We start from the raw sequence: 144,179 nt of genomic DNA, 5'->3' as shown, positions 1-144,179 counted from the left end.
CACGGGTGTCGGAGTGTTCAAAGCAGTTTTGTCACAGGGGGCCTTCATCTGGTGGATGGCTAAGTTTAATCCGTCGAGCACGGGGGGTTGTGGCGGATCTTGCGATATAGATCTAAAAGGATCCCCCCTCTCGATGTCTCGGTGAGGACCCATTCTTTTCTCCACTGGGTTCTAAGGTATCCCTGATTAGACCGGTCTCAACCTCATGGTCACAGACTTGAGTGACCAGCTTGACTCCCAACCGCAGGGCCTTATTTTGGTTCTGCAAGACCTCACCCACCGATGGTAACGGAGTGCATATTGTCATTAAGCTTGGTGGGTTTGAGTGGTCTATCTCAGATTGTGAGGATACATTTTGCAGTAGAATGTTAGTTGTAGCGTTATTAGAAGGTTTAGAGGTGACTGTCTTACCTCCTGGTTTGAAGAGGGATGCTGGTTTCAGTGGACTGTGATGCTCCAGTCCATTGTTAGAGTCTCCTCATTGCCGTTTACTCCTCAGTATCCGCCCCTACTCTTCTGTAGTCTTCTGCGTCATCACTACCTGCCATTGCTGCCCCAATTTGCGGTTGGGGATTTGAAGGTTAAGTACTAGAGAGAATGGCAGCCCGTTCCAGCTGAACAGTGTCAACAGCGCGCCCTTTACTCCACGTGGGCTTCACGCCGCAAGGGTCGCGCTGTCCTGCTTTTGAACTCCACTTCCGGGGGGAGTGTCACTGGAGTCACATGACGGATGTCACGTGGGCGTTCGAGTACACGGCCCGCTCGCGTCAACTGCTGTCAGCTCCAGCTGACAGTTTTACGCGAATAGGAGCGGGTCGGTTTTCCTGGTGATGGTAAGTTTTCAAATGCAATTTTCTTCAGAGAGAAAGAAGAAGTCTCAGCAGCAGCTGCAGTAGGCTTTCAGCAGCGACACCAGTAAGCTCTACTTCCAGCCGAACAGCAGTCAACAGCGCACCCTTTACTCCACGCGGGCTTCACGCCGCAAGGGTCGCGCTGTCCTGCTTTTGAACTCCACTTCCGGGGGAGTGTCACTGGAGTCACGTGACGGATGTCATGTGGGCGTTCGAGTACACGGCCCCCTCGCGTCAACTGCTGTCAGCTCCAGCTGACAGTCTTAGGCGAATAGGAGCGGGTCGGTTTTCCTGATGATGGTAAGTTTTCAAATGCACTTTTCTTCAGAGAGAAAGAAGAAGTCTCAGCAGCAGCTGCAGTAGGCTTTCAGCAGCGACACCAGTAAGCTATACTTCCAGCCGAACAGCAGTCAACAGCGCGCCCTTTACTCCACACGGGCTGTATGCTCCTCTGTGCCGCTGCACCACGAAGCCACAGTAACACACTCCTTCACACTCACGTATAGTAGCCTACAAAATTCTTTCCAAACCAACAGTATGTACTTCACTTTCACTCATTGCACTTCAGCAGGAACACTTTTTGTATTCTCATTTGAAAACCGGTATTGTAATACCCACTAGTATCGTGAAAACATTGTAATGTCCTTACTTATTCATGCACAGTACACTATCTGATGAACTGAACCACGCCCTTCACACATCTACACACACAGCTACTCTTCCAACCTTCCCAACCAGAACTAACAGCCCATTGCACAATCAGCCTCTATTTATGCCTGCCCTGATATTCGCACACTCATTCACAATGCAGGCAAATACATTGCATAACTTTCAAACCCACACTTTCCTTTTTTCTCCAGAAGACAGAACAGAATGCCTACTAAAAAGCAACTAAGTAGAAAACACAGAAGAAAATAGAGCAGATAAAACTAAAAGCATGCAAAATACTCATCCGCCTCTAGCAGAATTTATAGCAAATGTTCAAACAAAACAGCTAATACAGTCAGTCAACAACACTGAACCAGCCTGCAGTAAAGAAAACAATGGCCCCTCTTCCAAAATGTAAAAATATAAAGAAATCCAGTAAGAGGAATTAAACTACTAATAGCGCTAGCACTACATCTACCAATGTTAATGTACCCACAGTTAAGCATTTCAAAAAAAAATATTTTACAAAAAATGTTCCACCGTAGAGTACTTCACAATCTTATGAAAACAGTAGAAAAGTCACGCTCAACCCTTAAAAATTAACGCAGAAGATAATCCTGGAAGCTCTCATTGACAGAGCAATACTCCTGAAAAGAAAATTGTTTATATTAATTTTAACCAGAATTAAACCACTAAGAAAATTAACCAGTAACCTACAGAAAAGTACTTTTAAACGTGTGCAATGTCAACATAGATACCTTTGCAAAATTCTGTACAGGTGAATCAATTCACAAAAGCAGCACAGAACCATATTTCAATGAAGAGTCATTTAAACAAGAACAGAAAACCACATTTGCCAGACATAGCCAAGGCGAGGGTATGAAATGGTAGACAACGCCATTATGGCACAAGAACCCCTCATTGAAAAAATGTCCCCAACAAACTTACAATCAACTCTTCATTAAACGCAACCAATCCGGCCAGCCTACAAATGGCCCTGCACCTCAATGTGTAACGTACGGAAACAATCCTTCAAATCTTTACGCCAATTCGCCAATCACTATGTGAAAGTAAAAGAGAAAATTAGAATTAAAACTTTGCAAACCATGTACTCCTGTCCAGTGAGCATTTACGCTGGACTGCAAGGACATTCATTAGCCTGCATTTCAGGACCTGCTTGTAAAAGCACCTTCCACCACATCAAAATGTTAGCAACGCACCATTCCACTATTCAGAATCTTGTCCAGACACTGTACTATGCAAAACGTCCTGCTTTAGAGCTGCAACATTTTAATAACATTCTCCTATCCAGGAGGATAGCTCAGCGGCAGCGTGCTCGACTTGGAAACAAGATGACACGAAGCAACACAGGTTCGATCCCTGGGTCCGGGCTTAGAAACCTCTGGGTATTAAGCGCGTTATAAATAACCTATCATATATCTCATATATATCCTACATGGCACAGCCAAATAACTCCTTCAACAAATAGACCACATTCAAAGTAAATAATTTGTAAGTGAAGATCCCTTAGAAAATGCAGTAACTTTAGAGAAGGGTAGCGAAAACCTTACAAATGCCAATCTTCTAATAAACATGTACAAAAAAGAGGTGGCAAAGTTTAAAAGTACCAAACCAAGTATGTGTGTGTTGTTGCAGAACTTTTTATAAAAAGAGCACCAAAACTGTAGATATAACGTACAAAATAGAAGACAATGAGGAATCCCAATGGTTCCAATTAGATATCTATTTTGTAGCAGAATACAAATACAAGATTACTAACCGCTCAATACTTTGCACATACTGCAATACAAAGCTTCATAATAACCAAATGCCTTCACAGGCTATCACTAATAAATTGGAAATATTCCCACTTCCAAAAGCTCTCCAACAGCTTAATTTGTATGACAGCATTATAATCCAAACAGTACACCCATTTCAAGCAATAATACGCCTTTAACCCAAAACAGCCAAATTGCCTCCTTCTGAATTACTAAAAGTTATTTGTGGCAAAGTAGTTTATTTGCCATTAGATCTTAAAGAAAATTTAGACACTCTAGGAGTGCAACGGCCAATAGATCAATCTTTGATTATCCTAGTGAATGGTGTACCAATGAAAGACAAAATAATTTGGCAACAACTAGTAGACTTAAACAAAGTTAGAGAAGCCCTACAATATCTTAAAGAGAGCAATGAGTACTACAAAGAAATAAACATTGAACAAAACCTAAGGGAAACTACCAAACTAATTCAGAATTCCTCACCAACTGGCCAATTTGAGCTTGTAGATCCTATTACAGCATTTTAGACCAGTATACAATTCACCTACTACACTCCAAAGACACCATAGATGATGCACTAGAAACATATCAAATGTGGCAAGCCAAGTAATCTCCAATCAGCATATGGGAAAAGTGTATAGAAGCACACGCCTTTCCTCTACTCTTTCCTACACTACAGGAAAAGGGGGAAGATATGATGAATGGTGCACACAAATAACAGCATCAGAATACCGCTCTTTACAAATGTATTCTGAGCACCCCAGATTCAGACAAAACTTTGAATAAATATTCCACCTCCTGTTTGAAAGTGAACTACCAACTCGATGTTACTAGGTTTCACACACATTGAAAACAGGTAACAATTTTTTTAAACATGTCTGCTACCCAACTACTTCAAAAGATAAAAGACAAAGTTGAAGTTTTGCAGTCAAGTATCACAAATCTCTTGGCAAACATGCATGGTACAAAATAATACTGGTTCTGACGCCCCACTGATGCATTCTGTATGCTATGGAACCTTGGCCCACCCACATGGTTTGTCACTGCATGAATTCCTACTCATAGCAAACCAAACCAATGGAGGGATAGACATAAAACACCAGGAGAACTCCGCTCTTTTGACCCTGTATATGTATCAAGGTACTTTCATCACTGCTTTATTGCCATGCTGCACTTCATCACTAATAAAACGATTCCTCCCTTTGGTGTAGTGGAACACTTCTTTTGGAGCAAAGAATTTCAATCCAGAGGAGCAACACACATCCACATGCTTTTGTGGAAACAAGATGCTCCTATATCTGGTCATGACACTGATGCCATGGTTTTGCAGTCTATTCACAAATATATAACCTGCAACATCCCTTCAGAAAGCACACATAGTGAGCTACGTACACAGATTTTAAGCTTCCAAAAACATAAATGTGGCAAATATTGCAGATACAGATATAAAAACAAAGGTAAATATTATACCAAATTCCGCTTTGGTTTCCCTAGTATAGTTTCAGCAAAAGGACAAGTGAACAGCTTCATATCTTCTGTAAGACACAGTGTGAATGCAAATCGCCTAAAACAACATACTGCATTTAAATAAATTAAGCTTCAAAGTGCATCAATGATTACAATGCAATTATTGCACTCTTGTGGAATGCAAATATAGATATACAATACATTGCAGACAATTCCACTGCTGTTGCAAGATATCTCACAGTCTACATAACCAAAGCTGAGAAAACCGAGCTAAAAGACCTCCGGGATGACATTTCATCTGACAAAACACTGTCACTAAAATTGTACAGCTTCGGCATAGAAATGCTATCCCTTAGAGAATGTGAATGCTATGAAGCTGCAGACCGTTTAACAGCACAGACTTATATGGCATATCTGAACGCATAGTCTGGTTAAGCCTTGGTCCTGCTGCATCCAGAAAAGATTGCTGAAATTGTTCCAAGACATAAAAACAAAAGCCAAAAATAATCCCAACAGCTGGGACATTTTGAAAAACAATGCATTAGACTCATACTACCCAAACAGAAGTACTGCTTTGGAAAACATGTGCCTATACCACACAGCCCAGCATTTCTCCTACAAGAAAATTGTTAAACTAGATGAAAAAAATGGAAAATACATAGTCAAAACTTGTGAAGGCAGCCTCGTTAATCTTACCAAACCCAGCCTAATTAATCATATAAAGTTACCATTTAAAACTCCTTAACATAGAGAACTTTACTACATGTCCCTACTCCAACTTTTTAAACCATGGAGAAAAGAAGATGTATTGGGCACCCATTAATCATTTGAAGCTGCTTTCAATGCAAATGAAAGCAGTATAACAAATGTCAACTTCAAGCAATACATACACATGTTGGACAATGAATGCCAACACGAGGAAGATGTTCAAGCACAACTAAATGAAGACACTCCTGAGGCCAGTCAACCTTCTGTTACAGGAAGCCAATAACCACTTGGAGAGCCACTCATAGTAAATGAAGTAGAATTAGCCATCACTGAAGTAGAAAACACCATGTATCAATATGATCAGTCAGAAGAAAACTTGGCACTGCTCAAATCACAACTCAATGATGAGCAACTTAACATGTTCCTAGAAGTACTAAAGAAATTCGACATGGTTTGCAGCCTGAAAGTAAAACTTGTAGCTGTCAAAATTATAAACCTGTACTCCTCCATGTAAGTAGTGAAACTGGTTCAGGCAAAACATTCTAATAAAAATAATCAGCAAATTCATCCAAAACTTAACAAACAACAAGCTTTCAGCTGTTGTAACAGCCCCCACAGGTTTAGCTCCCTACAACATAGGAGGTGTTACTTTACACCGACTACTGCTCCTTCCAGTAGAACACCAAACACCAACACAAATTAGAGTACTACAAACTATCAACAGAAGCTGCTACTGAACTATGTAGAATTCTGGAACAAATGAAAATGCTTCTAATAGATGAGGTGAGCATGGTCTCCAACCTAATGTTGGCTTTAATTCACCTCAGACGGACTATGAAGAACTCTTTGAAGGAAAACACATTATTGTTTTTGCATATCTCCTACAGTTAAGACCAGTGAAAGGTGAACCTATTTTTAAAGCCTTAGGACACAAACAATGTCGCAACACCCTTGGCAGCATAGGAAATGTAAATCTCTGGCAACATTTCCAATACAGAGAACTAACTCAAAACATCTGTCAGTATGCAGACCTCACCTATACTAATATTTTAAAAAGCATTAGGACTGGTCTTCTGATGCACAATCTATCTTAAATAGTAGACTCATCTAGGAGCTATATGGGCATGACACATCTGCTCCTGATGTCATGGAACAATTAGCACACAAAAATGTAAAATGTATGTCCTTAATGCCAACCCTAGCATGCTGTTCACAATTCAAATAGACATGTTAAAAAAGAAATGCAACCAATAGTGCATATTAGCTCTACAGACAAACTGGAAGTGCATGGCATGACACTCCCAATCTGTCAACAAGCAAGAGCAAGACTGAACAGCTTAGAAAAATGTATCTCCAACAGCTGGTTTGGAGAAAGTGTTAACATTGTGTTTAAACTACAGAGTAATTCTGAAATGTAACCTTGACGTGGAGCAAGGTTTGGTTAATGGAGCAATTGGTACAGTTGTTGGCTTCCAGACGTATCCACATGACAACATTCAGTTTGTCAACATCCACTTTGACAAACTTTCAGAAGTTAAAAGAATAGGATGCTCAACAGAACGATTCCTTCTTTTCAAAGACATATATATACGCAGAGAACAATTCTCTCTGTCTCTTGCATATGCAGTCACTATATACAAATCACAAAGGTCTGACCTTAGAGCAGGCATTGATTTACATTGGCAGAACAGTCTTTAAAGGAGGTATGGGTTATGCAGCACTGTCATGTCTACAAACACTCAAAGGACTATTTCTAGTCAATTTTGATGCAAACAAAATTAAGGCTGACATGCCTTGCATCGTAGAGTACAACATACTACATGCACTCTACACACCCCATCTCGATATGTACCCAGTTCCTCAAAAAGGTAAATGCAAAGTAATGCAAACAGAACTTGTAAGAGATCTCCCAAAAGTACCAAAGAAACTAAAAACAACTGCTACTCCACCAAGTAGCACAACCACAAAACTATCTAGTGCAAACACAAGTGCACATCCAACAGCACAATCAAAGAGAAATACGTCTTCTAAAAAACAATTGGAGATCCAGCAAATGACAGAACTCTCTGGTCCATTTAAATGTTCCAACTGGTGTAAATTTGCTATGCAAATGTAGCAATCAATCGCTACCAATTGTTCAAAACATTTACTTGAACGGCTCAGACCAGCTGTTTTTGCAAATTCATGTCCTTCATAGAAATGCAATAAATAATCCTCACAACACTTACATTGTCTCAGGAATAAGACAAGAATTGGACAACTGTGCAGAAATTGTAAGATTCACCGTAAACACACAGGAAGATCCACAGGAATTTCCAACATACTTACTGCAAGTCCTAGAAAGCTAATATATACCTATACATTTGGAAGCATACATGCACTCTCTGCAACCATGTTGCACAGGAGCAGGTCCATAATGAAGGATGTGTTTATGTATCTATACCTAATTGTGAATCTATTCCATGTCATCAGCTGGTGCAGAATGCAAATCATGGCATATTATGCACTGTTTGCAATTCAGACAATCGTTCAACCTTACACATAAACTCACATAGCCAATATGTAATAGTAATGCTTTTAAGGTACAACGTAGAAGGTACCAACAAAACTGCAAGCTTACTAGCTTCACACATGGGCAAGTATCTCTTGGCAAGAAAACCTCGACAACAATCGGCATAATCTACCACGCTTGTGCCACAACCACGGCAGGTCACTATACTGCATACATTAAAAAACATGTGGTTGGTTTGAATGCAATGACACTTCCATTACTCTAAAACATAGATTACCAGCAAATCTAACAAATTCCTACTTAATATTCCTTAAACCTAAATTTAGTCACTGACCTGTAAAACTATTGTAAATTAGTGCACTTTAGACACCAAGAGGAATTCAAGTGCTTCAAAAAATACCCTTCTCAACTGTAAAACTATAAATAGTTAGAATACAACAACCGGTATCTAACTACATCCATAGTGCTACAGTGCTGACAGTTTCAATATGCCAACAGAGGTACATTTAGTAAATTTTTGATAATTCTACACAGATTTTGCCCCCAATGACCCAATGATTATGCAAACAGAAACAACAACTGTGCAAAACACACACTAATGTTGTTTCACGCATTGTACTTAAAATGTACTAATTATGAGGTGATACAAAGTTTAGTCACTAACCTGTAAAACTATCAACAGTTAGAATATGCCAACTGCTATCTTACTTTACCCATAATACTGCAATGTTACTTTCCAATAGTGAAATAGTTAGAATCCACCATCAGGAATGAAAGTTCTTCAAAACATATCCTTCAAAACTATAAAACTATCAACAGTTAGAATACGCCAACTGGTATCAAACTGCACCTGTACCACTGCAATATTACTTTCCAATAGTGAAAGAGTTAAAATCCACCAACAAGAGTGTAAGTGCTTCAAAACATACCCTTCAAAACTGTAAAACTTTCAACAGTCAGAATACGCCAACTGGTATCTAACTACACCCATATTACTGCAATATTACTTTCCTATAGTGAAAGAGTTAAAATCCACCAACAGGAATGAAAGTGCTTCAAAAGATACCTTCAAAACTGTAAAACTGTCAACAGTTAGAGTACGCCAACTCGTATCTAACTGCACGCATAGTACTGCAATATTAGTTTCCAATAGTAAAATACTTATCAAACTGCATCAAAGCATACTCTTCAAAACTGTAAAACTATGAACAGTTAGAATACGTAAACTGGTATCTAACTACAGCCATACCACCAGCACTTTCAAAAAGCAAAACATGTACACCATTACAATTCGTCCTACTGCAACAGTGTTTGTAACAGCAAACACACTTATTTGTGCACCTTAAACATTCCTTTAAGTACTCCACACCTCAAACAAACATTTTTCCCCACAGACCCAATGATTATGCAACCAAGCACAGCAACTATGCAAAACTCACAGTAATGTTGTTTGAAGCATAGTACTTGGAATGTACTAATTATGAGCATCTAAAAAGTACATGAATATGTGAGATTGTATGCAATGAGACATTGTGAAGTACCTTATCTAACATATTATGCTATGTTTATTCACAGAGAAAGAAGCAAAGATTTCTCCTGCATTACCATGTACAACAAAGTCAACCTGTACCCCCAATGTTACATCAATGAAAAATACCGTTTCCACTTGCAAAGAATTGTGTCACTATGTTCCAAAAACTATATTCTGCCTATACAGTATGTATAATGACTATACACATATTATTATAATGGTTCTTTCCAATGGATGAATTCCATTTCTGTACACACATTTTTACAATGCTTGTGGCCATGCACCCAAGAATCTGGCCACTGGTCACAACTAACACACTACATCTTGCCCTTCAGTTCCCAATTCAAACACCATCTGCAGACAACCCTATTTTTCACCAAAGGCAATATTACCATCTCACCTAGATTCCACTCCCCTACTCCAACAAGCCCTATTGTAGACACCAAATAAACCCAAACGTGTTTCTCCAGCTGCCCACCAAACACTTACTACTACAATGGTTGTGGCCAGATTCTTGGTTGCATGGCTGTATTATACTGTGGTAGTTGTGCCAGTGCCTAGATTCTCGGGTGCATGGCCTATGCAAACATCCTCATATCATCTACATTCCACTCCCCTACCATATTAAAGCCTGCCTGCAGTCACTAGTTAAGCTGCCCGCCCAAGACACTGTCCGCGGACTAGCGGGTTGTCTGCGGAATGCCGTGCCCTGCACGCTATTCTTCCATCTAAACAAATAGCCCCATATCATCTTTCTTTCACTCCCCCACCCCTCCCAGCCCCTCTTCCCAACAGCAAATGACCGAAAATGTTTTTCCCAGCCTTGTCCCTGCCACACTATCCACAGACAACCACGGTTGTCCGCGATAGAACATGGCGGGCCTTTCGGAAAAATATGATGCACGTCACACTTTTCAGCAGCCAATCAGCAGGTGCGTCGTATGTCCGTGGACATCAAACCATCCTGTCGACCAATCGGAGACCTGTCCATGGAGCAAACAGGGAAGTGAGTCCACTGATAGGACCCAGATATCACTATTTTATTGTACCTACATTTTGCTTGTTTTAAAGAAAACTACTGGACTGATTTACACCAAAATTACAAAAGCTTGCTTTCGAGACCAAGCCGCCGCTCCCTCTGCAAATTTGGTGAAAATCCGTCCAGCAGGTTGTGCTGTAGGAAGGAGCAAAGGTTTTTATCCATCGCACCTATGGAAAAAAAATGTGGGACCCCCTCCCCACAAAAAACATTCAGAGCGGGCCATATACTTTTTTTGCAAAGTTTTGTAGGGATTCGTCCAGGGGGCGCAAAGTTGTAAGCCGCCCAAAAAGAGCTCTTCCTATGAGTTGAGCAACTTAACCATAACTGCAGGGCCACTACCGCAGGCCCTGTCATATATTATAGTGCGACAATAGCCACCCTATAGTTAAGATGAGTCGCAGACACATAGGAACCCCTCAAAATGCTATGTTAATATCTTTTGATTTGAGTAACGGATTTGGACAAAATTTTGAAAGTGATTAGAAGTCAGCGGGCTCCCACAGACTGCAAAGTTCTCAAATAATTGTTTTTAGAAACATGCAGCCTATTTCCCATACATTTTTCCATGGACAAAAAGGGTCAATTTTTTCCAAAGCGAACAGCCTAAAACGCTGGACGGATTTGGATCAGGTGTGAAACAACTTGGGCACGAAGCGTTGTCTCGCGAACCATGCCTGGTTTGGTGTTATTCCATGCTGTAGTAATTTTAAAATTTGACAGAGAACGGGGTGCCCCTTCCCCAAAAATGATAGTTATATCTCCCATGGTGCATTGCAGGATCATGGATTCAGAAATGAAACGGCCGCCATCTTGTTTTTCTCTCAATGCAAGAGATATTTGAGGCTATAGCCGAGTTTATGGGAAAATAAAACACAGTTAAAAGCTATTTGCAGGTCAAAAAACCTAAAAATGCCATCAGAGTAGAGGTGGGGATGTGGATACAAAGCACTGAGTGAATTTTGGGAGTTGGAAGGGGTCCAGGCACCGAGTTTGCAACATAAAGCTTTCTGTAGCCTCGGCTATAGCCGACATCTGAAAGCAAACAGCATCACAGAAGCAGCGTGTGCTCTTGTGTGAAAGGGAGAGGGCAGGGGAGGTGAGGAGGCTGTCCTGGGAGAGGGGAGAGCTGGCACAGATGAGGGCTGCACTTGGTGATGGCACGGGAAACATTTTCTTCCCATTGTTTGCTATATCCGCGGTTACAGAGGTCTACAGATAATCACGGGTATGTATAGTTCAGTATCCACAGTTATGTCAGGGGTGTAAAATCACTGCCATGCATTGACTCATTTGCTATCCAGAGCTCCCATTAATACAGTAACCAGGGCATATTCTGCTCAGCTTCAAAGTGAGGACAGGACCAGCCTCCTCTGGCCATGTTGCCTGATAAACAAGCCAAATTTACAAGACCACTTAGAGGAATGGGCCGCCCCTTTTCTTGCTTTGAAGCTAAGCGGGCTCAGATCTGCTTTGAAGCTAAGCAGGGTCAGTTCCGGTTATTGCATGGATGAGCAACCACATTTACTTTTTTTAAACCGTGCTACTATCAGTACTTGAAGGTTTTGCACCTAGAGACAATTTATAGCCTTTTGATATGATATGATTGTTTATTTATATAGCGCCTATACACAATGTGTTTCAAAGCGCTTCAAGGCAAGGGAGGGAACAAGGGAAAATACAATGACATTCTTACAGGCCATGAACAGTAAGGATGTGAAATTAACTATCGTACTTGGCCTGACGACATTTCAGATAGTGCAAGAGTTAAGACATAGATAAGGAAGGGAGGGGGAGAGTGTGAAGGAAATGGAAAGAGACAGGCGACTACCGTACTAGGCCTGACGATATTTCTGGTAGAGCAGGAGAAAACAAAAGGTGAGGGAGGGGGGTGCAGAAAGGGAGGGGAGGAACAAAACAAGCGACTATCATAGTAGGCATGATGACATTTCAGATAGTGCTGGAGGGCAGGGTGGGGAGGAAAAAAACAGTAATGGGAGCGTGGAGGAAACAGACGAGGTTGCTATCATATTAGGTCCAGGGACAATTCTGATAGAGTAAGCGCATAGAAGAAAGTAAGGGGAGGAGATAGGAAACGGGTGGGCGGGGCTTGCTAAGTGGTGACAAAGAGCGGCAGGCAGGAAGGTACCAGTTGGGCGGGGCTTAGGCCAGGTGTCTTAGATCCACTTGCACCTGCTCCCCATCTGCAAAGGAAAAGAGGCTGGAGGGCTCCTTAAGTAGGAAAAAAGAGCGGCAAGCAGGAAGGCACCAGATTGGCGACGCTTGCTAAGTGGTGAACGAAAGCAGCAAGCAGGAAGACACCAGGTCGGCGGGGCTTGCTAAGTGGTGAAAAAGAGTGGCAGGCAGGAAGGCACCAGGTGGGCGGGGCTTAGGCCAGGTGACCTAGATCCACTTGCACCTGCTCCCCATCTGCAAAGGAAAAGAGGCTGGAGGGCTCCTTAAGTAGGAAAAAAGAGCGGTAAGCAGGAAGGCACCAGATTGGCGGGGCTTGCTAAGTGGTGAAAAAGAGCGTCAGGCAGGAAGGCACCAGGTTGGCGGGGCTTAGGCCAGGTGACCTAGATCCACTTGCACCTGCTCCCATTCTGCAAAGGAAAAGAGGCTGGAGGGCTCCTTAAGTAGGAAAAAGAGCAGCAAGCAGGAAGACACCAGGTGGGTGGGGGGGTTAGGCCAGGTGACCTAGATCCACTTGCACCTGCTCTCCATCTGCAAAGGAAAAGAGGCTGGAGGGCTCCTTAAGTAGGAAAAAGAGTGGCAAGCAGGAAGGCACATTTGCTGAATTGCTTCCGGTATTTGTAGTTTCCTAGTCAATAATACAAAATAGTTATTTTTACAGCAACAGTGCGTTTCCCATTCCTGCAGTAACTGGGACGAACCCTGCTTAGCTTTGAAGTGAGGAAGGGGTCAGCCCACTATGGTCACTTTGCCTAATATATGGGACCCTCCCTTAGAAGAACACTTGGAGAAACATGGTCTAAGGGGGCTGGATCCTTCCTCGCTTTGAAACTAAGCAGGGTCGGTCTGGGTTACTGCATGGATGGCAAACAGTTCACGGTCCTGAATGCCGTGTGTTTTCTTAGTTTTAAATACCTCATAACACATAACATCTGCATTTTTATAAAACAGAAAAAATGAAATTTAAAGAAAACACATTTATGCTGAGCACTGCTATTAGAGAAGCCTGGCCTTAAGAAATTTGAGACGCAGCACTTAACCATTATGCTAAAATTATGTTATTATTTGGAGATTCACAAGTTTCATACCTAGCCTTTTATCATTGAACATATTAAATTATAATCTAAGTATAAAATGTATTCCCTCTGAAGCACCAAGCCATTGTGGCCTAGTGGTTAAATAATGGCCTTTGATCTCTGGCAGACCAGGGTTCAAGGTTCTATGTTTTTTTATTTAATTAATTTAAGTTAATTAAAAGTAAAGGAAAGCAATGCAAGTGGGAGCTGGTGAGGTTTGTTGCAGTGCAGTCCTGTGATCATATTTTGCATGAGGGCATTTAGACGGGGCTGCAATGTCAGCCATGTCGAAACATCCCTTGCTCCAAAATAACAGAGTCGGAATGGCTTTCACACCGAAACTGGCATGCTGAAATGGGTACTGCAGCGGAATGCCCGTGCCAAATCAGCCTGTGCCAAAATGATGGTGCTGTAAGGGGTGTACAGCTTGGAGACACTGCTTAACCAAAGTGTGTGCCCGATGTACAAATAATGTAATCTCATTGTGCATTGCCTAAAAACATTATGAGTCTCATTACGGCTTTGGCAGTAGGCATGCCGCTATTGGCGGCATGGCTGCCACCAAAACCGTGTCCGGGTTCCCTGAATGGGGAATTACCGTGCCATTCCGAGTTTGGAGGGCCCGGTAATTCCCCCTACAGTGAACCCGGGCCCGGACCTTCCCCATTCCCATTTGAGCCCTCATAGGGCTCAAATGGGAATGGGTGCAGGGAGCTAACAACGGACCGATTACGACCTCGCGGGACCCGGTAACGACGCCTGCTATGGGACCTCGTAATATTGCTGAATGGGTTAACGGGTGCCGCCACCATTATTCTTGTAATGAGGCCCTATCGGTTCTCAAAGTTTTAAATATCTTTTAAACTGGGCTACTGACAGTCCAGGAAAGTTTTGCACTCTGAGACACATTTTTTGCCTTTTGCTGAATTGCATTCTGGTATTTTTAGTCTCACAGTCAAGATGGGGGGGGATAATGCCACAATTGTGCACTTCATGCCTAACTTCTTTATATAAGGATTTATATATTTGAGTTACACTATGGTATGTGTACTTTTCAAGTTAGCTTTATAAAGCACAGTATTGTTGAAAGCTAGCCATGAGGGTGAGGAGGGGAAATGATGAGAGCGAAAGTAAGTCCCACGATGTGGCAAGAGAGTTTGCAATCCTGGACACTGGTGCAGTTATTATCCCCTGATTGTGGTTGCTTTCCAGGGCACCAGTAAAGAACACATATGGGTGGGCAGCGTAACTTTATTTGAAAGGGCGGATGCAACCCCTTGGGATTTTTGAGGTTGGTATGTTTGCTCAAGTATTTGGATACCAGGATTTTACTCAGGTTGTCATGTTCCCAGTGCAGATGCTTACCCACAAGAACGCAAGCACTTGTTTCATATTGGGATTTTGTTTTCCATGGAATATTTCAATACAGATTGCTGGGTTTAAAAGGTGAACAATGTTTATACTTTGCCAGCATATTTATTGAAAGATTTCCTCCCTTTGGTTATTTTTCTGGTGTTCATTACTTTTTTTAAATGTCCAATGCTAATTTGGCTTGCACACTTTCTTCTAATGAGAAGGTCAATTGAACTACATTTTTAAATTTCACTTTAAAATATGTGGCACTTACTGTGCGTATATTCATGGGTGCCGGCTTTTGATTTTCGCTATGGCTGCAAAAGCACCTGGGCATATGTTATTCTTGCAGCCGATCATTTTTTTCCCCTTTTCTGTGCTGCTTAAATGCGGGTATTTGCGGTCGTGTGATGTTTCACAACAGTCACCAAGAGACGGGTGTAAAACAAGGGGCTTGTAGAACACTGCTCAACCAAAGAGTGTGATTCTCAGCAAATAATTTAATTGCACAGGGCATTAACTAAAAACATTGGGAGTTTTCAAAGCCTGCAATGTTTTATACATAATAAAAAAATAGATGTTTGTACAGCTACAGTGACATCGAAGGTGAAAAATCACTGGTGAACTAGGACTGCAATCCATGCCGGAACCACGACTAATCCTGCTTAGCTTCAAACTGAGGAAAAAGGGCAGCCCTCTCAAGCCACGGTGCCTAATCAATAATGAAAAGTTACAAGACCACTTAGCGCAACATAGCATGAGGGGGGCGGGCCCTTCCTCACTTTGAAGCTAAGCAGTACTGTGCCTATATTCATGGGTGCCAGCTTTTGATTTTTGCTATGGGTGCAGAAAGTACCTGGCACATGTTATTCTTGCAGCCTGTCATTTTTTTCTCATTTCTGTGCTGCTTAAATGTGGTTAGTTGAGGTGGTGTTATGTATCACAACAGTCACCAAGAGACCGGCCATAAAACAAGTGGCTTGGAGCATGTGACAGGACATTTCGGCATGGCCAGTTAGGTGCACCCTGTTATGGTGTGACCGTTTTGCCACAGGTTCTGTTTGGGGGTGCCAAGTTAGATGCAGCCAGTTGGGGCAAGGACCTCTGGGCAAAAAGATGTTTTGGTGTGAGAGGTCGCAATTGGCACTGCATGAACCTGCAGGTACTTTGCATTTTGTACCTCTCAGCGCAAGAATGTTTTGGCGCAAGAGGTCGCAATTGGCATGAACCTGCAGGCACTTTGTAATATGGATTCAACGTGAAAAAGATATATTGACTGCAACACTATAAAACAGGATGGGACATGTATCACACTGTCATTGCAGAATTGAACACGTATTAAAGATGAAACACATTTAATTAATGCAACATCATAAACTGCATGCAACTATCCCCCACAGACAACTTCACACCATGCAAACACACACACTCACATAAAACACACACACCCTCTGAGAGGACATGCACACACTCACACCACACATTCCCCCTTATACTGCACATATATTTAAAAAGAGGACTACTCCGTCTCTGGGCAACATTAATTAATCAGAAAAAACATCACATTTATGCTGAACGCTCCTATCAGAGAACCCTGCTCTTGAGGAGTTTGAGATGCAGCACTTAACCATTATGCTACAATGATGTTATTGTTTAGGTTTTCACAAGTTTCATAAATACAATTATGTTATTGTTTGGATTTTTACAAGTTTCAAACCTAGCCTTTTATCATTTAACATATTAAATGATAGGCTAAGTATGACCTGTATGCCCCATGACACACCAAGTCATTGTGGGCTAGTGGTTAAATGCTGGGCCTCGCACTCTGGCAGACCAGCGTTCAAGACTGTATGTTTTTTTATTTTTATTTAACTAATTTAATTTAATTAAATGAAAAGCCTGTGTCCAATCTGTCTGTCTGTTTGTTTAAATAAAGTGTTTTAAAAAAAGAAAAAAAAATGCAAGTGGGAGGTGGCACGGTTTATTTCAGTGCAGTCCTGTGATCTAATTTAGCATGAGGCTGCAATGTCAGTCACGTCCAAACATCCCTCGCGCCAGAAGGGCTTTTGTGCCAAAAAGTGCACGCCAAAATGACCGCTGTGGTGGAATGGGCATGCCAAATCAGCCAGCACTACAATGATGGCCCTGAAAAGGGGTGTACTGCTTGGAGAACACTGCTTAACCAAAATGTGTGCTCCATGGCAAATCATTTCATCTCACTGCACATTGCCTAAAAGCATTGTGAGTTCTCAAAGCCTGTAATCCAAAGCCCATGGCTAGTGGTCTGGTAGAGTTTTAAAAAGGACCATGGGAACGGGCAAAGGCCATGCCCACTGACCATGGTCAAAGACCATGCTTGTGGTTTGGAAGCATTCTAAATATCTATGCAATAACAAAACTGTTGAAAATCAAGGAAACAACTTTAGTTGCAGGGATGTTAAGGTGATCAATGCTTTGTAGCCAAATCTTTGAAATTCCAGGAAAGAACTTTAAGGTGAGCAGTACTCTGAGGAAGTTGACTATCCGCACAGGGAGAGTGTGCTCACCTGGGCTTTTATATTTTTGTTTATTTAAAAGGAATGAATGATGGGAGATCAACCTCTGGAAAATATGTGGGGCCATTTCCGCACATATTTTCCATGTTCACCGCACAGCAGAAAAATAGTAATGTTCTCTGGGAGGACTAAGCTTATCAGTGCCGGCCTCCCCTGTCAAGTGCAGCTGACACCTGACAGCTGTGGGTACATCAAAAGCTTCTTGCTGTGGGAAGCCTGATTATCATTTCAAAGCCGCATGGATTTGCATCCCTATTGTTACACCTTGCTGGTGGTGGTGAATACTGAAGAATGTTAATTAACAGGCCTCATGGAGGCCTGGGTGCAGGAAGTGACAATGGAGACCAAAGACCAAGACCTCTTTGTAATGCAATGTGTCAACCTGGTACTAACACCCCTCCTTGGTATGAAAGGGCAGTGAATGTCCAGTCTGGAACAACTCCTTTCAGAGCAGGAAAGTATGTGAAGTGTAGGACTAAGGTCTGCCTGCAACCCCCTAATTCAAAGGGGAGAAGAAAAGAAAGGAGAGAGCACAGAGACCATATGAAGGGTCCATAGGTCAGGTGAAGGCACAACAAAGAGGATGTCGGTGAGAGTTTCCTTGGAGGAGGCACTGGTGTAGGTGTCAGCGATAGGGAGGCCTGGGTTGGAGACCAGGATGTCCTTTTTAAACTTCTTCCTACTAGATTTTGTAAGGAGAGCAGGATAGTCAATAGAGAAGCAGTTAGAAAAGATAGGAGAGACAGAGAGCACCATAGAGTAGGAGGGAGAGGAGGGGGGTAGAGGGGAGAGGGGGAGGCACTAGCGAAGGACACTAGAATAGGTAGACAAGACAGTGAGAGTCAAGCAAGTTGAGCAATAAAACAGACGCTCAGGATTAAGGAGTTTACACAATGCATATGTAAAAGACAGGTGAGAAGACACACCTAAGTTTGAGAATCCTAAATAAGGGAGAAAAGGCCTATTTTTTTCACAATGCAATTTTAAAACAATACGGGGGAAAACACACCTAAGTTTGAGAATCCTAATTAACGGAGAAAAGGCCTAATTTTTCACAATGCAATTCTTTTAAATACTGATACAGTGCATATTAAAACAATACTGGGGGAAAAACACACTTAAGTTTGAGAATCCTAAATAAGGGAGAAAAGGCCTAATTTTTCACAATGCAATTCTTTTAAATACTGATAGTGCATATTAAAACAATATGGGAAAATAAAATGCACCTTAGTTTGAGAATCCTTATGGTTTAGAAACCTATATTCATCCCTGGACCACTGGTGACCAGAAGTTGATTCGTCACAAGTACATTGTAACAAAACCTTTGAAATTCAAGGAAAAAACTTTAGTTGCAGGGACGTTAAGGTGAGAACTTAATGCAACAAAACCCTGGAAATTCAGCTAAACCCACCTTAACTTTGCACCCCATGTTCCGCAGACTATGACCACAATGATGACATCACAGATCACATCACTGTTGACATCACTAATTATATTACAACAGTACCTGGCATTAAGCATGGCCTTCAGCCATGGTCAGTGTGCATGGCCAAATATATTTGAACACATGAACTGGCACTAGTCATGGCCTTCGGTTATGGACAGTGGTCGCAACTTTCACCCATGTGCATTGAATGTTTAAAAACACTAACAAGCTACCAACCATTGATGTTGGCCTTTATCAGTGAATACAGCTTTCAACAGTGTCCACTGTCTTATTATATACACTGAATAGGCACTAGCCATGGACTATAGCACAATACTGGCTAGTGGCTACAATCTTTGACTGTGCCCAATATATATTCTAACATATACATGGGCCACTAGCCACGGCCTTTGCCTTGATCAGTTTGTACATCTTTTGGCTATGTCCACTGTACTTTTTAAAATAGTAAAAATGCAATAAGCAATGGCATTTGGCCTTGCCCTTTGTGTATTACACAACAGTAACCAGCCACTAGCTATGGTTTTCAACCGTGCCCACTGTATATTATATACATGGTTTTCAACACAATACTAGCCCGTGGCCATGGCCTTTGGCTATGCCGACTGTATATTCTGACATATTAATGGACAATAGCTATGGCCTTTAGCTCTGGCCACTGACTAGAGATTTCAATGTTGCCCACTGTATGTTTTAAAACAGTGATGGGCTACTAGGCATGGTTTTTAACCATGCACATTGGTATTTTTGAACACTAACTGACCACTAGCTATGGCCTTTGGTGCTGGCCAGTGACCCCAGCCTTTGTCATGGCCAAGTCCGTGGTCTAAATTGTTATTACGGTAATCAAAGTTTTCATGAGATAACTTATAAATGATGTTATGTCTAATTCAATTAGTGTTGTCACCAGTGATGTGATTTGTAATGTCATCAGTGTTCCCATACAACATATAATTAGTAATGTAATCAGTGATGTGATCTGCGATGCCATAATTCTGGTCATAGTCTGCGCAGCAGGGGGGCGCGAAGGTGGGTTTAACTGAATTTCCAGGGTTTTCCTGCATTAAGTTTTCACCTTAACGTCCCTGCAACTAAAAATGTTCCTTGAATTTCAGAGGTTTTGTTACAATGTGCTGCTCACCTTAATGTCCCTGCAACAAACGTTTTTTCCTTGAATATTGTTAAGGAGAATTCTCAGAAATGTGCTAATTCCCTTCTACCTTAAAGGCCCCCAGCACTTTTTACTGGACTTTAGGACTTTTTAATTTCTAACCTCGCGAGAGTGAGACCTTTTTCCCAATCACTCATGTGTTTTTCTGTGATTTGGACTCTGTGATTCTGTTGACTTTGGAGTCTGACACACTCCATAGGCATCATCTTTAAATTGTGTCACACGGCACCTTCAGTGCAGTGGCACAGGGAAATCTCCTAGATTTCCCAAAGGGTTAAATACCTTCTCTTGGTGAAACTACTGTTTCCAAGAGCAGTGAAGTGAAATTGACTTTATTTACATGTTGTAACTTTCTAGACCCAGCATACACTATCTTCCCATAGGGTGCTGGAGGGGTTACTTAGTATCCCTAGTCTCCCCTTTGTCTAGTTTCTCATGTAAAATTTTTATGTTACCCTTTCTACAATTAATGGCTGGTGGCAGTGGTTTAATTGTTCCTACCATTGTGTTTATCTACCGCGTGTTGCAATTGCAGCTGCAGTAAAGCACCCATGGGTGCCCATTTTGCCAAAATGGCCCCAATCTTCTTTTTTCGCCATTTCTTGTTAAAAAGGTCTGTCTTGAGATTTACTCTGTGCCAAACCAGGTTTGATACCTTTGTTAATTTTGTCTTTGACAGGATTCCCTGGTGAAACCCGCTTCTGGCTCCAGCGTGTCTGGCAGGACAGGAAGAGAGGGAGGTGTCCGAAACTCCCTGTGCTTAATCCCCTAGGTTACAGCAATGCACCCAAAGGAGATTGGCTGGATGACTGTCCTTGCTGGACAGCCACCCTGCTGTGTGAGTGACAGCTAGGCTGAATCAAGTGTCTCATTTTTAAGTCAGACCCGAGCTATAGGAAGATCCTCCGAACTCCCATGAAGCAGAACTGACCAAGCCTGAGCTACCCCAACAGAGTGCTGGACCCCAGATGCGAGGAAAGTCCATAAGGTAACCGAGAACTGTAGTGGTGGCATATGCGAGAGCCGTGAGAAGCTGACACCGTGAAGTGCCACTAATCTGAAGTTTGCCAATTGCTGCCGCCGACCTTCATTTTGTAGTGCAGAAGTCCCCAGACATCTTCCCTCCTGTCCCCATGAGTGAGGCCCAGGAACAACAGGATCTGCAGACCTACACAGGAACAGAAGCCAGCTGGAACCACTTTCTTCAGACCTAAAGTACTGTGAAACTGAAGGGACTTACCTCTTTTTGTGTAGCCTTGCTGGCTCTCAGTTGAGACTTGTCTTGGTTGCTTTTGCAGAGTTGCTTGCAGCTTTGCCCCTCACAAGCCTCCCAGCGTGTGGCCGTACAGTGATTTCATTTTCTACAAAGACTTCTAAAACATTGTGCAAGACTTTTTTACTCACATGCAAGAAGTGCTTCAGTTTACCTAGACTTTTGCTCAATTAACATTGGCTGTCCTGGCTCCTTGAAAGACTCTTTTATCCTCTGACTTGGTGCTTTAACTATCCCTCAACAAAAGTCACACATCCTATAAATTGTGTAGCTGGGAAAGGGTTAATTTAGTTTGCATTGGGGGTTCAAACGTACTTACCTGTTTAAGAATATTTGTTAATCATTGTTTTATTCCTTAATACCTTTTCTTTGACACCAAACTCAGTATTGCTCTAAATGGTTAACTCTTGCCAAGAGGATAGTGCTGGTGCAGTCTCCCACAGGGTACTGCATATAATCTTGTCTAACACCGGTGGCAGGCGGTGAGGATCTATTGTAGAGTTGTTACATTAAGTATTTGCTTTGCTTCTGTTCAACTAAAACCTTCACAAGGCTAAGCACCATCAGAACAGCAATTGTAACATGCCTAATATGGATAACTTCAGTCAGGAAGCCCTGGTCATTTTAACAGTAGATCAACTGAAATAAATGTGTATGGTAAGGAAACTCCCTGTTAAAGGAAAGAAAAATGAATTGATTACAAGGTTGTTGAATCACTAAAGTCTGGGTAGTAGGCCTGTCACACCTACTAACCAAGGGAATGTGGACATTGATAATGAGGATGATAATTCAGTCTAACTCTAATGTCTTAGACGAGTCAGAGGAAGGAGAGGAGTCCCAGGATAGGAGCCCCTCTTTGCCTGAGCGTGCCCTTTTGCCTCAAATTATGTCCACTGTGGCCCCACAAGGTCCATCACTGAGTCCAGAATATGTGTCTCTTGAGAAAATGAGACTTGTATTGGAATCATCAGGACATAAAATTCAGGGAATTTGAATTGTAACATGCTCTTGAAATGAAGAAATTGTCGCTTGAAACTGTTTTCCTCCCAGAGTCCTCTAGGTCTTCCAGTCCCAAGAGGCCTCGTCTGCCTAATGAAGCAGTATGTATGTATGATGTCAAACTTGATATTTTGGATTGGTTGGGTGCCTATGAATACAATCATGGGATTCATGGTCCCACATGGAATCAGTTGATTCCTTGGCTTTTGTCTAGGCTTCCCCCTCGTTGCAACTGATGCTGTAATGGAGGTGGGTGAACTTGAAAGACAGGAGTATGAGAATGTGAAGCTGGCTTTAATAGCCAGATTTGAGAAAACGCCTTCCCAGTACCTTAAAGTTTTAGATTCCCTCAAAAAGACTGATGGTACCGCTTGGGCTACCTTGGTGTTTGAATGTTTGAAAGACCTAGATGGTTGGGTTAAGGGTTACATCGTGTACTCCTTTGAAGGAATGATCAATCTGTTTTTGTTAGAGCCTATTTTTGATGCCTGTTCTCCTGAGCTGAGGCCGCACTTGGCTGACTCAAATGAGATTCATCCCAAGAAATTAGCAAAAGCTGCTGACTTGTGTGTTGCCAATAGGACGTCTCACAAGGATTATGGGGTCACTCACAAAAAGGATGAGGGGAAGCAGCACAAGAAAGATGAAAAAGAGAATTCAAATTCCATCCAACCAAAAGAGGGCCACAAACAGAAAAAGGGTAAATCCCATGGGAAACCAGGTCCGTCTAGTGAAACCTCTGGTACTAAACCAGAGGGAGGTCAGCAGAAGCCCCAATTCCAGAAAATATTTGGTAAATGTTATGCTTGTGGGTCAACTGACCATGTGAAAGGGGATTCCAGATGCAAGGGTACACCTTCAGAGGTCCACACTGCCTCCTTAGCCTTTATCCCTGAGGATGAAGTTCATATGGCTAATGGTAACTTTCAAGTATTGGCTGAAGACCCAATTGGAGTCTCAGCCATTGTTTCTTCAGTATGCCTGGGTATGTGGGAACAGCAGAATGTTGATGAGTATAACTCTATTCCAGATAATGCCAAATAATATTACAAGGACAGTGTACTTGTGAATGGACAGGAGACCCCTGCCACTAAAGACACTGGGGCCAGCATTACACTAGTGGATGAAACATGTTTCAGGCCAGGGGACATTGCTAAGGTACCTAAGGCTCACACTAAACTTGCTGGAGGCCCACTCCAGATGGTTCCTAGACTACCAGCTCTCATCCAGTGAAACAATAAGACACTGAGGATTCCTGTCAGTGTACAGAGTCAGGTACCTGGCAGGGTCCTATTCGGCAATAGCTAAATGACTCTTGGAGTTATATCAAGCAGCCCCAGGCCTCCCAGTGAATGGAAGCAGGGGCAGACTAAATTGGCCATAGAGGCAACTTTAGGTGACTCTCAGAGGAAGTTACAGTGGAACCTATAACTTCCAATCCACCGGAAGGACAACCTTCAACTTCTAGGACACAGAAGGAGACAAAGGGGAAACCCAAGGTCTCAGGAAAGAAAAAAGGTGTCACACCTGTTCAAAGGACGAGGACATCCCTAAAATGACAGTCCAAGGTCACACCTGGGACCCTTCCACCATCTGAGGCTGAGTGTGAGGAACAACCAGAGAATGGTGAATCAGTTACTGGTGAAACAGAACTGGAAGAAGCCTTCCCTATGTTGGAGATCTGGATCCTAAATCCTATGCTGAGCTGCAGACCTTGCTTGCAGATAGTGGACCCTCTAGGTCAGACTTAGCAAAGTTCAAATATAGTGTCCTACTCTTGAAGGACTTCACCAACAGGCAGCATCCCAGCTGCAAGGGCAAGAGCCAGGGAAGCACATGCTGTACTGGGGGGATGGCCTCCTTTACAGTGAGCCTATTGAGTCCACCCCAGGGGACTACAGACGACTTGTAGTGTCTCAGGTGGTGAAACCCCTTTTTCTACAGTTAGCCCATGAGATTCCTCTAGTTGGTCATTTAAGTTTCAAGAAGACCAAGGAGTGGATTTCTCTGTATTTCTACTGGCCCAAGATGAGGTCTGATGTAGATAAATTCTGTAGAAGCTGTCACACTTGTCAGACTTCTGGCAAGAGTGAAGCCAAGAACGTAGCACCCTTGCTGCCCCTCCCAGTGGTAGGCGTTCCTTTTTAGAGGGTAGGATTGACATTGTTGGTCCCCTATACCCTCCCACATCTTCAGGCAACCGATTTAGATTGGTTGTGGTAGACCATGCAACCAGGTATCCTGAAGTCATACTTATGAGGACTGTTACTGTTCAGGCAGTGGCTAAGACTCTCCTTAGTATTTTTACCAGGGTCGGTTTTCCTAAGGAGGTTATCTCAGAATGGGGGGCACATTTTATGTCCCACTACATGCAAGCCATGTGGAAAAACTGTGGAGTGACCTACAAGTTCTCAACAGCCTACCATCCCCAAACCAATGTGTTGGCGGAGAGGTTTAATAGAACCATGAAGAGCATGATTGGTGCTTTAGAGGAACCCCTTAGAAGGAAGTGGGACCTACTACTACCATGCCTTCTCTTTGCTTATAGAGAAGTCCCTCAGGAATGTGTTGGTTTCAGCCCCTTTGAGCTCCTCTGTGGTCATTGGCCCTAATCAAGAAAGGGTTGGAGAGTGCTCCTTCCCTCAAGCCAGTGAGAGCCACTGGCTATGTGTAAGGTCTCGAAATGAGAATGACAAAAATTATGACAGAAGATTCAGATAACTTGAAAGCAGGTCAGGCTCTGGTTAAACATAGTGATGAACAGAAGGCCATCATGGTGGAATTTGCTCCAGACCAGCTAGTTCTAGTTATGGTACTTACAAGGCAGTGGGCCTCACATGACAAATGGATTAGACCCTTCAAGGTTGTGGGCAAACTTGGAGAGGTCAATTACTTAGTGGACTTGGGCAATCCCAAGGTGGCCCCTAGGGTCTTTCACACTAACTGCATGAAGGCATATGTATCCAGACCAGAACTAGGAGCTTTGCTCATAGCCTCTGGTCAAGAGGAAGGGCAGAGTGAACCTCTACCTGATCTTTTCAGGGGACAGCCTTTAGATCGGAAAATAGAAGGAGTTAATCTCTCTTCTGATCTGACTCTGCAACAACAGGAGGAGTGCAACGTTCTGTTAAATTAGTGTGCCTCCTTGTTTTCACTGACACCAGGCTTGATCCCTTGGGGCCAGCATGGTATACTCACTGGTGACTGTCTCCCTGTCAAAAGCAGGGGTTACAGAATGTCAGACCATGTAAGAACCCACATAAAGGAGGAGGTCAAGAAGATGCTTGATATCGGAGTAATAGAGCCATCTACAAGTCCATGGGCTAGTCCAGTTGTGCTAGTGCCAAAGGCAGGATCCAAGGAGTTGAGATTCTGTGTGGACTATAGAGCTCCTAATGCAGTCACCACAACTGATGCCCTTCCTTTTCCTAGGACAGATGAGCTGGTGGATAAACATGGTTCAGCCAAGTTCCTCAGAACATTTCACGTAACCTCAGGCTATTGGCAAATAGCTCTAACAGACAATGCCAAGGAGAAAACTGCATATTCTACCCCAGGAGGCCTCTACCAGTCTAGGGTTATACCTTTTGGCCTAAAAATTGCACCTGCTATATTCCAAAGGATGGTAAATCATGTTCTGAATGGGATGGAGGACTTCTGCATGGCAAACTTGGATGACATTGCAGTGTTCAGACCCACTTTGGAAGTGCATCTTGAGCACCTATGGTATGTATTGCAGGCTCTTCAGCAGGCCCATCTGACCAAATAGGCAAGCAAGTGTCAAATTGGTCAGAGTAAAGTGGTCTACTTTCAACATGAGGTAGGAGGAGGTGAAATAAGGCCATTGCCTAGCAAAGTACAAGCTGTACAAGACTGGGCCACCCCTACTACTCAAACCCAGATGAGAGCCTTGTTAGGTCTCACAGGTCACTATAGGAACTTCAATGGGAACTATCGGACCATAGCTTCTCCCTTGAATGTGATCTCCTCACCCAAGTTCCACAAGAAGGTCAGGTGGAATGAGGAGTGCACTAAGACATTTAAAGGATTTAAGAAAGCCCTTTGTCAAGCTCCAGCCTTGAGATCTCCTGACTACAACCAATCCTTTTTTGTACAAACTGATAATTCAAATACAGAAATAGATGCAGTTCTGAGTCAGCTGGAGGAGAAAGGCAGGGAACACCCTATCTGCTTCATCAGTAGGAATCTGAAGGACCGTGAAACATGGTGGGCAACAATTGAAAGAGAATGTTTTGCAATTGTGTGGTCTTTGAAGAAGTTTAGAACATACATGTATGGATCTACTTTTGGAATTCAAACAGACCACCAACCCTTGAGATGGTTAATGAATATGGAGAGGGAGAATCCTAAATTGTTAAGATGGTCAAACAGCCTTCATGGGTTTGATTTCACCATAGAACATGGGTCAGGTCAGGGTGTAATCATCAAAATGCTGATGGTCTCTCCAGAAAGTATGACCAACTGGATTAAGGAGATTCATCCAGGAGTGGATTAAATCCTCCTTCCCTTAGCCTGAGGGGACGAATGTCAGAAATGTGCTAATTCCCTTCTACCTTAGAGACCCCCAGCTCTTTTTGCTGGACTTTAGGACTTTTTCATTTCTAACCTGTAGAGAGTGAGACCTTTTTCCCACTCATGTATTGTACACAGCACCTTCAGTCTCTTAGATTTCCCAAAGGTTTAAATGCCTTCGCTTGGTGAAGCTACTGTTTCCAAGAGCAGTGAAGTGAAATTGACTTTACTTACATTTTGTAACTTTCTAGACTCAGCACATTCTATCTTATCATAGGGTTCTAAGAGGTTACTTAGTATCCCCTTTGTGTAGTTTCTCATGTAACATTTTTTATGTTACCTTTTCTACAATTAATGGCTGGTGGCAGTTTTTTACTTTTTCCTACCATTGTGTGTTTCTACCGCAGGCTGCAATTGCAGCTGCAGTAAAGCATTCATGGGTGCCAATTTTGTCAAACTGGCCCTGGTCTTGTTTTGCCATTTCTTGTTAGAAAGGTCCTTCTTGAGATTTACTCTGCGTGCCAAACCAGCCTTGGTCCCTTTTTTCATTTTATCTTTAGCGGGATTCACTGGTGAAGCCCGCCTCTGCCTCCTGCATGTCTGGCATGGCAGGAAGTGAGGGAGGTGCCCAAAACTCCTGTGCTTAATCCCCTTGGTTAAAGTAATGCCCCCAAAGGTGATTGTCTGGCTGGCTGTCCTTGGAGGACAGCCACCCTGCTGTGTGAGTGCAGCTAGGCTGCAAATTCACAGGAGAAACCTGCATAAAAGGCAAGGCTTTTGGCTTGGAAGGCAGAGTCGACCAATGGACGAAGGAATCCAAAGACTGAAAATCATAGGTTTTTAGTTGCGCAACTTAACCATAACATCCCTTTAATAAAGTTTTTTCACTGAATTTCATAGGATTTTATTAGCGCAAATTAACCATAACTTACCGTAAACACATTTTCTTCACTGAATATAGATATAGATATCATGAATTTCATATATTCTTACTAGGATACCCTTAGTTTATATATATATATCTACCATACAACATACAGAACCCCCTGTCCCATGCTAGTGGCTGCTATGTCCGCAGACCATGACTCGGTCAACATCAACACTGTCCAAAAGCTCGGGGGGTATCTTACATTGTTATATTATACAACAAACACACTGAATATGTTCACAGAGCAGCAGATACATAAATGATATTAAAAAATAAATAAGAAGTACAAACTGTATATATAAGACACTAACAGTCAAATTACATAGCATATGAAACATAATAGAACATACCAAAAAAAATAACGCATGCCTCCAGTAGAATTACCTCACTGATACTTTATACAGAAACTGCACAGCAAATATCAACAGCACACCTACAAAGCAGTAACAGGAACACTGAAAAACAAACTGGTAAGCACAATACATTAATTCCTGTAGTTATAAACTTTCCTTAGTAGGATACACTAAAAAATAATGTATTTTTTTTTTACACAGAAATGGCTAGCACTCTGGAGTGGCGAGAAAAACATTTTCCCTGGGATGAAATTAGTGAAAACAGTGATAATAACGGTAGACACTGCAGTTTTCAAAGTAAACCAAGTAATACACATTATTTTATATGTACCTAACACATTTTTTTTTAACAGTACATACAGAAAATAAGAATAATACTGAAACAGTACATCATGTACTAATGGAACAACAAACAGACACTGTGGTAAATCATCTACAACATTTAGAACAAAAAATGGATCAATTAATGACCAATTTCATTATTTTGAAGAACTTTGTAGAAAACCATATCATGGAAAAAATTAAATATCACTGTCCCACATGTACCTGTACCCCTTCTCCATGTCCCAGTCAACCATCCACAAAAAATCCCCATCACCAAAAATGTTATGATGAGACCTCAATCCCTTCCTCTCCTACCATGCAACATGTAGAAAACCCTAATTCCCCTGTATACATCTCCATTTCTGCTTCCCCCTCTCTTTCATTATTTCTATATTGTTGTACATTAATAAAGTATTATGCATACTGTTCCTATATGTCTCTGCGGGTTTTTCTTTTTAAAGGCTGTTTGGGTGTATGCGGGCGGCGCGACTGTCCAGGATGTCCGCAATTAACCAAAATGGGGGTGCCCTAAGGACACTATGCTTGTTCGTACTGTCTGCAATAAAAATGGAGGTGTCCGTAGAACACATAACCCGTCTGCATGTCTGCAAAGTTGTGACACATCTTTAATTAGTTCGGGGACCAGACCCCTGTCCGGCGGACACTTCTGTGCATGCGCATCCCACCCTCGGGGTCCAACGAACATCGCGCCTGTCCATAACTGTCTGCTGCATGTGTGTCACACTTTTAATTAGTTCAGGGACCCAAACTCTATCTGTAGAACACCCGTGCAAATGCGTAAACCGATCCTGCGCATTTGGTGTTCTATGGACAGCCGTCCCATTCGCGAACATGTCTGCAACGTCATCATGTGACTGCACCTACGCTAAGTGAAGGCCCTTGTCCGCTGACACAGTTCGAGCCCCCGGACACTAAAAAAGTGCTTTTGTGAGCAATCCAAGGTATTTTACTGTGAAACTTCACCCTTGCACATGTCCCAGACCATGTCCCTAGCGATCTGGATATTTTTGGGAACTTTTTGAGCCCTTTTTGGTTTCGAATTGTCAGCAGACAGCGGACAGCGTGGCTATCTGCAAAGCCCTCCCCAGCACCCCTATAAAAGGCCACACCCCAGAGCTCCTTCTCATTCAGTTTTTGGAGTTCCAGGACAGACACTGCTCCACATTGCTGGATTGGATTGCTCTTGCTTGCTCTTTCCTGTCTGCAGACTGCTGACATCCTGGTGGTTCCTGGCAACCATGGCTGCTGCTGCTGTTAGTGCTAGGTCTGCCTCAGCACCCCTCCTCCTCCACCACCGCCACCTCCCCAAGGGCCTGAAGAGGGGAACAGGCGTGGAGATGTAGAGAGTGATGAAGAGGATAACGAAGTTGAGGTTGTGGAAGTCCCTACTACTCACAGCTACCGTGAATCTTGGGTGTGGAGGCTGTTTACCACCATTGGAGGGGTACCCAAAGCTCGTGCACAAACAGGTTTGTACAGCTACAGGACTACTTCCATGCGGGACACCTAAGATCATTCCACACTGAGGCAATTCGGAGGGTCGTCCCCTGCGAAAAAAGTAGTAGGTTGAGTTCCTCTACAGCAAGCTCTATTTCTGCTCCTGTTACCACAAGACACACTACTGTGGGGGCAGCGCATCCCAGAACCAGCCTCGCAAACCATATGTGCTGCAGAACTGCAGAAGACTCTTACCTTTCAACGTTCACTGAATTGTGTATGTATTGCAACGCGGTACTCTGCAGCGGGGAGCCACTTTAAAGTGCTTTCGAGGCTATGGTCCGGGAGCATGAGAAAGTCTGGCACCCACCTCATTAAGGCTCACTCAACATCTTCCTCTCTCCACTTGTCCTTTCTTATGCCCGTGGTTGGTGCCCCTTCCTTGCCATCCCTTCCCAGAATCGGTCTGGATAAAAACCTGCCAGAATGAACACATACTCTTGATCTCTCAACCACCACATCTACCGCTAAAAAGCAGTTATCACATGAATGCCACACCAGCTGCACACATATCCGGTGCTCACAGGCACCATTGACTCTCTCTATTCTCTGTGCTGACTTGAACTTCGATCCAGAAGGTGTCAACCTACTAGTGCCTTAAGACCATACCAATGGTACATAAGGCGCTATATAAATGCAAAATAACATAACATAACAAAAACAACAAAAAAACAAAAAAGGCACTTTTCAGAGCCACCTCTCACAGTTTAAAAATAGAAGTGCCAATGAAATGCTTCAGGGCACTGTGCATTTTTAGAAGTCTGCTAACAGTCTGCAGACATTAACATTTTTGGGGTATTGCGCTATCAAAGCCATTGCACTCTTCTCTGGGAGGAAGTGGTGGCTCTGAAAAGAGCCTTTTTGGGGTGTTTTTTTGTGTTTCAAAAACTTCAAGTGGTCAACACCTACTGGAAAAAGGATTGTTTTACTTCCAAAAAGGGTCGCTAAGCATTCAGTATATTTCGCAGAAAAATCTGATTCCCAGCATGAGCAAGATGGACTCCATCTCTGCGAAAAATGGGTGTGTTACGAAACATAATATTTTAATTGTGAAAAGAGGACATACCAACATCTCTCAAGAAAGCGCAAACAGCCTTGTTGACATTGCGCCTCGCTTTCTCCATTTGTGGACCAAATGATTGATTGATTGATATTTTATTTCTATCGCACTCGTACACAAGTGTTTCATAGCACGACAAGGCAAGGGAGGGAAACATGGGAGAACAAAACAGCGATCTTACTAGGCCCAGTGACATTGAGAATGTGCAAGTGCATGGGAAAGGGGGAGGGGAAAAGTGCATGGAAGAAGGGAGAAGTGGAAAGTGCGAAGCAGAGGAAAGTCAGATAAATAACAATAAATAAATAATAAAGGCAAGAAAAAGTGGTAATGCAGCCAGCAATTTGCAAGTGCTAGGTTTAAGGCAGCAGACAAGGTAGGTCTGATAAGTGCAGGAAGAAAAGGGGGGGGCTGTATGCGTACACATACAGACCCCAGTGCAAGGGGTGGCCCGGAGACAGTGTGGGAGGGTGGCAGGATGAGCAGGTACCTGGGCCCGAAGGACAGAAGTTGGCCAGGTGCACAGTGCGTGCCAAGAGAGAACAAATCAGCAGGGAAGAGGGGGAGCGAAGGCAGAACAAAAGAGGAAGGTCGTGAGGTGCTTCCAGAACCGGAGATGGTTCTCTTCAAGTTTTAGAGTGGCAGGGAGGCTATTCCAGAGGGAGGCCCCAGCCGAAGACAGAGATCTTTGAAAAACGACTGACCCTGAGGGAGTTGGAAGTAGAGGAGCGAAGAGCTCGAGAGGGGAGGTATTTGCGGAGGGATAGCTGAAGGTATTTTGGACCCAGGCCCCAGAAAGCCTTGTGGACAATGCAGAGGTTTTTGAATTTAATCCTTGCATCCACTGGGAGCCAGTGGAGAGATTTCAGAGCTGGAGAGATACGATCCCAGGGCTTGAGGCCAAGGACAAGTCTCGCAGTCCTGTTCTGGATTAGTTGCAGAGGGCAGAGAGTAGAGGCAGGTACATTTAGAAAGAGGCTGTTACAATAGTCCAAGCTAGAGAGAACCGGAGCTTGGGATACCATGAGCTTCTGGGGGAAGGAGAGGAAAGGCAGAGTACCTCTGAGGAGGTGCAGGCAGAAATTTGACTTTTTAGAGACCTCAGAGAAGTGGGCGGAGAAGGAAAGGGTGGAGCCAAAGATGACCCTGAGGTTCTTAGCCTCGCAGGTGGGGGTAGGAGGAGGGCCAAGGGAGGCCAGCCAGAGAGTGAGGGGAAAGGATGGTGAAGGTGTGCCGATGAGGAGGATCTCCGTCTTGCTGGCATTCAGACAAAGATCATTGGCGGAACACCAATCTTGAATGGCAGTTAGGCAATCAGAGATGAGAGAGGGAGAGGAGGTGGCAGAGGGCAGCCTGAAAATGAATTGAGTGTCGTCAGTGTAGCACTGGAAATTTGAGCAGAAAGTGGCAATGAAGTGGGCGAGAGTTGCCAGGTATCGGTTGAAAAGCCAGGACGATAGGTTAGACCCCTGGGGAGCACCACAGGTAGAGAGGAAGATATATGAAAGGAAGGACCCAAGTTGGACCTGGGAGGGTCGATCTGAGAGAAAGGAGGTCAGCCAGGCCAGAGCCTGATCAGTGATACCCAGGTTTTCACAGAGACGGTTGAGCAGGATGGTATGGTTGACGTGTCGAAGGCAGAAGAGAGATTGAGGAGGATGAGGACAGAGGGAATGTTAGAGTCAAGGTTGGAGAGCAGATCTTCACGGATGTTCAGGAGAGCAGTTTCTGTGCTTCTGGCAGCTCTGAAGCCAGACTGGTGGTCATGGAGACAGCCAACAGAATTGGAAATAAGGTTAAGCTGAGTGATGCCAACTTTTCCAGGAGTTTGCCAAGAAAGGGAGTAATGGAAATTGGGCGATAGTTAGCTGGACAAGAAGGATCAGCTGTGGGTTTCTTGAGAAGAGGATGCACAAAGGAGTGCTTCAGAGGGGAGGGGAAGGATCCCGAGGCAAAGGAGTGGTTGCAAAAATCAGCAGGGGCCGGAGCAAGGGTGTCAGTGTGCTCCTTGGTGGTTTTAGAGGAACAGGGATGAAGCTGTTTTGACAAGGCTTTCATAGATCGGACTTGTCTAGCGACCTTGTCAGGGGTGAAAAGAGGAAAGGACGAGAAGGATGGTGGGAGGGTGACTAAAGAAGGGTCAGTGAGAACAGATGGAGAGGGGAGAGTAGGGGTGTGGGTGGAGAGGGTGGACAGGATGTCCTGTTTTTTTTAATGAAGTGAGAGGCAAGGGCATTGCAAAGAGCCTGGGAGGCAACAGGAGGGGTAGAGACTGCAGCAGGGTTGGCCAGCTCCTTGCAGATTTTAAAGAGTTCGGCCGAGTTGTTAGATGCCGCAGAGACACGAGCTTGAATATGGACTCTCTTCTTGGTGAGGACAGAGAGTCGGTATTGCCTTTGTAGCAGGCGACAGGCCAGTTTGTCAGAGGATGAACAGGAAGTCCTCCATTTCCTCTCAGCTGCCCTACTCTTACTTTTAAGTGTAGCTAGGTCAGTGTCATACCAGGAATTGCACTTGGCTTTGGACTTCAAACAGATCCTCATGACAGGGGCAAGAGCATCAAGCGTATCAGAAATTGAAGAGTAGAGCAGAGACAGGGCTGTGTCAGGATGTGAGACAGCCAAACGTGGAGGGGGGGAGAGAAAGTGGCGACAAAAGCCTCAACTGACACACGCTTCATGGGCCAGATGTCCGAGAAGGTAGGTGGCAGTGTTGGGGTAGGCTTGGCTTGGGGGGAAGAGAGGGAGAGATGAAATGAGAGGAGGGAGTGATCGCTCCAGGGGAGAGGAGTGGTCAGAGGGATGGAGAGGGGAGGTCAGAGGAGATCAAGATATCGAGTGTGTGCCCTGCAGAGTGAGTCGGGCCAGAGCGGAGGATGGACAGGGAGAGGGAGTCGCAGAGGTCACGGAAGAGTACAGATGAGGAGCAAGGAGTGTCTAAATGTATATTTAGGTCACCGAGGAGGAGGAGTTGAGTGGAAGAGGCCAGGAGGGAGGAGGAGAGGTCTGCCCACTCAGAGAGAAATGAGATGATTTGACCAGGAGGCCGGTAGATGGTAACCACAGTAAGAGAATGGGTAGGCGAGAGAAAAAGTCTACAGACAAGGCATTCAAACGAGGAGTAGGTCTGAGTGGGAAAGATAGAGGCAGGAATCCACTCAGGAAAGATCAGGGCTACCCCCTCCGGACCGGGAGGATCTGGATGCTGAGAGGATCTTGTAGCCATCAGGGAGGAGAGGGTCAAAGCTTGTGACAGAGCTGGCCATGAACCATGTCTCAGTAAGACCAAGGACATCAAGGTTTAGTTCTTCAAGGAGGTGGCAGATGTCAAGGAGTCTTTGATGGCAGAGCGAGAGTTGAGAGTGGCAATATGAAGAAGGTTGCCAGCCTTAAAGACCTTCCGGGGAGGGGTACAGATTAGAGGTATGCCCTGCGGAGGAGAAAGAACCCTAGGAGGGGCAGAGGAGAAGGATGAGGAGAGTGAGGGCAAGGTAGCCGAGGGGGAAGAGGAGGGGACAGCAGGAGATGAGAGGACATTTATGAGGCGAGGGAAGCACCTATCAAAGAGGAGGAGATTGTCCTGAGGGCCTTGGACCATGACAGTGCCATTTAGGTAGACATTAATGATCACTTTAGAGGAGTCGAAGGAAGCCATGAGAACTTCCCAGCGAGTGCCACCATTAATGGGAGAGGAGGAGATATGGCAGAGCACAGAGACCATATGAGGAGTCCATAGATCTGGCGAAGGAACGACAAAGAGGATGTCGGTAAGGGTTTGTCTGGCAGAAGCATTGGAGTAGGTGTCAGCGATAGGAAGACCAGGGTTAGAGGCCAATATATCCTTTTTGAACTTCTTCCTACCAGACTTAGTGAGAAGGGAAGGATAGTCAATGGAGAAGCAATTGGAAAAGATAGGAGAAACAGAAAGCGGCATGGGGTGGAAGTGAGAAGAGGATGGAGATACTGGGGGGGCTAAGGCAGGTAGGCGTGGAACAAAAGAGAGTGGTGAGGTCACTGGGCTGGCAAGTTACAGAGAAGAAACAGTATACAAGCAAAATTCAGAGAATGTTGCAATGGGCAGCAAGATTTGACTTTTTAGAACAAAGCAAAAACAGCAAGATTTGTCTTTTTTGCACAAAGCAAAAACAGCAAGATTTGACTTTTTAGAACAAAGCCAAAACAGCAAGATTTGACTTTTTCAATCTTGGAATCGGATGTTAGCAAAGGCAGTAAAGGCAGTAGGAGTGAAGAAGAATGGAGAAGAACGCAGCCACATTTGTCTCTGTGCAATACGAGAAAAAATGACTCAGGAGTTTGGAAACATGTGCATGATTTTCCCAAGTCCTTCTTTAATTGCAAATTGCAAGGAGATTCCAGAGACATGTCCTAAACTGTTCCCTCCACAATGAATAATAATAATGTCTGGATGACAGTGTGCCATCAAAGTAGGACAAAGAGGAACCAAATCTAACCACTTAATTCCACGCACTCTATGCCAGTGCACAATAACATGCAGGAATCCAAGATGTGCAGCCACTCCACAGCGATCTGCATGCACATCCAACCAATTTATCCACGAGTCACCCAAAATCCAGACAATCTGCCTTCTGATAGACACAGCCATAGCTATCTGCTCTCCTCTCAGGAAATAGACTTTCTGCCAAAGTCCCTCCTTACACATCACACCCAGTAAACCTTATTGGCCAATCCCTTGGCCTGCACAGTCTCATTTGCATGGCTCTCAGCCTCAATATCCCTGTATGTAATGCGTGCGATCCGCGGACAGCCGTGGTGTCCACGGACAAATCGTAAAATCTGAGAGTGGGGAATGTCTGTTTGTTTGATTATTTATTTATCATGCACACCTAACCCGGAGGTAACAGGGTGCAACAGTAAGAGAATGCAAAGCTTACAAGTTACAGGTACTTTACAAAATGACACAAGCATGTATAGATACAGTCATTTACACATAGGGATATATAAAATAAAATAAAATAAAAATACCCAGTTTATATACACATCAGAACTATACAGTACTATTAGCAAGGCTAGGCAACGTCAAAGACGTAGAGGGTGTATAGTGTGGTCAGGGCAGTAAAGAAAGACCATCGAAACTACAGTCAGATTAAGATGGGTAATATATCTTTTTCTGAAATATGCGTAAGGTTGGTCAGCTCTTAACACATATGGCAGTGAGTTCCATAATTTGGCCGCCTTTACGGGAAAAGTGTTACCGCCAATCTTGGTGAGTCTGATTCTCGGTGTCACCAGGCAGTTAGTGCTTCCGGTTCTAGTAGGCCTTCTAGAAGCTCTTCTCATCAGTTTATCTGTTAAATAACTGGGAACAGCGTTATTTAAGGCTTTGTGAGTCAAGGACACTATTTTTAACTGAATTCTGTTATGAGTGGAAAGCCATTTGTATTGCTGTCTAGTAGAGGTAATATGAGTCATTTTATTCATACCTAGTGCCTCCCTTATAGCATTGTTTTGCAGAATTTGTAGTCTCTGAATGATGGCTGTGTTGGCCCCACTCTAAAGAGCATTGCAGTAATCCATCCTAGAGAGTATTAGTGCTCTAGCCAGGATAATGCAACTTTTGTTAGTAAGGAATGGCTTACCCGCTCTAATAAGCTTACATGTGTAGGCAGTGGTAGAGGCCAGAGATTTCAATTGTTTGTCAAAAGACATGGTGGAATCGAGGTAAAAGCCTAAGGTTTTTACCTCCTTGGATACCTTAATAATATTTCCATCAATGGTAAATGAGGCATATTTGTGTCCTAATTTGTTTATGTTACAGTGTGTGCCTAGGATTATCAGCTCGGTCTTGTCATCGTTCAGGCATAGATCGTGAGTGGCCATCCATGCCGGAACGATGAGGTATACCCTATTCACCAGCACCAAGTCCTTGCCATGATCCCCAGAAAGCGAGAGGAGAATCTGTGTATCATCTGCATACTTAGTATAGGTGATACCCAGAAGGTCCAGATCATCAAACAAGGGTTTGGTGAATATATTGTATAGAGTAGGGGATACACAGGAGCCCTGAGGCCCACCACATGAGATCGGAGAGGGGTCTGCAGCTGCTGATGGGGAGAACACCCTCATAGTTCTTTCACTCAGGAAGGATTCTACCCATTTGATGGCCTCAGTGCAGAAGTGGGCTGCTGAGTCCAGGTGTCTGCAAAGGACCCTGAGGTCGACCAGGTCAAATGCAGCCGAGAGATCAACAAGTAAGAGCAATGCTGTCTTCCCTTTGTCTCTCAACCCATCGATCTGGGTTTTCAAGTCGATCAAGGCAGTTTCTGCTCCATGTAGGGGGCGGAAGCCAGATTGTCTTACCCCTAAAAGTTTATGTGACTCCAGATATTTTTGGATCTGTGTATATGCAATTTTGTCAAGTATTTTTAACAGAAATGGTACCGTTGTGATAGGGCGGTAGTTAGTTGCAATAGGTGGGTCTAGGGTTTGCTTTTTTAGGAGTGGGAGAACCCAAGCTTCTTTTAAGTTGGCAGGGATGGTGCAAGAAGAGAATGAGGCGTTGACCAATTTAGAGATAAATGGGGAGAGGTCTCTGGCAGCGTCTTTTATGATCTCTGCTGGACAGATATCTCCTTTGCAATTGGATGGTTTAAAGGATTGAATAGTTTTTTCAACCTCTAGAACAGATATTTTGGTGAAGCGGAATCTATTGGTCTCTGCAGCTGGTGTATCACTAGGTGGGACAGTATTGGCAGAGTATGATAAGTTCAGAGAGTCTTTCTTTGAATTGATTTTATTTTGGAGAGTGTTGATTTTATTGGCTAATGCTTGTTGGATATCTGAACACCATGATTTATTTTTGTTACATATGTCAGGAGAGATCCGGGATTCAAGTTCTTTTAGTGTGGTGAAGAGTTCCTTCATACTAGAATTAGAGTTGGCAATGCATTCATTATAGGAGTTCCGTTTTGCTAGACATACTTCCTTTTTTATTCTCAATTGACGGGCATAGTCTCCAGGCAGTTTCGCACTTTCTCTTCAATAGGTGAAGGTACTTTATATGGGGGGTGAACCACTTGTTAAGGTGGGCTTTAGCTTTACTTGCTCTTAATTTAAGTGGAGCAATTTTGTCCAATGTAGTAAGGATGATTTTATTATATTCATGCACCATAGTACTAGGGTCAAGGTTATCAGGCAGTGCGTTTAAAGTAGGGAGGATAGCAGGAATCACTTTGTCTATAGTGATGTTTTTTTTATTTCAAGTTAGACAAGGTGGAGCCTTATGTGAGGTAGTCTGTTGTGGTTTGGTAGTAGATAATGTGAAGGTCACCAGGGGGTGGTCAGTCCAAGGTTGAGGTATGATAGCGGTGATGGTGCTCGTGCAATTGTAATCGGCTATCCAATCTATGGTCCTACCCTTTATGTGGGTAGGTAGATTGACTTTTTGCGACAGCAAAAAGAATTTAAGGTATTGGCTATATCTAAAGCATGCTTGTCAGCGGGATCATTAAATCCTAAATTGAAATCGCCTAGCAGCAGTAATTGGGAAGTAGGTTTAAGGTTGGAAGCGAGCATACTATGCAGGTCTTCGTCAAATGTTCCAAGAGGACCTGGAGATCTGTAAATTAGGTGCATGATAAGGGATTGGGAGTTATTAAGGGGGAGTTTTGCTGTAACAATTTCACATGAGTGTACCGTTAAATGTGGGGCTAGTATCAGTGATAGCCTCTCTCTCGATATCATAGCAATTCCTCCTCCTCGTGTTGCACCTCTATCTTGTCTGGAGATGGTATAACCATCTGGTATAGCTAGTGATAGTTCAGGTCCTGCAGCATTATGTAGCCAGGACTCTGTTATAGCGAGGAAGTCCAGCTTTCCTTCTGTAATTAGATCAGCTATATCTATGGCATGGGCAACAAGAGATCTCACATTTAGAAGAGCCCCCTTGAGGGGAGGATTCTCTTTTTTAGTTGAGGTCTGGGAGGGAATGGGACTGTTAGGGACCCTAGGCTTAGGATCAGTAGTCCTAGTCTGGTTCACAGTAGCACGAGAATCTGATGTAAGTGTAGTATTCAAATTTGTACTGTAGTGGCACTTTGTTCTCTTATTGGAAGGTGGTTGAAATCTTGTAGGTGGTTCATACAATTTAGAAAGTCTGGCACAAAGTTTAAGATTTCTATTGTTTGTGGTACATGAGATAGTAGCATAATTTCCTGAACCCATATCGTGTAGATATTTGGGAGGGTCAGGGCAATAGTTATTTGAGGTCATGTTCTGTTGCCTGTATAGGGCTATTTCTAGTTTGCCTGTTGGGGTCTCATAGAGATAGTTTAGCATATTGGTACTAAGGATTATAGAAGCAACCAAAGTATAAAGGGTGACCATACTGGGGCTGACTATATACTCACTGCACTAGTGAGTAGTAGGGCGTAGAATCAGGGTACATATATAGCATGTTAAAGCCTAGTAGTCTAAATACAACGTCCGCTGTTAGGGTATAGTAATAGGCTAAGTGCAGAATTTAGCTATTATGGCACAGTAGACTTAGTGGAAATCTAGTGTTCAGGGCGCAACAGTAGACTGGAAGCTAACTTTGATCTTAAGGCAGAACAGGTTAAATGTAATAATCAACTGTTGAGGCACATTGGACTAGGTACGGAATTCAAATGTTAGGACACAGCGCTCAACTAGATGCTAAAATCCGAATTAATACACACAATGGCCCTCATTACAACACTGGCGGTAACCCATGGCGCTAATAGCACCATGATTGCTGCTGGTGTTGTAACGAGTCCGCCAATGTTCAATGAGGAATTACCACCCAATTCCAAGGTTGGCGGGGAGGTAATTGCCCATTGAACATTGGCCCTTGCCCATTCCCATGTATGCCCCATAGGGCTCAATGGGACTGGGGAAGGCGGTAATTACGGCACCTCAAATTGCGGTACCATAATTAACTCGAAGGTCCCTTTGCGGGTCCCTACTTTAACGGCTGGTCCAGACCAGCCATTCAGGTCGGGTCCTGCAAAGGGACCTCATAATTAGGCGCTAAGGGGTTAACGCCGCCGCAGCCTTTTACGGCGCCGTTAACCCCTTAGCGCCAGGGTCGTAATGACCCCCAATAAATTAGAAGCAAAAATCAAGTATTAAGCACAATAGGCTAAATGCAAAATTCAACTGTTAAGGCACAATAAGCTGGGTAAGGAGTTCAAATGTAATGCACAACACTAAACTAAATGCTAAGATCCGAGTTAATAGACACACTAAATTAGAGGCAGAAATCAAGTATTAAGCACAATAGGCTAAAATCAGGAATCAATTGTTAAGGCACAATAAGCTGGGTACAGAGTTCAAATGTTATGGCACAGCATTCAACTGGATGCTATATTCAATGTTAGGGCATAACAGTAGTTTTAGCATCAAAATTCAGGTAATAAGGCACAATAGGCTGAGTGCAGAATTCAAAAGTTAATGCATAGTAGTCTGGAAGCAGAACTCTTGTTAGTGGTTTGCTAAGATGTTACGGCGCACTAGGTTAAGTATCGTACTAAAATGGTAGGTATAAGGATCAACTGGTAGTGCACAATGTACTGACTGTCATACAATTGCAGTAGAGGTAGCTGGCCGGTAGACTAGCAAGTTGGTCAAAAATCATGACCAAAGTCTAACACACGGACTGAGGAAAGACATGCTGTTTGGACTACGCAGGCATTTATTTAAGTCAGATTGGAGTGGGGAGATAATATAAGCAGATCATAGTGTGCATGGAGATAGGGCAGGGTAACGGCACATGTACCTCCGATGTATACGTGGACTTAATGATGGTCAAGCAGCAGGTTAGATGCCCAACAACGGCTATAACAGAAAGAACAGTTTGTCAGTGTTTACTTCCTGCCGCAGCATTTCCAGGGACACAGGACTGTGCATCCGGTAAACACAGGTGCCGTCAACATTAAATGCGGGCCAAAGTTTCATTGAGATATGAGTGACGGCATGTGAGACAGTAATGCCTAAGTCTTACCCTGGTATGAAGTTCGGAAATATGGGGGCACAGGAAGGAGTCTCGGAATGGTAGGGCAGCGTTCTTGGCCCAGGCTCAGATGGCTCACGACAGGCTCAGGACAAAGGTTGCCTTGTTGGGGTGGCCTTAGTGGGTGGGCCAGCGTTCGCCTGCCGGCGAATGTAATTGGCTAATGTAATTTCTGTAGCCCAATCACGGCGACTCCAGGCTGCAGAGGCTGATATTTCAAAGGCAAATTTTGCAGGTGGCCATCTTGAAGTATCAGCTGCCTCGTGGGTGCTAATGGAGGCAGAACTGCATTAACGATTTTCAAGGGCATCAGAAATAAATTGTAAAACACGCTGACTCAATACAGCTTCCGGCGATTTGTCAGGTGCAGTGCAGAATTCAAATTTAAATAGTGTACTCCACTTCCCCTTTGATGTTGACTCTGAAAAGAGCCTTTTTTTGGAGTATTTTTGAGGCTTTTTCCAGATTTTGTCTGCTACAGGACTTCACAACAACCTTTTGATTGAGTTCTGAATATTACTAAGAAATATTGCATTACCACAATCTGTGAAAGTAATTCCATCACAAAAAGAAATTGCACCATTTTCCAAAAGGTTCTCATTTTGGAATGATAACATGCCTACAAAATACATGAAAGGAGATATTCCTTCATTAACAAAACATCTTGCTATGTCTTGTTGAGGATTAAAGACACCACAAGACATCCATGCAGTCCTAGGTGGTATTTGGGAAAAACATTATCTTTGCAGATGGAAATAGGTACATCAGTTCCTTTAGCAACTGCTTCAGTGCACCCTGCAAACTTATTGCACTCAGATACCCCAAATACATTCCTCCACAATTTACCACCAGGATATCTGGAGTGTTAAAAACAGCCATATTTTTACAAAGTGTAAATACACCTTGCAAATTTCTCCTTGGCACATCACACCACATAACCTCCACACCCTGCAATCCAAGATTGTCAGAAATGCCATACATGTTTGCATACCACTGCAGATTTGTAATAAACCCAGCTCCCACTATCCACACTCTGACTCTGTCCATCTCTGCAACTACAGCCATCTTCACTACATACAGCAATGAAAACAATGATTACCCTCTCTCCCTATGAATGACATCCTCAGCAATAAGCAATTAGCCAACAAGGCTCATCCTCCAGTCCCATTTCCATGCGAGGTATGCTGAGAAGCCCCGGATGTGGCACACCCTGTCTGTAAACAGCTGCGGTGTCTGTGGACCCCGTAACACAGGGGCAGCCCTACTTCCCTTTCCACTTCACTCTCTGCACCATTCCCTCATTGGCTACTGTTAGACAGTCACACAACCATCCACCAATCTCATCCAAGAACTCTACATCTAACTCTGTCATAACAGTTTAGCACTTTAGATGTACTGTTCATCACTCTGAGTACAAGTGCCATGTGATTGCAAAGAACCTACAGCTAAAACTACTGTAAAACTCTTCAAGATTTCTCCTGCCAGATTCATCCACATCTACATACATCAATACAAATGACAGGTATGACTATTTTGTTTACAGTAGATTTGCAACTCTTTTATAAATACATGTGAACAGGGTACCTGCCATTAACCCTGCATAATCTGCAAAAAAAATCATATTCTAATTTCTCCCATTTCCTAGAATCAAGTTAATTTACAAATCTGTCTGCTTTCCAAATTTTAATTTACCCATATTACTCATTGCCACGTCCAAACTATTATCCTCTTATTTCCTTCTGTCATTTTCAGAACCACTTCACCCTTAACACACTATTATAAATTCCTAGAATGCACACAAAACAGGAGACCCGTTTTTATCTTACAAACGCATTTCAAGTACATAAAATGCATTTATTTAAACAGAATGCCTGATAATTTCCATACTTGCAAAACCAAGCAAATACAAGTGTACATTCATAACAGTGCTAATAGGAATGTGGATAACAAAGTCGAAGCACTGAAAGGTTTCCAGCACTCATGTAGGAAACATCTATGCACAAATGAAATTAATGGAATTACGCACACAAAAACATTCTCCCTTCCAATCTGTACATTTTTCAAAGCTTTTTTTCTCACCCTACTACAACTTTCACTAATATATTACCACACTAAACAGTGCAACAACAACACATACTTTCAAAAGTGCACCTCATAGGAGACACCTATAAAAACTCCACTGACCCCCTTAGCAATGAAACTGATGCTCCAAAATCCCCATTCATATGCAAAGCTATGCAATTTAACACATACAGCACCTCTTCCTACAAACAACTTATTTTGCAAATGTAACTAATCTATTCTTGAAGTGAAATTACTGTGACATTAACACAGATATGTACTAACTTCCTTCCTTCACAATTGCAGTGAAGACCACACTCCTGTAAACCAGCAGCGTCTGAAGTATAAGACAGAACCCAGAAGAAATCTACTCTTTGCATCCAACAAAGTAAGTGCAACACTGTCATAATGTTCTAACTGTTACTCAAACACTGTAGTATTCTAGTATTGTAGAACAAACAATTGTTTCAATGCTACAGCATTAAATTCAGTATTACTGATTGCACCTCAACAGGTGCATCCTTTGTATTGTTATCTCAACACCAGTATAGTAACACACAAATACGAGAATAGCCTTCCCAACCTGAAGTAACAGCCCATTCAACAATCACACACCTCTACATACATGCTTACCATCATACTCAGACACTCATGCACAATGCACACATACATTGCACAACGTCCCAACCCAGACTTTCTTTTTTTCTCCAACATACACCAAAGAATGCCTACCAAAAAGCAACGCCGTAGAAAGCAACACAGAAATAGAGCAAAACAAAATAAAATTGTACAAAATAGGCATCCGCCTCTAGCAGAATTTATAAAAAAATTAAAACAAAACAGCTAATACAGTCACTAAGCGAAACTAAAGCAGCTTGCTGTAAAGAAACTTTGACTTCTCTTTCAAAATATAAAACTAAAAAGACAGTTGTTAAAAAGACTGCAGCTACCACTAGTGCTAACACTGCAGCTATAAATCTTGTTGTAGCCACAAGTAAGCATACCAAAAAAATGGTTTTACAAAAAATGTTCCTCCACAGAGTCCTTCAGAACCTCATAAAAACAGGAGAGAAATCATATTCAACCCTTAAAACCTACCGCAGAAAACTAATCAGGGAAGCTCACTTAGACAGTGCAATCCTTCTCAAAAGGAAATTATTTATATTAGTTTAAAACAGAAGGAAACCACTAACAAAACTAACTACTAAACTACAACAAGGACTTCTCAACAAATGGAATATCAACAAATATAGCTTTGCAAACATCTGTGCAGGTAAGTGGAGTCACACCACCAGCACAGAACCATATTTCAATGGCGAAGCATACAAACAAAAGCAAACAAACCCAATTACCATACAGTGGACAAGGCTGTGAAAAGGTTAATAATACCATCATGGAACAAGAAATGCTGCTCACACAAATATCTCCAGCAAACTTAGCATCAACTCTCCAGTCCACTGAACCAATAGGTCCAGTCTACAAATGGCCTTGCACATTGTAAAGACCGGAGGGGGGGGGTCTGCACTTCCGCTTTCTATATGGTAGAGGGGAGGCACAGAGACCCCTGCCAAGATTCTCTATTATGGTAACGTAGTCGAGCAATCCAGGCCTAGCTTCTCGGGAGGTGATGCGAGCTGTTTCTTAAGTACAGTGTAGTCCCCAAGCACCCACGAAGGAATGTCCACACACTGTATCGGTTAAAACACAGTCTTTATATATAATTAATATTCAAAGTCATATACATGATCACGATAACTCACTTTGTGCTCCGAAAATCAACAATGGTAAATATGTACAGTTCTAAAGTGGTACCACTAACATTACTCAATCTTATTAAAGTGCATACGGTCAGAATGACACACAGATCAAAATAAAGAGGAAACCAGCAGTAGAGAGAGGAAGGAAAGCAGGATGGTTGAGCAATAGGCAGAATACTGGTAACTACCATTAAAGACAGCTCTGTGTGGAGATCCCCCAACCTGGGAAACCTGTAGAAGAAAGATACAAGCCCAGTCCATATATAGTTCACCCTTAGACTTCCCAATAGTTCTGCAACCCCCAAGTACCTGGACATGCAGGCTGAATTTGTAACGGTACATATGAAGTGTTGTGCAGAACTGACAGTGTTAGATTGAAACGTCTTGGATAGCATTGGTGGATGCGTGTGTGACTATTTACCCGTACCCAATGAGGTAGTGGTGGACTAAAAATAGTGGAGAGGCAAGAAAGACTGCTCCTGCAAAACTGGGGTGCGTCCCTTGCGGTACTTTGGGAAGTGCACATGCCACATTCTGCCCTTCCTACCATGCTGGCCCATGGAAATGGGACTGTGGGCATTAGCCAATCAGGTACTCAGGGTGTGGTTCACAGGAAGGGGCGGTCATACACTTTTAAATTACTCTGCGTAGTGAGCCTGGCTGACATGGAGAAGTGCATTGTGTTGACATTGGGTAATGCCATTGTGATAGATCTGCACAAATATGCCTTGGAAAGACACTTTGATGGCAATTTCAGTTTCGAAGGAGTGGACACATTGTGGCGTGCTTTCTATGACTGCAGTTTCGCCGATATGCATGTACTTTGCAGAGGACTGGCCACTTCGGCTGGTGTTGATGTTGTCATCGCGCACTACGGGGGCATGCATTTGGGTTACGTGGCTTGTTTAGGTTTGTTTCATTGACTGAAGAGGTTGCTGACTGTAGGGAAGAGGATTTTTCCCTTTTTTCTCATCCATAACACCAAGAAGAGTATGGGACAATGCTAATGTATGTTGTTCCGAGCCAGAGGTTGGACAGTGTCTCATCAACAGAAGCATGTGTGATTTTTTTGTCCGCTAGTGGGATGTTTTTCTGCAACAATGACCTAATTAGTTATGAAAATGCTGAGTTTTTCCATGCAAATGGCATTTAGTTGTCGCCCATTGGTAATGCTGTTTTGTTTGCCCATCTACAGGATGCGTTGAAGATTTTACTGCAACAATGTGAGCACAAGAACACACAAAATCAAATAAAAACTGAAAAAGGGTGTTTCTCTAGAAGCACCTTAAAAAAAAGGCTCTTTTCAGAGCCGCCACTAAAAACAAACTCCCCTACCCTGGTTGCAATTTATTCCCCCATGCCTGCATGCAGCACAAAATCCACATCCAGGGATTTTGAGGATGGCCATGGAAATGGGACTGTGGAGGCTGAGGTATTGCACAATAACGTTTCTGGGTGTGGTGTGTACACAGAGGACTGTTGTACAGAACTGATACTGTTACATGGAGAGCTCTTCAATGTGATTGGTGGATGCGTGTGGAACATTTTACCAGTACCCAATGAAGGCGTGCTGGAAAGAAGAAAGTGGAAAGGGAAGAAAGAATATTTTTACTTTACTGGGGCATGGCCCTCGCCGCACTTCGGGAAACGCACGTGCCACATACTACCGTTTTCAGCATGCTACCCATGGAAATGGGACAGTGGGGACTATCGCAACTGAGGGTGTGGGTCACAGGAAGGCCCGTTAATACTTTTCTCCATTACTGTGCATACTGAGCCTGGCTGACATGGTTGCCATTACTTGCAAAGGCAATATAGAACAGCAGATGTGGTGCAAGATCACTTATAGGGCAAACCAATGTGGCCTGCTAATCTGTTCTGAAAAGCCACAAACAGATTGCAGAGCAGCTCTGGGGTGTGACCTTTTGCAGGGCTGCTGTGGAGAACTTGCACCCGGAAAACAGGCCTACATTGTTGAAAAAACATATATACATGTGCAATGGCACATTGTGGTGTCTCTGTAAGCGTGTACTTTCCGAAAAACACTCTGTACATTGCACAACACTGTACTTTTCAGCTGTCCGAGGGTCCGGATCGTGTCGCCGAAATAAGGGCCCTCGCGTAGGTACAGTCGCATGGTGACGTCGCCACTGTTCTCCCTTGGGAAGGCTGTCCGCAGGACACATTTTGGGCGGAATACGTTGTAAGCATGTGCATAGGTGTCCTATGCACACTGTTGCCACTCCTCTACTGAGCAATAGTGCGGCACATGGGTGCCAACCATTTTGGGAGACGCTGGGTGTTTATAGGGTATAGCAGGTGGGATGTTTATCTGTATAGCTACCTGTAGGACGTGGGTGGGTGGCTCAAACTAAACAAAGTTGGTTTGCATCTGCTGCACAGTGGCGGTGTTACCAGGACACAGAGGAACAGATACACATGTGTGTACTTGCACAATGAACAAACGTCCGCTCCCACATGTAATTATAGGTGGTGCACAACATGTGGAAATGCGGGTCATGCTAGCATCGTATGGATGCCTCCATTGTCATTCCGGATAGGCCATGCAGGTGCGGTGTCCATAGGACACCTACCTTTTCCTTAATTGCGGTCACTTCTACGACGACTGTGCACCGCTCAGTCAACACGGCATTTTAAAAAAAACAAATACTACATGTACACTGCGCATCAATTTCAATATCAACGTTTACTTTAACACATTTATACACACCTATAGGAAAGGGAAGGTTAGCAGAAGTGGATACTTATTGTGGGGAATTGGGGATTTGCACAAGTTGATCATGAGGGGAGGAAGGGATTGAGGTATCATTGTCACGTCTCCCATCACACGAATTTTGAGGGGATGGCAGGCTGTGACATCGGGAAGGGGTACACTTGCAGGTATGGCAGTGCTGTTTTATTTTGTCCATAATATCCCCTTGTACGCAATCTTTTAAGGCAGCACAATTTACATTTCACACCACTGTGAGTACCAATGGAGTTAGTATCGTAAGTCATTGCGTCATGAGGGAATTCTTCTTCCAGCTACTGTAAGGTGCTTGCCATTGCTATGTACACACAAAAACCCTTATGCTTCTGTACTATTGTATACTGCACCACCTGCGCAATTATCACTGTATTTGTACAAACTGTATTTTGCTTGCTACATTGCAGTGATATACTGGCCGTAGTACTTTCCCGTCCTTACTTTGGCCGTACGTTATTTGTTGCCATTCACAGTAGCAGTGAGGTAAGATTGTTAAAGTGAGACATCACTTCTGTTCTTGGTGCACTCCGTTATGGTGTAGGCCCTATGCCTTTCTGCTGTTTGCTTCATAAGTACACAGTTTGCAGACCTACTCTATTTACTTTGCAGTTGATGTACATGCTGCTGGTTGCATATGTTCCTTGTGTTTGCTGAATCGTACCACGATGTAAGAGAGCCCCTGCCTTTCTGAGCAGGTCGGATCCCACCCGATGTCCGCGATCAGACACATACTCCTAGACTGCTCTGCGCATTAACACGGTGCCCACAGGTTCAGTATGTTGTACAGTACATCTTCAAAATATAAGGGTATCAGGCTAAAAACCTATGCAATTCTTCACTGAAAACACTATGCTAAAGCAACGTTCTGGTTACAGTGCCCTACTAAAAACCTATGAAATTCAATGGAAAAACGTTGTTACAGGGATGTTATGGTTACAGGTAAAACCAAAAAAAAAACAGAAATTCACCAGTTATGGTAACCTAAGCAACGATAACTCGCGCCACCAGTGTGCACTGCTAAGACTTACACCCATGACATAAAACAAGACATCACAAATATCATTGATGATATCACTGATGACATCACATCTGCATTTAGTTTTCATGAAAATCCTCCACAATGGATTGTCATTATATTGTTGCCAGAAAACTATCAGAGGTCATTGGGAGCACTATCATGACATACATAGTTCTTTAAGTAATGCAGTGCCATAAACACCATTTCATTACAGAGTTCTTTCCAGTACATGCACCTACTCATGTGCAAACGTAAACATTGTCTGCAGCATGCACCGTAGAGGTGCAATATTCAAAATGTTGCCATGTTGCATAGTCAAATGATGAATGCTTTCGTTTCACAGTTTTGTGTACTGTGAAACATGGAATAAGTAGCTACCAATGCCTCACTTACTACATAATTGTACCACTACACACAAAACATAGAAACCACAACGGATACAAGTATAAGCATATACAGAGAACGTAAACAAAAAGGCTGCAGTATTACCAGAAAGTGTTCATAACCTAACTGCTTACCTTCATGCACAGAAATGATTGCTGTGTTTTAGGCTTCCTCCTTCCCCTATGTATATGTTTCATATGGTGTGTCTGAACCCTAAGGAAAGTAGTGTAAGAACATATGAAATGGGTAAGGTCTACAAATATAGTACCTTTTGATTTTTTAGTCCCTGACTGTCGATGAAGAAAACCACCTGGCCTACTTATGTCAGTGAACAAAAAAGAGGGAGCCACACATGTTATGTCATCAGTGATGTCATCAATGAGATTTGTGATGGCATCTTTGATGTCATGGGTGTTAGTCCTTGCAGTGCACACTGGTGGCGCGAGTTATGGTTTCTTAGCTTACCATAACTGGAGAATTTTGGGTTTTTTCGGTTTTACCTGTAACCATGACGTCCCTGTAACAACATTTTTCCATTGAATTTCATAGGTATTAAGTAGGGCACTGTAACCAGAACGTTGCTTTAGAATAGTGTTTTCAGTGAAGACAATAGTTTTTTAGTAACGTAACTTAACCATAATGTCCCTTTAACAACGTGTTTTCAGAGAGTACGGTCTGGAAATTACCAAGACCAGAATGTCACTACAATGTAGTAAGCACACTGAAGTTTGTCTACTAACTGCATAGGTGCTGCAGTAAAAAGTTTAATTTATTATGGAGCAATGGCAAGCACCTTAGAGTGGCTGGAAGAAAATTCCCCTCATGACGCCCCTCATTACAACTCAGGCGGTAAGGGGTTTACGGCGCCGTAAACAGCGCCGACCCTTACCGCCTGAGTACGAGGTCCCTTAGCGCCATGGCGGACTTAACACCTGCTTTTCGCAGGTGTTAAAATCCATGGCGCTAAGGGACCATGGAGTTAATTACGCCACCGTAATTTACGGTGGCGTAATTAACGCCTTCCCCAATCCCATTATGCCCTATGGGGCAAAAATGGGAATGGGGAAGGGTAAATGGGGATTGGGGACTTACCGCCCCGCCAAGGTCGGAATGGGGCGGTAAGTCCGCCAACCACCATGGCGTAAACATAGTTTACGCCATGGTGGTAAAGTCACGGCCCAGGCGGTAACTTACCGCCTGGGTCGTAATGAGGGCCATGACTTACACTGCTAACCCCATTGGTATGCACAGTACTGTGAAGCGTGAATTATGTAAAATATATTGCTATATGTACACCAAACGCATTTATGTTTCTGTGGCAGAAGATATTGGAAAGGAAAGCAAGGCAGCACAAGCGACAACACTTCCACAACACATACGGCCATAGCAAAGGAAAGAAACTCTGTGCATAGCAATAAGGACAGACTGGAAGCCAAAGTGGAAAAAATTGGTGAACAATTGTGCCGCCTGAAAGGTTGCGTAAAAGGGTGTATTATTGACAAAATGAAACAGCACTAGTAGACATGCACGTGTATCCCTTCCCCATGGCAAAGGGCACCACAGCCTCAAAATCCGTGTGATGGCAGACGTTAAGGTGATACCTCAATGTCTTCCTCCCCTCACAACCAACTTGAGGAGATCCCCAATTCCCCACAATAAGTATCCACTTATGTTACCCCCTCCCTTTCCTAATGGTTTGTATGAATGTGTACAAGTAAACGTTAATAAGTGAAAGGTTGTTTAGTGTATATGTAATATTGTTTGTTTGTTGAAATGCCGTTCACTCAGTGGCACACAGTCCTCGTTGGAATGACCGTAATTAAGGAAAAGGTAGGTGTCCTATGGACACCGCAGTTGCCCGGCCTATCCACAATGACAATGGAGGCATCCATATGATGCCAGCACGCTCTGCATGTCCGCATGTTGTCCTCCACCTACAATTACATGTGGAAGGGGACATTTGGTCGTTGGCAAGTACACGCATGTGTGTCCCGCCTTTGTCCTGCTAACACTGCCACTGTGCAGCTTATTCAAACAAACGTTAATAAGGTTGCGGTGCCCCCCATAGCCTACAGGTACCTATACAGATAAACATCCCACCTGCTATACCATATGAACAGCCAGCGTCTCCCAAAATGCTCGGCACATGTATGGCGCCATATTATTCAGTACAGAAGTGGCAAGGGTATGCACATGCATACAATGCATTCTGCCCAAAACGTGTCCTGCAGACAGCAGTTTGAAAGTAGGGCAGTGGCGATGTCACCATGCGACCACACCCACACTGCGTGTGGGCACTTATTTTGGGGACATAATCCAGACCCATGGACAGCGACGAAGGACAGTGTTGAGGAATGTAGGATGTGTTTTTCAGAAAGTACACGCTTACAAACACACCACAATGGGCAGTTGTACATGTATGTAGGTTTTTGAACAATGTAGGCCAGTTTTCCGGGAGCAAGTTCTGCAGAGCAGCCCTAAAAAAGGCCACACCCCAGAGCGGCTCTGCAATCTGTTTTCAGCTTTTCAGAACACAGTAGCAGGCCACAAAGGTTTGGCGTGTGAGTGATGTTGGACCAAATGGGCTGTGCTACATTGCATTTGCAAGTAATTGCAACCATGTCAATCCCTCTCAGTGCGCACAGTAATGTAGAAAATTAAGAACAGCGCTTCCTGTGACCCACACCAGTAGGTGTGATAGTCCCCACTGTCCCAATGTCATGGGTAGCAAGCTGAAAACATACACGTGTGTTTCTCCAAGGACGGAGTGGGCCGTGCCCCAATAAAGCAGAAACATTCCTTCTTCATTTTCTACTGTCTTCTTTCCAGCACACCGTCATTATGTACTGTTAAAAAGTTCCAAACACATCCACCAATAACATTGAAGAACTCCCCATTTAACAGTATCAGTTCTGTACAACAGTCTTATGCGTACACACAATGCCCAGAAACGTTATTGCGTAATACCTCTGCCTCCACAATCCCATTTCCATTACCACCATCCTGCAAATCCCCGGATGTGGTTTTGTGCTGCGTGCAGGCGTGAGGTAATAAATTGCAACCAGGGTAAGGGGAGTTTGTTGTAAGGGCCAGCTCTGCAAAGAGCTTTTTTTTTATAGATGCTTCTAGTAAAACGCCTTTTTGCGGTTTTTATTTGATTTTGTGTTTTTTTTGCTCACATTATCACAGTAAACTCTTCAGCACATCCTGTAGACGAGCAAAGAAAACTGCATTACCAATGGACGACAACAAAATGCCATTTGCATAGAACAACTCTGCATTTCAACAACTAATGGGGTCATTGTTGTAGAAGAACATCCCATGTACGGACAAAAAAGTATACATGCTTCTGTTGATGAGACCCCTTCCGACCTCTAGCTGGCGACAGCAATCATTGGAATAGGTGCATAGTAATCTTGGTGGTATACATGAGAAAAGTACCTTGGCAGTGGGAAAAATATGCTGCACTAGTTTCATCACCTTCTTCAGTTGATGGTACAGATGGGAACAAGGCATGGAACCCACATGCAATGCTCCATAGTGCACGACCACACTATGTACAGTAGCTAAAGTGGCCACTTGTCGAAATACTGCAAGCACAGTGCGGAAGCTGCACACATCGCCACAGCACCACAAAGCCTCCACTCCTTCCAAATCGAAATTGTCATGAAAGCCTTTTTCAACGGCATTCTGGAACAGATTTTCCACAAAGGCATCACCGATTACCAAGACAGTGCATCTCTCCATCTCTGCCTGCTACCGTCAGTACGCAGAGTAATGGAAAAATATATTGCTGCACTTTCCTGTGATGCACACCCAGAGCACCTGATTGGACAATCCCCACAGTCCCATTTCCATTGGCCGGCATGGTGAGAAGCGCAGATTGTGACACGTGCACTTTCCCAAGTACCGCAAGGGCCGTGCCCCAGTAAAGCAGGAGGAGTCCTTCTTCCTATTGCCTCACACCCTAATCACCTGATTGGAAAATCCTCACAGTCCCATTTTCATGGCCGCCATCATCAAAATCCCTAGATGTGACTTTCGTGCTGCGTGCGGGCATGGGGGCTATACCTTGCAACCAGGGTAGGGGGAGTTCGTGGTAAGGGGCGGCTCTTAACAGAGCCTTTTTTAATTCATTTTTTAGATGCTTCTAGAGAAACAGCTTTTTTCAGTTTTTATTTCCTTTCATGTTTTCTTGCGCTCACATTATAAGAGTAAACTCTTGACCGCATCCTGTAGACGGGCAAACAAAACTGCCAATGGGTGACAACAAAATGCAATTTTCTTGGAAAAACTCAGCATTTCCACAACTAATGTGGTCATTGTTGCAGAAGAACATAGCATGAGTGGACAAAAAAGTATACATGCTTCTGTTGATGAGACACCTTCCTGCGTCTGCCTCAGAACAACATCCATGAGCAGTGACCCATAGTCTTTGTGGTATTATGGATGAGAAACACATCTTGGCAGTGTTAAAAAGGAGAATCTTTATGACATCCAGCTATCTCCTCAGTCGACGGAACAAATCTAAGCAAGCAACGTAACCCATATGCATGCTGCCATAGTGGATGACGATAGCATCGGCAGTAGCAAAAATTGAAATTCTCTGCAAAGTGCAAACACAACGCCGAAGCTGCGTACATTGACAGTGCACCACAATGCCTCCACTCCTTCCAAACCGAAATTGAAATCAAAGTGTTTTTCCAGGGGATACCTGTGCAGATCTACCACAAAAGCATCACCCAAAGTCAACACCATGTGTTTCACCATGTCAGCCAGTCTCAGGAAGCAGTATGTAATGTACAACAGTTTGACCACCCCTACCCGTGAACCACACCCACAGTGCCTGATTGGATAATCCCCACACTGCCATGTCAATTGGGCAACATGTGAGAAGGGCAGATTGTGGCACGTGCGCTTCCCAACGTACTGCGAAGGCCGCCCCCCTGTAATACTGGAGCAGTCCTTCTTCCCTTTGCACTATCTTCTCTGCAGCATTACCTCATTGGGTTATGGGTAAATAGGCACACACACATCCACCAATCACATCCAAGCCGCCAACATCCAACACTTCAAATGTACCATTACACATTCACAGTCCAAGTGTTGTGCCACTCCAAAGCACGTCCACTACAAAGATCCTGAGGAACACCCAGCACACCTTTGGCCATGCACACAACAGTGCAGCCCTTGCCCACACCCACCACAACACTATGGAGCCATGTATGCGACCATATGGGCAGCTAACATTACGCACAAACGTAACATACATAGCAGCACTTCCACACAACTTCCCCACACCATAAAACACCCATTCACGAAAACGTGTCACAATTAGCAGAATCCACAAACATACATGAGCCTGCACGACCCGTACACACTGCCATTCAAAAAATATTGTGTCACTGGTAACCTAAGCACAACAACTTCACAACATTGGGCCTACTTCAATAAATCTGCACACAGCAAAGTAACCAATCACATATAAGCTGCACTTCAACCATACCCTCTTCCATACTCACAGTATAGAAACACTGCACCCTGTGCCCCACTCTGCACAACCTCTCACTGCACCATATCCTGCCGTACACCAAATACTGTAGCATGTTGCAACTATCACCACAACCATGGAACGCACAATACACGCTTTTTAACTCACTTGTGCTGCTGCAGCACGGCTACAATGGCTCCTCACCCATTCTCCAAAGAACACCACACTGTGCCTGATGCACTGTCAAACCTGCATTGCTGCAGTGGGTGTGCTCCTTGCACACAATCACCGCACCGTAATGCAACCATGCATTTCAGCATGTCATCAACTACCACTATGCACATACACACCACTGGCATCAGCACTCCTACCCAACCTCAGCACCGCAATGGAGCTGTACAGCGTAAAATGCAACAGTCACCATACTCTGCAAACATTACACTCTTTCATTCACATACTATGGTCTTACCCACTTCCACTAAGAAAGTATTGTGTCACTGCCAACCTAACTGCAAAATGTTCACAACATTGCGCCTACTCCAAGCAATGTGCACACAGTACATTATCCAAGCACTTATAAGCTGCACTTCAACCATACCCTCTTCCATACTGGCATCATGCAAACACTGCACCCAGTGCCCACACTGCGTGACCTTTCACTGCACCATCTCCAATCACACATGAAACACTTTACTATGTTCTAACAGTGACCTCACCTGCAAAACCAAATATACACGCATGGCAGCTCACTTCTGCTGCTCTATTCCATCTTAAATGTGCTCCACAACCATTCCGTAGAGGTCACCACCCTCTAAGTGCTGCAGTGTAAAAAATGCATTACTGCCGGGGTTGTACTCAAGCCCTAGGCTCTTGAGTGTATGGCCAACGGCCTACCGCCTTCGGTCATGCACCCAATACTCTAGGCCTTGAACACACCCACCACAAAGTAATGACACCATGCATGTCACCATGTCACCAACTACGATAATCCACATACACAACACTACCACCAGCACTCCTACCCAACCTGTGCACCGCCATGGAGCTATGCAACAAAAAAATGCAACAGTTACCATAATGTAGAAAGAAAACACTGTCGCCTGCATCCCTGTGCACTTTCATTCACATACTATGGGCGTACCCACTTCTTTTCACAAAGTATTGTGTCACTGCCAACCTACCCACATACTGTTCGCAACATTGGCCCAACTCCAACCAATCTGCACACACCACACGATGCAAGCACCACCCTCTACCAGATACAGACTCAGACATGCATTGCTGCAGTGGGTGTGCTGAAGCCATACGGTCTTGTGTACATGCCATATGGCTTATGGCCTTCAGCCATGCACCCAATAGTCTAATCCTTCAACAGACCCACCGCAACTTCATGCACCCATGCATGCCACCATGTGCCCAACTACTGCAATCCATCCGCAGAGCACAGCCACCCGTGCTCCCACCCAACCTAGGTCATGTGCAATTCAATCCCCTTCTGAAATTCACCTGCCACCACTCACCACAGAAAGAGGTTGCTGCAAACAGGTTGTGGCAGAAGCTATCTGGCCGTTATGACAGCTGCCTCTAATCAACACCCAAACTAGTCGTCTCACTAGGTACCCGCAAATTGGCGCAATACGCACAAATACTGCAGGCACTCCTATGTCTTCTTACACCTAATTACATATGTCACATGAACCCCTTCTCACTCCCCCATCCTTTCCCTACCTTCTTGCTGCCAACACATGGCACACAGTATATTTTCCAGACCCTTCCGCCGCTGCACTGTCCTCCGATACACCATGGCGGCATTAGCCAAAAAATGTTGCGCACAGCACGCTTCCCTCCAGCCAACCAACGGCTGCGTCAAAAGTTCTCCGACAGCATGCTGTACTGCAAGCCAATGACACTTCTGTCCGCGGAGCGTACAGGGAAATGGATCAGCGGATCAGACCCAGATATCACACATTTTTAGAGACACACATGTCAGTTGTTTGCAACAAAAGTCCTGATTGGAATCACACCAAACACACAAAAGCACACTTTCTGACTCAAGACCCCGCTCCTGCCGCAAATTTGGTGCAAATCTGTCCAGCCATTTGGGCTGTAGCCGTGCACAAAGTTTTTGCCCATTCAGTCTAAGGAAAAAGAAATGTTTGGTACTCTCCCTATAACTTTCCCCCTCCTGCACGAAACCTCACCAAACTTGCCGAACAAATTCAGAGCAGGCCATAAACTTTTCTATCGCTGAAAAAGTGGCCTGGCTGGGGTGTGTAACCAGCAGTGTTTACTTAGAATGATGTGGAGTGAGCGGCGGATGTTGGTATGAGAACAGTTATACCGAATGGTGTCATAGTATCTCTGTGTTCTAGTTGAGTGGTGATGTAAAGCATAGAGTAAGCGTGGCTGTGTGATATGATGGGTTATATGCTCTTTCAAACATTCTCTGCATTCCAAGCCATACTATATACGTCACGCAGTTCTATGCGCTTCAGTCCGTTCCATGCACTCCTATCCACTCCATGCACCCAGTCTGGTCTATACACTCCGGTCCGCTCCATGTACTCATGCATTCCAGCCCACCCCACGCGCTCCAGCCCGCCCCACGCGCTCCAGTCTGCTCCGCGTGCTCCAGTCTGCCCCACGCATGTACTATTGGCTGCCCCACACATGCTCTCTTGTCTGCCCCACGCATACACTCCTTGCTGCCCCACACATGCACTCCTGTCTGCGCCATGCTCTACGCATTCAGCAGCTCTACATACTGATCCATTCTACGGACTCATCGGTACTGGAAGCAATCTGCACTCGTTTGTTCCACGTACTTGTCCGCTCTACGCAACATGTCCATTCACTCAGGCACTCGTTCGCTCCACGCAATCATTCGCTCCAGGTACACATGCACTTTATGCTCTCACGCGTACTATGCATTCACCTTTTTTTACGCACTCACCCCCTCTATGCACTTATCCCCTCTACTCAATCATCCCCTCTACGCACTCATTCCCTCTACGCACCCATCCCCTCTATGCACCCTTCCCCTCTACGCACCCATCCCCTCTGCGCACCCATCCCCTCTGCGCACTCATCCCCTCTGCGCACTAATCCCCTCTGCGCACTCATCTCTCTGCGCACTCATCCCCTCTACGCATTCATCCCCTCTGCGCGCTCATCCCCTCTACGCATTCATCCCCTCTGTGCGCTCATCCCCTCTACATGCTCATCCCCTCCATGCACTCATCCCCTCTACGCACTCATCCCCTCTATGCACTCATCCCCTCTATGCACTCATCCCCTGTATGCACTCATCCCCTCTATGCACTCATCTGCTTCCCGCAGTCATCCGTTCTCTGCACTCATCCCTACTATGCACTCATCCGCTCTTCGCACTCATCCGCTCCCCGCACTCATCCATTCCCCGCACTCATCCTCTCCCCGCACTCTTCCGCTCCCCGCACTCATCCGCTTTAAGCACTCGTGCTTTTCACGCTTTCAACAGCAATATCCTGTTCTATATGTTCATCTCTACACTCATCTGTTCAATACCTTCATCTGCTGTGTACATTCATCCTCTCTGTACACTCATCCGCTCCATATACTCATCCGCTCTATACACACATCTGCTCTATACACTCATCCGCTCCATACATTCATCCGCTCTATACACTCATCCACTCTATACACTAATCTGCTCTATACACTCATCTGCTCTATACACTCATCCGCTCTATACACTCGTCTGCTCTATACAGTTGTCCGCTCTATACAATCACCCTCTCTATACACTCGTCTGCTCTATACACTCATCCGTTCTATACCCTCATCCGCTCTATACACTCATCTGCTCTATACACTCATCTGCTCTATACAGACATCCGTTCGATACACTTGTCCGCTCCATACACTCATCCGCTCTATACAATCATCCGCTCTATACACTCGTCCGCTCTATACACTCAACCGCTTTATACACTCAACCGCTCTATACACTCATCCATTCTATAGATTCGTCTGGTCCGTACATTCATCTGCTCCAGCGATCGACACACTCTCTGCACTTCTGTATTCATCTGCTATCCACACTCATGCGCTCTACATACTCATCTGCTTCACATACTCATCTGATCTACACACTCATCCGGTTTACGCTCATCCATTCCACACATTCATCTGTTTTACACACTCCTGCATTCTACACGCTTCTCTGTATCTGTGCTACACACTCGTCCGCTCTACACACCCAGCCGCTCTTCACAATCATACGCTCAACAAGTTCGTCCATTCTATACACTCATCCGATCTGTATATTCATTTGATTTCCATACTCATTTGAACTATATAGTTATCTGTTCTTCCACTCATGCATTATTGCATTCAGTGCATTCATCCGTTCCACCTGCTTCATCCGTTCTAACTGTTTCGTCCAGGCCATTCACTTCGTTAACTCTTCATGCATTCTGTCAATTCAGGAGTTTAGATCTCTTTACTGTTTCCGTATGATTTACTCTTATTAACCATTACACTGTTTTGATCTACTTTATTCGTTTAATTCTGTTTGTCCTTCTAGTTTAAATTAGGGTTTACTAGCTGTCAATTTCTCGGATCAGGTAGTTTGTTGGATTGGTGTCATTTAGTTGCTGTTAGTCTGTTTGGATTAGTTTGGTACGGGTTGGTTTAGGGGAAGAGCAAGGTTTTCAGCAGTTTGCGGAAAGACGTTAAATCCTCAGTTAGGCGGATGTGGGGTGGGAGTGAGTTCCATAGCGTGGGGGCCAAGGCTGAGAATGATGAGCCGCCTAACCTGACTGAGTTTGTCTTCGGTATGACTAGGAGGCCGGCTGAGCTTGATCTTAGGGTGCGTGAGGGGTGATAGGGTTTTAGCTTGTCTTGAAGATATTGAGGTCCGGTTTTATGCAGTGCTCGATGGGGGATGCATAAGGTTTTGAAAGTCACCCTTCGGGCTACTGCAAGCCAGTGCAGCGTCTTAAGGGCTGGGGAGATGTGGTCTCTTGGGCTGAGCGCAAGTAGCAATTTGGCTGCCGCGTTTTGTGCCCTTTGGAGTTTATTCAGTTGGTACGCATGGTTTCCGAGGTATAGGTGGTTTGCGTAGTCCAGTCTTGATAGAACAATTGATTGGACCGCGGAGAGTCTGTTGGGAAAGTAGAGATATGGAAAGATGCGCCTAAGGGTTTTAAGGTGGTAGTGGCACAACTTTGAGACGTTGTTGACTTGGCACGAGAGTGTTAGGTCAGAGTCAAGGGTGCATCCAAGATTTTTCACTGAGTTGGAGGGGGTCGGTTAGTTGCCCATGGCGGATGGCCAGGGTAGTGGGTGCAGAAGAAGTTCGGAGTTGCCACATACCATGATTTCTGTTTTGGAGGGGTTTAGCAAGAGATGGCTTTGGGACATCCAGAGTTCTATTTCAAGGAGGCAGGAGGCCAGGTCAGGTCGGGAGTTGGGTTTTGAGTTCAGGAGTTTTACAATTAGTTGAGTGTCATCGGCGTAGTTGTATCACAGGATGTTGTGTGAACAAATTATTGGTGGGAGGGTGATCAAGTAGAGATTGAACAGGAGGGTGGATAGGCATGCTCCTTGTGGTACTCCTGTGTCGACTGGTCGGGCTTGGGAGTTATAGGCGGAGAGTATTGTTATTTGGTATCTATCTTTGAGGAATGAAGCTATCCATTTAAGAGCGGTTCCACGAATTCCTAGGGAGTGGAGACGGTCTAGGAGGATTGAGTGATTGATTGCGTCAAAGGCGGCGAATAGGTCAAGAAGGATTAGGGCGGCGCATCCTGCGGAGTCTGCCGTCATTTTAAGGTCATCCCAGATTGAGGTTAGGGTGGTTTCAGTTCCGTGACGGGCTCTGAAACCTGATTGGGCATGGTCTAGGAGATTGTTGGCTTCGACAAAGGCATTTAGTTGGGAGTAGGCGGTTCTGTCAATGAGTTTTGGCAAGGAACCTGGTGTATGAGATGGGGCGGTAGTTTTTGCGCTTGAGAGGGTCGAGCGAAGGTTTTTTAATTAGAGGTTTGACATTAACTGTTTTGAATGCGTCGGGAAAGATACCAGAAGAAAGGGAGGCATTTATGATGGACTTTGCGTGTTCTCCTGCGCAGATGGAAGCAAAAATTTCTTTGAGGGTTGTGGCTGGGCAAGGGTCCAGCGGCGAGCCAGATGGTTTGCGGGCAGATAGAAGTTTGAGAAATTGCTCTGGTGATATTGGACTAAAGGATTCAATCGTTGGTTGCGTAGTGTTCGCAGCTGGTGGGCTGGCCACTGTGGGGGGAGGATTGCGTGGCGGATGTAAGAGAACCAGTTTGGTGGCTAGAGAATTGGTTCTTTCGAGCGCCGTGGTGTAAAAGTGGAGGGAGAGTGAGTCGCACAGTGCTTGTGAGGGGGTCGGGATGGTCGTGGTGCAAGCCGGATTGGTTAATTTGGAGATGATTTTGTGGAGTTCTTTGCTTGGGTTTTTGCAGTTTAGGATTCAGGAGTTGTAGTGGGCTTTTTTTGCTTTCCGGATTTCGGCCTTGACTGATAAAGGTGTCGGTCCAAGGTAGCCCTGCTCTCCTGGGTTTTGTCTGCCATTTGCGTTCTAGGTATTTATATAGTTGTTTAGTGATATTCAACTCAGGAGTGAACCATCTGGGGAAAAGGCCACGGCGGGTTGATGGTTTGCAGGGGGGTGTGAGCCGCATCAGAGATGCGTTGAGCCATGAGTCAAAGTCGTCAGGGGATAGTTGTTTGTTGAGCTGGCAGGTAGGTGGTGGAGACTGGAGGAGTGCGTTGGATAGGTCCGGGACGATTATTCGTTTTTTCCAGCATTTGCGTAGATTTGGAGGTTCAGATTCGAGTATGGAAGGTAGTCGGGTGAGCGAATGGCGAACGAGAGAAGGAAGGGATCGGACCAGTTGATAGGGGTGGGGGGCTTTAAATGAATCAGGGTGTTGGAGCTAAAGATGGCATCAAGAGTGTGTCCTTTATAGTGAGTCAGGCCATTTATGTGGAGTTGGAGGTTAATTGCGTCTAAACCGTCAACCAGAGAGTGTGTCATAGGGTTGGTGGGGATGTCAAGCCATATGTTGAAGTCTCCAAGAAGGGTGAGGTTGGGATGATTTAGTTGAAGGGTGGCAATAGAGTCGCAAAGGTTGTTTGCGAATTGTCTATCGTAACCAGGGGCCCTGTAGATTATTAGGAAGCTGTGTGAGAGTGACGGGGAGAGGGATAGTTTAACGAGGAGAGATTCGCAGGAAGGAATGGAAGGTTGGTTGTCGATGATTGAGGCGTGAAAGAGAGACTTGAAGACGAATGCTACTCCCCCTCCTCTGGAGGGATGGTTCAGTGGGATGAGGGAGTAGTCAGGGGGGAAGGCTTCATTAGCGATTGGAGCAAAGTCGTCAGAGAACCAAGTTTCAGTGATGAAAACCATGTCTGGTTTGTCAGAGGCGAGGAGGTCAAAGATGCAGTGTCTGTTTTTTGCTACGGATCGGGCAATAAATAGGATGCAGATCACATCGGCAGGCGAGGTTGGTCTCGGAGCTGGAGCGGGAGGGAGTGGTGGCGGAGAGAGTGGAGACTGGGCAGGGGTAGGGTGGGTGATGCTCGATGGGAATAGTGGGCAAGCAGAAAAATTGCCAGGCTTCGGGCGGGATTGGGTAGCTGCGTGTGTTGGTGTGATCGGGTTTGGTTTGGGGGATTTGAAGGTGGGGTGTGGGCGATTAGGAGTTTCGGTTGCAGTTGATGAGAAATCGAGGGAGAGGGGTTTCAGGAAGGGTGAAGCCACGGGGGTAGGAGGTGATTGCGGGAATGAGGTGGTGGGCCGAGACAGGGGGGCGAAGAATGCTGAGAGATTGAGGGGGACCAGGTACGTTTCCTCTTTAGTTTCTTTGTTGCAATTGGAGTGTGAGAGAGGGTAGGGGGTTCAGAGGGGGAGAGGGATGCAGCTTCGGTTCTAGCTAGGGCTAGGTGTGCAGTTTTTAGGGAGGGGAAAGGCTGCGGTCGGCAGGGGAAGTGGCGGAGGTTTGTGGGCAAGCCAGGGGGTGGATGCTTGCAGGGTGGGGTGTGCCTGTTATGATAGTGGGGGAAGCGGGCATGGTTAACATTGGCTGGTCGGTAGTGGGGTTCAGGGAAGGAGTGGTCTTAGGGTGGTTGGCTCGCCATCGTGCCCCTCTGGCTTGGTGTTTGGAGAGGGGAATGGTAGGGAATGCGAAGGGCGGTGGGATGATTTGGGCATTGGTGGATGGGAGGAAAGGCAGATCGGGGAATGGGGGCAGTCCACGGTGGTCATTTCCGACAAACTCTGGTGGAGTGGGTGTACTCATGCTTGGTACGATCTTTTAGGAGGCATTTAGGAGGGCTTTCTAGTTGTAGTTCTAAATTCAGTGGGGACAAGCTTTTAGGCACACTCCCAAGTTCAATTTGCACAGAGATGATAACAGACTATTAGGGCACTTCTAGGTTCAACTGTACACAGAGGTGACATTAGGCTATTAGGTACTATTAGGTACACTTCTAAATTCAGCTGCACACAGAGATGGTATTAGGTCTACCTCTAGAGTCAATTTTGTATAGAGATGTTATTAGGTCTATCTCTATATTCAATTTTGTAAAGAGGGGATATTAGACTATTAGGTGCAGTACTAAATTCAACTGTACACATCTTTTTTTTCTTTTTTCGAGGGGATATTGGGTACACTTCTAAATACAACTTTCACGGAGAGGCTATTGGGTACACTTCTAAGTTCAACTTTCACAGGGGTGATTGGGACACTTCTAGATTCACAGAGAGGTAATTGGGTGCACTTCCAAATTCAACTTCTAAATGCATTTCTCAATTCAGCTTTCACATAGAGTCTATTGAGCACATTTCTAAATTCAACTTTCCTCAGAGAGGCTATTGAGCACACTTCTAAATCAAGCAGGGGTGTTATAGGGCACACTTCTAAATTCACAGAGGGGGTATTAGGCACACTTCTAAATTTGACTTCTAGATGTACTTCTAGATCCAACTTTCATCTGAAAGCTATTGGGCACACTTCTAAATTCAACTACGAAATGCAGTTCTATATTCAACTTTTCACGGAGGGGATAATTCAACCTCTAAATGCACTTCTAGATTCAACTTTTCACAGAGGGGATATTGGGTACTTCTAAATACAACTTTCACAGAGAGGCTATTGGGTACTTCTAAATACAACTTTCACAGAGAGGCTATTGGGTACACTTCTAAGTTCAACTTTCACAGGGGTGATTGGGACACTTCTAGATTCACAGAGAGGTTATTGGGTGCACTTCTAAATTCAACTTCTAAATGCCTTTCTCAGTTCAGCTTTCACATAGAGTCTATTGAGCACATTTCTAAATTCAACTTTCCTCAGAGAGGCTATTGAGCACACTTCTAAATCAAGCAGGGGTGTTATAGGGCACACTTCTAAATTCACAGAGGGGGTATTAGGCACACTTCTAAATTTGACTTCTAGATGTACTTCTAGATCCAACTTTCATCTGAAAGCTATTGGGCACACTTCTAAATTCAACTACGAAATGCAGTTCTATATTCAACTTTTCACGGAGGGGATAATTCAACCTCTAAATGCACTTCTAGATTCAACTTTTCACAGAGCGGATATTGAGTACTTCTAAATACAACTTTCACAGAGAGGCTATTGGGTACTTCTAAATACAACTTTCGCAGAGAGGCTATTGGGTACACTTCTACGTTCAACTTTTCACAGAGCTGTTATTGGGCACACGTCTAAATTCAACCTTGTACAGAGCGGCTATTGGGCACACTTCTAAATTCGCAGAGGGGCTATTGGGCACACATCTAAATTCAACATTGTACAGAGTGGCTATTGGGCACACTTCTAAATCAAGCAGGGGTGTTATAGGGCACACTTCTAAATTCACAGAGGGGGTATTGGGCACACTTCTAAATTTGACTTCTAGATGTACTTCTAGATCCAACTTTCATCTGGAAGCTATTGGGCACACTTCTAAATTCAACTACGAAATGCAGTTCTATATTCAACTTTTCACGGAGGGGATAATTCAACCTCTAAATGCACTTCTAGATTCAACTTTTCACAGAGCGGATATTGGGTACTTCTAAATACAACTTTCACAGAGAGGCTATTGGGTACTTCTAAATACAACTTTCGCAGAGAGGCTATTGGGTACACTTCTACGTTCAACTTTTCACAGAGCTGTTATTGGGCACACGTCTAAATTCAACCTTGTACAGAGCGGCTATTGGGCACACTTCTAAATTTGCAGAGGGGCTATTGGGCACACATCTAAATTCAACATTGTACAGAGTGGCTATTGGGCACACTTCTAAATTCAACCTTGTACAGAGGGGATATTGGGCATGCTTCTAAATTCACAGAGGGGCTATTGGGCACACATCTAAATTCAACATTGTACAGAGTGGCTTTTGGGCACACTTCTAAGTTCAACCTTTCACAGAGCGGCTATTGGGTACACTTCTAAATTCAGAGAGGGGCTATTAGGCACACATCCAAATTCAACTTTGCACAGGGTGGCTATTGGGCACACTTCTAAATTCAACTTTGCACAGAGTGGCTATTGGCACACTTCTAAATTCACAGAGGGGCTATTGGGCACACTTCTAAATCGAACTTTTCACATAGTGGCTATTGGACACACTTCTTTATTCAACTTTGCACAGAGTTGCTATTGGGCACACTTCTAAATTCAACCTTGTACAGAGTGGCTATTGGGCACACTTCTAAATTCACAGAGGGGCTATTGGGCACACTTCTATGTTCAACTTTTCACAGAGCGGCTATTGGGCACACTTCTAAATTCAGAGAGGGGCTATTGGGCACACATCCAAATTCAACTTTGCACAGGGTGGCTATTGGGCACACTTCTAAATCGAACTTTGCACAGAGTGGCTATTGGGCACACTTCTAAATTCAACCTTGTTCAGAGTGGCTATTGGGCACACTTCTAAATTCACAGAGTGGCGATTGGGCACACTTCTAAGTTCAATTTTGCACAGAGTGGCTATTGGGCACACTTCTAAATCGAACTTTGCACAGAGGGGCTATTGGGCACACTACTAAATTCAACTTTGCACAGAGTGGCTATGGGGCACACTTCTATATTCAACCTTGTACAGAGTGGCTACTGGGCACACTTCTAAATTCACAGAGGGGCTATTGGGCACACTTCTAAGTTCAATTTTTCACAGAGAGGCTATTGGGCACACTTCTAAATCCAGAGAGGGGCTATTGGGCACACTTCTAAATTCAACTTTGCACAGAGTGGCTATTGGCACACTTCTAAATTCACAGAAGGGCTATTGGGCACAGATCTAAATTCAACTTTGCACAGAGTGGCTATTGGGCACACTTCTAAATTCACAGAGGGGCTATTGGGCACACTTCTAAATTCAACTTTCCATGAGCGGCTATTGGGAACACTTCTAAATACAACTTTCACAGAGAGGCTATTGGGCACACTTCTAAATTCACAGAGGGGCTATTGGGAACACTTCTAAATACAACTTTCACAGAGAGGCTATTGGGCACACTTCTAAATTCAACTTTTCACAGAGAGGCTATTGAGCACACTTCTAAATCAAGCAGGGGTGTTATAGGGCACACTTCTAAATTCACAGAGGGGGTATTGGGCACACTTCTAAATTTGACTTCTAGGTGTACTTCTAGATCCAACTTTCATCTGGAAGCTATTGGGCACACTTCTAAATTCAACTACTGAATGCAGTTCTATATTCAACTTTTCACGGAGTGGATAATTCAACCTCTAAATGCACTTCTAGATTCAACTTTTCACAGAGGGGATAATGGGTACTTCTAAATACAACTTTCACAGAGAGGCTATTGGGTACTTCTAAATACAACTTTCACAGAGAGGCTATTGGTTACACTTCTACGTTCAACTTTTCACAGAGCTGTTATTGGGCACACGTCTAAATTCAACCTTGTACAGAGCGGCTATTGGGCACACATCTAAATTCAACTTTGTACAGAGTGGCTATTGGGCACACCTCTAAATTCAACCTTGTACAGAGGGGATATTGGGCACGCTTCTAAATTCACAGAGGGGCTCTTGGGCACACTTCTAAGTTCAACCTTTCACAGAGCGGCTATTGGGCACACTTCTAAATTCAGAGAGGGGCTATTGGGCACACATCCAAATTCAACTTTGCACAGGGTGGCTATTGGGCACACTTCTAAATTCAACTTTGCACAGAGTGGCTATTGGCGCACTTCTAAATTCACAGAGGGGCTTTTGGGCACACTTCTAAATCGAACTTTGCACATAGTGGCTATTGGACACACTTCTTTATTCAACTTTGCACAGAGTGGCTATTGGGCACACTTCTAAATTCAACCTTGTACAGAGTGGCTATTGGGCACACCTCTAAATTCACAGAGGGGCTATTGGGCACACTTCTAAGTTCAACTTTTCACCGAGCGGCTATTGGGCACACTTCTAAATTCAGAGAGGGGCTATTGGGCACACATCCAAATTCAACTTTGCACAGGGTGGCTATTGGGCACACTTCTAAATCGAACTTTGCACAGAGTGGCTATTGGGCACACTTCTAAATTCAACCTTGTACAGAGTGGCTATTGGGCACACTTCTAAATTCACAGAGTGGCGATTGGGCACACTACTAAATTCAACTTTGCACAGAGTGGCTATGGGGCACACTTCTATATTCAACCTTGTACAGAGTGGCTATTGGGCACACTTCTAAATTCACAGAGGGGCTATTGGGCACACTTCTAAGTTCAATTTTTCACAGAGAAGCTATTGGCACACTTCTAAATCCAGAGAGGGGCTATTGGGCACACTTCTAAATTCAACTTTGCACAGAGTGGCTATTGGGCACACTTCTAAATTCACAGAAGGGCTTTTGGGCACACATCTAAATTCAACTTTGCACAGAGTGGCTATTGGGCACACTTCTAAATTCACAGAGGGGCTATTGGGCACACTTCTAAATTCAACTTTCCATGAGCGGCTATTGGGAACACTTCGAAAAAAAAAATTTCACAGAGAGGCTATTGGGCACACTTCTAAATTCACGGAGGGGCTATTGGGAAAACATCTAATTACAACTTTCACAGAGAGGCTATTGGGCACACTTCTAAATTCATCTTTTCACAGAGCGGCTATTGGGCACACTTCTAAATTCACAGAAGGGCTATTGGGCACACATCTAAATTCAACTTTGCACAGAGTGGCTATTGGGCACACTTCTAAATTCACAGAGGGGCTATTGGGCACACTTCTAAATTCAACTTTTCACAGCGCGGCTATTGGGCACACTTCTAAATACAACTTTCACAGAGAGGCTATTGGGCACACTTCTAAATTCAACTTTTCACAGAGCGGCTTTTGGGCACACATCCGAAAAGTTGAAGGTTGAGTGGTAAGGTAGTATGGAGAGAAGTAATTGCTTCTGTCCCCGCCCTTGTCAAACTTACTTGTTGGTAGCATCATGCTTCTCCTGCAGATACCTGCAGATACGACCTGGATCCGTCTTTGTAGGAGCCGTCCTTTGCCTTGTGGTCCTTAGCCGATGGGGCTGCCGGGCAGAGGGTTGCCCTCGGGGGTCAGGGATGAGCTGCATAGAGGATAGCTAGACCAATCAGGGCCCAGAGGTGGGTCGGGAGGCAGGAGGGAGAGGACTGCAAATGGCTGCTCAGGGCCTCACAATATGGCCAAAATACACAAAATGGGGGCGCACTGGAGATGTGATGCACTCACCGTCTTTGGGAGAAATTAGGAGCAGGTCGAGGGCTACGAGTCGCTAGACTCTGCTCAATGCAGTGGATTAGCCAATCCGGGCCCAGGGGCGGGTTGGGAGGCGGGAGGGAGCTGCTAAGCAGGAAGCCGGTGCGGGGTGGGAGAGGACTGCAAACGGCTGCTCAGGGCCTCACAATATGGCCAAAATACACAAAATGGGGGCGCACTGGAGATGTGATGCACTCACCATCTTTGGGAGAAATTTGGAGCAGGTCGAGGGCTACGAGTCGCTAGACTCTGCTCAATGCAGTGTATTAGCCAATCCGGGCCCAGGGGCGGGTTGGGAGGCGGGAGGGAGCTGCTAAGCAGGAAGCGGGTGCGGGGTGGGAGAGGACTGCAAACAGCTGCTCAGGGCCTCACAATATGGCCAAAATACACAAAATGGGGGCGCGCTGGAGATGTGATGCACTCACCGTCTTCAGGAGAAATTAGGAGCAGGTCGAGGGGTACGAGTCGCTAGACTCTGCTCAATGCAGTGCATTAGCCAATCCGGGCCCAGGGGCGGGTCGGGTGGCGGGAGGGAGCTGCGAAGTAGAAACCGTGTCGAGGGAGGGACGGGACTGCAAACGGCTGCTCAGGGCCTCACAATATTGCCAAAATACACAAAATGGGGGCGCGCTGGAGATGTGATGCACTCACCGTCTTCAGGAGAAATTAGGAGCAGGTCGAGGGGTACGAGTCGCTAGACTCTGCTCAATGCAGTGCATTAGCCAATCCGGGCCCAGGGGCGGGTCGGGTGGCGGGAGGGAGCTGCGAAGTAGAAACCGTGTGCAGGGAGGGACGGGACTGCAAACGGCTGCTCAGGGCCTCACAATATTGCCAAAATACACAAAATGGGGGCGCGCTGGAGATGTGATGCACTCACCATCTTCGGGAGAAATTAGGAGTAGGTCGAGGGATATGAGTCGATAGACTCTGCTCAATGCAGTGTATTAGCCAATCCGGGCCCAGGGGCGGGCCGGGAGGCAGGAGGGAGCTGCTAATCAGGAAGCGGGTGCGGGGAGGGAGAGGACTGCAAACGGCTGTTCAGGGCCTCACAATATGGCCAACATACACAAAATGGGGGCGCGCTGGAGATGTGATGCACTCACCGTCTTCAGGAGAAATTAGGAGCAGGTGGAGGGGTACGAGTCGCTAGATGTATATACTGCCAAAGAATATATGTACGACACTTCACCTTACATATATACATTTTCTTTTCCAACCTCTACTATAAGCCACCAAACCCTGCTGCAACAACAATCCACCATTACATTTCCACTAGGCCACAGTTTCCCTATTCATTAATTATACTGCAACACATTACAAATACATTGCACCACAAACACAGTACTTCTTTCATTAAACTCAGCAGCATTAAAGTAAAGTAACTGACACATACACCTTTTCCTTAAACCCATTGTTCCCCTTTCCTTCTAATCTCCCAAACAGCACTACTAATACTTCAATTGTTCTAACAACATAGTTAACATACTTCACTAGACTATCCAAAACACAACTTTATTAACTCTATTTTCCAACAACTCCTCCTACATTCATACATAAGAACCCCTCTTACTAAAAGTACTTCACCATTACCATGTATACCCACTCATTTTCTTTTATAATTACAGGAAGTAAGAAAATTACTGAAGACACCAACCAGAAGAAGACTACTCTTCACATCCTACAGAGTAAGTACATTACTATACTATGAATCTCTTTATTATGTTACCAATGTACTTTTGCTATATATTAGCCTACAGTATTCCTTTCAAATAATCAACATTTATTTCACTCTTACTCATTACATTTCAGTATGCACACTCTTTCCATTCTCATCTAAACAACATAATTATAACACCCACTACAAATAAAGAAAGAAACAAACAAACAAACAATACTCTCCTCAAAACATCATAATGTCCCTGCATATTCATTCATGTCACCACTCTCTTACTCACTACCCCAAACCCTTCACACCTCCACACACACAGTTACTTACAACCTCCCCACCAACAACTATCATCCCATTACACATTACACATCCCATTACACAATCACACAGCCCTGTATTCATCTTTAACATCACATTCACATGCCCATTCACAAAACATCCATATATATTCCACAACTTTCAAACCCACACTTTCTTTTTTTCCAACAGACAGAATAGAATGCCTACTAAAATGCAACTCCATAGAAAACAAAGAGAAAATAGACCAGATAAGAAATAAAGCAAGCCATATAGTCATCCACCTCTAAAACAATGTATAACACATATTTAAACACAACTGCTAATACCATCACTCAACAAAACGTATCCAGCAAGCACTAAAAAACGTAAAGCCCCTCTTCCAAAAACAAAAGAAAAATGGATAAACAAAAGCACATCTACACATACATCTAACCCTATAGCTAACAATGTTAACGTAGCCCCAGTAAAGAATTCCAAAAAATGAAATTTACAAAAAATCCCACCGTAGAGTACTTTACAATCTTATGAAAACAGCTGAAACGCTCTACCCTTAAAAATTACTGCAGAAATCCTCAAAGCTCTAATTGACAGCACATTTCTGCTAAAAAGAAAGTTGTTTATATTAATTTTAAACAACATGAAACCACTAACTAAATTAATCAAAACTTTACAAAAAGTACTTATAAACATGCACACGGCCAATATAGATACCTTTTCAAACGTATGTGCAGGTGAATGGATTCACACAAGCAGCAAAGAAGTATATTTCAAAGAAGAGGCTTATAAACAACAACAATAAAACACAATTGCCAATACACAGTAATGGGCAAGGTTATGAAATCGTAGGAGACATCATTATGGCACAAGAAACCTTATAGAAAAAACATCACCAACAAACTTTCAACCAACTGTTCCTTGTGTCCAAACAATCCGTCCAGTGTACAAATGGACATGCAGCTCAACGTGTAACGTACGCCAACAATCATTCAAATCTTCACATTTCCTCAATGAGTATGTAAAACTAAAGGACAAAAGTAGAATAAAAACTTTACAAACCATGGTCTCGCGGAACTACACTGGACTGCAAGCATGAATTTCGGGAACTGCTTGCAAAAGCACCTTCCACAACATCAACATGTTTTCAACACACTATTCTGCTATACGTAATCTTGTGCAGAGACTATACTATGCTAAAAGTCCTGCTGTACACCTGCAACATTTAAATAACATACTCCTACATGGACCAGCCAAAGACCTCTTTCATCAAATACAGCACATCCAAAATAAATATTTTGGTACTGAAGACCACTTAGAAAATTTAGTAACTTTAGAAAACATAAGTGAAAACCTTACAACCATAACCTCCTAACACACACATACAAAAAGAAATATCAAAGTTTCAACACACATCTACTGAAATACCAGATAAAGGATGTGTCTGTTGTCGTAGAACTTTTTATAAAAGAGCACAAAAATAGAAGATGTGGCCTACAAAATAGAGGACAATGAGTAATCCCAATGGTTCCAATTAGCTTTATATTTAACAACAGAAAGTAAATACATAATAACTGACCCCTCAATGGTTTGCTCGTACTACAATTCAAAGCTTGACAAAAACCAAATGCCATCAAGCGTGTCACTAATAACTTAGAAATATTTACAATTCCAAAGGCTCTCCAACAACTTAACTTGTATGGGAGCATTATAATAGAAAACAGTACACCCATTTCAAGCTATAATACATCTTCAACCCAAAACAGCCAAGTTATGTCCTTCTGAGTTACTAAAAGGCATTCATGGCAAAGTAGTATATTTGGCATTAGATCTTAAAGAAAATGTACAAACTCTGAGAATACAACAGCCAATATAACAATCTTTGATTAACTTAGTTACTGGTGTACCAACAAAAGACAAAATAAATTGGCAACAACCAGTCAACTTAAACAAGGTGAGACAAGCCCTCCAATATCTTAAAGAAAACAATGAATACTCAAAAGATATAAACATAGAGGAGAACTTAACAGAAACCACCCAATAAATTGGGGATTCACCACCAACTGGCCAATTTGAACGTGTAGATCCTGTTTCTGCAGCCACCATTTTGGACCAGTCTACAATTCACCCACTGCACTCCAAAGACACTATAGACGATGCATTAGAAACATACTAAATGCGTGATGAAAGACCCACACAAATTAGTGCATCAGAATATCGCTTTTTTACGAATGTATTCTGAAGACAACAGATTAAGACAAAATGTAGAATACATATTCCACCTCCTGTTTGAAAGTGAACTAGGAACTCTATGTTATGGGAGTTTCACACACATTAAAAACAAGCTTCAATTTTTTAAACATGTCCGCTAACCAACTGCGTCAAAAGATAAAAGACAAAGATTAAGTTTTGCAGTCAAGTATAACAAATCTCTTGGCAAACGTGCATGGTACAAAAGAATACTGGTTCCGACATCACAGTGATGTACATTGTATGCTAAGTATCCTAGGCCCATCCACATGGTTTGTTACATTAAGTTGTGCAGAATATGCATGGGATGAGTTGCACAAATTCTTACGCATATCAAACCAAAATAAAGAAGGAATAGATATAAAAACACCAGGAGAACTCTGTTCTCTTGACCCTGTCAATGGGCCTCATTATAAGTGTGCCGGTCCAGAAACAACCATTGTTTCCAGACCAGAACACTATAATTTTGCAGGCGGGTAACCTCCCGCAGGGCAGGTCAGACCTGCATGTGGTACGGCACTCACCTGCAGAGTTTTCATGGGAGCACCGGCACCATTATCAACAGTGCTGGTGTTTCCATGTCCCCATTCCCATATAGTCCTGGGACTCGATGGGAATGGGGACTAACAAAATTGCTGGTGCCTGACTTCCTGGCCACTGGTCTTCCCAGCTGCTGTACTTGGAATAGCCCAGTAGCACCTGGAAGTCAGGTACCTGTACGTTTTTTACGGGGTCCAGCAGAAACCCACCCGGAGCACCGGCAGGGATACTGCCGGACCCGTAATGAAGCCAAATGTGTCAAGGTACTTTCACCATTGCTTTAATGGCATGTTGTACTTCATCTGTAATAAAAGTAACCCTCAGTTTAGAGAAGTAGAACACTACTTTTTGCAAAAAGAATATCAATCTAGTGGAGCACCACACACACATATGCTTTTGTGGATAAAAAATGCTCTGGAATTTGGCCATGACAGTGATGCCACAATTTTACAGTTTATACGAAAATACATATTTGCAACATCTCTTCAGAAATCACACATAGCGACCTACATACACAAATCTCACGCTTCCAAAAGCATAAGTGTGCCAAATACTGCAAACAGAGATATGAAAACAAAGGGAAATACTATACCAAATGTCACTTTGGCTTCCCTAGACCAGTTTGCGCAAAAGAACAAGTAAATAGCTTGATGTCCTCTGTTAGACACAGTGTAAAAGGCAAATCGCCTAAAAACACATAGAACATTAAAAGTGACAAGGCTATCATTGCCCTCTTGTGGAATGCTAATATAGACATACAATACATTGCAGACGAGCAGACGATTCCACTGCTGTTGCAAGATATGTCACAGCCTATCTCACCAAAGCTGAGAAAACATAGTTTAAAGACCCCTGGGATGACATATCATCTGATAAAACACTGTCACAAAAATTTTACAGCTTCAGTATAAAAATGCTTTGCCATAGAGAAGGCGTGTGCTACAAAGCTGCAGACCGTTTAACAGGTACAGCCTTATATGGCAAATCTGAGCACAATGTCTGGCTAAACCTTGGTCCAGCTTCATCCAGAAAAGGAGTACTCAAATCCAACCAAGAGATAGAAACAATAGCCACAAATGATCTCAACAGCCAGGACATTTTAAAAAACAATGTACCCAACACATACTATCCAAACAGAAGTACTGCTTTGGAAAACATGTGCCTGTACCACATATCCCAAAATGACTCCTACAAAAATAATGTCAAATCAGATGAGACAACTGGTAAATATGTAGTCTGAAGTTGTGAAGGAAGCCTAGTCAAACTTACCAAACCAAGCCTATTTAATCACATAACATCATCATTTAAAACTCAACACCATAGATAACTTTATAACATGGCCCTACTTGAACTTTATAAACCATGGAGAAGAGAAGAAGAATTATTGGGTAACCATAACTCATTTGAAACTGCGTTTAATGCAAATTTCAGTTTCAAACAATACAAAGAAATGATGGACAATGAATGCCAACAAGAGGAAGACATTGAAGCTCAACTAGATAAAGACACTCCTGAAGGCAGTCAACCTTCACTTACAGGAAGCCAAGAACCACTTGGAGAGCCACTTATTCTAAATGAAGCATAAATAGTCATGATTGAAGTAGAAAATACCATGTATGAATATAAACAATCAGAAGAAGACTTGTCAATGCTGAAATCACAGCTAAATGGTGAGCAACTCCCAATTTATCTACAAGTTACTAAAGAAATTGAACAAGGTTTTAAACATGAAACTTAAACTTGAAACTGTACAAATATAAACCTCTGCTCCTCGATGTAAGTGGTGAAGCTGGTACTGGAAAAACATTCTTAATTAAACTCATCAGCAAATTTCTACAAAACCTAACCAACAACAACCTTTCAGCTGTTGTAACAGCCCCCACAGGTTTAGCTGTCTACAATATAGGAGGTGTAACTTTACACCGACTTCTGCTCCTTCCAGCAGAGCACCAAAACAAATTACAATACTACAAATTATCAGTAGAAGCTGCTACTGAAACATGCAGAATTCTGAAACAAATGAAAGTGCTCCTAGATGAGGTAAGCATGGTTTCCAACCTCACGTTGACTTTAATTCACCTCAGAATGCAGGAAGTCCTAAAAACGGTAGACAAAGTACTGTTGTCATGGTCATGAAGTCAGGGGCAGAGGCATGCAGGGGTCGCATGCACAGGAGACCTGGGTGGACACTGTCCTGGCGTCTTTGGCACCAGGCTCATGAACAAAAGTAAACAAGAACATCCATTTAACACCAAAAAGCTTTTATTATTGACATAGCACTTCAGATGCATTAACCTTGACCATTCCATCCATTAAGCACCCCCAAGTGTATTCTTGGGTGTGGCTGCTAATCAATTGCCTTTGCACATGCTCACTCTCTAGGAGCGGCAGGGTGTGGCTGGTAAGCCGGCCTTAATGGGCGTGCCCACGATCTCAGCTATATAAGCTGCCCCGATCCTCAAGACAGACGGTACGTGTTATTCTGCACTTGCAAGCAGCGTAACGCTCACCGTCGCCTGAGGTCAGACTTACCTTTGAAGATCCTGCTTCCTGGACATCCTGCTTCCTGCCAGCATACTTACCAACTGGGGGAAGCTGTTCTTATCTGTACATCTCTTCCGCGAACCAAGTATTCATCTTTACACTTTCCAGAACGCAGAAATCTTCATCTTGGCACCGCAGCACGACACGCTCCATCGTCGAAAGCAGCGTCTGCATGGAAAAACCGAAGACAAGGTTAGACATCGAAAAAACAGTCAGTTTAAGGTTGCGCTTCGCCATACTTCATGCTTTCCTTAAACCATCACTTACCTGCTGTCGAACATTGCAGTATCATCCATCTTCCATCCCTGCCGCGTCTTGCGTCTCACAGCTGTATTGATTCCATCTAAAGGAAGAAAACAGAAGAGAGACATTATTTCAGAGATAAATAGGAGCAACATATAAAGACATTAAACAGAATGAACAGCATCACAAGAGCTCAAGAAAGACTTACCAATCATAAGGAGAAGCAAAGTCGCAGCTGGACTGGACTAATCCTTATCAGGGATCAGTGAAGGAACTAGATACCATTCGACGCGCCCATGCCAGAAGTAGCAGGATGGAGAGCTTATCTTCCATAATTCACAGGTGAGCTTTATGGGCCAGCGTATGCTCACAGAAACCGTACTTTCGGGTGAAGGGTTCGAGAGGTAGAACAATCACACACTCTTATCTCCACGAAAGTGCAGTATCACCACGTACCACCGCTCACAGCTTTTCTACTGAGGGAGAGGCCTGAAGTGGGTGATTCAAGTTCAAGGAAGGCTGGAACCTTACCCCAATGCCTCCACAGAGACCCGGTGAGTGTAACAGAACGCGAAGCCTCTAATACTCTCTTCCTGGGCGTTATGGAAACTTCAGAAGCAGATCAGTTATCCCTCATACTAGGGGAATTACGGGCTGAAGTACATGCTTCAAGACAGGAAACAAATGCATTACGGAGGGATCTTATTGTAACTCGAGAAAGAACTGACGAATTGGCAAGACAAATGCTACAAGCACAAGCAGGACAGGTTCCACTGCCTGGAGTGACCCATTCTTCTCATTCTTCCACACCACAGAAATCAACACCGGTTCAGATGGTTCTTCCAGAAGCCGTACCTCTAGCCCCTCCTGAATGCTTCATCGGCGACCCAAACAAGTTCACTGTATTTATGAACCAATGTCGCCTTCTTTTCTTGTGCAGACCAGGAGCCTTTCCTAATGACCAGCCAAAGTGGCATTTGTACTCTCGTATTTAGGAGGTAGAGGGGCAGAATGGTCTATACCTTTGGTAAATCAAGATGACCCTTTACTCCGCAACTTTGGGAATTTCCAGCATGAGATGGAGAAATTGCCTGTCATACTCAAGGACAAGCTCTGGACAATGAGTTGTCACCCAGACAAGGGAGTCAAGATCTATTAACCTATATTGCAAACTTCAATCGTCTCATAGCCCAGACCAACTGGCCAGAAGAGAAGAGGACTACACTATTTTACTGAGGGTTACGTGGAGAACTTAAGGATGTGTTGGTGGAAGTGGTGAATCCCCCTGAGAGGTGTGCGGACTACGTAGACCTGACAGTGCAACTCGATCATAGGTAGCAGAATAGGAAAATGGATCGAGCTAGATCAGAGGGATGGTCAGTTTACGTACGACCTCATGAGAATCAGACTAAACCACATGAACAGTCTGAGCCAATGCAAATTGGTGGATTACGAAGTCCCCTTACCAAAGCAGAAAGGGAAAAAAGAAGACAACAACAGCTTTGCTTATATTGTGGACAAGCAGATCACTTCCTCCGTGACTGCCTGGTAAAACCACCCAAGAAAACGGCTGGGGCAACAGACAAAACTGATGAAGAAGAAGAACAGAACTCGGGGAAACACCAATGCCCGGCAAGTGTAGGGGTCCGCTTGTCGGGCATGAAAAAGGAATTCGTACAGACCTCACATCTAGTCCTTCCAGTGCTTTTGGTGAATCACAAGCAACCATCAAAAATACATGCCTTAGAGGCATACATTGATTATGGAGCTGTGGGTAACTACATTGACCAAGATTTGGCTCTCCAAATAGGCTTTCCGCTCCGACAGAAGCAGAAATCGGAAAACTTCACTGCTGTGGATGGTTCTCAGCTATTATCCGGCCTGGTGACATAATACACCGAGAAAGTCAAGCTTCTGTGTCAGGACGGGCATCAAGAGGACATTATTTTCAATCTCATCGGTGCTCCTCAGTTCCAGATGATGTTGGCAATGCCCTGGCTGGAGACCCACAATCCTAGGATCGACTGTTGAAAACGAGTTCTGACATTTCTCATGATTGTGCCGACACGTTACAAAAAAGATGACACCAATCTGAAACCGAAGAAAGGAATCGTGTTGGGCCTTATGAGCTCCTTACCGCTTGAATACCAAGATTACCAGTATGTCTTCAATAGAGAGCAAGCCAACGTTCTGCCCCCGCACAGACCCTACGATTGTCAAATAGATCTTGCACCCGGAGCCCAGATCCCTTGCACCCGAATTTACGTTCTGACAGAACAGGAAAATCAGCATCTTAGAACTTACCTGGATCAGTACCTGGCGAATGGTTTCATTCGCCCGTCCAAGTCACCTACCTCCTTGCCCTTATTCTTCGTGCCTAAAAATGAGTGGGACTTAAGAACTTGCATCGACTATAGAGCCATCAATCAGATCACAGTAAAAAATCAATATCTTTTACCACTTATACCAGAGCTCCTGAACCAAGTGAAACATGCTCAAATGTATGCAAAACTGGATTTAAGAGGAGCATACCATCTTGTAAGAGTAAAAGAGGGAGATGAGTGGAAAACGGCCTTCCGCACAAAGTACGGTGTCTTTGAATACCAGGTCATGCCCTTCGGGCTATGCAGTGCCCCCACGGTGTTCCTATTCTTTATGAATGATATACTCTGTTAACTACTGGATGTTTGGCTCTTGTTTACATTGCCGACATTCTTATCTACTCAAATTCCATGGAAGAACATGTAGGCCATGTCCGGGCAGTCTTAGAGAAGATTTGACAACACCAATTGTATGCTAAGTTGGTAAATTAATTTTTCCATGTAACCGAGGTCGAGTTTCTTGGTTTCATGCTCACACCGCAAGGCGTACATATGGATACACGGAAGTTGGATGCAATCCTCCAATGGCCTTCACCGACATCCACAAAAGGAGTGCAAAGCATGCTCGGATTCGCCTACTTTCACCGTCGGTTTATACCCGGGTTTTCACAAATTGTACATCCAATTACCTCCTTGTTAAAGAAAAATCAAGAAGTCTTCCAGAAGTTGAAACTAGCATTCACTACAGCACCAGTCCTTCGACACCCACGACCAGATCTACCTTAGATAGTTGAGACAGATGCTTCAAAAATAGCCATGGGAGTAGTATTGTCACAACGAGACCCTGAAACACAACAATTACACCCTGTTGCATTCTGGTCCTGCAAATTTTCAGCCCCCGGGTTGAGCTACGCAATCACAGATAAGGAATTACTGGCGATTAAAGCAGCATTCAAGGCCTGGGGACATTACCTTCTTGGGGTGAGACATACGGTCACTGTCATCCCGGACCACCGTAACTTGCAATACTTGAAAATCGCCAAAGCACAATCCTTGCGTCAACTTCGTTTGGCTCTCTTTTTCACGGAATACGATTTTATTATCACTTATGGACCTGGAGTACGCAATGGGAAAGCAAATGTTCTATCACGCATGAGTGAAGAAAAAGAGGCTTTGATAGCATCCGACCCCATGACCATAATTCCTGAGGAAAGGATTCAAACCAGAATGGCTGCCACCACGTGTGTGGATAACCAAAGAACCAGTTTGCAATCCCCTATGGATCAATCAACACAACAGGAATTGCTGTTAAAAGGTGACCAGTTCACCATCGAAGATAATCTACCATATTTCCAAGGACGATTATATGTCCAAGAACAAGAACTGCAAAAGCAAATCATCACAAATTACCACAATTCATTAGTGGAAGGACACCCAGGAATAGCCAAAACTCAGGCTAAGGTAAAACAAAACTACTGGTGGCCAACCTGGCGAAAAGACATTGCCCAATTTATTGAAACCTGCGGTGTCTGTGCACAACACAAGTCTCAGAAATAGAACCCCCCTGGCTTACTACATCCCGTAACAGTACCACCATCACCTTGCCATACCCTGTCGATGGACTTCATCACAGATCTTCCACCCTGCAATGGATACAACACCATATTAGTCGTTGTGGATTTAGTCTCCAAAATGGCCCATTTCATCCCTCTGAAGGGACTCCCAACTGCATCAACTCTCACTTCTGTGTTTCTAGAGCAAATTGTTCAATTGCATGGATTTCCATCAATATTAGAATATGATCGCGGAACGCAATTTGTTTCTGCCTTTTGGAGAAAGTGTTGTACGATTGCCAAAATCGATCTCTGGTTGTCCACAAGCCATCACCCTCATACTGATGGGCAAACTGAACGAACCAACCAAACTTTAGAGCAATATCTCAGGTGTATGTTGCAACAGTCAGAGGATTCTTGGAAAAATATACTCTCGATAGCTGAGTATGCATACAACTCAGTTCACACAAGCACAGTGCAAACTCCATTCTACACTGTGCAAGGAAGACATCCGAGGACATCAGTATTTGATCCACCCGATACCCTGGAAATGCCAGCCATAAACAAAACTTGCATAAAACCATCACTCAGGTTCTTAAGGAGGCGACAGAGCATCTGACCAAGGCTAAGGAAAGACAAAAACTGTTTGCTGATCAACATCGGAAGGAAGCTTCCGCCTACCATAATGGAGAAAAGGTGTGGTTAGCATCCAAATGCATTCCCCTAAAGGGGCCAAGAACTTTCCGCCCAAGTTAGCTGAGCCCCTATACTACAAAGTCCATAATGAATCCTGTCACCATGAAATTGGAGTTACCATCTCACATGAAAATTCACCCCGTATTTCATGTCTCTCTCCTCAAACCAATGATGTCCAATACACGGCTTAGTTCTCCTCCAGAGCCCGAAGTAATAGATGGAGAACCAGAATATGAAGTCAAATCCATCCTGGACTCAAAGGTGGTTCGATCAAAATTGTATTACCTAATTGAATGGAAAGGTTATGGTCCTATAGACCGAACTTGGGAACCCAGTGAACACGTCCATGCTCCGCGTTTAATCAGACAGTTCCATCGCAATAATCCCACCAAACCAGGACCGGGAGGAGAACCACCCTTGAGAGGGACCTTGAGGGGGAGTGCTGTCATGTTCATGAATTCAGGGGCACAGGCATGCAGCGGTCGCATGCACAGGAGACCTGGGTGGACACTGTCCTGGTGCCTTTGGCACCAGGCTCATGAACAAAAGTAAACAAGAACATCCATTTAACACCAAAAAGCTTTTATTATAAACATAGCACTTCAGATGCATTAACCTTGAACATTCCATCCAGTAAGCAGGATGCATTAACCTTGAACATTCCATCCTTTAAGCAGCCCCAAGTGTATTCTTGAGTGTGACTGCTAAAGGATTGCCTTCACACGTGCTTACTCTCTAGGAGTGGCAGGGTGTGGCTGGTAAGCCGGCCCTAATGGGCGTGCCCACAATCTCAGCTATATAAGCTGCCCCAATCCTCAAGACAGACCCTTTGTATTATTCTGCACTTGCAAGCAGCGTAAAGCTCACCGTCGCCTGAGGTCAGCCTTACCTTTGGAGGTCCTGCTTTCTGGACATCCTGGTTCCTGCCAGCATACTTACCAACTGGGAGAAGCTGTTCTTACCTGTACATCTCTTTGGCGAACCAAGTATTCATCTTTACACTTTCCGGAACGCCGAAATCTTAATCTTGGCACTGCAGCACGACACGCTCCATCGTCGATAGCAGCGTCCGCAAGGAAAAACAGAAGACAAGGTTAGACATCGAAAAAACAGTCAGTTTAAGGTTGCACTTCGCCATACTTTGTGCTTTCCTTAAACCATCACTTACCTGCTGTCGAACATTGCGGTAGCATCCATCTTGCATCCGGCCGCGTCTCGCGTCTCACAGCTGCATTGAGGCTGCATTTCCATCTAATGGAAGAAAACAGAAGAGAGACATTATTACGGGCATACATAGGACCAACATATAAAGACATTAAACAGAACAAACAGCATCACAAGAGCTCAAGAAAGACTTACCAATCATAAGGGGAAGCATAGTTGCAGCTGGACTAGACTAATCCTTATCAGGGATCAGTGAAAGAACTAGATCCCATTTGACGTGCCCCTGCCAGAAGTAGCAGGACAGAGAGCTTATTTTCCATAATTCATAGGTGAGATTTATGGGCTGGCGTATGCTCACAGAAACCGTACTTTGGGGTGAAGGGTTTAAGAGGTACAGCAATCACAGATTGGCGCACTCACACACTCCTATCTCCACGCAGGAGCAGTATCACCACGTACCACTGCTTACAGCTTTTCTACTGACGGAGAGGCCTGAAGGGGGTGATTCAAGTTCAGGGAGGGCTGCAACCATGCCCCAACGCCTCCGCAGAGACCAGGTGAGCGTAAGAACTGTTTGGAGGAAAACACATGATTGTTTTCGGAGACCTCCTCGAGCCAACACCAGTAAAAGTTGAACCTATTTTCAAAACATTAGGACACAAACAATGCCGCTAACACTCGACAGCATAGGAAATGTAAATCTCTGGCAACATTTTCAGTACAGAGAACTAACTCAAAACATGCATCAGTCTGCAGACCTCACCTATGCTAATATTTTAAAAAGCAGTAGAACTGACCTGCTTACTAAAAATGCTAAATCCACCTTAAATAGTAGTCTAATCCATGAGCTATATGGGCATAACACATCTGCCCTTGATGTCATGGAACAATTAAATCAACAAAATATAAAATGCATGTCCTTAATGCCAACTCTAGCAAGCTGTAGTCAATTCAACAATACAATGTTAAAAAAAAGAAATGCAACCCATACTGCATATTAACTCCACAGACAAACTGGAAGTGCATGGCATGACACTGCCTATGTGTCAACAAGCAACAGCACGACTAAATAGACTAAATAGATTAGAAAAATCTATCTCCAACACAGCTGGATTGGAGAACATGTTAATGTTGTGTCTAAACTGCAAGGTAATTCTTAAACGCAGCCTTGACATAGAACAAGTTTTAGTCAATGGAGTAATGGGTACAGTTATTGGCTTCCAGACATATACACATGACAACAACATTCAGTTTGTCAACATCCACTTTGACAAACTTGCAGAAATTATAAGAATTGGGCACTCAACAGCAGAATTCCTTCTGCTGGTCACTAATCACAAATCGCAAGGTCTAACCCTACACCAGGCATTGATTGACATTGGCAGCACAGTCTTTAAAGAAGGTATGAGTTATGTAGCACTTTCACGTCTACGTACACTCAAAGGGCAATTCCTAGTCAATTTTGAAGCAAACAAAGTCAAGGCTGATATCCCGAGCATCCTAGAATACAACCGACTATGCACGCTGTACACACCACAAAATGAATGCAAAAAGAACTCCCAACAATACCACTAACGAAGCAAAAAACAACTGCTACTCCATCAAGCGGTTCAACCACAAAACTGTCTAGTGCAAACAGAACTGCACATCCATCAGAAGATAGAAAAATAAATATTTCTTCTAAAAAAAAAAATTGGAGGTCCAGCAAATGACACGGAGACAGAACTCACTTGTCCATTTACATTTTCCAACACTACTGGTGTGAATTACTATGCAAATGTAGCAATAAATCTTCTCCTCCAATTGTCACCAATCCTTCAAAACATTTATTTGAATGACTCAGACCAGTTGTTTTTGCAAATGATCGTCCTTCATAGAAATGCCACAAATAATCCGGACAACACTCACAGTGTCTCAGGAACAAGGAATAACCCTTCATGTAAATATATATATATATGTATATTGTCAGCATAGTTTAAAAATATAAGCCATTCTGATGAATGATATCAATGATAGGTTACATACAGAAGTTAAAAATACAGTTGATGCAGACAATCCTTGCAATGCTTTATGGTTGTGTCCTTGGATTGGATGTAAAGTTCCCAATCTCCACCCTTTATGATTAACTGGATAGAAAAGGCTGTTCCCCTGCAACGTTGATGTTCCAGCCGAGTCAGGAGAATGTGATGATCGATGGGTCACATGCCATGTGTAGGTCTAGAAGGGTCAGAGTGCATGCTCTGCCAAGATCAACCTCTTCTCTCCATTTATCCAGAAGGGATGTTGTCACCAGTTTAGTACTGAAACTGGGTCTAAAGCCCAACTCAGCAGGCAGGGGCAGTGCTATCCACCCACATTCCATTAACGTATCTTTATTGTGTGCATATGACTGAACTTGTAGTGCCATCACAACCAACAAAACCTTCACCCTTAATCCATCCCATTAACCCTCTGATGCAGCACGTGCTGTAGAGCACTTACTTTTTAAAGGTTAGTGATGTTTATACAACCGGCTGATAGAGGGGTCGCTTGGAGTAGCTTGGCATATGTGTGCGTGTGCACCCTCGTGGTGGGGCATCACTAACATCTTCACTCTACCACTTTGTCATCTGATGTAGGACAAGGGAATCAAGTTCACAAACTATGCTGATGATACGCAGTGTGTAATTCCCTTGTCTGGAGTTTATCAAGAGGACCTGTAGAGCATTAACAGGGTCTACCTACTGATCCAGGCATGGATGGTGAGAACGTGCGCGCTCTTAATGATGACACGACAGAGATCATGATTACTGGCACCAGGGCCAGGTTATGCAACTTGAGTGTGGACTATCAGCATTTCATGATCGCGGGCTGTAAGATTGTGACGCAGGCTAAGGTTGAGGCACTAGGGGTTCACCTAGATCAAACCATGAGCATGCGTGACCAGGTCAACAGCAGAGTCTCCACGTCAGCTTATCGTATAAAACTACTGACACAGATTCGACCATTTCCTCCAAGAAAAACTGTATCACTGTGGCAAGGGCTATTGTCGGCTCAAAAAAGGGATTATTGTAGTAGCCTCCTGGTGGGCATTAACAAGAGCGACTTGGCAAACCTTCATGCAATCCAGAACAGCATGGTGAGAGTGGTAGAAGGGCTCAAAGGGGGAGATCATGTCTCCCAAGCCAGGAGAAAGCTCCACTGGCAGCCTGTGGAAGCCAGAATCACTCACTTTCGGCTCATGATAACAAAATCTTAGCAGGCAATGAACCGAAGTATCTGGCAGAGACCCTGATTGAAAAACCCATACAAAGGTCATTCAGGTCCAATAAAACCAATCTGCTCACAGTGCCTAGGATGAAACTAACTATAGTAGGGAGGAGTCCTTTCTTTGCCACAGCACTTAGGGCATGGAATGCTCTGCTTCTGGACCTGAGAAACATAGAATCCCTGGGGACTTTCAAACGCATCTGGAAATCAAACCGCTTTATGTGATCCTGGGTCTTTTTAGGCTCCTTGTCCTGTAACGTATTTTGACCTGCTATGATTTGCTTTTAGGATTGTTTGTGTTCATGTTATGTGTTTGTAACCCCTTTGGGGTCAGCGCCCTTATGTATTCGGGCCCTCCAGCGCTCTACAAATAAATAAATAAACAAACAAACAAATAAATAAATAAATAAATAAATAAATGAATGTAAGTCTTAAGAGCCAAGTCCCTTTTCAGGGTCACGCTTCTTTCGCACAGCATGTTCACTGTGCAAGGACTGAGTTTCCCCTGGCACGCGTGCCCAGGCGCGTGTGTGTGTGTGTGTGTGTGTATTGGAGGAAATGAAACTGGCAAATAAATCCCCCTTCCTTACCTGGCTGCCTGCTTCGCACCTTTTTTTCTGTCATTCATCACTCTCGACACCTCATGGTCCTTCACTGGCCACATAGGAAAGAACGAGCAAGCTGGGTCATCGGTTTTTAAAGCGCACCTCGCAAGGACTAGCAGCATCATCCTGGCAATAGATAATGAGCCCAGATAATTGAGAGCATTCGAGAAGCAGAGTTCAGTCGAGAAGATATAAGCAATTAGCTGCCTCAATGCTTTCAACCTTTTAATATGTACCAATCTGATTTAAGAAGGCTGCCTGATTGATGGTATCCATAACAATAACGCACACATATGAAACGCTATGCCACACCACTAACAATGAGGATTCTTCTGTCAAGGTAGCAGCTTAGCGAGTGTATTGCCTCGTGTTCACGCTGTGTGATGTCAAACAGCACCTTTGGACCCATTTGCAGGTGACATATCCAAGCCAAGGTTAGAATCGTATTTGCTATGAATGAGAAATGTGCCCCAGGCTTCTGGATGGGTTGATTTAATGCATTACTTCTTGCCTATTTGAAAGGCAGCTGGTGCACACTTGAAGGTGGCCTTCTATTTTATTTATTTATTTATTTGTATTTGTAAAGCGCAGCCAGGCCCAAGGGCAACCGGGCGCATATTCTTAAAAGACATAGTTACAAATCATGCAGTATACACAATTACACTATATTACAGAATTATATGTTAATTCTGTTATGTTCTTTACTTAAAACATGCTTCATTGTTCTCCACATACACCTACCTAAGTAGCTTAATGTGTAGATCTGGCTAGAAAGAGCTTCCACTCTCAGAGCTCTTGATGCGTTGCTATCAAAAAGCAAGCCTCAGATGCAGAAAGTGTCTCTTATAGGCTAATTGTATTTGCTTGTGACTTTGTCCATCCCACCTATTGCCATCATCCTGCCAAGCAATTGTTCATTAAAAAAAAAAACAGCCTGCGCTCCCCTGCAGGACCCCAAACATAATTTTAACAGTATTAATACAAAAGGTTTGTATGCCTATGGATCCGGTGAAATCTTAAAGAAATATGTATGAACTCTTCTAAAACGACCCTTTGAGATTTGGGGCCCAAGGATATCTTACTCCAGTGCCTTGCCTAGGATATAGTCACTGACTCCACTGAGCCCCTTCACCTAGTCCCAGCACTCCTGCACTTCAATCAGCCCAGGGCAAAATAGGGCTTGCCCCTTGGGTCACTTCATGTATTCCCCCCTGTGATTTAATTTAGTAACCTGTCAAGGTCCTTTTACTTTTGGGAACTATCATGGGAAAAATAACTTATACCAGAGAATATTAGTATAGTCATAATCCAAAGGGCCTTTATCATGGGCCCTAGGATGTTACACAGCCTTCAGAGCACATTATTATGACTGTAAGCACCCTAGGCTAACATGCCAGGGATCTAATAATAATGTATTTCTTTGAAACAATGGTTCGAAGCAAGCTTGCAACACATTGTTTCTTAGAAACACTCACGCAACATGGCTGCCATAGCAATGGAAGTAAGACTCTGACCAGAGCCCCTCTTCCATTTCCATGGTGGCTGGCAAAGATGAGAGGAGCAGTACAGTGCCACCAAAACCACTACAGGTAAGTGGGGAGTGGTGGGGTGGGGATGCTGGGGAGACGTAAACTATATGGTGGGGCGGGCCCGGGGAGCTGTCAGATTGCTTTGTACGTGGGCTTATACTGTGAGGCTTAGCTCACGTTGCGAGCAACCCGATTGGCTTTGACCCTCCTTTATAATTGTATATTAAGAAGCGTATCCTAAAAGTATATAATGTTATTGGAATTTACAGGGGAATGATTTGTTAATTAAAGGCGGAAAAAAACTATTAAATACCAAGTATGATTCAAACAATGATTCATAACCCCATTTTAGGTAATAATATCAAATTAAGAAAGGTACTCTCCTTCTCGTTTGGGATCTAAATCTGCAAGCAACCTATGTTCACAATTCTGCGGTATAATTTGCCTATGCCCTTCCGTGTTAATTGTCAAGAGTGTCTTCTCCAATGAAGCAGTTTTAAAAATAATGTAATCTTTTAATTTGTCTATCTATTCACTGTATCTTGGGGATCCTCAGATTGTCAATATCATATCTGATGAGGTCCTGGTCTTAGTAGCATAGGCAGAAATAGCATATGTCTTACCTCCACAGTGTGATTAGCATGCACCAGATTTATACCTGACCAGTCAGTTCCGTGGACACGCAGGTTGGAATTGTTACATTATGTTCTATGGCATTTGTATTATAGAAGAAAACAGTTCAAATTCACATTTTAATGGGAAGGAAAGGTGTAACACACAAAAGCTATATCATTAAGAAAAATATTTTTATTATAGAAAAAAGACATAATTCTCATTAAAACTGTGTTAAATAATACACAGATTAAGGAACAACCCTAAAACCAGGTTATCAAAAAACAGGATGATTACATACACAACATCAATGTAAAAATAAAAAAACAACCATACCACATTAACTAAAAAAACAACATTTACCATACAAATATCAGTATAAAATTCATTTGTTGCAATCTATATATAACCCAACATGTTTCTGTCTGTTGACTCTTAGATGTCTGACATTCATCAGGGGTAGCTCTTCTTAGAATTCTACAGTGATCGTCCCCTCCAGTCCTGGTGGGCATGGATCTGAACTTGATCCTTAATGCAATCTATAAAAACATACAACCATATTAAAAAATTGTGTGTGCACCAACATTTCCCAAGATTTACCTACTTTGAATGTCATATGTCAACATTACACAAACACGGAAGCCTGAATTAATAAAGCCACCTGTACCTAGTCCCCATTCGGGAACCCTTAGCACCAAAAATCTACTGTAAACATATATACCTTGGGATCTGTGTATTCCAAGGATCCAATGTCGCCAATAATACAGTCACATCCAGCCGGATATCAGCCGCTTATATTAGTAATCCTTTTCAATGGATTTGAGTAAGAACACACAAGCGAAGAAAACATAACGACACACTGTGTCACACTATAATCATACCGGAGTATAAAAAGTCAAAATACCCCCTAAGGAACATGCTTGCACATACCTTGCATAATGCGGTAAGCAAATGTGTTCCCAAAAGAGAATAAACCTTTGAGGAGAATAATCAGTCTTTAACGTGAAACGGCTACTGTGTAAAGTTCTAACTCTTCAAACACAATCTGTGGAGATTAAACACAATAAGAAGTAATCAACCGCTGTGTTCATTAGTGTTCACTAGGGTATTATTTAAACAAACAATTTTTCTGCAGTTCCAAGGCCATGAAAAAAAGCACATAAATGATCTACAAAGTGCGTCCACAAATAAAGGCATATACGCCAGTAGTGAGCCTCAATATACACATCCTAAGCCCGAGCTCAATATGTTATTTAGCCCAACAAAAACGCATCTCCGTTTAGCCTAGCATAATAAAATGCTACACACTGCTGAGCCTCCGTATAGTGTTTATCTCAAAAAAAGGGTTTACATGCCGCCTGTCAAATGTTGTTAAACTTCGTGCCGCCTCCAAAGTGCAATATCACTCCGTTTGAAAACAACACATGCACGTTATGCTCCACACTCGTGAGCCTCTGAAAAATGTTTAACTCAAAGACTCATCTCCATACTGCATCGCAAGAATTCTTAAAATCAGTGCAATATTTTTCTTAATGATATAGCTTTTGTGTGTTACAGCTTTCCTTCCCATTAAAATGTGAATTTGAACTGTTTTCTTCTATACTATAAAATATTGTCTTGGGGTCCCCAGACAGTGAAAACAGTAGGTTTATGTAACAGACCTTGCTGTGGGGATTGTTTTTGTTTTGATTTGACCTCATTTGTACTGCTAAGGCATTTGTATAACATCTAGTGCCATTGGTATGGCTCCAGAGCGCTGTGGGTGAATGCCCTTTGAGGACCAAAGTCCAAGGCATGAGAATTGATAAGAGGAGTTTAGAATTTGTGTGTGCATTTTAGCAAGTTCCAAGGTAGGTAAGGGTGGCTAAGACCCTGCTAGTGACCTATGGAGATCTGGCTAGTGGATGGGTGCTGGGACGGGCTGTATAGAGAGAATGAGTCAAGGAAACTGACTATGTGTACAGTTTGACCACATTTTTTCATAGTATTTATCTGTATTCTGGTGGCAGAAGTGATGTGCGATATGAGTTCGAGAAGTGAATTACTGTAGAAGTATGCGGGTGGGTGGCTGTGCCCCGGGAGGGACAAGGCTATCTTCCAATGAGATGGAGTTTGATACGTAACCGGGAGTCATGGGTGGTGTGTAGTTGGGATTAGTGAATGCAGATCATATCATGCGGATCGACTGGAATCGAGGGTGGTCCTCCCGCAGATCATGATTTCAGATTTATGGGGATTGAGAAAGAGTGGGTTAGCACTCATCCAGTGGTTGATTTCTGTGAGGCAAGAAGCGAGGTCAGTGCAGGAGTTGGAGGGGTCCTTTGGGATCCTAAAGATGATTTGGATGTCATCTGTGTAGTTGTAGCAAGGCAGGCAGTGTGAGTGGATGATAGCACGGTGGGGGCTCAGGTAGAGGTTTAAGAGCAGGGTAGAGAGAGAGGCGCCCTGTGGTATGCCATTGGTGACAGGCCGCAGAGTCAAGGAGAATGGAGACATGCATATTATTTAGGATCTGCTGGAGAGGAAGGAGGAGATCCACTTCAATGCTTCATCCCTCATACCGAGGGAATGGAGTCTGTCTTTGAGGGTGCAGTGGTGAATGGTGTCGAAGGCTGCTTAGAGGTCGATAAGGATTAGTGCGGCACAAACATCTGAGTCTGAGGTTCTTTTGAGATCATCCCAGATGGACACTAGGCATGATTCAGTTCCTCGTAGGGGTCTGAAGTTGGATTGGGCAGGGTCAATGAGGTGGTTAGTTTTTGTGAAAAGGCATAGCTGGGTGTAGGGTGTTTGGTCAATTAGTTTGGCTATGAAACAGTTGTTTCATATAGGTCTGTAGTTAGCTGGCAGAAGGGTGTCAATAACCTTCTCTGTTGTATACTTTTTAAAAATGCCAAAACTGTTGACCTTTGCTACAACAGTATAGCATATGGGCCATTGTATCTCTCTCATTGAGGATTTTAGACATCTTTTCCTGTGCATTCCTTTCATTTGATTGATTCTATCTTGGGTACAATAAAGATGATGGTGCATTTAACAGTTATTTTGCAACCAGATGAGGATAGATGTTTATGCATTATAGTCTCGGGAAGATAGCTCAGGGGCAACATGCTCACCTTGGAAGCAAGACGACACGGAGCAACAGAGGTTCAATCCCTGGGTCCACGCTTGGAAACCTCTGTGTATTAAGCATGTTACAAATAACCTATCATATAATTATAAATGTGTAGTGTGCACCCATTCTTCACTTACGTTTTCGTCAAATCCAGGTTCCATTTGCTCTATATTTTTTGTCTCCTATTCTTACATTCTGACCCCTTTTTATTTTGCATCATTGTGATAAGATTGTCTGTAAGTATCTCTTCTATTTTGCATGTCCCTATTTCAGCTCTTCCCATTCTTGGGAAAGAATTCTTAACATTTGCCGATCACTACGACCGATACTCTTAAGGACATTTCAAAACGTCCTCCCATTAATTTGCTGGGATCTGATGTACTGACAGTATCGAATTTTTGAAGGAATTTGCCCTCAGTTGGCTCGGCATCTTTTATTAGTTTGGCAAGAATAGCTTCGTAATAGTACCCTGTCTCAACCCATGGCTGAAGCAGTTATTACCCTCATCCTGAAACCTGATAAAGACCAAACCGCATGCCCCTCATGTTGATACTAAAACATTTTCAAAAATCCTAGCTGACCACCTGATGGCACAAGTGTCTCCACCAACCCATCCTGACCAGGCAGAGTTTCTCCCTAAACCTGAGATGTTTATTTGAGGTTATGGCTCAGATGTATCCTGGTGTTCAGGCTGTGGCCACCCTCCTAGATGCCAAAAAGGCATTTGATTCACTATCATGGGATTTTATTTTGCCTTTATTGGAGAGGATGGGGATTTCTGGATACTTTCTGCAGTGCGTAGAAGCTATTATATCAGAATCCGTCCACGAGTAGGAGCTCGGATTCATTCCGACTTAGCAGACGAAATAGGCAAGGCTGTAGATGGAAACTTAGTCGGTCAAGTACCTACGGAATTGTAATCAGTAGGAGCTATGCTTCTCTCCTACAGGATAATTATTCTACCTATCTAATATCTGTGTGCCATAAAATAGTTAGATGGAGTTCACTGGCATTATCTCCATATGGGAGAATAGCTGTCACTAACATGCTTAATGTACCAATACTCCTTTATTTTTTTTTAAACTATCCCAATTTGACTGTGTGGGATCCTTTGTGCACCACTACACCTTTGTACATACAGCTGGAATGGCACCCACAAGCCCCCACAATTAGGTGGGAAATCATGGTACGTCTTTTCTCTCAGTGTTCCCGATATGGAGCTTTACTTTTTCGCTGCACAGTCCCAATTTCGCTTCTTACTGAATGCTGGGGCGAATTAAGGAATTGGATTCTACATTAAGGAATTGGATTCTACCTGTGATAAAACACTGGCGTCCATGTGGTCCAATGTTAGGCTCAGACACATGTATCATATGTTTACTGAGGGCATCTTTGTTTCTAGAGAACAATTCACTGAGAAATACCTTTGATTTAGTTTTTCAATATTTCCATATGAAGGGCCTTATATTGTATGAATGTAAGCTTTGTGTTAAGAGAGATCTTGTGAGTGTCTCACACATCTTCGCAGGACTTTTAAAGCTTGGTTTCCACAATTCCCTCATGAACCCCCAAATCTCCTATTTTTAGATATATTGTAAAATCGGCCGGCTGCCGCAGAATTGTATCGACACTCTACAAGATGGTACAATGCCTGTCTTCTTCCCTTCTCGTTGGGAGTAGAACAAAGTTGGAAAGAGGACTCTGGGAACCGTTAGAGGACCGGACATGGGTGGAGATGTGTGAGGACACTCAGAAGGTCTCTCTTTTTTCCATTAGACATTTTATTGGTTTTTATAACATAACAATTAAGAAAAATGGGTCACAATAAGTCAGCATTGAAGCACATGAGATAATAGACCGCATAACATTCGCACTCTCCTTGTCAACTGTTGTTTACAATTTCCGGTTCCCATTTCCACCGCTTATGTATTGAACAGCCACCCAGTCCCCATCGCTCCCAGATTTTTTCCACTTTTTCAGGGCAGCCCCATGCAGCATATATGTGCTGTTCCATGGATTCACAAATATTGACATCCACCACCCATTGTCCAACTGAGGAGCATTCCGGGGCTCCCCATTTCTGTGCAATGTCCCTCTTTATCAGCCCGATTGCCGTGGACACAAACAACTTTTCATATTGATTATATGAGTTTTCACCAAATCACTAAGAGCAGGATCTTAGGATCCAGTGATAGTTCTGTGTTCAGTGACCTGGATAGCTTGAGGCAAAACCTTACCCAAAAGTGCTGAATCTCTTGGCAGCTCCAGAAGATGTGTATAAAAGAGGCTTCCTTCTCCCCACACCTTTAGCAATATGGGCCGTAAATACAACCCCCTCAGAACAGCGATGCTCTGGGATAGTATACCCTATGTAAGAATCCCAGTTGCACCAAGCGAAGCCTGGACAATATTGCCACTTCTCTGGGAAGCATCAGGGTCTCCACCCAATCTTCATGATCGATGGGTCCCACCTCCGCTTCCCATCTAGCCTTGAGTTTCGAGAGCTCCGGGGTCACAAAAGCGGTTATGGCTTGGTACATGGCGGGGGTAATCTTACTGGTGACACGTTCCAATACTATATTCTTTTCAAGGGGGAGCTTTGCAGTGTTACGGGCTGGCTTGCAAGTTGTGTGCGTAGTGCTTGTGAAATTTGTAGGTAGTGGTATTGCTCCCTGTCTAGCAGGCCAAACTCGTGCTGTAACTCTGCAAAGGAGGAAGCACCACCTTCCTTAAAAATGTCACCCATGGTATGAATTCCCATCGCCACCCACCCAGGCAGTACCAGCAGTTTATCCACTTTAGATAATTACCCAGAGTGGCTGGGCCAGGGTTAATTTATCCCCTCACACTATGGGCCTCATTACGACTTCGGCGGTAGCCATGCCACTATTGGCGGCATGGCTGCCACCGAAATCGGGTCTGGGTCCGGGTTCCCAGAATGGGGAATTACCAGGCCATTCTGAGTTCTGAGGGCCCGGTAATTCCTCCCTCCAGGAACGCGGGCCCGGACCTTCCCCATTCCCATCTGAGCCCCCATAGGGCTCAATGGGAATGTGAGAGGGTGCAAACAAGGGGCTGATTATGAGCGGTCCGTTGTTTGCTCTCTCTTCCCCTCACGGGACCCCTAAGGACGCCTGGTTTGACCAGGCGTTACTTACCCGGTCCCGCTAGGGGAGCTTGTAATGAGGTGGATCAGGGTTAATGGGTCCGCCTCCTTTAGCGGAGACTGTTAACCCCTTCCCCTCAGTCGTAATGAGGCCCTATGTGTTTATGCACTGCCCTCCACACCTGGAATATATGCTGTGCCATTGTTAAGGAGGAGGTTCGCTCCACCCGCCGGTGCGGTAGCTAAGAGCCGTACCTTCTCTTCCCCTCCACTCGGATATGTGGCATGTTTGGGTCCCCATGTCACTGATCACTGCCATTTGGCTTGCCCAGTAGTAACATCGGACATCTTGAAGACCAATCGCCCTTCCCATACTGTTCGCTGAAATGTGGTCAAAGCTATCCGTGGGTGTTTCCCCCTCCACAGTAGTTCCCGTGGGGAATAGTCTATCTGCTTAAATTCCAGCTGAGGGATTTGCAAAGGGGCATTCTGTATAACGTACAGAAAGTGTGGCAGTACCAACATTTTAAACACGGCAGCCCTCCCCAATGAGGTCAGCGGCAGGGTCTTCCAGTGTTGGATGCCCCAAATAAATCGGTCAGTGATCGAGTGTTGAAACATGTTGTACAGGGGGTCAACTACAATCTTTCCAATTTTCTTCCAGGCCTCAATCAGAAATCCATTAGGGCCCAGAGGTTTCCCTGAATTAAATTGGGCAATAGCACTCACAATCTCTTCCTGAGTTATGTGCCCTTCCGGTGGAAGGCTTTTGGACTCTGACAGGTGTGGAAGTGTCAGATTATCTAGTATGGCAGCCCTTTGCACCCTGCATGGGTTCCAATAGAGATCTGTGTGATAGTCGGCAAAGGCCTCTGCTACATCTTCATTCTTCATCCATCCTTGCCACTTCCTTCCCGCCCTTTCTTATCTCTCAGACATGCTATGCCCCTCATCCCTCCTCTCGAGCCAAGCCAGCATTTTGCCTGCTTTATCACCTTCTTCATAGATGCGGCTATGCATCACCCATTAGCTACATTTGGCATTCCAGGGAGACATTCCGAAGAATCTCCCTAGCTGCGATTAGTGACTGATGGGCCTCTGGATAGCCTGAGGTTAAATACTCTGTCTCTCGTCTTGTCGCTCAGTCTCAGCCTCTTGCATTCGTTGGAGCTGGAACTTTCTGTGGGACGCAAGCCATGAAATAATTTCCCTGCGCAGGAGCAGTTTATATCCCTCCCACAGTGTCGCTGGGCTCTCCACCAAGTCACCATTAATCTCAAAATTTTCGATAGTCCTGGATCTAATATGTTCCACAAACTCTGGGAATCCCAGGTAATAGTGGTTCAGATACCAGTTCAGACTTGGCTTTGCCGTGTCACTCTGGACCTCTATCACAAGCGGTGAGTGGTCCGAGATGGCATGAGCTAAATAGGTTGTGGTCTTTACTCTGTGCACATCCTGCCGTGGAGAGAGAAGCGTGGACCCCAGAGTGGAACGAGTATCCATGTTCTCGAGGGTGTAAGTGCCTCCAGACATCACAAATGGCCAGCGCTGAGGAGAAGGTAGCTAATTTTTTGGGTGCATCTGTGTTTCTGCGCCATAGGTTTGTGTGATCCATTCTTACATCCATAACATCATTGAAGTAACTTCCCAGAATCCATAGGTTTGCTTGGTGACCTGGGAGTTTGGCTTGAATTTCCATGAGTAAATAAGCTGAGAGTGGTGGGGGGGGCATTCACTGCCAAGATGCACAGAGTTTCACCCCATACCTCACCAGTTAACATAATGAACCTCTTTCAAGGATCTTGCTGCACTACCAGCAGCTTGAGGGGAAGGCACTTATGGATCAGAACTAATACGACTCTGGCCACTCTGGTAAAGCCAGAGTTTAGCGCTGCTCTATAGTTTGATCTGCGAAACAGTGTACAGGCATTTCCGGCAAAGTGTGTTTCAGTGAGAAGGATAATTTCAGGGGAGAATCTGTTGAGGAATTGCAAAACTATTCCAAGTAAGGAGCTTAAGAAACCTCCCACTGTCATAACGATATGAGCATAGTCGTGTAGCAGGTGACGTTCATGGACAGCTTGATGCTTAAGTGTATAGGAGTTCATGCCTCAGTAGAAGGGTGCATAAACCTGATAACCCTATCTGACTTGACCAAACCCAAACCTCCCCCTAACCCGCCCAATCCACATTCCACCCCAACTCAAAGTTCCTATCCCCCAAACATTTGCAGCCTCAACTGTAGGACTTTAGAAACAAAGAAAGAAAGAAAAGAACACAAATTAGGAAGGTTGCCCTCTCCGTTAACTGAGCTTTCCTCACCCGCCATGGCCACACATTAGTAAATCTGGGGAACAACTATACCAGACCGGTATGATACAGGAGCAGTTACTTAATAGTTCCATTGTCATCATCCCTTTTCTTGAGCGGGATAAGCGTCTCCCTCAGCGTCTGTCAGACTGGCCCCCCCGGTTGACTGCCGGGTGACGAGGAGGGGTCACTGGGACTTTGTCGCAGAGGGATGCTGGACTCCTGATCCGCTGGGCTTTGTCTGCTCTCCAGGTGTTGTTCGACCCATGTCCACGCCTCACGGGGATCTGCAACTTCATTGTGATATATTTTTAGTTGGGCTGGGAATAGCACTACGTATTTCACCCCAAGGGTTTGCAGCCATTTCTTAAGTGGGTCAAATGACTGTCTGGCACATTGCACCTACCTTGTATATTCTGGGAAGAATGCTATCTTAGATCCATTATAGGTGAGCAGCCTCATGGCGTAGGTCATTTGAAGCAGTGCATTTCGGTTCTGTAGTTCAGTAACCTTGCAATCACTGTGCATGGATTTGCCCATGGGATAGGTCTTCTGGTGGGCATTCGGTGGGCTCTCTTGACTGAGAAGAACGTTGAGAATTTTTGGGGGGCCACCAAGTCCACCAGCCAAAAGTTCCATACTAGGTCCTTCCAATTTTTCAGGGAGTCCCAGTAGGTCAATATTATTTCAGCGGGATCATCCTCTCCCTCATCTACTTGGCGCTCCACTGCAGGAGCCATTTTAACACAGTTGTCAGTTGGCTAACCATCTGTGTCAGAGTGTTTTTGGTGTCTGAAGTGTGCCTCTCAGCTTTTCCCACATGAGAGGAAAATGTATGTAGGTCGTGTCATAGTAGGGACACCTCAGAGCTGAGCCCATCAATTTCCCCCACCAGTGAGGACTGGGAATTTGCAATGGCAGCCATCACGTCTTGCACTGAGATATTGTCATTTTCTGGATTTCCTCCTTCTTGTGTGCTCTGTGTATTGGGGACGTTGGTTCTGCTAATGGCATATTGGTCCATTTTTCTTTGGGTAGATATCTTTTTGAATTTTACCCTGACCATGGTGCCATTCATCAGATTGAGAGGACCCAGCCAGATTTTTCAGGACTCTATACAGTGTGGGGCAGGCGCTCTGTGTTTGTACTCGCCACCCAGACCTACCTTCACCAGCTGCACTCTCGCTGTCCTCTACCGTGGTTTGGACTCCGTGGTCCCAGGCTGTTGTTGAATCAGGTATCCTTTTATCCAGTACTCTCTATCCAGAGATCCCTGCACACCCAAGTAATAATTTAATCCGGTTATCCAGGCTCTCATCCCAAGATAGAGTTTACCTCAAGTGAAAATCATAGTTTGAGCTTTCTATATTAGTATCATGGAGAAGAACTTGTTTGTAATGTAACAACTAAGCACCTTGCAGGGCCGGAAATTGTATTTTATTCAGATGCAAATTAACAGAAAACTTTATGGTTTGTTAAACAACCAACATGTTTAATCGATTAAAAAAATCTATAACTTTACAGTGGCAGATCCTAGGAACCTGGAACACATTGTGATTTGTAGATAAAATACATGTTTGTTTAGCAGATACAAAAGCTGACTGGTTTATATATTTTAAAAAAAATGTTATTAGTGTATTTGTTTATATCAAAAAACTTTTTACACAAAAGCAATAATTGCATATACAACATCAATATGAGACACACATCTATCTAAATACAGTAAGTAAAAATGTTATCATGTTTCTATCTCTAAAAACTCTAGAAATCTCAATGTTTCCAATATTAAATTTGTATGGGCTCCTCTAAAAATAATCAGACTGAGTCCAGGGGTTAGCAAAGTCTTTAAAATGTTTTCTTATAAGAGTATTTCTTACTGTGATTAGATTAATGCTTCCTAATACCTAATGTCTTAGAGATTACATTTCTGCATTACAGAAGCGGTAATGGTTAGATGTAGAATTTGTGTTGTTCCTCCTTGATCTAACTTCTCTAGTTTTCCATAGGTTCAAGGACAATCTCAAAAGTTAATTTGTCTGTGACGACATGGGAAATACTGTTAATAATGTGCTACCACTTTCAGGGCTTTTATTTCAAACTGGAAATGTATGAAGATTTTATATCTATTGCATTCTTCGATTGTTTTACACCAGTCCAGTCTCTACACTTTTAACGTCACCGAGTCAGATCTATTATTAAGTAGGGTTTCACAAGAGGCACCAATTTCATCCAACCAGCTTTCTCATTGGCACTTCCATTAACCAGCACTACTGAGGAACGGTTTCCTATGACAGATGCCACATAGGCTAAAACTGAATCCTGTTGGCCAGAGATAATCTTTCTTAAAAATGCCAGCTCTTTCCATTTAACAATTGCTTGCAGGGACAATAAACCAAGTTCATACCTTAAAATCTGGATACGAGTACATTTTTCTGGAATATACCTTCAATCTGATGCCAATTTATTTTCGCTCTGTCAGTTTAGCTTCAATTCCGTAGGTGAGAGTCGGAATTACTTTTTGTTTATAGAAGAGTATAACAGGTAAGCATGAGAAAGTGCCATATTTCTTTTGAATAAGTAAATCTTGCGATGTAGCAGTTCTGATTTTTGTTTTTAAGCTTTCTTTATATGTAGATTCAGTTTGCGCAGCGTTTATTGGAATTCTGAGATATTTATATTCAGATGTTAACTTCAGTGAGATTTTATCAATCTTCCATGTTAGTTTATTTCGTTTACCTGGTGTGAAGATCATAATATTCAATTTACTAGTTTTCATTGTAAGGTTATTATTTTGGCACTAGTTGTGTAGTGAATTCAATTGTCTCTGCAAACCAATTGTTGTCCATAAGGACGAGATCGGCTGCATAAAGTAGCCATTGGATGGGGAAATATGCTACTTTTGGAGGGAATGCTTGCTATTTCGCCAAATGAAGGCCCATATCTCTTATAAATAAATTAAAAAGGACTACCGCCAGTATACAGCCTTGCTTTAGTCCTCGGATAGTTTTGATAGGTTGAGTTAATAGGCCTTGTTGATTCAGACAGGTCTTTTATAATTTCCAATAAGTACTCTGGACCGCCCAAGCAATCATTTTTGCCCCCAAAATGCTACGATCAGCTGCAAAAAATGCTAATTTCAAATTGATGAAGGCTAAAAGAATTGGTTGAGCAGAAGACATTGCAGTTTCTTTAATTACAGATAATGTTACTTGGTTAGGAATAGTTCCTAAACCTTTTTTTAAACCAGCTTGGAGAACATCATACACCTTTTTTCCTTTATCCAGCTTTGCAGATCTCTTAGTAGCAGTCTTGGAAACATTTTCCCCATGAAATTAAGTGAAGCTATAGAGTGGTAATTCATGGGGTCTTGTCGATCTCCTTTTTTGAAAATTGGAACAATTATTGATTCTTTCCATGATTTAGGAATTCTTTTAATTGCTAAAATTCAATATTGTAGACAAAATGTTTCCTCATTCCTTCACATGAATCTTTAGCATTTTATTACTTATGCCATCTGGTCCAGGAGCAGGTGAATTTGAAAGCCTGTGGATTATTGTTTCAAGATCCTGTGAGTTAAAGTGTAGGTTCCAGCTCAAATTGGAAATTTTATAGACACAGTGTTGTTCTGTGTTAGAGATCGCAAATAAGGTTTCAAAATGAGAAATCCATAATTCTACTGTTAAAGGATTGTCCTGATATTCTATTAGTGAGAAATTGAAGATGTTTTTTAAAATAGCACAGGTATCAGCACTGCTTTTTTTTATATCAGCGTAGACAGGATCTGTTCTGCCGGTTTTTGTAGCATAAGGGTCCTATACATCTTTAACCAATTCTTTAGTTTCTGTTTGTTTCTCTTAATTTCTATGATGCTATTAGGTTTGCTGGTTTGTTTGAACTTTCTAAATCCTCTTCTGAATTCCCTTTTTTTATTTCTTATCTCCATATCAAAATTATGTTTATTTTTTGTTAATGCCCCATGTATGGATCTTTGTAGTATGAACTGTCGCAATACTACCGGATATGTTTCTGTATTCTTTGGGAATCTCCTTAAGTGGCCATCAACCGGTTATCAAGCCACCTTGATTGGGGGAAAGGAACTCCCTGAGTAGAGTGTGACCGCGTAATAAACCGTGACAAAACTGGGGGCTCGTCTGGGATTGTTATAAAGTTTTCACTCTTGACAGTGCAGTATCAGCAGACTATTCATTTGGGTGTAATTGCTTTGCAGTGGATGGAAAGTTGGGTTGCATTGTGAAGGCGCCATTCAGACCTATACCCTGGGTTTCAGGGTGGTGTGTAGATAAAACAGTGTTGATTGGAGTTGTCATTATAAGTACAAACTACGCAGGAACATGGTTGAGATTTTGCCATTGCATAGTGAGCATATTAGTTGCAGAACACTTTTCAGAATGAGCAAAGTAGAAATCAATATGGCCAGGAAGCACCGTCTATCGAAACAGGAGCATGAAATGTGGCAAGCTAGAATAATGCAGGAGGTTACCTCTGCAAATTTTGATATATGGCAGTATAATGGGCTGTTGAATCAGTCCCTGACAGACTTTTTGTGGCACAGACCAGCAGAGATGAGAACATTAAAATAGCTCAGCTCACAGCATATATTTAATTCCATATGCTGATCATGGAAGAAGGATACCAGGATAGTGTAGCCTCTGTTCAAAACCAATCTGAGCTTTTGGATCAAGCACAGAGAGAGTTGAAACAATTAGAGGAAAACACGCAAAAGGGTCATAATTCAGAGTTGAAATTTGAAGACATTGTTCGGCAGATAAAAGATGAGTTAGTGACACAACAGCAAGCACATTTAGAGAGAGAGGCTCAATTTTGGGCACTGAAGGAGGAGTATCAAGAATGTGTTGAAAACCTGAGAGCGAGTCAACACAAATTAAGTGAGTAGGTTGTTAACAATAGAGCCTGCTTAGAGGACATTTTCTCATTTCAAGCACAGATTAAACAACTGAAAGATGGAAATAGCCAGTTGATCATTAAGGATGACAATTCCCACAGGGGATTCGATCAGATGTGCCAAAAACGGAACACTGAAACAACAGAGAGAGGAGCTCAGGGAAGAGCATAGCAAGTTGTGTCAGGAGAAAAGCGCTCTGTTTCAGGAACTGCATCAGTTAAGAATGGACATGAAGAAAAGTAAGTTATGTTCTCAGGAAATAAGGCTTCTTTTTGGGTAGAGGTCATTACACACAGCATGGGCAAGGTCGCTTGAGCGAGGCTCATTTCAGCCCTTTCACCATACATTGAATAGTCTTCAATAGTCACATGCATAAAATGCCCTTTTTTACATGAGCATGTTTTTACCTAATTTTTTCACTAGGTTTGGTAACATCTGGCATATGAGCGGTCGAGTGTTTACACCAAAATGCAAATCGTCACTTCGGACGCCTATGCATAAAAACCTGATAACATTTCTGCGCAGCAGACAACAGGAGCGCGCACACCAGGCACGTTGTTTTACACGGCCTGGATCTTGCTGATTGCTGGGCTCTCTGCATTCAAACCACGGTGACGGGACCTCCTGCGAAATCGGCAGGCAGTATCTAGGTAAGCAGCTGATACAGCCTCCCCACGTATTTTATAGGACACAGCCATCAAGACTCTGACTGGCCCTTCTTTTCAACTCTGTGTATGTAAGAATTATTTCATCCCATCTGCGCCAACCCGGCTTGAAAAACCAAGACCAAGGGAACTCCGTCCCTTACAAACACAGAGGAAGAAAACCTTGCACCATCTGTTAATGGTTAGCTTTTAACCCACTTGCAGCCTTCGGGCGGGCTTTGTTTGTGTGTTTTCTTAACAGCAAATACATTCTGGGGACATAATAAAACATTTGTATATTGTATCTCAGTCTGTAGCCCCTTTATATTCCGCAGGCGGGCATCTTATTCCCACTTTGTTTTGTCTGTTCAACAGCCAAAAGACATCCTGGGCGCGTAATCAATACCAAGACACCACGCATCCCGCAACTTTGGTCATCAACAACTATAACAAACCGTGGTTCTACTTTAAAAGCCTCCACAGCAACACAAACAGGTGGGTGTGCTAATCACGCAATTCTTGATGCCTGTATATATGCACCCAGTTTCTTTAGCACTAAATGTGAAGAAACCATTAAAACATATACATAATCCATGCATGACTAATATTAACATGGCTAACATTAACAATCAGTTCTTCTTATCCAGAGAGCATTGTTAATTAAAAGAACATTTGACTCCCGCTGTATCGTGCACAGCACAGATTTGACATCCAACAGAATTTTGTCACCATTTAATGCATAGGTGAGATTACATCTATAAAGTTGTCAATGGGATCCCCTCTTTCTCGCAGTTTTACAGCGACTGAGATAAAAAAGCATGCTTATTTCAGACACATGCAGTTCTTTCCAGCTCATCACATTTATTGTATAGAAGGTTGATATAATACACCCGTTTCAATAATGCATCAATAATTAGGTAATTTATGCTTGTCTCTCGGCCACACCCAGTAACGATAGTAATGATGTGCACTATCAAGGAAGACTCTGCCTTTTAACATTATTATCATTTCAACATGTACGATTCTACAACCATTATTTCTAATTTGTATACATTTATGTGTTTTTGTCTGTTTACCTTGTAGTGGGTCCCATTCTTACAACAGTACGGTTAATAAAAAGTATTCAACACTATCAAGTTTCACATCTTTTTCATCTTCCTGTCCTCAAGACGGCTACATCTGCATCAACAGACATTTGTTTTGTGTATTGCCTGATTCTTTTTGTTGCTGTTAGCCGAAACATATGTCGACTTTCACACAAACATACCTAAGACATCTAATAGGTTTTTCTTTTTGATAGAGCCGGTTTAATTAAGTAGAGCTCTACCTTTCTGTACTTGATGTTGAACATTTAGTGTCCACAAGACATCATACTCACGTACTAAGCCCACTACGGTGTCCGTGTGTGTTGCACCGGATTTTTCATTTGAGTCTGTAAAATGTTCGTCAAATACCTTTGTTATGTCCATTCTTACACTTAATGTGAAGATTGTTTCTCAAACAATTTTTACATAGTTCTAAGCATGATTATTTTTGTTATTATCCAGTGGTTGCTTTTCTAATTGTTTTTTTTAACTGAGTTCTCACTATTGAACAGGTTGTGTGTTCTCAGTATACTCACAGCCTCTGACCTAGTGTTTTAGTGGCTTGGTCTTCCGACAGTAGGCACATTGATTACCTGAGTGGGGCATTAAGAGACAGGGTCACCACCCCCCTTGCTCTTTTCTCACGTTTCCTTTGATCCCTGAGGGTGGCGTTCCCCAAAAACTGGATCCTCCCGAATTTCAAATACTCAGGAACTAACTGAGATGAGGATAGAATATGAAAAATGAATGGAACATGTGAGGCAAGAAAAATTTGACATAGAGCAGGGAACACAGGCCAAAAGTGCACAAAGGGAGGAGATTAGTCTCCTGCAAAAGAGGTCTGAATATGTCCAGACAATACAAGCTTCACAGAAGGAAAATGAGTCAATTTGTGAGGAGAACAACAAGGCACTCAGTGACAAGTATTGGCATAAAATAAACTGATAGAAGATACTTAAGCACTGGTATCAGTGTTGAAAACTAAGGCATCTATATATCACCAAGAGATAGGGTCTGAGAAAAAAAACAAATCTGAGATATTGGAAAAGAAAATAGCCACATATAAACAGACTTTCCCAACCAGTTAGGGTATGGAAAGGCACCCTGCGACCACAGAGTGATGACCTCTTTACCAGGGACCTCAAGCCAACTCACCACCTCATATGCACAAGGTGCTGCTAGGTTCATGCCTGACAGTTTAGAAGAACAGGGAAACATGAGGCAGCTGGACCCAACCAGACCTAGTCCAACTGAGCCGGTGGGCCAGTGCTTATCAGATATTGACGGGCATTCACCCCTACCCAGATTTAAAAATCCCCTATCATGTACTTCTGACCAGGAGGGCTCCTATGATGAAAAGATCACAGATTTAGACTCGCAGAATCTAAAGTGTTGGTGCCAGACACAAAAGAACCAGAGTTCAGGCCTCAAAAGAGTATTTTGAAAACCTTCACACATTCTGTGAGGTGAGTGGAATTCTCCACCATACCCAGAAGAAGGGGTGAGGAAGATGAGTACTCCCCTGTGCCCACAGTCCCACAGGGGAGAAGAGACCAGACCCCGTCATTCTGGGAGGGGATTTCCAGTCTCATAAAGGTAGGGAGCGCCTATAGGATAGGGAGTGGACCAACAATAGTAGCACCTCCCAGTCAGAGGGTGAGTGGACTCAGGTGCAGCAGAAAAGAAAGTCTGCCAAACAGAAGAAAGGTCTTGTGAAAGACCCAATTCGGCAAACAAAGGTCATTAAGAGCTTTATGACTCTATATCACAAGCATGCCAAATACTCAGTAAGGGAGCATCTAGAACTGTATGACCAAATGATGACTTCATTTGGTATCAAGAATGATCAACATTCCATGGAGTTCTTGAAATAGACATCCTCCCCGGAATACTCCAGTATCTTTGCAGAGCTGGAGGACCAAGATCACCAAAGATGGTCCACCTACAAGGCAGCTATCTTAAAGCATTTCTCCATTCACTGGAACCCTCAGGAGGCCTGCAAGGCAGCCTACAACCTGAAGTGTGGTGGCATTTGCCCAGACCTCTAGTTGGGTGAACACAAATAGCCGGGATTTCATTAACACTTACTTCCATGAGCTCCTGCCACCTATATCAGCCCTAGATACAAGGGTAACAGTCCCATCTTGGGGTATGTATGGACTCCCCTGGCACAACGGGGGGCAATCAGGTAAGTACAACCCCAGGAAACCTCCCTCACAACTTCTCTCACAACTTCCCTCAGGAGGAAAGAAATACTCCACCCCCCAACCTAAGTTTCTTTTCCAGATACCCTTCGAACCCCAATTTTCACAACAATCATCCTCTCTCTCCCCGCTTTCAGGACAATAGATTGCCAAATCAGGGAGAAGGGAGACCAAGGATAGCGGGTTATCAGAGAAACTCTCAATACCAGAGCTACTCTGAGAGAAGGGACAGATACTCTTTCCCGGGAGCAGCAAAGGTATGATTCCAGACCCCCCCAACAAACAAGAACGTGAGTCGCATGTTGAGGGCTCAGCAGAGCCCTCAAATGGAAATTGCTGCCCAGAACAGCTCAACACCCAAGTCTGGTGCCGCGGAGAAATGACGGGAAAAAACCTCTGACAACCAACATGTTCCAAAGGAGAGGGCCCAGGGGGAAGGGAGATGCAAAGCATTAGAGGAAGCTTCCTTTCTCACCAGAACAAAACCCATGGAAACCTCTGAACCTCAATACAAATCTTCTACAACCGAAAAGCTAGAACCCAGGAAACAGAGGGTAAGTAGGAGAAATCCTGAGCCAAAGAGAACCCGCTTTGTGTAGGAAGTTTGCATCATCCCGTTTGAAGGGGAAGAATCCCTTGAGTATTCAGGGAAGAAAATCCTCTCTTTCAGGAATGGAGGGATCACTCCCAAGGAAAAATGTGTCCCAAAAGTCCCTGATTCGGATGGGGTATGTATGGAGACTGACCCAGTGCAACACATTCTTGAATCCCAACAATGTCACCCAGATGACCCTGCAAGCCATGAGTGATCCTCTCCCCAAACAGGTTTGGGTAACTGTATACAGGAAAGGGGGGACATCAAAGAATCAGGTGAAAAAGGGTACTTTCCTATCTCACAGATATCCGGGTGCAAAATCTTCTTTATAGATTCCCGGACTCTGACACAGAAAACTGTCCAAGATCACACAGTGCCAGTGTTCAAAACAAAAAAAAAATACTGCCAAGCTGGCACAAAATGCACATTTTCTTTATCCCATTGAGGAGAGAGAAGGATGATGTTATGCCTCCATCAAGGTACAGGGTCAATGCGCGTTATCAGCACTGGTAGATACTGGATCCCAAGCCACCCTTCTGTCCAAAAAGTCCTTTAACCAACTAAATTCAGGAAAGGAGGAGAACCACCAAATTCCCCTCACACCTCTTTCTGGACAACTCCAAAACTTTGATGGTAATGATATTTCCATCGAAGGGACTGCGGATCTGTAGATCAAAATTGGGTGACATGGGGTGAAAAACCTGTGATAGTCGTCACTCCAGAGGGCACATCTTGTCTACTAGGAAATTACCTCCTTCAGAGGCCATCACCCCTGATTGACTGCTTGACCTAGGTCCTCTGGGCACAGACTAACTGGCCAATCAAGTTAAAACAAAGTACAAACAATGTGAGTTTAAATGGCACATGCCACATGATTGAACAATGGTCCCACAAAACAGAATTCCACTTTAGGAACAATCAATTCCCAGACATCACTGTCATCTCTGTAGGAGAACAAACTGGTGATGGGAACCCTTCTCTATTTTTGAAAATCAACCTCCCTCCCAGTTTTAAGTGGCATTCCACAATGGAAGGAAGTACTCTAAAATGTTATACCAATCCACAATCGGAAGAACCCCCGAATCCCATGATAAAAGTTGATGAAAAACCAGCACAAAGTTTTACTGATATCCAGATAAAGGGAGAACAGCTGTTCTTCCCCATTCAGGTAAATGAGGGGCGAAAGACTGTTCTTGCCAGAGTATGCCTGAATAATGGAAGTAGCTTCATCAGCTAAGCATTATTCAGGAAACTCCCAAAAGATCAGACCATTCCCACGTTTAAATTGACTGATAAGTGGGAAATGGGTCTGGAAACTCCAAATTCCAAATATCTCCTGCCTAGCAGGTGTATGCTAAAAATTTCCATTGGCGACCAAAGCATAGAACATGATTGTTGGGTTGTGAGAGATGTCCCCTCCACCTTTTACTTAGACAATGAGATTCTCAATTGATTCAAATTACTTTGGATCTAATTCATTACAAAACTTGGTCCCTACTGGGGGGTAACCGCATGGGCTATGACAAATCTGAGAAATCATTTTGGTCAGCTAAATTGCTGCAGTATCTGGTTGAAGTTCAAAAGGGAAAAGTGGTCATCATCCCAGGATAGGTACGTCAATTTACATTTCCCTTAAAAATTAAGCGAGGACAGAACCTCAAAAACAATGATGCTTACATAAATTTGAATTATCACCTCCAACAGCAAGGTTTGCATTTACATCCAACACCCCTAGTTGACCTAGAACATGACACCATTCGAATATTGGTGGATACCAGTGACCGTAGAAGTATCTCTTTGGACACAGACTCCTTTATTGGAATGGCGGGTGATGCCCAACATTATTCTATTGACTTAGGTAATGAGATCATTTGGCCAATTTCAAATGTCTGTTACAATTGTGACGACGATATCCCTCTGGAAATGATTTTCACCCGGCAATGGGGAATTTCCTGGTGTACTTCTCCTGCCCTTATTGTGGGGAAGAGGTGACCTGTGACATCTGGAAGGATGAGGTGGTATTTCAAGTCAACATTGACTACCTCGCATCCTTGAAACCTCATGTCCATGCCAACACCATAACAAGAGATTTCTCCACCCAACTGGAGGATACTGCCAAAATGGCAAAACCCAAGGTCTTTCCAGGCTTTATGCAGATTGTCGAAGAACTAATCAATCTCGCTGATGCCTGTGAGACCGATGAGCAAAAGCAGAAGCTGAAACTGGTATTTTTGTATTTTCAGGATATCTTTGCCGTGGATTTGAACGACTGTGAATGCACAGAGATATATTCAACCTCCATACCTACGGATCCTGAGATGGCTCCAGTATTTGTGAAGCAATAACGGTTGCAACTCGCATCTATGGAGTCACTCACGGAGATCAGTAAAAGCTTAGAATTCCATGGGATAATTTGTCCAGTTCACAGTACCTTTAACAACCCGGTGCTAGGGATACTCCAAGCCAATGGCCAATGGAGACTTTGCCCAGACCTTAGGGAGTTAAATAAACAGGTCCACATGTGAAGATGGCTCCTTCCCTACATCGATCAGGGGCTGGCCCAGATCCAAGGGTCAAAGGTGTATACAACCATAGACCGGAACAACGGTTACCGGACCGTACCAGTGAGTAGGGAAGACCAGTACAAGCTTGTCTTTACCTTGGGGGGTAGCAGTACATGTAGACCGGAACCCCTTTTGGACACATATACTCTGGCAACAAATGTAATATCTTCCTACATATGGCCAGGCCCTACTTGGGCAAAAGGGGAAACCTAGCCTACGTAGATGATGTCTTAATCAAGAGCGCAACTGTGGTGGAACATATAGCTAAAATACGCTATGTTCTGACTCATCTGCAGAAAACCAGAGTGAAACTGTCCTTTCAGAAGGCACGGTGGTTTACGACCCATGTGAACTTCTTAGGGCATGAAATCTCCCGTGAGGGGTCTCAGTCCCCAGGTGAAAAATGTGGAAGCATTATTGAAATGAAAAGAGCCTAATACTCTGTGAGAACTACAAAGCCTGCTTGGACTCACTCATTATAGTAGATAGTTCATGGAGGAATATGCAGAGGTCACGCAACCCTTTGTCCATTTATTAAAGGCCGGGTTCAAGTGCGAGTAGGGTCCAGAACAATTTGAGGCAGCAAAACAACTAAAGAAAAGCCTTTCTCAAGCGTCTTGTTTGGCTTACCCCTGAAAGAACAAAGAATTCTTCTTGGAGACAGGGTTCTCAAATACTTGCTCAACAGCAGTATTATACCAAAAGTAGGACACGGTCAACAATGAAATCTTGTATGCTAGCAAGACTTTGTCCTCTGTGAAGGAAAAAATCAATGCTTGCGAAAAGGGACTCCTGGCAACGTTGTGGGCTTTGAAGAATTACTGCCCGTTCATCCAGGGAGAGAACATAATTGTCGAGACACCTCACCAGACCTTGCAATATCTCCAAAGTGACTGAATATGAACAGGGAACGTGAGTAATTCCAGAATTGCTTCCTGGATTCTGTCCATGCAAGGATTTCCTGTGGAGGTCAGATGTAGCCAAAACAAGAAGAATCCCTTAGCGCAAGGTTTGGCTGACTTGCATGACTGTGCTAAAAAAAACTGTCTCAAGGACGAAAGTCTAAAGACCAAAGACAGTATGGAGGCGTACCTTACCTCCCCACACAAGGTCTATGAGGAAGACACATGCCATGGGATACCCACAGTTTATCGGATGGGTACTCAAACCATGTTGATACTCACAGGAAAAAAGAACTAGTGGCTAGCATTGGGAAGGCCTGGATGAATGATGCCCCAGAGCCTTCTGCTGGGTACAAAATTGGTGCCCATAGTAGTCAGATGGCAGAGTTGATGACAGTACTTCAAGCCATTCTCACTGCCATGCAACACCAACTCAAAGAACTGGTCATCATCACGGATTCAGATTATGGGCCTCATCACGAGTTGGGTGGTAACGCCGGCGGTATTACCACCAGCGCTTTTAGCCTAACCACCAAACCCTCCGGTGCTATTAGCGACGGATCATGGGTTTGGAGGAACGGTTAGTGCCCATTCCCCATTGGGCCCATTTGGGAATTCCTCATTCCCCATTAGGCTCAATGGGGAACATTTGCGCTATTACCGCTGGCGGATTTCCTGCTGGCAGTAATAGTGCCGAAAATCGGCATATTTGCCACAGATTTCCCCCCAGCTCAGAGCTGGAGGGAAATCTGCCAAAGCCATGATCTGGCGGACACTTAACTGCGGCAGTAATAGCGCTACTGCCGCATTTAAGGGTTACCGCTGTTAAGCGGCTTCACTTCAACACTACAGCTAAGTCAATGCCTAGTCTGGGATGCTGAGGGAAACCCTTATTTATATATTTTTAGGTCCAGTTCATGTACTCTGGATGACAACCCTTATATAACACCACTCTCTTAGAATCCCCCTGACCCCACTGAGCCAAGAAGTAGGTATGTTTTGCAAATTTAAAAGGTTTATTTGAGAAAAATAACAATATATATATCTATCACACTTTTATAATAAATTAATATCTGATAGTACACTGAGACATATGATGTGGTACACTTAATTACTTAGGAGTAGTATAGAGGATGAGGTAGCTGAAAATGCTTTATGGTTTCAAGGAAATGTAAGGTGGAATAAAATGCAGTACAGCAAACTTGATATGATTTCAACCAACAACAATGTAATCACTTTTTCTCTGGCAATTCACTCCCCCCTTGATACACTATAAGGAAATGGAAAGGAGAGCACACAGTCTTCAAGAATCCCAACAAATCACACTTTATAATGCAATACACAGTTCCAGTTCCCCCAGCAAGCTTAGAGAAAACAGGTATGAGTTTTAAACACAGGCGAATTACTTTGAAATGTGGTGGCAATGAAGTGAAAAGATGCTAAAATTGATTTTAATTCCCTCTAGAGATTCAGGGTGAGTGAGAGATGCTTGTTGGTATTAGTTCAGGCTCACTTTAGCAATGCTCTATGAGTTATTACCAGGTTGCAAACGGATTTTAACAAAGGAAAGAATGGAGCTGCTATTTTGATAAGTGGAGAAATTGAGCCAAAATCGCAAATCGCGGTAAATTCCGCGAGAGTAGGAAGTCGGTTCTAGGTTCGTTGGAAAGCCTAGAATCTCAGCTTTAAAATGAAAGTTAAACCAAACGGTTCAAGAGATACGGACGATTTAATAAAGGTAGATTTTCGGATTAAAAGTAAAACTCAAAATGACAGGTGACAGTTTGCAGCTTTAGAATGACAGATGACAGCTCGCAGATTTAGAATGACAGATGTCAGGATTACTAGGAGGCAGTTCTACTTAGGTTAAAATAGTTTGGATTAGATTATTTTAACTAAGAGATTGGTTCTGCACAGTTCTGCTAGGTACTCACAATATAAATTTGAAATAGGCCTCGTCACGGATCTGGTCAACACGTCCAGCGGCGGTTCTCTCTGCTCGGCGGGTCAATCAGGCACCGGTTCTGCTCACAGCGATCCGGATCTCTGGTTCTGCCCACAGCGGTCTGGGTCTGGTCTGCGGTTCTGGCAAAAGTTCTTGGCACAGAATTCAAACAGCTCGCCCGGCTGTGGAATAGTTTGCAGATGATTTTAAGGATGCTGAGGCCTGCTGAGAAGAGTTCTCAGTTTGTGGGTTTAGGCGCTTGCTTTAAGTTCTGAAGTAAAGTTCTGGTCTTTGGAGATTGATGGATGTGAAGTCTGGAGTCTCCCGACAGAGCGTCCCGCAGAAAATGGAATTGAATGTCTCTACCTGTCCCAGCAGTCTCTTTTTATGTGTTTTAAAACGTGGGTGGAGAGGCTAGCATCACTAAGCCTGCCCCTCTACTTGTCATTGGCCCAATTCTCCCGCCTCCCATGATTGGGGGAAGGAAATGGATTGTCATCATGATGAGGTCTGTTTATGGGTCAGAGGATCCTCCTCTGGTCAATTTGCCCACAAATCTATATTTGATTCAAATACATATTTCCCAGATACACAATTTGTTGAAATTGCATGTACACATTATATATTCCTTATGGTCCATGTTTGTCCGCCTCTGATCTTCCTGGGGGCTTGCATTAAAAAATGACAACATTTTGCGTTTTTTGACTGGTTTACCAATATTGGACATTTACCAAAAATTACACACATGTGCGCAAGGAGTATTGACATTAATTGATGAAGTGTCAGATTTTTAACATGCAGACATTTGGAGTAAGAACCTATTTTCCGCTAGCAACCCCCCAGCATACACCACAGAGTCCTAAAACCTCTTAAAACGTGCACAGAAAAATCACAAGAGTAATGATATTACTTATATAATTCTGACAAGTCCGTACTATGAATTATCCATCTTTTTTTAAAATTATGCTCTGGCCCAGATGGGTGTGGTTTAGGTTCCAAAGCACATGGGGGAAGTTTCTGTCTGCCCCCGCCTCCAGCTCGGGTGGCTCCCAGAGGCACTTCTCCTCCCACTTCTCCCAAGAGGAAGCCACTTTACGGCCCCCCCAATATAACATTTGCCTGAGTCCAGGACAAGGCTTTGTTCAACCTCCTGCGGTGCCCCTCCCCTAATCTAATCAGAGAGGTGTCAACTCCTTTTGGTGGGGAAGCAGGATGCAGCTAGCCCTGGGAAGAGTGGCTGAGCAGGTTTCTCCTGTTGGGGGTAGTTGTCAGGCAGAATTCAGCTAAATGTCACTTTAGTTCACAGTTTAAATCAAACTTACAATTGTTACCTATACATTAAATAATTACTTCCTTCAAGTCATTTCAGAATATAGTTTTACATTGTATCCACCTCTAAGCAAGTCTTTCCTTGGTCTGGTTTGGGTTCCTCTGTTCAGTTTTACACAAAAGTCTGGTGGTTTTAAAACGCCGGCTTTCTGATAGTGGTGAGTACCGGTATTGCAACCATTTTTGGGATTAAGAAAATTAATTCCCCACAGTTCTGAGTTGCTTTTTGGCAATCAGCATTGCCATTCCCAATGGTTTCAGGGTACTGTGTGTGTAGCCCAATGGTGGTTTTAGGCAGTGCCCTCCTGTGCTCACAACATAGGCAAAAATGGGTGGCAGCCTATTCTTCATGTTTTCCCTGTGCACTCTCTGGGGAGTTCTGGCCATCATGATGTTTTCCATGCCAGTACTGCACAGTTTTATGGTAGGGCTTGAATGCATGGGTAAAAACATCCCACAAGCCCCCCCTCTTGCGATGGCCATTCTGTCCTTTCACTGATGGAACTCACAAGATCTGGGATGTTTGCCTCCTCTTCTTCCAATTCCATAGATGGCACAGTCAGCATCTTTTCCTCCCTCCAGTCGATCAATCAGTTCTTCTTGCTGGTCCTGATGGGAGGATTGTGCGGTACCCCGGGCCCCTCGATTCTTCTCTCCTGGTCCCCAGGTCGCCTTCCGTGGTCAGTCTCCATGTTTTCTTTCTCCTAGGACGACAAAGGAAAGTGGCAATACCTATTCATAGACATTTCTCCCCCACTATTGATATAGTGGGGCGACATATACATTTTATACTTTAATAGACATAGCATTCCAATTTTTAAAAACAAGATATAATTCAGAGACAGTGGCTTACAAGCGTCATAATATTTTAGAGACTATATATGGGATATTTTAGGGTTGGAACTGAATTACTCTGGAGCGGCCCCCTCTGGTATTGCAGAGGACTCCTCCAGTTGCTGCAGGGTGTGCCTGGGATGGCAACACTTTAGCTGATTTATATGTACCCACTTGTCTTCCCAATCTGCCGAACTGCCTTTGGGGATGCGGATCTTGTACGCTACAGGGGAGATCTTGTCTATAATTTCAAACGGTCCCTTCCATGTAGGCAAACATTTTCGCTGTTTGGCCTGGTTCCTTTGGAAATTGTATAGATAGACCCGGTCCCCCACAGTATATTCCTTCCTGGTGGTCTTCAGGTCGTAGTGGGTTTTCATGCTATCAGCTGATCTTTCTAGATTCCGCTGAGCATAGGCAAAAGCATGCTGAAGGTGTTTCCTTATATTCTCCACATACTCATGAGTTGTGGAGGCATTTATCAGTGTCTGCTCTTGGGTCCTGTAGAGCAAATGCTGGGGAAGCACCATCTTGCGTCCGGTCATCATCTCAAATGGTGACATTTTAGTAGCAGATGAAGGGGTAGATCTGATGGCCATTAGGACCAGAGGTAGTCGGATATCCCAACTTGGCCCAGAATCTGCCACAAACTTTTTTAATATGCTCACAATGGTTCGGTTGTATCTCTCCACTGCTCCAGAAGAAGCTGGCCTGTAAGCAATGTGTAGCTTCCTTTTAACCCCCAGTATCTCCCACATCTTTGTCATTACTTCACTGGTGACATGGCTACCTCTGCCTGACTCAATCCTTTGAGGTAGACCAAAACGGGAAAAGATGTGGTTAATCATCAGGGCAGCTACTGTTTCTGCCTTGCAATTTGGGGCCGGGAGACATTCCACCCACTTGGTAAACAAGCATGTAACGGTCAACATGTACTTGTTTCCTCTAGACGAGCGAATTACCGGGCCTACAAAGTAGATTTGCAAATCTGACCATGGCAGTGTCATCACCCTCTTTTGGAGAGGCGCACGGTGTGTGAGGGATGATGGCTGAAATTGTGCACACACAAGACAACCCTTCAAGTATTGGTCGAGGTCCTGCCCCATGTGTGGCCAGTATGCAACCTCTCTTAAGATTTCCAGTGTTGTGTGAAACCCCCTATGACCGGCGGTGGCCGCATCATGGGCGTGACTTAACATCAGGCTTCGGAATGAGGTAGGAACCACCCACTGATCATGGCCAGCTTGGGATTTCCTTACCAACAAACCGTCTTGGATTCAGAACATCTTTGGACATTTCATCAACACTCTGAGGTCCTCCTTCCCAATGTAATCGGTATCCGTCAGGGGAAAGTTCTCAGGGTCCTCAATGTGTTGGTAAAACTTACCAATTATTGGATCCCCCTTCTGAGCTGTAATCAAATCAGCATTAGGGGTCTCCTTACTCCATTGTGCAGTTGAAAGATCATTGTGAGCATTGGTCTGGGACCTAGTGATAGCAGCGACCTGGATTTCCAACAACAGGGACTCTATCTCTATTAGATCCCCTTGGATGGCCCTGGTTTTAGCCAGCTGATCAGCTAAGTCATTTCCAGTTTTGTCTGGTCCCTCTACTTTGGAATGACCCTTGATCTTCTTCCAGTAGATGGTCATCTCATTCGAGGTGATCAGATCATCAATGTTTTGGATTAACTTCCCATGTTTCAAGGGTTTGTTATTAGCACATAGCATGCCTCTGGTTTTCCAATTAACCAGGTGCTCCACGAACCCGTTCCGTACATAATCCGAATCTGTGATTATGACTAGTTTGTGGAGTTGATGTTGGATGGCAGTGAGAGTGGCCTGATGCACAGCCATCAACTCTGCCACCTGACTACTTCGGGGACCAATTTTGTATCAGCAGAGGGTTCTGGGAACTCATTCACCCATGCGTTCCCTACGCCGGCCACCAGTTCTTTCTCCCCGTTGTCAACATGGTAAGAGCATCCATCCACATAGACATTGGGCATTCCCTCACACTTGTCCTCTTCAAAGACTTTGTGTGGGGAATTGAGGTATGCCTCCATTTTGTCCTTGATTTTTAGACTTTCGTCCTCGAGACAGTTTTCTCTGGCACAATCATGCAAGTCAGCCAGACCTTGCGCGAGCTGACTCTTCTTGTTTTGGCCATATCTGACCTCCACAGGAAAGCCTTGCATTGACAGAATCCAGGAAGTAATTCGGGAATTGCTCACATTTCCGGCCCGGATTCTGTCACTCTGGAGATATTGCAGAGGCTGGTGTGGAGTCTCGACTATGATGTGTTCCCCCTGGATAACGGGCGGTAATTCTTCAATGCCCACACCGTTGTCAGGAGTGCCTTCTCGCAATCGTTGAATTTTTCCTCCACAGAGGATAAAGTTTTGCTCGCATAGGAGATTACATTATTGACCTTGTCATGCTTTTGGTATAATACTGCCTTCAAGCACGTATTAGAGAACCCTGTCTCCAGGAAGAACTCCTTGTTTCTGACAGGGTAAGCTAGGCAAGGCGCTTGTGAGAGGTTTCTTTTGAGTTGTCTTACTGCCTCGGCTTGTTCTGGACCGCATTGCCACTTGACCCCCCCCTTCAGGAGATGAATCAGGGGTCTAGTGATCTCTGCGTAGCCCTCAATGAACTTTCTGCTGTAATTAGTCAGTCCAAGGAGGCTCCTTAGTTCCCAAAGAGTTGTGGGATCCTTCAGTTTCTGGAGTGCTTCCACTTTCTTTTCTTGGGGACAGAGACCCTGAGGAGTAATCTCATGCCCCAAGAAATTAACACAGGTTCTACACCACTGTGCTTTCTTAAAGGAAAGTTTTGCTCCGGCGGCCCTCAACTGTGTCAGAACATAACAGATCTCCGCTATGTGTTCCTCCACAGATGAACTTTTGATGAGGACATCATCTACATAAGCCAGGTTACCCCTCGCACCCAGGTCGGGCATGGCCTTATGTAGGAAAATATTGAATTCATTGCCGGAGTTGAGGTATCCAAAGGGAGTCTGGGTCCATGTGTACTGCTGGCCCCCAAAGGTAAAAGCCAGTTTGTATTGGTCCTCCCTACTGACAGGCACGGTCCAGTATCCATTGGTCAGGTCTATTGCAGTGAATACTTGTGACCCTTGAATCTGGGCCAGCCCTTGGTCAATGTAGGGCAGAGGCCATCGGGATGTATGGACCCGTTTGTTGAGCTCCCTAAGGTCGGCGCACAGTCTCCACTGGCCGTTTGGCTTCAATATTCCCAGCACCGCATTATTGAAGGTGCTGTGTACTGGACGGATTATTTCCCGGGACTCAAGGTTCTTAATTATTTCAGTAAGGGACTCCATGGATGCGAGAGGCAAACGATATTGCTTCACAAACACTGGAGTCATTCCAGGGTCCGTGGGCATTGTTGTGGTGTGGATGTCGTTGCGACCACAGTCATATGAGTCTACCGCAAAGAGATCTTGGAAATCCAAGAAAACTTGTTTCAACTTTTGCTTCTGTTCCAGAGTCACGCAGGCATCAGCTAGGTTGACCCTCTCTTCCACCACCTGCCTGAAGCCTGGAAAGACTTCTGGTTTGGCTATCTCAGCGGCCTCCTCCAGCAGGGTGGAGAAGTCCCTGGTCAGTGCGGACCAGAAGTCCCTGGTCAGTGCTGATTTGGACTGGAGGCATCAGGTGGGAAAGGCAGCTCTCATGGACCTGGAAAATCACCCCATTGTCATGATGCCTACCTCTAAGGAGCCAGGCCGGGCCCAGCAACCCCAGAGGCAGACATCATTTTCCCCAGGGAAGTCTCAGCGGGCCCAAGTCGGGGCCCTTTGGACTCAGTCCTGGCACCTTAGGCGCCAGGCTCATAGCGGACCGCAGTCCTGGCGCCTTAGGCGCCAGGCTCATAGAAGAGGATATGTGTTTAAGTGCTTGGGTGCACACTTACCTGATGCAGACCTTGCTGCTTCATCCAGGCCCTCTTGAGGCCTGAATGGGACTACTTAACCTGTAGGACTACTTCACCACCCGGGTGTGGTCGGGGAAGGATACATACCTGATTGGTGGAAGGATACATACCAGGAACTTCTTCCAAGGCTATTTAAACCCCACCCGAACAGCCACACATGCTTCGTGTTGTTCTGCACCTAGCAGCTGGACGCTCACCGTGTCAGCTCCTGCATCCTGACTTCAGCCACGCCTGCCAGCACCCTGGAACACCTGCAAGGGGAGAAAGGAAGAGAATAGGAGAAGAAAAGCCCTTACCTGCTAAATCTGCATCCCGGAGTCATTTCTCCAACGGCCCTGAAAAGGAAGACATCATTTTAAAGGCATTTTGTTTCGATCGCTGCAGCGCTGCATTTTACTCACCTTTGCAAGGCGCTTCCATCTTCAGCAGCGATCTTCCAGATTCAGCTACGCCCCGGCGCCTAGAGGAAAAAAGACAAGGGCCCTCATTACGACCCTGGCGGAAATCGACTGACCGGAGCGCCACAGCGTAAATAGCGTTTCCGCCATTGCACGAAGGAGCAAAGTGCGGCCCATTCCGACCCATCGGGCACGAGCACCACGCCACGGCGGAAGTGCAAAGTCCGCGATGGCGGAAATGACCCCAAAACGGCCCACACCGCCGCCGTACGGCGCCCTAGGTGCAATACCGCCACCCCTCTTAGCGGTCACCGCAGTGTGCGCCTACCGGAAAGTACGGTGACCGGAAATATACGGAAACGGAAGATAAAACATGGGCCCGGAACGGGAAACATCCCGGCGTACACCTATAAAAACACTAAAACCACACAACCACTAAAATCACTACCCTGAAACACACCCCAACCCGTCAACCACCCTAGCGAAACCAAGAAAAATGGGAAAAGTAGCGAAGAAAGCGTGCGACCGCAAGCGGCAGGTCCACTTCTCCCGTGAGGAACTCACCGTGCTAACAGAGACCCTCCAGGAGAATGCTGCCGTCGTCTTCTGCACGCAAATGACCAGGACGGCACTTGCAAACAAGAAGGCCATATGGGCTCTGGTGGCACAGCGGGTAAGTGCGGTGGGGACCGCACCCCGCACCCCACAGCAATGCCGCAAGCGATGGGACGACCTGCGGATACGCGTCCGCAGCATACTCTCTGCCAACCGCAACATTGCCACAGCCACCGGGGAAGGTCCTGAATCACCCATCAAGTTGACCCCCTGGGAACAAATCTGTGCCTCCACCATCGGAATGGAGAGCATAGAGGGAGTCGGAGGGATGGAGAAAGGAGTGCAGACATCCGAAGATCCAGGTAGGTGGGCCAGATAATACAATGCCAAAACCACAATGTCCATCCATGTGAAGTACCATGCGTCCACATAGTGCAACAGAAACACATGTCCAGGAGAACGTCCACACACATCGGCCTGATAGCGCACGTTAAAACCCACAATAAATACATAAATAATTAAAAACCCCTAATACACGCACTACACGTGCAGCAGGCACACCCTAACTGCAGGCTGCCAAACAACTGCACCCTCACTCCACACACAAATCAAAGCACCTCCAAGGCCCCGACCCAAATCACCCTCAGGTACCACCCCAAAGCATGTGATACAATGCCATTCCAATTCCCACAGACCCATCAATAACCCTCGCCCTCCTTTACTCCACCACAGGGTCCGATCCAAACGACGAGCTACAGGACACCCCTACCAGCACACCTGCAAAGAGGGCCAAGACCAACGGCCAGAGACCCTCCACCTCAGCTGCACGCATCAAGACACGGCAGCAGCACAAATCAGGTGGCAGCACAGAGGAGGGAACATCAACAGGCACCCCAGCAGCCAGCATGCCCACAACACCACCACCACAGGTCCCCCCAATGGATGCCACAGAAGGCACTGCCTCTGGTGGCAGCAGCACCATAGGTGACACCCCATTGATGGCAGCATGCTCCGACACAGAAAACGGGGATGCCGAAGTCAGATCCATCCATGACCTGTCCCAATCCCCCTGTCTGTCCCATCCCGTACAACATGAAGATACCACGCAGGGGCACCCACAAGACGACGACTGGCCATCCCCCACAAGCCCTGTGGCAAGGCAACATGAGGACAACAGCCCCTCTGTGACACCCCCGCAAATGGCCATGGCCCAGCAGAGGCAACAGTCCCTCGACCAGTTGATCGAACAACAGCAGCAACTGGCCACACTCCTCAAGGACCATGCCGATGAATGTGGGGGCACTAAGGCAGACATAGAAACATCAACTGAGACACTTAGGGCAGAAATGGAGAGAGGTACAGAGACGCTAAGGGCACAAATTGAGAGAAGCACCGAGAGCCTGAGGGGGGAACTGCATGCGACGTCCAAAGACGTATGTGCCGAACTTGCCGCAGTGCGCCGTGTGCTCACTGAGCTCTCGCAAACCCTTAGGGACATGCATGGACGTGAGCAGGCAGACACATCATCCGTTGCAAGTTCCGTCCAGGGCAGCCCCCAACGTAGATCTGGAAGGAACCTGCGCTCCACAGGCAGGGGTGCCCCTGATACCCGCAGAGGGGGCATGCAATAGCGACAGCCCACTGACAATGAGCATCTTTGGACACTGGTGTTCGGGGGGGAGGTAGGAGGGTGGAGGGGGTGTGTTGGGCTCACTTGGGTGGCGGGTCGATAGGGTGTTCAACATGACATCACATATGCCATTAAAAGTGCACGATAAACCAATGAGATGTGTGGACATTGATCTTTGTGTACTAGGCCATCATAGGCGTACAGTCCATATTGTGCATGTCCCAGACACACGCAGTGCCACGAGTCCCGTGTCCATGTATCAGCCACCAGGCGTGAGTGCTAGAAGCATACATCAATGAGATGCTGACGAATGTCACGGGCCTCCGGTGCCTCGCAGACTCCATGAGGTGCTGCCACAGCCCCACCCTCATCATGACCATCATCAGGTGCTTGCAGTTCTGCGTCAGGGGGCATGGGCACATTTCTACGTACGCACATGTTGTGTAGCATGACACATGCCATCACCATCTTTGCAACCTTCTCATGGCGGTACAGGAGTGCCCCGCCAGACCTGCTGAGGCAGCGGAAACGGGTCTTCAGTAGGCCGAATGCCTGTTCTATGACTACACGGGTACGTGAGTGGGCATGGTTGTAGTCCTCCTCATGCTGGTCCCGTGGGTTCCGGACTGGTGTGAGGAGCCATCTCTTCAGTGGATATCCAGCATCACCTGTATGTGGACGAGAAACGTATAATGTGGAATGCCATTGATACGTACGCACCCCCCCCCTTCCTGCCAGGTCATTGCTGCATCACATACCCCACATCATCGTGCATGAAATGAGACTCACCGAGTAGCCAGGATCTGTTCCCTGCGTGTCGCTCCATGTAGCGTGGTATTGTAGAGTTCCTCAAGACCATAGAATCATGGGTTGATCCAGGGAATCGGGCACAACAATGTGTAATGATCCTGTTGGAGTCACACACCATTTGTACATTCAGGGAATGAAATTGTTTTCGGTTGCAGTACTGGGCCTCCATGGCATGTGGGACGACCAATTCAACATGGGTGCAGTCGATGGCACCAATGCAACCCGGTATGCATGGAATCGCACTTTTGTGTTGGTAATTTCCTGCTCCGAGCGTGGTAGAGAGATGTAGTCGTCTGCGTGCTGCAGGAGGGCATCGAGCACTTGCAATAGTGTCCGTGAGAACAGTGGCTGAGAAATGCCATGCAACTGCCCGACTGTGTGCTGGTAGGTGCCTGTGGCCAGGAAGTGTAGTACAGACACCACCTTCAGTAGGGGTGGGATGGCGGTTGGGCTATCTATCATGCTGACAAGGTCAGCCTGTGTCATGTCCACAATGGCGGCTATGGTGTCCCGGTCCAGACGGTAGAGGGTGTGGATCTGCTCATCAGTGAGGTTGAACGGATGTGCTCGGAGGCGTGGTATTGCGGGCTGCCTGCATGGTGGTAGTGGCTGTGCTGGTGGGCCTTGCTGGCCCTGCCTTGCCCTCCTCCTCCTCCTGCGTCTCCTCCGTGCGGCTGGTTGTAGTTGGTGTTCGTCTTCCTCTTTTTGTCGGAGCACTTGCAGTGCTGTCAGGTCCCCCAGGGCCAACATCGCGAGTCCTGCCGGTAGCATTTCGGTGTGGTTGTGGGAGGAGACTGGCTGTGCAATTTATGTGTTTCCAGGCTGTATGGCCTCCACCTGTGGTGATTAATTCCACCTGTGCAAACTGCTCTCCCCTTTGGCCGAGCACGTCCCGCGCACAACGCTGCAATTCGGGGAATGGTATCTTGCTATTGCAATCATGTATTTGTACCCGATGGGCGTGTAAGATTGGTTGATATGTTCATTCTGCTGTGGTCCCATTGTTTCCCATACTATCTGTGCAGTCGCGAACAGACTTGTGAAGGGTCAGTGGAACGTAGTACTCGAGTAACGGTGGGCCCTCATGCATCACTGTACCGAGTTGCAACGACGGGCGGGGCGTCCCATTCGTGGGTGAAGGCAGTTGCCATTTTCACAGACAGCCGCACTCGATGGAATAATTAGTGATTTCAAACGGCCACAGATGCCTTTTCGACGTGATGTTGCAAATGAGGAATTCGAAGGGCGGCGCTTTCGGTTTCCAGCTAGCGGCGAAGAAATGCCCACAGGTCTGACTGCAAATGTAACGTTCTATTGTTCTATGTCCTTGAGACAGGGGCCATGGCGAGGGAGCAATGATTGATATGAATAGTTTGGGATGCGCAATAGCGACGTGGGCGATGAGGCCGTCCGTTCCCAAATACATGTTACTTCACAACACTGGAATTACGGGCTGGGGCACTGTGGATTTAGCAGACTGCATAACGCACAGACTCAATGGATGTTTCTAATGTTATGTGAGTAATTATTCAGGCGTTTTGATCCCGGGATGAGGGAATGATGAATGGATGCATGGGCAGGTGATTTGATACAGAGTTTGCCATGTACAGGGCTTCTTGGGATCTATCCGCCTCCCCTACGCTATGTGATGCAGGTCTGCCATAGTGGGACCATCGTCTATCTGGCCTTGTTGAGCCCTCCCTGTCTCGAGGCGCCCTCAGACACTTTTGTCCATGCACGTTAACATTCCCATCTGATGGATTCTGTTTTGACAGACGCATGCACAGGTACACTCGTTTGTGATGGTGTGTTTGCACCTCGATATAGATGGTTATGAGTCGCAAGTGGTTTTGGGGTGGTGATGTTGCTTTTGAGTGGGCTAGCATGCATATGGCTGTGGATTTCGTGTGATCATTGAAGTGAGTTGTTCGAATGTAGTTCTGATGGCCATTCTGTTCTTGTTCTTTTCTTTTGGTTGACAGGTATCTCCTCCCCTTTTGCCACTGCCATCTGTATGCCACTCCTGCAGATGGATTTTACTCCCGACACCTGCTGCTTCGTGTTAATCAGTGGAGCAGCATTACGATCTTATGGGACGATCGCCAATGGCCCACATGCCCTTACGCAGTACTGGTGGCTCGGAGCAACATTTCGGCCTTTCAGCTGGACTAGTGCCTCCCCGTTGGGTCGGCCCTGCGGTTCTGTGCGCTTCCATGTTGCCTTTTCGTACGTGAATGTGGCTCTGTGTACCATGGGGGAACAGGGCGACACACAGGTAGTGGCTGGTCATTTCTTGCGGATGCAGCCCACAATGGTGATCAGTGTTTTGGAGTTCATGGCCTGATGGCTGTATGGGCTTGGTGACTTTGATGTGCATAAAATTTCTTTTCTGATTTGGCCCGTGTAGCGTTTTTCTTTGCAAGTGTTGTGGCATATGCCTATTTGGGGGGCGATGTATTGTGAGGAGATCTGCATTGGGTTCCAGCTTCGGGGTTTAGTTGCGTGGTACTGTGCTGGGCGCGTTTGCCTACGAAGCCCAGTGAGGTCAGGGATGGGGGCTGCCAATATGACAGTTTGAATGTTGTCATGCTCAGGGGCGGGGGATTGGGTTTTGTGTAACAGATGCCGGTCAGCCAGGTGGACTGGTGGAATGATGTGATTTTCGGAATATTGCTGGTCACAGGTGCCTGTGTTTGCGTGCGTTTCTTGGTGGGGGACTGTGGTCATGTCCATTGGGATGGCTTCTGTATTCGTGCCATCTGTGCCCTGCAGCTCCCATTGGCCCCTCTTGTGTTTCTTTTGTTCGTTGCCATGCATGGGTGACTTGTACATTTCAATGGTTGCATTGTGACTTCATTGCACCTACGGGGAGTTGTACTTTGTGGGCAGGGAGCGGTGTACAGGCACTCAGTGGGGCCGTTTACGGTTGATTCGCGATGCCGTACTTCTCACCATGGCGGTATGGTGCTTTCCGCCGTGCTTGATGGCGTTAGGTACATGTCCGCTAGGGTCGGAATTCGCGTACCCTTGCGCCATGGTGGTATTTACGGTTTGGCATGGCGCGCGCGCGCGTGCTTGGTGCAGTTAGCGTTGGCGTTCACTACGGTGTCGCTAATGGCATCGTACTTTACGGTGACGGGTCATAATCGCACCGAGCGCTATTCGATGGCGGTATTGCATTTCCGCCATCGTTTTTGGATTTCCGCCAGGGTCGTAATGAGGCCCAAGAACAAAGGTGAGAGGGAGAAAAGGAATAAGGAAAGCTCAGTTTCCTTTTAAGTCTTACCTGTTGGATTATCCCACTGCATTTCGGGTCCTGCCGCTTCCTGGCATCTCCGGACCCCGGCCCCTGTGGGGAAAAAAGACAAAGACATTGAATGAGCGAATGCAAAGACATTACCTGAGCGCTCATCCAGAACTGTTTCACTTCGGGTCGGCGCCATATCTCCGGCACTCCGAACCCCGGCCCCTAAGGGGAAAAAGACATAAGCTTTAGTGCTTGCTGCAATTAGACAACGAACATTATTATTAAGCTTGAACTTTTGAACAGAACTTTTACAGCGCCTTACCTGAACAGTCAAGCTTACCTGAACTCCCATCAATCCTCAATCCAGTGAAGTAACTGGGTTTCAACGCGCCCCTGCATCAGAAGCAGGATGGAGAGCTCATCCTTCCAAACCCTAAGGAGGGTATCCAAAGAGCCAGGGAAGCCAGAATAGAGGGGCCCTTCCTGTCCATCTTCAGAGTTCTGCGCCTTCGACGCCGCGCCTCCGTGGGAACCAGGTGAGCGTTACAGAACGCGAAGCCTTACCACAATTTCCCACCTGGGCGCTATGGAGACTTCCGAGACAGATCAGCTGGCCCATCTTTTAGGGGAATTACGGGCAGAAGTGCACTCAGCCCGCCAGGAGACTAATGCTCTCAGAAGGGAACTAATCCTATCCAAGGAAAGAACTGATGATCTGGCCAAAAGGTTATTGCAGGGCCAGGCAGAGCACACTCCTTTACCTGTTTCCGGAGATATTTCTACAACAATGGGTTCGAATAACCCGGTACAAATCAATCTACCTGGACACATGCCTTTGGCCCCGCCGGAACGTTTTGCGGGGGATGCCAAGAAATATGCCGTTTTTATGAACCAATGCCATTTACACTTTTTATGCAGGCCCGGGGCCTTCCCCAACGACCAGACCAAAGTAGCCTTTGTACTATCTTACCTCAGTGGCTGTGCTGCCGATTGGTATATTCCATTGGTAAATCAGGATGATCCCATTCTCCGGGATTTCCAGGGCTTCCAGGCCAGCATGGAAAGATTGTTCGCTCGACACTCGCAGGGACAGGCCCTTGACAACGAACTGCTATCCTTACGACAAGGTAATCAGGATCTTTTGTCCTATATCGCCACCTTTAATAGACTAGTTGTGGAAACCGGATGGCCTGAAAATAAAAGGATGACATTGTTTCATCGAGGCCTGCGCGGAGAGCTTAAAGATGTTATAGCTCAGATAGTAGATCCACCCCAGGCCTGGCAGACTACATAGACTTAGTGGTTCAACTTGATCACAGACTTCAAAATAGAAAAGCAGATCGGCTCAAGTATGAAACCAGAGTACCTATCAAGACCCATGTTAACTCCAAGAGTACTGACGTTTCCGAACCTATGCAAATTGGCAGTGTTAAAGGACCATTAACGCAGAAGGAACGAGAGAGAAGGCGACAAATGCAACTTTGTCTGTATTGCGGAACTTCCGGTCACTTTCTTCAAAGTTGTCCAGTTAAACCACCCAAGAAGGTGGTTGGAGCCACTGATAACGAGTTATTGACACCTGGTTCGGGAAACGACCTAGCCCGACAAGCGTAGGGGTCCGCTTGCCGAGCTTGAAAACAAACTCTTTGACCTCGCATTTTGTCATGCCAATGGTGCTTGTGAACCCAAAACAGCCTCAGCAGTTGCATGCTATAAAAGCATACATAGACAGTGGAGCTATTGGAAATTACATAGACCGTGAATTGGCTTCCAGGATTAAGCTTCCTCTCCGCCCGAAAGTAACCCAAGATGTAATTACTACAGTTGATGGAACGGAAATAGCCCCAGGGCCTGTAACGCATTCCACAGTTGAAATCACTCTGGTGGGTCAGGACGGACATCGGGAAGCAATCGTGTTTGATGTGATCAAGGCCCCACAATTTCAAGTACTTCTTGGAATCCCTTGGTTAGAAACACATAATCCGAGAATAGACTGGCGAGCAAAGAAGATAACTTTTCCTGATTGTGAACCAACCTGTTACCCAAGGAATCCAGCTATGGGTCTAGCCTCTGTAACTTCCACCCCTGTACAGCTACCATCTGAATACCAAGAATTCCAAGACGTTTTTCAGAAAGAGCAGGCTAACACCTTACCTCCCCATCGATCTTACGATTGCCAAATCGACTTGGTACCCAATGCACAACTACCTTGTAGTAGGATTTATGCTCTTACTGAACCTGAGAACCTGCATTTGCGCCAGTATTTGGATCAATACCTGGCCAATGGTTTCATTCGCCCATCAAAGTCACCAGTCTCTTCCGCTTTGTTCTTCGTACCTAAAGAGGAAGGAGACCTTAGGGCCTGTATTGACTACCGCGCCCTAAATCAGATAACGATTAAGAATCGTTACCCTTTGCCCCTGATACCTGAGCTTATCGACCAAGTAAAAGATGCTTGTGTGTACACCAAGCTAGATCTCCGAGGAGCTTACCACCTGGTACGTATAAAAGAGGGCGACGAGTGGAAGACTGCATTCCGCACCAAATTTGGGCTCTTCGAATATCAAGTAATGCCCTTCGGTTTGTGCAACGCACCTGCCGCCTTTCAGTATTTCATGAATGATGTTCTTCGGGAACTTATCGATGTTTGTGTCATCGTTTATATTGACGACATCCTGGTGTATTCCTCCTCAGAATCTGATCACAGAAACCATGTTAGGGCAGTTCTTGAGAAATTGCGCCAGCACAAATTATTTGCCAAGCTCGAAAAATGCGTTTTTCATACCACAGAAGTGGAGTTTCTCGGATTCATCCTGACACCTCAAGGAATCCGAATGGACTTGCGGAAAGTGGACGCCATTCTCAAATGGCCATCTCCTAGCTCTGTGAAGGGAGTGCAAAGCATGCTTGGCTTTGCCAATTTCTATCGAAGGTTCATCCCGGAATTTTCTCGAACTGTTCAACCCATCACAGCTCTCCTAAAGAAAAATAAACGCTTTGAATGGACTCTTGAGGCTGAACAAGCCTTTCAGGACCTGAAAACCAAATTCACCTCTGCACCTGTATTGAAGCACCCGCGCCCAGATCTCCCTTACATCGTGGAAACCGATGCATCCAGTTCGGCCATGGGAGCTGTCCTGTCGCAAAGAGACCCAGAAACCAACCAACTACACCCTGTAGCCTTTTGGTCCAGAAAATTCTCTCCACCTGAACTCAATTACGCAATTACCGACAAAGAACTACTGGCTATTAAATCAGCTTTCAAGGCTTGGCGTCGCTATCTTCTCGGTGCAAGACACACCATCACCGTAATTACGGACCACAGAAATTTGCAGTATTTAAAGACGGCCAAAGCTCAATCTTCGCGACAACTCCGATGGGCTTTATTCTTTGCGGAATTTGATTTTGTAATTACCTATCGCCCTGGCTGCAAGAATGGTAAGGCAGATGCCTTATCCCGGATAGGCATGGAAGAACCCAATTCGAGTTTAGAACCTGTGCCAATCATACCGGAACAAAGAATTCTGGGCTTGACTTCATTGCAAACCATTGAGGATATCCAAGCTCAAGTAAAACAGCTTTTTGACTCTTCTGCCTTACTGGGTCCTCACTACACCGTTAAGGATGATTTACCCTACTTCAAAGAGCGGTTATTTCTGCCAAGTAAAGAATTGCAGGAACTTGTCATTACCCGTCATCATGAATCATTAATGGAAGGACACCCCGGTATCGCGAAAACAGAAGAAAAGATCAAACGCCACTTCTGGTGGCCTTCTTGGAGAAAAGACATAAAGTCATTTGTGTTGTCTTGCGGAATCTGTGCCCAAAATAAGAGTCAAAAGAAAATGCCAGCCGGCCTACTTCAACCTTTGGGCATTCCACCAGCACCTTGGCACACCTTGTCAATGGACTTTATAACTGACCTGCCTCCTTGTGGTGGTTACAACACGATTCTCGTAATAGTGGATCTATTCTCCAAAATGGCCCATTTTATCCCTTTAAAAGGATTGCCGTCAGCTTCCACCTTGGCCAAGGAATTTATGGAAAATATAGTGCGTTTACATGGTTTCCCTTCCATATTAGTCTCAGACCGTGGAAGTCAATTTATCTCCCACTTTTGGAAAAAATGTTGCCAACTAGCACAAATAGACATGCGGTTATCCACCAGCCACCACCCCCAGACCGACGGACAAACCGAGAGAACCAATCAGACTCTCGAGCAATATCTGCGGTGCATGTTACACCAATCCGAGTTGAATTGGAAGGACATCCTTTGGATTGCAGAATATGCATACAACAATTCAGTGCATTCTGGAACCGGACAGACTCCTTTTTATACCCTGTATGGTCACCATCCTCGGACCTCTGACCTAGATCCACCTCTGACCCTGGAGATGCCTGCAGTAAATCACCTACATTCCACAATAACCCAAGCCTTCAAAGAAGCTACAACCCACTTACAGCAAGCCAAGAAAAAGTATAAAGAAAACGCTGATTTGCACCGAAGTAAAACTCCTCCTTACCAAGTAGGAGATCAGGTATGGCTAGCAACTAAACATCTACCCCTCAAGGGTCAGCGAACTTTTAATCCCAGATTCATTGGGCCTTACCCCATCAAAGCTATTATCAACCCAGTGGCCTTTAAACTCGATTTACCATCCAACATGTGGATTCATCCCGTTTTTCACGCATCTCTTCTAAAACCAGTACAACCTGGAACCAGACTGTCTGAGCCCCCAGGCCCTGTCCAAATTGATGGAGAATTAGAATTCGAAGTGAAAGACATTTTAGATTCCAAGATAGTTAAGTCGAAACTCTTCTATCTTGTTGATTGGAAAGGATATTGTCACGCCCCTTCGGAGACGCTGGGCTTTGTGGCATCGATGGACCATAGGACGGCGGGTGTCAGCCATTTCTACTACCAAGATGGCCGCCGTAACTGGAGTTGCGGGTCTAGCCTCAGCACACCTTGATTTCCCGGAAGTACTGCCTCCCTACCCGAGTGTGGGTATATCAGTCCCGGAGATAAGCACGGAGTTGCGTTGCTACTCCTCTTTAACAACGCTACGTAAGTTCGTTCCTAGGTATTCGAATTTTACTTACGAAATACTGTCTTCAGCATTCTAAACTTCCTGTTTTCAATTCTAGTGCCTCTCCCACTACCTCTTTGTCTTCCGATTTCACGGACTCCCCCTCCTCATCAACCAAGTTTGCCTTCCGGTCTTATTCCGGACCGTGGTAAGCTTCATCCAACTTCCGTATATCCAATAACCTCCAATCCCGTTTTCTAACATTCACAAACTTACTATTATCCTCTCCTTCGTATAGTTACAGGCACATCACACACCGGCATTTCGAACACACTGGCAAGACTCTGCACCATCAAAACAGTTCTTAGCTCCGCCTCTATTGCCTCTCAGAGGTTTTCTGAAGATTCTGACTACCACCTTCTTCCCCCCATTGTTCCGGTTTAAGGGTAATCCACTTTCCTCTTACCTTACATTCTATACCTCAGTTTCACTCTGATACTTACCAGTCTCTTTCTTCTTCTCAAAGACGAACGCCCTCCTGACTCCGCCGGAATCCCCGACTGCAACGGAGGACAACACACCGCTACCTTCGGTACAGGGTTTTCTTCCCCAGAGGGTTTCCCTGGAACTTCTTCTTCTACCTGGTTTATCCGGGAGGGGGAAGAGGTACTTGGGAGGCTTTCATTATCGTCTCTTCATTTGGAACAAGAAGAGCTTTTCACTACCGAAAGGGGGTCTGTCAGAGGAAGAGGTAACGGTGAGTCCTTGGGATAACCTGCCAAATGTTTGATTGGTTAATGCATATAATTTGTCTCAATTATTGATATTTGACAGTTAGCAACGCCCAAAAAAGATAATTAATATCTGTGCAGGTTGTCTCAGGGATTCAGGGTTACTAAGAATTATGGACGCCTCACAACAACAGCAATTAGTCACTGCAGTACAGGCTCTGACAGCTGAAGTACAGTCTTTAAAACAAGAGAATGCTTACCTCCGACAACAGACAGGTAGAGTCCCTAGCTGGTCCGAAGTGCCGCCTGGCCCGATCCCAGGAGGTTTATACGATGGTAATCCTCATAAACTCAAGGCTTTTACCGAGGCTTAAATAAGATCACCATCCCGGATCGCTATCCTATGCCTCTCATCCCAGACATACTAGAAGCCGTTAAAGGAGCTACCATCTTTACAAAACTGGACCTCCGCGGGGCTTATCATCTCATTCGTATACGAGCTGGCGATGAATGGAAGACAGCTTTCCGTACTCCTTTGGGACACTATGAATATAAAGTAATGCCTTTCGGCCTATACAACGCCCCCGCAGTCTTCCAACGCTTTATGGACCACCTTTTTTCAGACATTCTTCTTCACACCGTTATTGTCTATTTAGATGATATTCTGGTATTTTCTTCATCACCATCAGAACACTGTCAGCACGTGAAAGAGGTATTACGGAGACTATTAAATAACCACCTTTATTGCAAACTAGAGAAATGTGAGTTTCACAGAAACCAGGTTGCCTACCTAGGGTATATAATCTCTGCTAATGGGGTATCCATGGACCCTAAAAAGGTTTCAGCTATTACAGATTGGCCTATACCATCCTGCATTAAGGACCTGCAGAGATTTCTGGGATTTTCCAATTTCTACAGACGTTTCATCCCACACTATTCGCAAGAGATACTTCCGCTGACGACACTTCTTAAGAAGAATGTAAAATTCCTTTGGTCCGAGGAGGCACAAATTGCCTTTGAGAACCTGAAGAAGCATTTTCTCACAGGACCCATACTGATTACTCCAGATCAAACCAAGAAGTTCATTGTGGAATCGGATGCGTCTCATCAGGCCCTTGGGGCCGTTCTGCTTCAAGAAAATGATCAAGGACTAGAATGTCCTATAGCCTATCTTTCTAAGACACTGTCTCCCTCTGAAATAAATTATTCAGTACTAGAAAAAGAACTGTTAGCTATAAAGAAGGCATTCGAAGAGTGGAGACATCTTCTCCTGGGGGCAAGACACCCTGTTGAGGTCAGGACTGATCACAGTAATTTACGCGTCCTACAGTATGCTCAGACCCGAAATAGCAGGCAGGCACGTTGGGCACACTTCTTTTCACCGTATGAGATTGTTTTCACCTTCATTCCTGGGAGAGTCAATCTCAAGGCTGATGCATTGTCCAGAAAGGATTATACCTCTTCTACGCCTTTTCGATCGGAACCTCTGTTTCCCAGAGCCACATTCGTGCAGGTAGTTACCACATTTTTACAGAACGTGACTAACTCCACTTTTCAATTTATCCAGTTGAATCCACAGTTTCTGGCGACCTGGAAACTCAAAATGGTCCAAGGATGTGCTTATAAGGACAAGAAGCTCTTCCTCCCTTCGAGTGAACTACAAAAAACAGTTCTAAATCTTTGTCACGACTCATACCTAGCGGGTCACAGAGGTGTGGCTAATACTAAAGAGTTGATCCAACGTAACTTCTGGTGGCCGGAAATGACTCGAGACATCATAGACTACGTGTCCGCTTGTGTCATCTGTTTGCAGTCAAAATGCCCTCGAAACGCCCCTTCAGGACTCCTCTCAGTAATGCCAATCCCTGACCGTCCTTGGCAAATGATTTCCACAGATTTCATAGTCGATTTGCCACCATCAGACGGTTGTACAGTAATCATGGTCACAATCGATTACTTCACAAAATTGGCACATTTCGTTCCACTTCCGCGGATTCCCACCGCAGCTCAGATGGCAAGAGTTTTTCTTTCACGGATTTTTTCCCTTCACGGATTACCTGAGACCATTGTTTCTGATCGAGGTTCACAATATACATCTCGGTATTGGCAGCAAGTCTGCAAGAGTTTGCATATCTCCCGGGCATTGAGTTCAGGATTCCATCCGCAGACAAATGGTCAGACGGAACGCCTAAATCAGACCCTTGAGGGATACTTGCGTTGTTACATCTCCTCCTCACAAGATAACTGGTGTTCCTTGTTGCCTTTGGCTGAATTCGCTTATAATAACTCTCGACATTCAGCCTTGGGGTTCAGCCCTTTTTTTTGCTCCTACGGATACCATCCTCAGTGTTTTCCCAGCGGTCCGATCTCCACTTCAAAATTTCCCGATGTGGATCTTCTCATTGATGCCATCCAGATGGGACATCGAACAGCCAAGACCTCTCTTCGGGAGGCCCAGATCCGAGTCAAACGCTCTGCTGACAGGCATCGCACTCCAGCTCCGCGGTTGGAACCAGGAGACTTGGTTTGGTTGGCATCTCGATTTCTACCTCGTCATCTGGTACCGTCCAAATTGTCCCCGAAATATTTCGGCCCTTTTCACGTCTTGAAGCGTATAGGGTCGTCAGCTTTCAAGCTCAAACTCCCTTCATCCTGGTCCAGGGTTCATCCTGTTTTTCATGTCTCACAGTTGAAGAAAGACGTGGCGGATCGTTTCTCCCGTGCACGGAAAGGAGTACCCTCTCCTGTCATCACCCCGACAGGTCCCGAGTATGAAGTGGCGGGAATTTGTGATTCACGCCTTTTCCGGGGTCGTCTACAGTTCTTGATTGACTGGAAGGGTTATTCTCCGGCAGATCGCTCTTGGGAACCGGCATCGGCTGTTCATGCTCCTGCTTTGGTCCGCCGATTCTTTTTGTCCCATCCGTCCAAACCGGGAGGCCCGGGACCTTTGAGGGGGCATACTGTCACGCCCCTTCGGAGACGCTGGGCTTTGTGGCATCGATGGACCATAGGACGGCGGGTGTCAGCCATTTCTACTACCAAGATGGCCGCCATAACTGGAGTTGCGGGTCTAGCCTCAGCACACCTTGATTTCCCGGAAGTACTGCCTCCCTACCCGAGTGTGGGTATATCAGTCCCGGAGATCAGCACGGAGTTGCGTTGCTACTCCTCTTTAACAACGCTACGTAAGTTCGTTCCTAGGTATTCGAATTTTACTTACGAAATACTGTCTTCAGCATTCTAAACTTCCTGTTTTCAATTCTAGTGCCTCTCCCACTACCTCTTTGTCTTCCGATTTCACGGACTCCCCCTCCTCATCAACCAAGTTTGCCTTCCGGTCTTATTCCGGACCGTGGTAAGCTTCATCCAACTTCCGTATATCCAATAACCTCCAATCCCGTTTTCTAACATTCACAAACTTACTATTATCCTCTCCTTCGTATAGTTACAGGCACATCACACACCGGCATTTCGAACACACTGGCAAGACTCTGCACCATCAAAACAGTTCTTAGCTCCGCCTCTATTGCCTCTCAGAGGTTTTCTGAAGATTCTGACTACCACCTTCTTCCCCCCATTGTTCCGGTTTAAGGGTAATCCACTTTCCTCTTACCTTACATTCTATACCTCAGTTTCACTCTGATACTTACCAGTCTCTTTCTTCTTCTCAAAGACGAACGCCCTCCTGACTCCGCCGGAATCCCCGACTGCAACGGAGGACAACACACCGCTACCTTCGGTACAGGGTTTTCTTCCCCAGAGGGTTTCCCTGGAACTTCTTCTTCTACCTGGTTTATCCGGGAGGGGGAAGAGGTACTTGGGAGGCTTTCATTATCGTCTCTTCATTTGGAACAAGAAGAGCTTTTCACTACCGAAAGGGGGTCTGTCAGAGGAAGAGGTAACGGTGAGTCCTTGGGATAACCTGCCAAATGTTTGATTGGTTAATGCATATAATTTGTCTCAATTATTGATATTTGACAGATATGGACCTCAGGAAAGATCTTGGGAACCCAGTAACTATGTTCACGCACCACGATTAATTCAAAGATTCCATCGAAGATTCCCGCACAAACCAAAACCCCCGGAGGAAAAGACCTTGGGAGGGGCCTTGAAGAGGGTACTGTCATGATGCCTACCTCTAAGGAGCCAGGCCGGGCCCAGCAACCCCAGAGGCAGACATCATTTTACCCAGGGAAGTCTCAGCGGGCCCAAGTCGGGGCCCTTTGGACTCAGTCCTGGCACCTTAGGTGCCAGGCTCATAGCGGACCCCAGTCCTGGCGCCTTAGGCGCCAGGCTCATAGAAGAGGATATGTGTTTAAGTGCTTGGGTGCACACTTACCTGATGCAGACCTTGCTGCTTCATCCAGGCCCTCTTGAGGCCTGAATGGGACTACTTAACCTGTAGGACTACTTCACCACCCGGGTGTGGTCGGGGAAGGATACCTACCTGATTGGTGGAAGGATACATTCCAGGAACTTCTTCCAAGGCTATTTAAACCCCACCCGAACAGCCACACATGCTTCGCGTTGTTCTGCACCTAGCAGCTGGACGCGCACCGTGTCAGCTCCTGCATCCTGACTTCAGCCACGCCTGCCAGCACCCTGGAACACCTGCAAGGGGAGAAAGGAAGAGAATAGGAGAAGAAAAGCCCTTACCTGCTAAATCTGCATCCCGGAGTCATTTCTCCAACGGCCCTAAAAAGGAAGACATCATTTTAAAGGCATTTCGTTTCGATCGCTGCAGCGCTGCATTTTACTCACCTTTGCAAGGCGCTTCCATCTTCAGCAGCGATCTTCCGGATTCAGCTACGCCCCGGCGCCTAGAGGAAAAAAGACAAGAACAAAGGTGAGAGGGAGAAAAGGAATAAGGAAAGCTCAGTTTCCTTTTAAGTCTTACCTGTTGGATTATCCCACTGCATTTCGGGTCCTGCCGCTTCCTGGCATCTCCGGACCCCGGCCCCTATGGGGAAAAAAGACAAAGACATTGAATGAGCGAATGCAAAGACATTACCTGAGCGCTCATCCAGAACTGTTTCACTTCGGGTCGGCGCCATATCTCCGGCACTCCGAACCCCGGCCCCTAAGGGGAAAAAGACATAAGCATTAGCGCTTGCTGCAATTAGACAACGAACATTATTATTAAGCTTGAACTTTTGAACAGAACTTTTACAGCGCCTTACCTGAACAGTCAAGCTTACCTGAACTCCCATCAATCCTCAATCCAGTGAAGTAACTGGGTTTCAACGCGCCCCTGCATCAGAAGCAGGATGGAGAGCTCATCCTTCCAAACCCTAAGGAGGGTATCCAACGAGCCAGGGAAGTCAGAATCGAGGGGCACTTCCTGTCCATCTTCCGAGTTCTGCGCCTTCGACGCCGCGCCTCCGTGGGAACCAGGTGAGCGTTACACCCATCCCCTCTGAAGTCACAAGTCACATCTTCCTTACCATAAGGGCAAGAAGTGTACACCAGGAAATTCCCCCCATGCCGGGTGAAAATACTGTCTGGTGTTGTATTGTCCTCACTGTCACTTTCAAAACAGTCCTTGGGGATCGGTCCTAACAGTTCATTTCCTAGATCAATGGAAAAATGTCGTTCATCAACCGCCATTCCAATAATGGTGCCTGCGGCTAGAGTAATGCTCTTTAAGTAGCTGTTATCCACCTCTATTGGAATGGTGTCACGTTCTAGGTTGACTAATGGAGTTGGGTTTACCCCCAACCCTTGCTGTTTTAGAGAAGCATTTAGATGTATGTAAGCATCAGGGTTTTTCCATTTTTGTCCTCTTTTAACTTTCACTTGCAGGGAGAATTGTCGGGTCCTTTCCGGGATGGTGACTACCTCTTTAAGCTGAATTTCATCTGCATAAGGTATCAATTGAGCTGACCTAAATGCTTTTTCTTGATCATCAAAGCCCATGGGATTATCCGCTAATCGGGACCAAGCTTTGAAGTTTATTAGGTCCAAACTAATGGCAAAGCGATTGAGAATGTCACTGCCTAAGTAAAAGGCGGCAGTGCCGTTTCGCATGACCCAACAATTATGGACTGTCCTCTTGTTGCCAATTGAGATTTTGAGCATACATCTGCTTGGCAGGAGATGTTTGGAATTAGGTGCTTGCAGGTCCATTTCCCATTTGTCTATCAGTTTGAATGTGGGAATGGCTGGATCTTTTGGGAGTTGGCGGAACATGGCTTTGCTGATGAAGCTCTTACCGTTGTTCACACACACTCGAGCGAGAACAGAGTCCTTCCCATCATTTAACTGAACAGGGATGAACAACTGCTCTCCAATTTGCTGAATATCAGCCAGGCTCTGAGCTGATTTCACATCTTTCTGGACTATAGAAGTGGGAGTGTCTGATTGTGGATTGGTAAAGAATTTCAGAGTGTTTCCTTCCAGTGTGGAATACCACCTTAAACTGGAAGGAAGGTTGATTTTCAGAAATAGAGAGACCCCCCATCACCAGTCTGTTGTCCTACTGCTATTACTGTTACGTCTGGAATTTGGTTGTTCTGGAAGTGAAATTCTACTTGGTCCGATTTTTGTTCAACCATGTGGCAGGTGCCGTTTAAATTAACATGGATGACACTCTGTTTTAATTTTATTGGTCGGCTAGTCTGGGTCCAGAGGACCTTGTTTTCGCAATCTATTAGGGGTGACAACCTTCTCAGGAGGTCATTCCCTAGTAAACAAGGGGTGTCCTCTGGAGTCACTACTATGACAGGGTGTTTCACCTTCTGTCGCCCAATTTTGATGTCCAAATCTGCAGTCCCCTCGACAGGAATTTCCTTCCCATCAAAGTTCTGCAGTTGTCCAGGAATAGAGGTGAGAGGAATACGGTAATTCTCCCCCTTCCTGAATTTAGTTCATCAAAGGCCCTTTTGGACAGAATGGTAGCTTGGGATCCAGTGTCCACCAGTGCCGAAATTGTACCCTGCCCCTGTACTTGTACCGGGGCATAATATCTTCCCTCCTTCTCCTCAAGGGGGCACAGATAATGCACATTTGTGGACAACTTGTGGGCTAACTTTCTGGTTTTGGACATTGCTAGCAAAGAGATTTGGGCAGAATTCTGTGGAGAGCCTGGGGAATCTGAAAGAAAAAGTTGGCAACTGGAAATGGTTTCGGGTTCTGGGTCGCCCCCCCCCCTTTTGGAGGCAGTCATCAGGATGGGTTTGACCCATGGGATTTTGGTATTGTCGGTTCTGGGATGAGATGATGGGTGGCGGTAGCTCAGTCTCCACATCTCCCTAGTCTGAATTGGCATCCCTTGGGACCCATTTTTCCTTGGGAGGAGTTCCCCCATCTCTGAAGGAGAAGATCATTTCCCCAGGATCCTCTTGGGATCCCTCTCCCTCAAATTGGAAGACCTGTACCTCCTCCACAAAGAGGGTCTGTTTGGGTCCTTTGTTTCTCCTACCCCCTCTGCTCTTTCGGTGGCAGACTTTCAGGGGCAGGAGATTTTGTTTCCAGTTCCTGGTTTTCCAGGGGTTGTTTACAAGTTGGGAAGGAAGCTTCCTCCAAGGCTTTACACCCCCTGGGAACTGGTGGGTTATTGAGGTGCTGCCCCCCTCATTGTTCTGGAGCACCAGGTCCAGAGTTTGAGGCATTCTGCGGTGGCCTGCTCATCTGAGGGTTCTGTTGAGCCCTCAGTATGTGACCCAGATCTCGTGCCATATTTTGGAGCTGGCGCTCAAGTTGTGAAACCCGCTCAGGCTGATACGGGGCCCTATTTTCTCCCCTCGGCTGATCCCGGGAAGGGTAGCTACCCCTTCTCTGGTAATACGCGAAGGCACACTTCAATTCTTGCACAAATTCTTGTGGGGCCTGATCCTCCCCACATTGCAAATTTTAGGCTGCCTTGCGAGCCTCTTGAGGATTTCTATGAACAGAAAAATGTTTCAAGATGGCCGCCCTATATGTGGACCATCTTGAATGGTTTTGGTCCTCCAGCCCCGCAAAGAAACTGGAGTATTCAGGGCAGAATGTCAATTTGATGTACTGGATGAAGCTACTGGTGTCCTTCAAATGGAAAGTCTCCATCATTTGCTCATAGAGCTCCAAGTGTTCCCAAACAGAATACTTGGCGTTCTTATGATAAGGCGTGATGACACTCCTTATTGCCTTTATTAGTTTAGTTTCAATGGGTCCTTAAGCAAGGCCCTTTTTGCCTTATTGGCCTTTTTGGTTCGGGTAACCCTGGTCCATTCATCCTCTGACTCCGAAGCACTGCTCCTAGAGGTGCCCTTCTGATCTTCCAGGTTTTCCCGGATTCTGCGAGCCTGGGAATGGCTGGCTGAATGTGGGGACCTGGTCTCCTGTGTCCTGTAATGCTCAGAGGAGTCTTCAGATCCCTCCTTGCTGCCAGGATTTGATGGGTACCCCCCACTGACCTAACTGGGCAGAGGATTTCAGGATGCCCTTAATGGGCCTACTCTCCTGGGGTTCCCCACTAAATTGCACGGTGCTTGGGTGCCCATACCCAGATTCCCACCCATCCATTCCTGGGAGGTACTGGCCTATGAGCCCCATACTTCTAGCTGGATAGCAATCTGCCATCCTCGTGGCCCTGGGCTCATGTGCGCGGGGGGACATGGGGGTGGCAGAGTCCAGGGACTGGGAGAGATGAAGGCCTCTGGTACTAGGGCTCCTGAGGTTATGCTCAGGAGTTTCTCTTTCCCAGCGAATCTCATCTCTATCCGCCCCTGTTCCCTGTTGCAATGCAAGAGCCTGCGCTTTCAGTTCCTCAGTTAAGGCCTTACTAGACTCTATCAGTCTCTCCTGCATCGCTACCTGTTGCTGGAGCCTATCATTGTGCTGGCAGAGAACCTCATTCTCTCTCTGTGCCTCCTGATTGGTCCTGGAGTACTGGGCCAGTCTATGCTGCAGGAGAGTTACCTCCTGAGTCCCATCGCTACTGGCCTGCTCCTTTCTTGCCAGAGACTCCTCCACCCTCCTGGTGTGCTCCAACAAGTTCTGGTGTTCTTTTTGGAGGTCAACCAGTGCCTGGAGGGCCAGGTGATTTTCTTCCATTTTCATTTTTAAGTGGCAGACTTCCTGGCCTAAGGTATCCCTTTCCTAACTAAGAGCCTGCATCTGTGCCGCCAGGTCGTCCCTTTGCCTTTGGAAGGCACCAGCTTTCTGACGCTCCTGGTCAAACTCTGCCTGGGTATCCAGGTCTTTCAAAATCAGTTTATTGCTTTCCTCTTTTTCCCTATCTAGGTGGCTTTGCTGGGTGACTACCTGCTCAGCACATGCCCTATTGAAATCTAATTGTTTTTCCAGCTTTTTCTGGCTCTGCAGTAGGGAGTACAAACCTTCTTGGTACTCCATCTGTAAGGCCAGAAATTTGGTATCCTGGTCAGCCTTTTCCTGTTGCAGCAAATCCATATCCTCCTTTATTTTAGCGATGTACTGTCTGCTGTCATTTTCTGACTCCTAGCTCCTGAGCAGCCTCTGCTCAGAAGAGTCCAGATCAGATTGGGCCTTCTCTAACGCCATCTGTTGCCTATTTGCCAGATCTTGGCCTTCAGCACATTTGTCCTGCATGGCTCCCATATATAGGTACAAATATGCCGCTATCCTGGCAATCTTATTATGTTCATCTTTGGCTTTAGGGGCCATATATAGTTCACTCAGGGCCACATGTAGGGGACCCTGATCTCTGCATGTATCTGACCCTGTTTCAGTGACCTGTTGCGCGATTGCCTGCAACCAGACCGTTTGGTCCTGATGAGTCCACTCACCTCTCACAAATAACTTATGTAAGAAGTGGTCTCTGGCTATTTTGATGTCTACCAGTGTCGTCATTCTGGAATTTGAGTTCCTTCCTGACTTACAGAAGTTTGTATTTTATTTTTGCAAAACAGACCGTTTCTTTAGAGTGTTCCTTTATGGAGTGCTTTACAGCGTAACGCAGCGTGGTGAATCGACCGTATGTATGTCTCCTGTCAGTTAGCACACTGTATTAATCTGCACAAGTGATAAATCTAACCCAGAATCTCCGGCTCCGAGCCCCCACTCTGTTAAGCGGCTTCACTTTAACACTACAGCTAAGTCAATGCCTAGTCTGGGATGCTGAGGGAAACCCTTATTGATATATTTTTAGGTCCAGTTCATGTACTCTGGATGACAACCCTTATATAACACCCCTCTCTTAGAATCCCCCTGAACCCACTGAGCCAAGAAGTAGGTCTGTTTTGCAAATTTAAAAGGTTTATTTGAGAAAAATAACAATATATATCTATCACACTTTTATAATAAATTACTATCTGATAGTACACTGAGACATATGATGTGGTACACTTGATTACTTAGGAGTAGTATAGAGGATGAGATAGCTGAAAATGCTTTATGGTTTCAAGGAAATGCAAGGTGGAATAAAATGCAGTACAGCAAATAAACTTGATATGATTTCAACCAACAACAATGTAATCACTTTTTCTCTGGCAATTCACTCCCCCCTTGATACAATATAAGGATATGGGAAGGAGAGCACAAAGTCTTCAAGAATCCCAACAAATCACACTTTATAATGCAATACACAGTTCCAGTTCCCCCAGCAAGCTTAGAGAAAACAGGTATGAGTTTTAAACACAGGCGAATTACTTTGAAATGTGGTGGCAATGAAGTGAAAATATGCTAAAATTGATTTTAATTCCCTCTAGAGATTCAGGGTGAGTGAGAGATGCTTGTTGGTATTAGTTCAGGCTCACTTTAGCAATGCTCTATGAGTTATTACCAGATTGCAAACGGATTTTAACGAAGGAAAGAATGGTGCTGCTATTTTGACAAGTGGAGAAATTGAGCCAAAATCGCAAATCGCGGTAAATTTCGCGAGTGCGTAAATCGCGATTACGGCAAAAGTATAAGGAGTAGGAAGTCGGTTCTAGGTTCGTTGGAAAGCCTAGAATCACAGTTTTAAAATGAAAGTTAAACCAAATGGTTCAAGAGATACGGACGATTTAATAAAGGTAGATTTTCGGATTTAAAGTAAAACTCAAAATGACAGGTGACAGTTTGCAGCTTTAGAATGACAGATGACAGCTCGCAGCTTTAGAATGACAGATGACAGGATTACTAGGAGGCAGTTCTACTTAGGTTAAAATAGTTTGGATTAGATTATTTTAACTAAGAGATTAGTTCTGCACAGTTCTGCTAGGTACTCACAATATAAATTTGAAATAGGACTCGTCATGGATCTGGTCAACACGTCCAGCGGCGGTTCTCTCTGCTCGGCGGGTCAATCAGGCACCGGTTCTGCTCACAGCAATCCAGATCTCTGGTTCTGCCCACAGCGGTCTGGGTCTGGTCTGCGGTTCCGGCAAAAGTTCTTGGCACAGAATTCAAACAGCTCGCCCGGCTGTGGAATAGTTTGCAGATGATTTTAAGGATGCTGAGGCCTGCTGAGAAGAGTTCTCAGTTTGTGGGTTTAGGCCCTTGCTTTAAGTTCTGAAGTAAAGTTCTGGTCTTTGGAGATTGATGGATGTGAAGTCTGGATTCTCCCGGCACAGTGTCCTGCAGAAAAGGGAATTGAATGTCTCTACCTGTCCCTGCAGTCTCTTTTTATGTGTTTTAAAAAGTGGGTGGAGAGGCTAGCATCACTAAGCCTGCCCCTCTCTACTTGTCATTAGCCCAATTCTCCCCTCTCCCATGATTGGGGGAAGGAAATGGATTGTCATCATGATGAGGTCTGTTTATGGGTCAGAGGATCCTCCCCTGGTCAATTTGCCCACAAATCTATATTTGATTCAAATACATATTTCCCAGATACACAATTTGTTGAAATTACATGTACACGTTATATATTCCTTATGGTCCATGCTTGTCCGCCCTGACCTTCCTGGGGGATTGCATTAAAAAATGACAACATTTTGCGCTTTTTGACTGGTTTACCAATATCGGACATTTACCAAAAATTACACACATGTGCGCAAGGAGTATGGACATTAATTGATGAAGTGTCAGATTTTTAACATGCAGACATTTGGAGTAAGACCCTATTTTCCGCTAGCAACCCCCCAGCATACACCACAGGGTCCTAACACCTCTTAAAACGTGCACAGAAAAATCACAAGAATAATGATATTACTTATATAATTCTGACAAGTCCGTACTATGAATTATCCATCTTTTTTTAAAATTATGCTCTGGCCCAGATGGGTGTGGTTTAGGTTCCAAAGCACATGGGGGAAGCTTCTGTCTGCCCCTGCCTCCAGCTCGGGTGGCTCCCAGAGGCACTTCTCCCAAGAGGAAGACACTTTACGCCCCCCCCCAATATAACATTTGCCTGAGTCCAGGACAAGGCTTTGTTCAACCTCCTGCGGTGCCCCTCCCCATATCTAATCAGAGAGGTGTCAACTCCTTTTGGTGGGGAATAGTGGTGAGTACCGGTATTGCAACCATTTTTGGGATTAAGAAAATGAATTCCCCACAGTTTTGAGTTGCTTTTTGGCAATCAGCATTGCCATTCCCAATGGTTTCAGGGTACTGTGTGTGTAGCCCAATGGTGGTTTTAGGCAGTGCCCTCCTGTGCTCACAACATAGGCAAACATGGGTGGCAGCCTATTCTTCATGTTTTCCCTGTGCACTCTCTGGGGAGTTCTGGCCATCATGATGTTTTCCATGCCAGTACTGCACAGTTTTATGGTAGGGCTTGGATGCATGGGTAAAAACATCCCACACCGCCAGACTCGTGATGAGGCCCTATGTCTTGCATGGTTTCGTGGAGCACCTGATTAATTGGAAACTTCGAGGCATGCTGTGTCCGAATATAAAAACGCTCAAGCATGGGAAATTAATTCAATCCATTGTTGATCTGGTCACCTCTAATGAGATGACCATCTATTGGAAAAGATCTGAAGTCACTACAAAATAGAGGGACCAGACAAAACTGGAAATTAGTTGGCTGACCAGTTGGCCAAAACCAGAGCCATCCACGGGGATCTCATAGAAACTGAATCCCTGTTTGCTGCTGTTGCCAGGTCCCAAATGCATGCCCAAAATGAAGTCTCAACTGCCCAGTGGAGTAAAGAAACCCCAGGTGCTGATTTGATTACGGCACAAAAAAGAGGACCTGAGATTCGGGAAATTGTTATCAATTTATTGAAGACCCTGTGAATTTTCCTCTGACAGAATACAGTTATATCGGGAAATAGGATCTCTGGGTGCTGATGAAGTTTTCCAAAATGTTCTGAATCCAAAACGGTCTGTTGGTACATAGATCCATATCTGGATGTGGCCAGTGGGTGATACCTGCCTCATTGTGAAGCCTGATATTATGTCACGCCCATGACTCGGCCATTGCCGGTCACAGTGGGTTTCATACAGCCTTATAAAATCTTGAGAGAGGTCATATACTGGCCACACATGGGTCAGGATCTCAACCTATACTTAAAGGGGTGTCTTGTGTGTGCTCATTTTCAGCCAAGTACCCTCACACACCAAGCTCTCCTACAGAAAAAGGGGAATGAAAATGCCCTGGTCGGAATTGCAAGTTGATTTCATCAGGCCAGTGCTTCACTCCTCTAGAGGAAACAAGTGCATCTTGACCATGAAATGCTTGTTTACCAAGTGGGTGGAATGTCTTCCGGCCACAAATTGCAAGGCGGAATAAGCTGCCGCCCTAATGATCAATCACAGTTTCTCTCGTTTTGGCCTTCCTCAAAGGACTGAGTCAGTCCGCAGAAGTCATTTTACCAGTGAGGTGATGAAAAAGATGTGGGAAATACTAGGGGAAAAGAGAAAACTCCACATTGCCTACCAACCAGCCTCGAGTGGGGGAGTTAAGAGGTACAATAAAATGATTGTGGACATCTTGAAGAAATTTGTGGCGGACTCTGGACCTAGTTGGGACATCTGATTACCTCTTGTCCTGATGGCCATTAGGTCTACACCATCTTCTGTGACAAAAATGTCTCCAGTCGAGCTCATGACTGGATGAAAAATCATGCTACCTCAGCAATTGGTCTACAGAACCCAAGAAAAGACTGTGATCAACTCTTCCATGACTTATGAGCACATTGAAAATGTAATAAAACTCCTTCAGCATGCTCTTGCTTACGCTCAGCGAAATTTAGAAAAGTCGGCAGAGGGGATGAAAACCCACTATGACTTAAAGGCCACCAAGAAAGAGTAACAAGTAGTAGACAGGGTCTACCTGTATAATTTCCAAAGGAACCAGACCAAAGAGTGGAATTTGCTCCCCTCTTGGCGTGGTGCTTTTGAAATTGTTGACAAAATCTCACCTGTCGCCTATAATATTTGCATCCCTAAATGAGAACAGACGGAAGAGAAAAGGGTTCATATCAATCAGTTGAAAAGTTGTCATCTCAGACAGAACTTGCAACTGATTCAAGATCCCAGTGAGGGAAGAGCCGAGGAACAATCGGAGGAAT

This window comes from Ambystoma mexicanum, chromosome 6p (assembly GCF_040938575.1).
Source record: "Ambystoma mexicanum isolate Mex_15411 chromosome 6p, UKY_AmexF1_1, whole genome shotgun sequence".
NCBI classification, from domain to species: Eukaryota; Metazoa; Chordata; class Amphibia; order Caudata; family Ambystomatidae; genus Ambystoma; species Ambystoma mexicanum.
This window is presented reverse-complemented; position numbering follows the sequence as displayed.